The sequence below is a fragment of the Melitaea cinxia genome, chromosome 16, assembly GCF_905220565.1.
Source record: "Melitaea cinxia chromosome 16, ilMelCinx1.1, whole genome shotgun sequence".
Taxonomy (NCBI): Eukaryota; Metazoa; Arthropoda; class Insecta; order Lepidoptera; family Nymphalidae; genus Melitaea; species Melitaea cinxia.
This window is the reverse complement of record NC_059409.1, coordinates 12262654-12367019: the sequence shown is the minus strand read 5'-3', so window position 1 is coordinate 12367019 and position 104366 is coordinate 12262654. Positions and strand designations below refer to the sequence as shown.

The 104366-nt window shown below is 33.5% G+C and overlaps 2 protein-coding genes across 4 annotated transcripts; one reads left to right on the top strand and one right to left on the bottom strand.

Moving 5' to 3' along the window:
• The first annotated feature begins 13027 nt into the window (after positions 1-13027).
• LOC123660760 lies at positions 13028-27866 on the top strand. Of its 3 annotated transcripts, none has more exons than XM_045595791.1 (6): positions 13028-13117; positions 14547-14656; positions 20302-20392; positions 24991-25173; positions 25542-25707; positions 26013-26241. In XM_045595791.1, coding segments are annotated over exons 2-6 (615 nt in total). In that variant the 5' UTR covers positions 13028-13117; positions 14547-14654; the 3' UTR covers positions 26186-26241. The 3 variants fall into 3 exon arrangements, with proteins under 3 accessions (XP_045451747.1, XP_045451749.1, XP_045451748.1); XM_045595793.1 differs by having other exon boundaries at positions 25542-25710; positions 26012-26241; XM_045595792.1 differs by lacking the exon at positions 26013-26241 and adding an exon at positions 27686-27866 and having other exon boundaries at positions 13030-13117; positions 25542-25677.
• A 17651-nt stretch (positions 27867-45517) lies between these two features.
• LOC123661038 (parapinopsin-like) lies at positions 45518-91809 on the bottom strand. Its single transcript, XM_045596050.1, has 7 exons — positions 91633-91809; positions 55389-55548; positions 52690-52885; positions 48545-48677; positions 47141-47281; positions 46396-46485; positions 45518-46321 (listed from the first exon to the last, which is right to left on the bottom strand). Exons 1-7 carry the CDS (start codon positions 91807-91809, stop codon positions 45518-45520), a joined length of 1701 nt encoding a protein of 566 aa, XP_045452006.1.
• Positions 91810-104366: the final 12557 nt, after the last annotated feature.

Genomic DNA, 104366 nt, shown 5'->3' with positions numbered 1-104366 from the left:
GAAGGAACGCAGTAAAGAGTCGAACACCTACATATTAAAACCTATATATTAAAGTCGATCATTTAATTATGTTCCTTATGTATAAAGAAGATGGTAACAATATAATATCGAATAAGTATAGTTTATGATGGTGTGAAATATAAATAGACGCACCAAACGATTTCATCTGTATGATTTCAGGATAAAAAGTAGATTATGTGTTTATTCATATATTAGGTACGTCTATGAAGCGTAAACTATCAAATTTAATCTTTATGCGTTCTACGGTTTTTGAGATTTCGTGATTAGTGAATAATTCGATGATTTTATATATGTATATAGGCAGCTGCTGAGTTGATTCTGAAATTTTATTTCTTGGATCGTTTCATTATAATAGTTATCAACTAATATGACATATATCAGTAAAAATAATACTAATAATTAATAAACTAATAATTTTTGTTACAGACATCCTTGAAATGTCCTGACGGATTTTTATATTTTTTATACGTATATTGACAGGTCTGAGAATAGGCTATTTTTAGCATAAAATTCAACCAGGATTCATAACTACTGAGTTCTAAAGCTCAATGAATGAAATTAATTAAGAGAGCTAAAGATAAATTTTTCATTTACTAGAAACTGGACAGTTGCGGGTGGATTTAAACCTGCGATCTTCTAAAAATTTTATTATTTTTCAGATAGTCTTTATTGAAACGCGTTGATCTGACTTTGAATAGAGTTTTCAATTGCGCTAACACGGACTTACTTAGGAATTTCCTCCGTTTCCTATTTGGCACACTTATAATAGTCTGCTTTTATGTACACTAATGTTTTTAGAATTAACGCTGCGTTTTGTAAATTGTAACAATTATGTGTAAAATAAAGCATTAAATAAATAAGTGAATCTTATTCCTTAAAAATTTATAATGCATATACAAATTGTCTAATAATAAATTGAGTGGTTATTTTGATTTTGATAACTTTGTGAAAGCAATTAAAACAAAATATATACATAAGTTATGTGGTGAATTGTTAAACTAAAATATGATGTCATAAAACTCGTACATTTACCACGGATTCAGTTAAACATGTTAAAACTACCTATTTTGCTTTAATTCTCTGGGTGGAGCGGGATATTACACCCTTTCCTTCTTCCTGCTAATCCTTTCAATCTAGTTTTAAGTTACATTTGTCATTAAAATACAACAATAATTCAAATTTACACGTTGTAACAGAAGAACATATTATTATAGTACATCTTGATCCTGTTAAGAATATTATATTAAAATGTGTTTAATTAAAATAAGTTTTAAATTTTAGGCTGTGTAAAATATTTCATATGCGAACGATATTTTCAATTTAAAAAGAAAAAAGGAAAAAGTAAAACTTCGAGAAGTGGATTTGGATAATGGCGTGGAGGAGAAAGATTTTCATCTTCAATTTCAAGTTAAAAATTATTAAATATAGTAATTGAGTTACTAGTATTAAAAGTCCGGCGAGTCGTTATTTTATTGTATTGAGTGTGATATTTAATGCTGTTTTTAATGAATTCACGCTGAAATTAATAATTAGATTTTAATATTTCCAACGAGTGCTCATATTGTTATTCGGTGAATTTATACTTCCGTATACGGTACGATAGTGCGAGAAACGCACTAAATATAAATTATTTATGATATGGTTCATATATATATATGAAATGATATTCTCTTGTTCTATGGTCTTTAAATTTAATTACATTTACCGCGGCAATATATTTATATATATATATATATATATATATATATATATATATATATATATCCCATCTAGTAGCTTGTTTAGGAAACTAATGATCGACCGTACAGCAATTATTATAAGTTCGATTAGTTAATTTGGTTCTTGCAGCAATCACAGATGGCTCTGATTCATAATATTATTTTGTTGTTGTAGAAACTAAAATTATTTATTATTTAAATTAAAAAAATCAGCCTTCATATTAAATAGGCCACTTAGTTAATAGTTTCCTGAAATAATTAAAAAAAAAAACAAGAATGTTGACGTCCAATTTAATATTTATTTTATCGATTATTTTTAATATTTTAATAGTATACAAAAAATACTTTAAATAATATGTAATTTATAGTTTGATGTGTATTTTGTATATAAGTGTGTTTGCTGGCAAACGAAAAAAAAAACCGACTTCAATTACATCAACAAGCAATACAACGTAGGTAGACGAAATAAAAATTATGTGGTGTCATGGGACACCAGTTAGGAACGAAGTTTCTTCGGATAGTATAGAAGCAACACAATTTGAAAAAAAAATGTTGAATTTTATATTTATTTTGTAGTTCTTGATTTTTTTTTAATTTTGTTGATTGGTTTTTAATTAAGTACATAAAAGTATTTAAGAAATTTAGTATTTTAGAAAATAACAAATACCGTAAAATAAAATAAATCAAACAAAATAATAATAATAATAATTCAAACTATTAAGTGAAATAAAATAACATGTCTTTATTTATTTAACACGTGGTTCAATAAGTCCCGAGACTAAGTACTAAAAAAAGGTCTTTTTTATAAAATTAATTTTTATTCATCAACATAGTCTCCTCCAAGAGCGATACAGTCCCTCCAACGCTTTTCTAACTTTTCTATCCCATGTGTGTAGAACGATTTGTCTTTAGCTTCAAAATAAGCCTCCGTTGCTGCGATAACTTCACTATTTGAGTCAAATTTCTTACCCTGAAGCATTTTTTGAGGTCTGCAAACAGCCAGTAATCGCTGGGGGCCAAGTCTGGCGAATAAGGGGGATGAGGAAGCAATTCGAAGCCCAATTCGTTAATTTTGGCCATCGTTCTCACGGACTTGTGACAAGGCGCGTTGTCCTGGTGAAACACCACTTTCTTTTTGTTCATGTGAGGCCGTTTATCCGCAATTTCGTACTTCAATCGCTCCAATAAGCACATGTAATAGTCACTATTTATATTTTGCCCCTTTTCAAGGTAGTCGATGAAAAGTATTCCATGCGCATCCCAAAATATAGACGCCATAACCTTACCGGCCGATTTCTGAGTCTTTGGACGCTTCGGGCGGCTTTCACCAGCCGCTCTCCACTCCGCTGCCTGCCGATTGGATTCCGGAGTGAAATGGTATATCCAGGTTTCATCCATTGTTACATACCGACGTAAAAAATCCTTTTTATTATGATTCATCAGCGCCAAACATCGCTCTGAATCATTGATACGTTGTTCCTTTTGATTAGTTGTAAGCAAACGCGGCACCCACTTAGAAAAAAGCTTTTTCATGGCCAAATTTTTATGTAAAATAGTGAAAACACTACCAGCTGAAATCTTCACTATCTCGGCTATCTCTCGCACTTTTACCTTCCGATCTTCCAATACGATTTTGAGGACTTGGTTAATATTTTGTTGAGTCACTGCTTCATTTGGACGACCTGAGCGTTCCCCATCATTGGTGTCCATGCGACCGCGTTTGAAGTCGGCATACCATCGACAAATGGTTGCTTTAGAGGGAGCTGATCCTGCATAACATTTTATAAGCCATTGCTGTGCTTCGATGGTATTTTTTCCCATTAAAAAACAATGTTTTATCAACAGGCGAAACTCGTTTTTTTCCATTGTATCGAAATTACAACCGTAGCGTCACTTAAATGTTTCAAAATCAATAATTTTATTGTTCCATTTTTAAAAATTTGACACATATTTTTGTATTGATAGCCAGTACTTTTTAAAAATCAAAAGAGTTTTTAATATATGCGCCATTTCCAGGTTAGTCTCGGGACTTATTGAACGATCTAGTATGTCGACAGTATAAAATTACATAAATAATTTAAAAAAAAAGTGTACTAGTAATATTTTAGTTTTATAAACGTCATATTCATACGTATATTGTTACGTCACTTCCGTTATATATTTTTCTTACGCTTTTAGTGTCACATTTTTTTCAGTTTTAATGTCACATTTTTTTCAGTTTGGTCGCCCAGCCAAATGTCTAGTCTTTTTTTTTTACCCTGAGGAGATTTCCTAACGGATGCCTACAGCCCGGGGGAGCTGGAGGGTATGTCCGAGTCGCACGGACTAAAACCTCTGGGGTGTTCCTTCGACACGCCTGGGCGGAATCACAGGGACACAGTTGCACTTCCGCGATAGCCAAATGTCTAGCCTGCCGTAAGGAACTTCGTTCCAAAAATAGCCAAGTAAATATGTATTATCAAAGATTACTCCAAAAGTTGTAATCAGATCTCACGACCATATATATATATGGTCGTCTATATACGGTCGAATTGAGTAACCTCCTCCTTTTTTGAAGTCAGTTAAAAAGAGTGTATTTTATAGTATATTATTGCATTATAATCAAAATTAAGAGGCTTAACAGTAAGCGCTTTCTGTATGTTTCATTTTATGACAGTAAAGCACAGCTTCCTCGGAAGCGTGCAATAGAACAAGTCACCAAACTGTTGCGACAAAGAAATAATTCAATTTCTATAGTAACGCATAGATAAGTCCACTTATGTGGCACCTATAATGAAATTTAGCATTGTTATGTCACAATATAAGCTGTGTGGCTAAGGCAGTAAAGAATATAGCCACACCCTCTCTTCCCATGGGTGTCGTAATAGGCGACTAAGGGATAACACAGTTCCACTACCACCTTGGAACTTATAAAGCCGACAGATGGCGGGATAACCATCCAACTGCTGGCTTTGAAATACACAGGTCAAAGACGGACAGTAGCATCATCGATGCGACAAAGCCAGCCCTGTGGTCGCCAACCCGCCTGCCCACCATGGTGACTATGGGCAACAAATATGAGTTCACGCCATTTTTGCGCGGACTTGGGGAGGCGTATGAACAGAAGTGGACTGCGATAAGCTGAAGTGATAATGAAGATGATGACGTTACAATACTATATAAATTACTAAGAATAAATTATTCTACTTCAATAGATTTTAGATTTGAATTTGTGTTATATAATTATTCTGGCTGTTGAGAAAATAACTATGCAGCGTCATGTTGTGGTGTGTTAAGTAATGACTGATAATTATGATTATTATAAACTGCATAGCATACGTACTGATATTATACAGATATTTTTACTTTTATTTTAAGTGTCGATACCGATACTAAGGAAAGATTTAACGTTATTTTAAATTGAGATAAGTAATAAAAACACTACGATTCACATTTGTAACACTAGCCACTATAGTATTCGCGGGTAAAGCAGGTGGTGGATTTCTACTTAAATTTTCCTTAAAACAAAAATTTTTATAATTTAAAAATCTATTGCGTCTTTGTTTGATCTTCCACCTTTTAAACCAGTTTAATGTAATAACATAACTAATAGCGATCGTCTATACAAATAAATAAAATTGGTATACCTGTTTGTAATATTAAAAAAACCGCTTTAATGCATATGGATGTAAACACGGTACATACACCAAAATAACATATTTTACAATTTTTCAATTCCGGCTAATCCCTGAAACGGCTAGGCCGATTTGACGGGACTTTTACTGACAGAAAACTGATGTAATAAGGATTAACTTAGGCTACTTTTATTTTAAAAATTTATTTATTTTATAACTTTGCAAACCGAATAATAACTGTTTTGTTAAATTCCACGCAAACGAAGTCGCGGGCACAGCTAGTTATAAAATAAAGTTAGTCTGACATTTAGTGGTTATGTCGTCTAATTTACATTTACAACACTAAACGCCTTATAATTAAAATAAATGAAGGTATAACGTATCCCGCATACGTAGGGATACTTGCAACACCAAGCGGGTAACCAATTCTGCCATCCGCTGTTGGTTCAGTATACCTATACCCAGAAACTCTGATTACCTTACTCCCTACAGAAAGACAATACAATTTGACAGAAGTACTATAGGGCTTATACTATATCTTCTGTAAGATGGAAGTGCTTCTCCAGTGGAGCTGCTCCAGATTTTAAGAAAGATATTTCGTTCACTACTTCAATGGAAATTGTTATACACAGGTACAGTAAAATAGTATATGTTAAGATAGTTTTCACTAAAAAGTTTTGAATTTTTTTTTTGACGTCACAGGTTTTTATTCATTACAGATCTCAGATAAACTACAGCTTGATTCTTTTACGTTAATTTTAATAATTTTACAGAATAAACGAAAGTACCTTAACTTACATTTTCAATTTAAGTTCTAAGTATAATTTATTTATTTTATTTTATTTATTCTCAATGTAAAACGATATACACACACGGATAAAGAAAAATAGATAACAAGATGTAACGCAAGGCGATCTTATCGCTAAACAACGATTTCTTCAAGATAACCTTTGGGCACTATACATATATAATTATTTCTTAGTAATGAACAAGCGAATGAATGAATGTGTTGGTACTATCCGAATAGTTTTATTTGATTGGAAGTGATTATAAATGCCAAATTTTATAAAATTTTAATTGCGTAATCTACTGCGCAGTGTATGTTTTCTAACATATTTTATAATCTGCAGGTATCCTTCTGATGAAATTAAATGAAATGTAATGAAAATATTTATTTTGCCATAAGGTGATTGATTACACTTAATGAATGAACATCAAAAATCTTACGTTTCGAAAATCTATACATATAAATAAAATTGGGTTGTCTGTTTATAATATTAAAATAACCGCTTTTTACTAAATGATTATGGATGTATACACGGTACATATACCAAAATAACATTTTTTTACAATTTTTGACGTCTGTTGGTTTGTTTTGGCTAATCTCTGAAACAGCTGGACCGATTTCGATGGGACTTTCACTGGCAGATAGCTGATGTAATAAGGAACTTAGGTTACTTTTATTTTAGAAATTTATTTATTTAAAAGCTCAGCGAACTGAACAATATTTTTTTTGTTAAATTCCACGCGGAATAAGTCGCGAGAACAGCTAGTAAATAAATAAAAGAGATAATTATGGTAGCAAATCAACTAACATTACTAACAATAATGATATCATGTCACGACATGATATAATTGCAAAACGTGTCTATTTTATTTGTACTGTGATTTATTGCAATTATCTCGTCAGTAATTCACTTCTGATTTAAAAAAATGTTTTTCCCTTAAAAAACCTGTTATTTTCACATAGGGTTGAGTTATGAATATGACGTATGAGGTGAGGCGTTTCTCTAAAAGGCATAAATATCAACACTTACCAATGTGACGATTGACGAATATTAAATAAAAAAAACTTGACGCACCACAATTTTTAGCAGTATTATTTGGCGCTGATCTGCTTTAAGGTTAAGTGTTTCCTACTTGGGCTGTTGTGAGCAAGATATTACCTGCTATCTCTTACCTCAGTTTAATGGTAAACCTTCAATATGTCGCTTTCATTTATTTATTTATTTATTTATTTATTTATTTATTTATACTTTATTGTACTCCACAACTACATTTTAAACAATAAACACATTTAATAAATTAATTAATTACTTAATTAATTATTAATTAAATATGTATAATATTTTGTGACTAAATAATGAATAAAATGATGTATTGGATCTTTAATAAACATTTACAGACAGTGAAGTACAATGGGCGGACTTATGGCTATTTAGCCATTTCTTCAAGACAACCCAAATTCATTCGTTTATTTCGTCCATTGTTCATATAAGTCTTGAAGAACGCTTTAGAGGTCTTATTAAAACAGTAAAGACAGGAGAAAGATAGTGCTTTAGCTGTTTTAATGACTAAAAACAATGTTGAAAATAGTTTGTTTAGTTAATATCTTCTATTAACACCTAAAGAGGAATTTAAAATTACCATTTTTTATTAAAACCAACTTTAGTTTTTTGAATGGTCAAAAACTTCTTTATTATGAGATATATATATATCTCATAATAAAGAAGTTTTTGACCATTCAAAAAACTAAAGTTGGTTTTAATAAAAAATGGTTTTTTTACTTAAGAATTTTCGTACCTTTATATACATATGAATATACTTATGTGTGTTTTCTCAAAATTGATTAAAATGCCATTAAAAAAAAAACAACACCGTTCGTACGAATCGAACAGACGATGAGGGGCCCGGTAGGGAAGAACACTCCACATTCGAAGAGAATGCAAATTCGGTTCCTCGACCGCTGTGGGTACACTACTACGGTATAAGCTGTTTCTTCAAATATGAATTGTTATTTTCCTCAAGAATGCTTAATATTATATAATAATAATAATAATAAAAACTGATAGAGTCATGAAACAGGATCGTACAGGAACGATTTATAAGCCAACTAAAGAAAGTTTTCAACAGCCTTCTAACGAATATCTTTAACAATTAAGTTGTGACCTTAGTCGTCAGCTATACTTTAGGTATTCTGAGATTGACCACATCTGAATTAGTTTTCCTTGAGTGCAAAGTTCGTATTCTGCCTGCAACACACCGAACACATGTCTCTGTCAACATTGAGCCCTAATTATAAATATTTATATATATTTAAAAAATATAGTTTTCATTTTATTTATTCACCATATATACGCTTACATAAGCTGGCTGAAGCTATAACAATGTATATATTAAAAATCACGATAAGCTTATAAATATATATTTTATTGTTCTATTATATATTTTTGTATGTAGACTAGCTGATCCCGCAAACTTTATTTTGCCATATATGTTATAAACCCCTTTAACCCCCCCCCCCCTCCCAGACGATATCGGGTACGATATGCACACAAAATTTTATAAAAATCGATCCAGCTGTTTCTGAGAAGTATGATAACTAACATTGTGACACAAGAATTTTACATATAAGAAGTATATTTGCTATTAGGAGTCTAAAATATGTATTTTTTTAATCACATATGTCAATGTTAATATAAATAAATAAACATTGAGATGTACGATAGCAATTATTTTAAACTTTGATATATTTTTAAAGAAATGTAGATGTATAACGTTATAATTATATTGTTATTTCATCCTATAAAATCAGAGTAAAAAAATAATCATTAAAATCTTTCGAAATTTGATAAATTCCAATAATTCGTTAAAATAAAACGATCTTGTGTTTCTTATTAGTCACTTTATTAAGAAATGGTTTAAGGCTACGAAACTTAAAACTACTGAGTATCGAAAATAGCAACCAATTTGACGAAGATATTTAATATTAGCCAAGTCTAGTGTACTTTACATAAAGTTCCAACAATCAAAATTAATCAACGTCGATTCACAATTATTTTGTCCGATTTTCGACTATGAGCTCAATACTAAAGTTATTTTTTATATAACAGTAAAAATAAGCTGTACTTATATTTTTTAACTAATCATAATAAAATTAAGCCCTTTTCTAGTTTTTCAAAAAATAAATACGAAATTTATTATTTAATCTACAATCAGCAAACATTTAATTCAAACCGAAATAGGATATTTTGTAATTGTTAAAACGAAATTTTGTTCATTCAATTAACGAGTAACAAATCTTACTTCATCTCACATGTCCTCATTAGCAATAATTGCGAAAATAATTATCATTATTTTCTACTTTAATTAAATCCATCTTTATTTGACTAACGTCTGAAATTTTAAAATAAATAGCCATAAATGATAAATTTGATTCAATATGACCACTAATTAAAAGATTTAGTTCAAATAGCCATTAATTATGGATTTGATTATTGATATTTTATTGCGGTAGGGATTGCGGGGGGATATCTTGCTCGAAATTTAGAGCAGTTTGACTGGGAAAATACTTAGACTTAACTGCGACGTTAAATAATAGTGGTTTCGAGTACTATTGTGTTCCTATGATGAGGAAAGTAGATAGAGCTCCTGGTGAGGGTCGGGGCTAGTCCCGCCAGCCAGCAACGCGTTTGTAATATTTTTATTATTGGGGGCGTCTAAAGTTTGCCACCTTAGAAGTATAAAAAACATATTATTCGAAAAGAAATTTTTGATTTTTTGAAATACGAGCATTTTATTTTCATTGTATTACTAGCTAATCTGTGTGTTTTACCCGATTTGATATAAATGGTTACAGCTTTGCTTATAACTCTGCTTATCTGTACTAATATTATAAAGCCGAAGAGTTTTTGTCTGTTTGTTTATTTGAGCGCGCTAATCTCAGGAACTACTGGTCCGATTTAAAAAATTCTTTCAGTGTTAGATATTTCATTTATTGAAGAAGGCTATAGGCTATATATCATTACGCTAAAACTAAAAGGAGCGGAGCACCGATGAAGAATGTTTCAAAATCGGGATTCTTTCTTTTTGAGAGCTTCCCACAACTGTGGAAATGGCATCCAATTTCATACATTTTACATCACATCCATACAAAAAATCTATTTTTTTTTTGCAATCTGTTGTCGTGATCAAGAATCCTATAGTTCATTTTACCTGTATATCTTTCATGTAGCTACTGGCAGACAGATGTTATGAAAAATCGCTCACTATTTTCTACAAACAATAAACAACAAAGCTCGATCGAAAAGCATTCGTGTACTTATTCATCATTAACGATTCATCAGTCAAAGAAACGAAAAGTTGTAAGTGTTTAAGATATAAACTAGACTGGGAGATTAATTTAGGAAATAAAAAGTTCCAGGGAGAAAAAAGTACAAAAAAAAAGGTTCGATATTCACTATATTATAAATGTGAAAGTGAGCTTGTTTTTTTCCATTTTCGTGGCTTAATGGCTTGAACGATCACGACGAAACAGGTCCAACGGTCACTCTTACGACTTTTGTAATGGAAACTTTGCGAGGCAGCAGCGTCTTCAGTCAGCATCGTCTTTCTTCAGCGTTACAATTTAAATTGAAGAGAGCGTCACACACTATATTACAGAGGCGTTTGTTATTAAGGACTGATATGTCCAGTCTGTAACGAATGGATTGATTTTACGCTAACCGATAAATCGACACCAACAATTTATACTACGCCAACTCGAATTTTTGATAAAATGGTTTTCTTCATGCAACTTGAATAAATGTGTTTTTTTTTGTAATAATAAAAATTGTGAAATTGCAATGAATAAATTAACTATTAAAGATACCAAATTTCAAATAAGTTTCTTAATAAAAGGTATCACGTTTTTCCTTTTTATAAGCCTCTATTGTAAAGTTCTCTTTTATGAGTTAGCTTAGTATAAATTGCTGGTGTCGAAATGTTCGATATTTATTCCTGCTACTCCTTCACTGGTTTCCTTGCATTCGTTTCGTTCAAAGAACGATTACGAGTTATGAGGTGATGACAAAAAGGGATTATTGGATTATTGTTTACGGTCCACAAATTTAAGCATGTTGACTAGTTCAAGAATTAATACGAGTTATGGATTAATAACGTTAAAATTAACAGGGATTGTTATTTAGTGAAGTCATGATGTTCAATGTGTTGACTGATTCAAGAGCTTGGGTTTTAAAGAGCAAGTTAAGATCGAATAACGTACCTACTAAAAAAGTCTGTACCGATTACGCACACATATTTAGTACAAAATAACAAAACTAATAAGTTAAATATAATTAACATATGCGTTATGTACATAACAAAACAACACAGGGCAAAATGACAATTATTTTTTTTTTCTAAATGAAAATGCATATTTGTAGAAAATCAAAATCCCATAAATTGTTTTCTAATGTTTACGCAAATTTCAATAATTATAATAATATGATGAATAAACTTTTTAAAAGTTTTTTAAATGTCCGACGAAATAATTATTAATAAATAAATATCTTATAACATACACACGATCGGCTGTTCCTATGGCAAGCAACTTAATGCTTGTGTTACAGGTAACAGACGACTGTTAGAACTATATATTTTTTTTATAAAGAAGAAAGCAGGGCCACTACAAACTGCGCCAACGGACTAGTCTAATATAATAATATAATAGAAAGATCTCATAAATTAAATATCTTATAAAGTTGTCGTAATATACGTTTTATATTTATGTTAAAAGTATTTGTTAATTCATGTCATACCTATAATTTCTTTGTCTATGTCTAACCTTGACTAAATTTTGTATGAACATTTTATTAGGAACTAGTACAATATGGATAGTGAGTTACTATAAAATAATACCAACGAGTTTTTTGCTTTAACAATTATTATCACGTAACTATGTGTTTGGGTATACTTTGTATAATTTATATTGTATTCAAATCATTACATATGGTTTTCTACACATATGGCGCCTCGATACTTACTGTAAAGTAACAAACACATGTCAGCTTTTCAATGCCGAAAACACATACACCTAATTATATATATAATACATACACATACTTATCAATCAAAGATTTAGTTAATTTTTGGAGAACATCTGGTGTAGTGTGGTGCATGTAGTAATTTAAACGGGACTACATGACACGTACCATCTTTCAAAAGAATCATCGAAATCGGTCCGCCCAGTAAAAAGTTCTTAGGTAACATACATTTAAAAAAAAACTTTTTTTTGGAAGTCAGACAAAAAACGGGTGTGCTTTAAACCACACAACTGAAGTAAAACTTCAACAATTCATAGTGGCCACATTAAACAAAAGAGGGGACCTTTTGAATACCCTGTCTGAGTTTTCGTTACTAAATTCGGTTATCCATCCATAGAAGATTTAACTAAGGTAACTAATAACTGAGGTAGGGCAAAGCAGGAAACTTCCTGCTCAGAATATGAAGCAGCCCGACTGGGGGTACCTCGACCTCGGAGTAAAACTTCTTTACGTACGCTTATTTTTTTTTTTCAAACGGAGCAAGAGAGAGAGTTGCTAGCACATATTTCCTTTCTCTCTTTCACGTTACGTATATCTAAGACACAGTGCAGGTCTATTATGCAGAAATTTTATTTTTGTCCTATGGTCTAAAGCACACTAATTATTTTTAATTATTTCACATGAAAATACGAAATAAAATCATCATTCAACTTTGATAATCCGTTTTATATAATCGCTAAACGCATCGGCGCTTCAGTTTCGTGTTTGGAGGCTCTGGTTACGTCATCGCTAAATAAAATTCTTTGAAGTAGCCTAAGACGAGTTTTGCATGTATATACAACGATAGTATATGTAGTTCATTTAAGCGAATGCTTTATAATGAAGGAGTGACCTTCATTTAGATTCAGTTTGGACCAAACGGAGCGTGTGATCTGATTACCAATATTTGTTGAAATACAGTGTAAGGATAGTTTTATGATGCGTTTAATGTGTCGCGTATTAAGTGAATTTTAAAAACGGTTGAATAAAATATATTCGAATGTTTAATTAAAATAGATGTTTAAGATTTATGGATATATTTGAATGTAAAAATGGAATAATAATAAAAAATACGATTAATATATGAGGTAATACGACGTAATAATAATTAAAAAAAAGGCGAGTACTTCGGACACACAGAAAGTGTTACAGACTGCGGTATAATAATAAAAAAAAAAAACAATTTGTAAAATCCAGCGCTGAGAGATTTTTCTATGAAATCCATAGATTTTACTACTGAATTAAATCTTATTCTGTCGTTACAGTGGCCATAATAATATTGTTTATTTTGCTAAAATATCAAGCATTTTCTTGTTACGGCTAAAGACAAATCTGTGAAATAGAGACTGACGGATGTTATACAGAGTCGATGCATTTTTACACTGCTTAATAATAATAAAGAGAAATTAAGTTTGTTTAGTATATCTTTGGTTTAAAAAAATATTATTTGTTTTAGAACGATTACTTATTACTAAGGAAAGCTATAAAAACTACAGACTAAAAAAAACTAGGACTCATAATGTGATAAATTTCACAACATGGGCAAAACGACGTCGAGCGTTAACAATCAATATTAGGTATACTTACTATACCTAGCAGCAGTATCGGCTTATTAGAATTTCGATAAAAAAAATTACATTTATAATGTTAAAAGAACACGATGTACCAAAATTCGGTTTTCTGGGAATAATACGTCTTTTATGACCTTTTTATAATAACATCATATTTTCATATTTAGCGTTATAAATACTTTGCAATTATTTAGTACTCTACAATTGTACTATATGTTGATATTCTTAAATGTTTCATTAAAATAAGAGCGATGTGGTGATTTAGCTTCCAAATCTCTTCTCACGTATGATGCTTATGGTATTTATTGATTGTTAGAGTAGCTGCTGCTGCTAGTGCTGTTTGATGTTAAGGCTTTAGCATACTACAAATCATTACATAGTATAAAAGAAAGTCATTTCCCGCTGTCTGAATGCTTAGATCTTTAAAACTACGCAACAGATTTTGATGCAGTTTTCTTTAGTACATAAAGTTATTCCAGGGTAAGGTTTATATCTATAATACGTGCATAATATAGTAGAGAAACACTGATAGTTTTGACACCCGTGCGAAGCCAGGGTGGGTCGCCAGTACTATAATAAAAGTAAAAATCACTACAATAAATCAATGAGCAATTTTTAAACGATATCGCCCTTGCAGCCAACGAAATAAACAAATCATTATAATTTAATTATACAGCTTGATAATCTATGTAATTACGTCACACTTTTTATGTTAAAGATAGACGGAAATGCTTAAAAATATGTTTTAGCGTTTATAATTCTAAATGATTTTGTTGACAGGCTCTTGTGAACCCAGTACGCGTATAATCGTACGAGGCAACGCACCTATTGGTATATTGTTAGACTAACTGTATTGGTTCGGAACACACCTCACGGACTCAATTAAAGATGTAAGTAAAATAATTTATTTTAAGTTTTATTAAGTGGCATAAAATTAAATAAGTTTAAGACAAGAGTAAACACTTCATTGTTGTTCGTTAAGCTAATAAAATTTGACCGAAATTAAAATGTTTTGGTGCAGATACAAAGTAACTAAAATTTTATTTAATCGACAGTAATTGGAAACGTTAATAATTAAGTTTACGTCATATTTTAGTCGGTTGATGCGGGACGCGTTTTTGTTATCAGTGTTAATTAAAACTATTTCTTAATTTAAGAAAAAAAAGACGTTTAAACCAGAGGAAGCGGCGAAATTCGTGCCGCCAAATTTGTTTTTTTTTTTGATCGATTTTTTTTTCACACAAACGTTTTCCTATAAATAACGACAAAAAAGAAAAAGAAAAACAGTATCCAATTTGGTGCAATCGTTCGGAAGTTACGTGCCCAAATATATTTCAGCGATTCGTTTTTCATATTTAGATTCCCAATCCTAACTTGTAATATTCTTTTAATTTTTTTAAAATTAAAATAATATCTACGGGCTCTGAATGCTTATGCCTTTTTTTTTGAAGGTACATTATAATACCAAAGGCGATTGGCTTTGGCTTTTGGCGTTTGGCTTATTGTTAGATGTCTAGTAAAGCTACAACGTGGTCCGACGCTGACGGATTTTTCTTTTTTTTAATATACATACTAGCTGCTGCTCGCGAAGTCGTCTGCGTAAACGCTATACAGCACCAAAAATACCTTCGATTATACCTTTTAAAATAACATTCATTTAGGCGTTTCTTCTTTACATTTCATATTTACAGAAAAATCTCATATAAATGGCGCTGCTTTAAAATTGTCTTGTCTACTTATATTCATTTAATTATATTTATCGGCTTAGTTACTTATATTGCGTGATTTTTATAGTGTGAAGCTAGCTTATATAGCAAGGTTATTAACATAATAACAACAACATTCAAATATGCGTCGTTAGATTACACGTTGTAACAGAATGGGTTGAGGAAATAAAGGTTCACTGCTCGTTTCCGGTAGGTGATAGCATGATAATAAGTAGCCTATATGTTGACCCGACTTCTTAATAATATTCGTGGCAAATTTGAAGTAAATCCATGCGGTACTTTTTGAGTTTATCCCGGACATACATACAGACAAACAGACAAAAATTCTAAAAACTATATTTATGGCTTCGGTATCGATTGAAGATCACACCCCAAGTATTCTTTTAAAAAAAATATTCAATGTACAGTTTTGACTTTCCTACCATTTTATTATATGTATAGATACACTCACACTCACTCATACATACACGCATAATTAACATTACATACAAGCTGTATAATACACAATCTTGCAATATTATACAGCTTTTGGTTTCTCTCGAGTTAAGTTTTGATGTTAAAAATATTATGTTAGATTTTTTGTTTCCTCAAGGAACAGGCTTAGCCGCGAAAAGAAGTCAGACCGGTAAATTTCAAGGTTATCCTGTTAGAACGAATTCTTAAGCTTTTGTAAATAGGTATTCTACTTTAGGTATACGTTCTTATGTTCTAAACAGATTGAAAACTAGATTAAAAGCTTTGTGTATGCTTTTTGTGGCTGACTGTCTTAGATTTTTTTGTTTAACAACTTGGTCGACAAACGTATAACATAAGCGATTAGCGTAAGGTATACCTAGACGCCTGTAATACCAGAAGCGTCGCAGGCGCGTTGCCAACTCTACCCCCAATCTTTACTCTCTTACTGACTATAGGAATACAACACTGCTTGAAAGCAGTGTTATTTAGCTGTGATCTTCTGAAAAGTCGAAGTACTTCTCAAGCCGGGCTGCTCTAGATTTTAAGCAAGATGTTTCCTGCCGTCCCTCAACTCAGTTAGACTTAGTGTTACATATACTTAAAATTAAATATAATTAAAAAAGCAAATATATTTTGAAATGATAAAAAAGCTAAGCTTGCTTATAAAACTTGCTTAAATGAAGTTGATTTTTGACTTCGAGTGTGTAAAATTTGTAACATATTTATTAAAATAAAAATACATTAATACATTCGATACATAACTTTTATGAAAAATTAACGGTATTTTTGTATATAGCTGCGATTTACGTATTTAACGATCTACTTATACATTTATCAAACGTAGAATTACTTTATTTTTAACACTTTGTATTGAAAGATTAATAATAGTATGGAAACTAGATATTCGTAGTACAAAGATAACATGAGCCACACTGATCGAATTTCTTTTATACAAATCAGTCAAGTGTGAATTGGACGCGCTAAAAATATATTGTATACAATTGCACTATTTGACGTGGCGTAGTTTTAAATCAGTTTACAAACTCACAAAACACGTTCCTTGAATAAATATTCTTTATTAACTGTTTTTTTTTTTTTATTTAAATACTATGGTAATACTAATAGTATGTAAAAAACTCAAGTATTTGTCTATTAGTAATTTAAATAAATTACCAGGCTGATAAATAGATTGTAAGTAAATATACTTTAGTACGTGTATTATTTTATAGGTACTTTTTTTTGTTTTGTTTACCTACCATGGTAACACTAATAGTATGTAAAAAACTCAAGTATTTGTCTATTAGTAATTTAAATAAATTACCAGGCTGGTAAATAGATTGTAAGTAAATATACTTTAGTAGGTGTATTATTTAATAGGTACTTTTTTTTGTTTTGTTTACCTATCATGGTAACACTAATAGTATGTAAAAAACTCAAGTATTTGTCTATTAGTAATTTAAATAAATTACCAGGCTGATAAATAGATTGTAAGTAAATATACTTTAGCACATGTATTATTTTATATGTAGCTTATGTATGTACTATATATAGGGTAAGGTTGCTCAAGTCGTAAGGAAATAATGTTGTAGTATTTAATGCATTTCAAATAAAACAAAATCTTTTGCATGAACATAATCTTCATTTAGTTACCTTTTAATCAATATTCATAGAAATTTAAAAGCCACTTAGCAACATAGATATTTTAACGATTTTCACAAATGTAAGGTACATTTGGCGGTACGATTAAGGCACCTAGTCGCCTAATTCGTACCACCTATAGCCTAAATCGTACTTAGAATAAGTCTTTAGTTAAGACATTATAAACGATATAGAAAAATACTTAGTAATAACAAGAGATCACATTAAAATAAACAAAACTTACAAACAAATTAGTCTGAATTTCTAACATCAACTTAAAATATCTTTCTTTGGTTGCACAAAATCAGTCATAGTGACCTACAAACTAAACTAAAAATAGAAAACAAAATTCAGCTCAGCCTATTTCAGTCCACTGCTGGACATAGGCCTCCCCAAGTTCGTGCCAGACAAAACAAAAGCAAAAAGCCAAGAAGCAAAATTATAACTTGTTAATCATACAAAGTTAAGCTTAGATAATTATTGTGGTTGAACATAGATATCACAAACGTATTTTTTTATTTTACTTTCGATGCCAGCACATCGGTTATGTACCCAACCTTTACATTTTAGACACTGAATCATATTTTCTTGATAATCTTCCTTACATAGTTGACATAGCCACGATTCTTTTCCTTTTATTTATTAGTTCTTCTTAGATGTTCCGTCCGTCTTTCTTCTCTTTGTGGGTTTATTTTCTGTTTTGATTTTTTTTTAATATCAAATACAGGCTTCTTTCTTTTATTTATGTTTTTCTTGATTTCTAATTCATTTTTGTGGGGACTGGAAGTTAATTCCATTGCTGGTTTAGTAACTTTATTAATTTATTTAATAAATATTGTTATGCAAGAAACAGGAGATAATATGTTTAAGTGAGTTAGCCTGCTATTCTCTTGTCTCTGTTAAAATGATGGGGTAATTTAAATTTTTCGGCAAGCTCGAACGCAAGTTTTCTAAATTCAGTCGTAGTTAACCCGAAAAAACAAGACTCTAAATTTATCAAATGCTGTGCCAACATCTCCTCCATATCTGATGACATATCATTAGGTCTTCCAAATTTTATTGTCTTATTCAATCCTCCGTAATGTAGGTTTTGGTATATTATGTCTTCTACAAGCTTCATTAAATCCGATTTCACTATTCCGATGCTTCTCTAAAGTGTCGTTCATATCTTCCCGCTTTCAACTATTATAAAGGTTAAAAAAATTAAGTAAATTAAACACAATTTTCTAAGTCGTAGCGGTACGAGTAAAGAATTCTGCACAGGTACGACTTATGCAGTGAGGTATTCTAAATTTCAAAACAAAATTATTGTTATAACCTAAAAAAAATCTATTGTTTAGGTGTACCTAAACGACTGCCAAATTATCATTAAAAATAGACGTAAACAAAAAAATAAGTTGAAAATTACATTCCTTTTATAAAAAACTTACGATGAACTGAAAATTTAATTGAAAACTGTTGAAAAAACTTACTTTTTGATTATTTTTGCTCCGCAACACGACCGGCCGTCCGACTGTTTTCACGTGCTTGCTTGGCTATTTAGTTCAGATCTACCTCATTACATGACAATTTTTATACGCGACAGTTGGGATATCACCGAGGTACGACTTAAGCGGTAGTACGACTTGAGCAACCTTACCCTACATCAGATTATCACATGATATCAAACTATTAAATAAAGTTTTTTTACACTTCCAAATCTGCTTCTATTATGACGTGTTCCATACCTAAAAGTTGTCTGGAAGGAATCGCTTTTCTAGCGATTCAATAAATAGAGAGTATCGTTACTAGTATCCTTTGAATACATAACCCTAACAACTCCATTATTATCAATTCTATTGTTCTTAAAAGATAAACCCATATATCGCATCATCACAAATATTAATAAAGAAATATATGTAAGTTTATTTTGTACTCTGTTATTTTCTTAAGAAGCTGCGCGTTTTATTTGTAGAAAAACAAGATATTTTGAATACAACGATGTCAATATAAATCATTTATTGGTTACAGTTTATTTATTTAAATACTAGCTATGCCCGCGACTTCGTCCGCGTGGAAATAAAAAAAAATATTGTTCAGTTCGCAGAATTAATAAATAAATAAATTTCTAAAATATAAGTAGCCTAATTTACTCCTTATTATATTACGAGTAGCTGTCTGCCAGTGAAACTTCCGTCAAATCGGTCCAGCCGGTTCAGAGGTTAGCCGGAAGAAACAAACAGACAGACAGACAGCCAGACAGACAAAAATTGTAAACAATGTTATTGTAGTATATGCACCGTGTATACATCCATATGCATTTAGTAAAAAGAGGTTATTTTAATATTACAAACAGACGATCCAATTTTATTTATTTGTATAGATTTAAGTATATAATTTTTAGTTATTAATGTTATGAATCAATTTTTTTTTTGTATTTCAAAACATAATTAGTATTTTAAAATCTGTGTTTGTGTTTTGCGATCGTATTACGAATCCTTATTTAATTTTTTCTTTTATATAGTTTGAAAAGTATAGCCTAAGATAAATATACCTGTATATACATATATGTATAACCTGTATAAATTATTTAATTATAGTATTGAGAATCACAATAATATTCACAGGATGCAATCATTAACTACGAGTATAACTGTAAATTTGTCTAACAAAAGAAAACTCATTACTAAAACCATCAGGAAAATCTAGGTTTATACATGTTTTATTTGTTTCAGGCCGTCATCTGGACACTCGTGCTACTTCAGTAAATGTTGCTTCTGCATCGACTTAAAGACAGGATGCTTTATTTTGGCCTACTTGAACCTGGTAAATTATTTCAACTTATTAATCTTATTGATGATGATGATTGATGGAATGTTAAAGATTAGCTTAGTGATGCTGTATTTCATGACAGATGTGACTAAAGTAACGAAAGACAGTTTTTTTTAAAGAGTTACCGCGGAGGTCCTTGCCAATTTTTTTGTCTGCAGAATTATCATTCCGAATTGATGGTAGCTTTACTTTATATAAATTATATTGTTAATTTATTGAAAGCAAATTGGAAAATAGCGTTTTAAAAGTGATTTAGAGCCTTTTTGAATCAAGTATTTTATAAATGCAATAACACATGCATATACGCCTACGATAAAATCAAATAAAGAGACCGAAACATTTAAATGTTTCATTAATATTGACATTATATATGGAGATACGATTGTTTCGTGATTCCTTATACATCTTTCATCGTTTCGTGATTCCTTATACATCTTTCAAGTGCAATAAAATATTCTATAAATAATTTGAGAGGTGCATCTATCAAACGATTTGAAAAAACTTAATTAAATTTACACGATTACACTTTATTTACTAGCTGACCCGGAGAACTTCATATTGTAATTTTATTCTTTCGTAAATATGTCAATTTTTTTGTTAATGTTTTTCCACAGTCCTCGTCCTGACAATAACGATCACAACAAAATAATTATCCAACTTGGTGCACTAGTTCAAAAGTAATGCGTATATACCTATATACATTTCAGCGACATATTTTCATTTAAATAGATTTTTAGAAAAACAAACTGTCAGTAATATTATTAAGGAAAAGAAGCAAAGAAACAACCTCAAAACAGATACACACTTGAAACAAACTTCATTGCATACCGAACGTGCGTATTATAGATATATCATTTATTTTTATTACAATTCAGTAGACAATAACAAGCCAGAATGCGAGACGTTCAAGGTTAAAAAAAAAACGTGGCCAATTTTTTTGTATCGTAAAACGCCATGTGTATATTAAATTATCATTTGAATAAACATGACCCCGATAATATACACGCGTATATTTAAACTTTTAAGTTTAAAGTGGGTAGTGTGTGGCGTGGTGTAGTAGACCAAAATAAATAATTATTATTTTATTTTACTTTTATTTATTAGTTTTCATACCAATGAAAAGCTAACAAGGCGTGGAATCAGTTATTTAAAAATTCTAAAATTAGAATGAAAAAATTATTTGTTTTTAATATTTAATGTATTTACGACATAAATTATATTATTATACTAGCTGTGACCGCGATTTCGTCCGCGTGGAATTTCATAAAAAAGTAATGGTTCAGTTCGCAGAGTTATAAAATGGGGATTATGTATACTTTATTTTGGTTCCAAATTCTAGCTTCTTCATCCTTTAGTTCAGAATATTTGTTGATTTTTTTCAGAAATTGTTTTTTGTAGGTTATGAGTGTTGGGTACAGCAATATCTATTAGACAGGTTATTTTATTTAATTTATCTTGGAGCTTTATATCTGGTCTATTGTAGTGGATGGTTCTGTCTGTAAGTATTGCGCGATCAAAATAGAGCTTATGTGTATCGTTCCTTTTTGTATCTTTTAAGTTGTTGTTAGTTGTTATCTTTTAAGTCTGTGAACTTTTAGGGCTAATTTTTATTTTAAAGTGTCTAAAAACTCTTTCGGTTTTGTATTCCTATTTTTGTGTTTAGTATGTGTGTTTCTTGTTTCAAATATTGTTTTAACATGCTTAATGATTCAACGGGATCTATTGTTATTTATGTACTGTGTGAGTCGTCCACAGTCTGCTCTGAGTTTTCTATGTCTTTTTCTAATCTTATTTACCATGGTGGTTTATTACAGTCTTTGAACCTTGTGCTTCTAATATTTTTACCCGACTGCCAAGGAAGGGTTATGTTTTTCGCGCGTATCTTGTATGTATGTATATTTGTATGTAATATTCTTTACTACCTCATATTTCCAGAACCACTGAACGGATTTACATAATTGAGGTATCGTTAGGTTCGTCTTAGCTGCCCAAGTGTTCTTAGATAGGTGACATTAAAAAAAATCAAACATGGCGGCTGCGCGAAGCCATTGTAGTTAATGAAAAAAAATTGTTTTCTCGAATACTACAATATGGGTATCAAATTGAAGGGCACAATACAAGGATTTTAAAAAGGTATATCATGTTTATTATCTATAATCTTATAGTTAAGTTCTTCGGAGATAACTAAGGCTATGCAATACATTATTGTATGTATGTCGGTTAGTTTTGTGTCGTCAGAAAAAAAACGGAACAGGATATCATGATTAAACACATGGACTAGCTGAAATAGGCGAGAACTGTATCTAAGTTTAGGTAATTTTGGTCGGACTAGTGGGTCCATTCCTGAATATTGTGTTTGTGCTGTTCTGAATTTATCGCAAATTTCTTCTATTTGAGTGTTCGTAACTAGTTTATGGTCTAATACCGTATCAATGTCGTTATCCATCATTATAGTAACACATTCAGTCTGTGTTGACATATGTGATGTCTGAGTGTTATTAGAAAATGTGAATGTTGACTGAGTATTATATGTGAATGTGTTTGATGGCGAAGTGTGCATTGTGTTAGGTTTTGGTTGAGTAGAAGAACATTGAATATCATCGTTTGTTGATACATTACTATTAATATGGATTTGATTTTCATTTTATCTTTCTTATTGTGACTTTATTTCTTCTTTAATTATATTTAAAGTTTCCTGATTTAATAGTTTGCTTTTTACTATCATTTTTAATTAATATATTGAGTTATGTAAAAAGTCGTAGAACAAATGTTGTTACTTATGATGTTAGCTATCTTGTCCTGCAAGGATGCTGGTGTTTTACAAGTAACCCTGTATATATATCTTATAACGTACACACAGGATCATCTGTTCCTACGGTAAGCAACTTAATGCTTGTGTTATAGGTAACAGCCGACTGTTATAACTAACTTTTTTTTTTTTGATAAAAATACATAGAAATAATACATAAATAAATATATAAATACGAATACTACAGCCAGACTCAGGTGGAAATTGAACCCGCAACCCGCGGAACAGAAAATAAAAAAGAAAAAAGCATTAAAGTAGCCTTATACAATTAAAAAACAACAGTATCATCTCACCGGTAACGCCGTAAAAGCCAGTAAGTAAGAAAAAATTTGAAAAAAAAAATTATTAAAAAGAAAATAATTATTTACTCGTTTATTAAATAAAAACAGGATAGAATCCCGCGTCCGGATGATATGATAAGTATGCGATGCTTGAATACGTTATCAAGGAAGTCTGTTTTGTGTATTATCATATTTTAGTTGTATAGAATCATATTTTAGATCCGCTGACACCAGATCATCAAAAAAAAAATACAGTGTAATTGAGAACCTCTCCCTCTCTATCTCTTTGTAAGACTGTTATAAAAAACAAAAAAATGTAATAATTGTTATTAATCGTAGCCTTTTTGTTTATTAAGCTATTTAGAAATTTGCAATAATTAATAAAATGTATTGTTTTAATCCTTGATAACTAAACTAAATATGTTCAGAGTTACGTTATAACTAAACATTCGTCGAGCTGACTGTATACGCAATAAAAACCACCGATTTTAGCTTTATTTATTTTAATTTCAGTGTTTTTCTCTTCAGTGTTTTTTAGCACTTGTTGTAAAATTATACATTTTTTTATCCGCCAATCATATATGTTGGCCATCTTAATTTAAAAAGTTCCTGATTCAAAAATAATTAGAAGCTGCCGTTCCTTCATTGTCCCAAAGATTCCGAAACTCGAATCCAACTCTGCAAACGACTATAATTATTGTCTTAGAGCCGTAACCCGAGCATGACTGATGTCCGAAGTATCACGGATAGTCGCTAAATAAATCAAAAATAACTAACTTCTAATAATTGTTAAAAATACTTTCAAATTATTATTTGAATTCAAGCTACTATCACTAAAAACATATTCTTTAGTGTACAAAAATACAAACATGAATAGTAATTAAATAAGAAAAGATGTACAAAGGCGATCTGATCTCTGAAGAGCAATTTCTTCCAGATAACCTTTAGGCATTAGACGCGATAATAGCTCGCTAGATAATAGCAGCGCAGTTGTTAGAATAATAATTAGAAAGTGTACAATATGAGGAGACAGCGGAAGAATAATAATAGTGTTTAACAAATTAAATGTGTATGGACCACACAAAAAAATTATTATTTTTACGTAATAGAAAACAGTTCTTTACAGTAATAATACAATTTCAGGCTGATTAACTGTTTAGGAATTGAGAAAAAAAAACTTGGATATTATATATTGGATAAATGTGTGCCTGTAGTAAGGATATGATTTTAAATACCCAATAAATAAAAATATCGTAAAGAATCTGCAGGCTTTGAATTTAGCATAGCATTGTGAAAAAACATTTAAATATTGTATACAGTACATACAATAAACGTAGTTAAGATAATTTGTACAGAATAATCGTATTTTATTTACTAAATGGTAAAGAAAAAGAAAAGAAAATGTCTACATAGAAAAATACTATAAACTAAATGGCATAAAATCAATTAATATTAATTTAAAAGCATCTTTTCTAATATGTTTTTTTTTTTTCTTCTTTAAGGTTGGAGTTATTATTTCTATAATACTGACAGGTGTTGGTCTGGGTGCAATAATCACACTAGCTCAGTCGAACCCTGAGCTCAAACATGCAATCCCAGCGGCCATCGGGCTTACTTCTGTTTTGCTTATATTCATGATATTAGCACTGGCGTTCAGTATTGTACTTCTTGTCGGTCTACATAAGGTAACGTATTTTTAATTTACAATCCATCAGCGCAGTGTTTGCTTTAATTGGTTGCATGCCAAAGATTTTGTTTCAAGACCTTGCACATAGAATTTTAGACTACCAGAAATTTTTAATTGCTAATGAATATTCTATTTTGAATTCGATAATCATACTACGACTGTGTCAATGCATACTATAACAACAGAAAAGTGACAAAACAGAAGGGAATATATTTAGTTTATTTTTACTTGAATTTAAATTGCCAGTCCAGATAAATTCACCTAAAAATGAACGATTCATCTTTCCCCATTTACTGTAAGATATTCACAAAGCTATTTAGAGTCGATATAAAAATTTACCTTACCACGTGTTTATTTTTATTTTAGGACAAGCCTGAACACGTCAAGTCTTATTTAATTTTCAACGGCATATTTGTTGGGATCTACGCTGTACTTTTAATCATAACAATTATATTAGGACAAGTCACAGTACAAATGATATGTACAAGAATCCTACAGATACGTAAGTATAAAACATTTCGTTTATTATTCGTTAATTATAAATAAATAAATAATAAATAAATACATATTTACACAATACACACACGGTCGTCTGTTCCTAAAGTAAGCAACTTAATGCTTGTGTTATAGGTAACAGCCGACTGGTATATAGCTACATATATTTTTTTTTGATAAACATACTTTTAAATAATATATATATAAATATGTAAATAAATATTTATATTACACCCAGACTCGGGGTGGGAATCGAACCCATAACCCTCGGAGCAGAAAGCAGGGTCACTACAAACTGCGCCAACGGGCTAGTCAAAATATAACACAATTATACACAACAAATTATACACAATTTATTTACTGGTCCGGTAAAGTTAATTAGTAGAACAATTTGTGTGTCTGATGAGATAGTAGTTTTATACATACCGTTATCAGTATGTAACCTCTTAAATAAATTTTACTTAGATTACATTATCAATGCACTTGTATGTAGAAATTGTTTTTTCCTCACTTAATACAAATAGTACCTGGGTGACCGAGCTTAGCTCGGTATTTTTAGTAAACGTGTGAATACCATATTGAAAAATATGAATAATATTTTTCGATTTTACCGACATAATAATAAAAAATATGAACTAGCTATTTAAATAAAAAATAATGAGTGTAATTAGAAAAAAAGGAAAAAAATAATCGATCTGGAAATGTGAGGATTTGAACCTTAGTCTTTTCGGTAGATCGCGACCGACGATTTCAGGTGGGAACCTGAGCTTAAATTACTACTTTATTGACAAGCGCGAAAATTACCTTCGTCTTCGTTTTTTCATTGTCTATAAACAGGGATAAAACGGTATTTTCTAAAAATGAATCCTAGCTAGATTTATTTATCTCCCCCGAAATTCCCTGCATACTAAATTTCATGAAAATCGTTGGAGCTGTTTCCGAGATTCAGATTCTATATTTTTATTGAGAATTGCTCGTTTCATAATATGAGATAATTGATTACAATATTTCCGATTTATTTAGGAATTAATGTAGTAGAATTCTAAAAGTAAAAACGAATATACCTAAATAGTAAACAAATTTTTGATTCGCAAGTTTAATCACAGTGATCTGCTTCCATGTTGGCTATTAGTCTTATTTTAAAGCCGTCGCCGTCGTCGAACAGTATGTACATGTACGCAGCGAAAAGTTTTAAAAGCAAAACGATATTTAAATGTATGGGATCTATTTCGTACCCACATACTTTTTAAATAGAATAACAACTTGACACTCAATATCAGGTCAGGACATCAGGACGCCACACTATAATTAACGCGCGTTATGCACTTCATATGCGTAACCCGTTTGATCAAAACACAACTTTCTGAAACAGATTTTTTTTATATCCACATATTGGAATAAAAAGCTAACATCAATGGTCTTGAACTTCAATTAAAGTTAAGTTATATATAAGGTGTTATGAGCTAGACTCATATTAAAATAAATAAATAATAAGAATATATTCTTATTATATGCACGTTATGCACGTTATGCACGTTAAAAAGGTCAAATAAATATATTTAAATGATCACAATAATAGTATATTAGGAAGAGTATAGTGAATATTTAAATTTATTTATATTTAAAGAATACCGTTAAATTGTTTTTTTTTTTATTTATTTATAAAATAACACAAACAAACAAAATGGAATACAGAATAAAGTTTTTATTTAATGTTATAAATACCTTCTATTATAAAAAAGGCACTCAATACGGACATTTTTATGCGTTATAAATTATTATTTACAAAGTGTTCTTTTCTATACCGTAATGATCATAATATCGTTATAAAGTTTGTTTGTAAATTTTTATGTATTATTTTAAGTAACAGCAGGATGGCTTAAATATATTTGTTTAAAGATAACTTCCTGACCTCAAGGCTTAAATGATCACATTCATAACTCAACGTCTACTTAATATACAAGTACAAGACAAGTTATGATGCCGTAAAATTTAATTTTTTGCTTCTCTTTCAGTGATTACTATCTACTTTTTGCTCGTAATAAGAAGCTATTACATTGACATGAAGAGCAACCGAAACCGAAGAACCGAAAAGGTCTAATTATCTTTACATATCTACTTCTTATAATTTTTATAATTACTTTTAATTATTATACCTTTTGCAAATTACAATAAATCGCTTTTATTAATTTTTAAGGACTGTTTTATTATCCCCGTCTATTATCTTATTTTTTGCTAATACGGGACCTACCACGATTATCAAATTAAAATGTAGAATAATAAAAAATATGATTATTCTAACTTTTCGACAAGTGCAACTATTTCATATAGTGGTCCGGGAGCCAGGTACAAATTCGGTCAATTATTTCTTCTTGAGCGAAACTTCGTAAAATGCATTAAGTATTTATACTATGAATATTCGCGACCATCTGCTGCGACTCCGTGGGTGGGGCGGGCAGTGTCAGCTTCCCACGCATGGAGAAAAAAAGGTTTTTTTACTCATTTCCTCCCACTTTAAAATTCATCGGATTATAGGACCTAATATTTTGAAGGATAACTAAGTCAGCTAACCATATGATTGTGGATTATAAGTCCGAATAATCGATTTTATCGATTATCAGTCTATCGCATTTCAATGCTGGCCATAGTTCTCGCAGTTTTCACTAAATAGGTGTCCCGGTTGTTCGCCACCCCTTGTCCTGCCTTCGCCAACAAGATATTACGAACATGGCTACAAGCAAAGGATGACACAACAACATCTTATGTTATGTTTTATTGTTGAAAATTTTAAATTTTATAAATTAGACTAGCTGACTCGGCAAACCTTGTCTTGCCGCTAAACGTTATTTAAAAATAGGGGTTGGTGGTAGAAGGGTGAAAAATTAGGGTTGTATGTATTTTTCAACGCCAAATCATAATAAAATAAAAAATAAATATTTTATCTAAAAATTAAAAAAAATACAGGTGGACTACCCTTAACATTTAGGGGGATGAAAAATAGATGATGTTCGATTCTCAGTCCTACCCAATAAGCACACAAAATTTTATGAGAATCGATCAAGCCGTTTCGGAGGAGTTTAACTACAAACACCACGACACGAGAATTTTAGGTATATATTAGATTTTTTTTTTTGACAGTTAGCAGTGACTGCTTTTTAAGCATTTCTCTTTCCGTAACTGCGTGTGAATACATACATGTCTAAATATGTACGCTACACTTCAGCCTGTAATATCCCAAAGCTGGGCATAGGCTTCTTTCCCTATGTAGGAGAAGGATTCGAGCTTAATTCACCACGCTGTTCCAATGCGGGTTGGCGGATATATTCCCTACTATCAGTAAAGATCGCTACCAGGTGTACATGATAACAACCGGAACCAACGGCTTAACGTGCTCTCTGAGGCACAGTGGGGAGATCCACAAGGACCACACCAACACCCAGACCACGGAAAACATCTGTATGGCCAATAAAAATGTTATGTCAGCCACAAAACAATGTTGTGACCGTTGTGCCAACGCGTCGTACCTACATATTAAGGTTGTACAAAATATATTTACATCAGGCGGCTGCTATCTAAAACACAGATATTAAATTGCCAAATTGGGCGCAGACGACCGTCTATATTCATTTAACGAAGACTACAATAAAATTTATGGGTACAAAAAATATTTTTATGACGTTACAGCGGAATATGCCAAATAAAAGTATATTATCATAATCGTAAAATATATAAAAACCTGACAAAACAAAACTAAGCTTCGATAGACATCTAACATATTTAATTACCTCAAACAGGAAACTATTTTGGTATAATTTATCTAAGTCTGACTTTTATGTAGGTAGGTTGTTAGTCTGCGAATATTATTTTTAATATATTTGATATTTATTTTAGAGTATATTCATCATTACAGTCTATACAGTCCACTGCTGGACATAGGCCTCCACAAGTTTACGCAAAAAATAACGTGAACTCATGTGTTTTGCCCATAGTCACCACGCTGGGCAGGCGGGTTGGTGACCGCAGTACTGACTTTGTCGCACCGAAGACGCTGCTGCCCGTCTTCGGCCAGTGTATTTCAATAGAGTATATTATGAGTATATATTTAAAAACTTGTATGATACTAAAAAATATTTTCGGCAACTGCATGATGTGCTGACAGGTAGATACATAGCTCTAGGCACATCACATTTTCATCGTGTAAGTTCAACGTCCACGCTAGATCTAAATAATATTATCTGATAACTACTATACAAAACACCAACCCGCCTGCCCAGCGTGGTGACAATGGGCAACACACATGAGTTCACGCCAGTTTTTGGCGCGAACTTGTGGAGGCCTATGTCCAGCAGTGGACTGCGATAGGGTGAAGTATGAAGTGACTATACTAAATACCTAAATAATACTATAAGGAAATAATTACAAATAACATTATATATCAATATTTAAACAATCAACGACAATAGATAGTCAAACTTTCACAAAACAAAAGGGTTTTTAAAAACTATTTTATATTTAAAATTAAGAAATGAAACGAGAAACATGTTGCCGATTTGGAGGCTTTTTTAATTCCGACTCAAATAAAATATATTAATACATCCATGTCCCTTCAAAACAAATACAAGAATTCATTAATATCTATGTTTTTTCTCCGTACTTAATTCTATGAACTGCCCGGTGGCAATGCTAATTCAGCTTAGTAATTAGACGTAGTAATTTAAGACGGAGGGCTTGGGTGCATGCATAACTACTAACTAAGCATTATAATTTTTTTTACATCGACCTTACACATTTTAAAACATTATTTGGAGTATTTTTAACATATTATTTTATCTTTTTTTATGAAATCACCTAAAAATATGTTGTTCTAGCAGTGCCCGTGACTTCTCCCGCGTGAAATTTAACAAAAAGTCGTTGTTCGGTTCACAGAGTTATAAAATTAATAAATATCTAAAATAAAAGTAGCCTAAGTTACTCCTTATTACGTCAGTTATCTGCCAGTGAAAGACCTGTCAAAATCGGTCCAGCCGTTTCAGAGATTATCTGGAACACACAGACGGACAGACCGACAAAAATTGTAAAAAATGTTATTTTGGTATATGTGCCGTATATACATCCATATGCATTTAGTAAAAAGCGGTTAATTTAATATTACAAACAGACACTCGAATTTTATTTATTAGTATAGAGTATATAGATTTGACAAAAAACTAGGTACAGGTACATATAAATAATATATAAACATATATAAATTACACCCAGACTCGGGGTGGGAATCGAACCCACAACCTCCGGATCAGAAAGCAAGGTCACTACAAACTGCGTCAACGAGCTAATATTACAAGTATATCTGTAATGTTCATGGTCTACGCAGCTATTATTCAATTATTGTCAATAATGTTATATATTAAGTTTATAAAAAATATTAAGATATAAATTTACTAGCTTGTAATTCCACTATAAAAAATACAACTACAATAAAAAAAATATATATGAAAGCGATATTGTAAATTAACAGAGTTATCAGTATGTGACCTCCTTCCTATATTTTAAATATTTTTATATTATCAAACATTGCTAATCTGAACAAGTGGAAAACATTAGGGGAGGCTTATGCTCTCAGCAGTGGGCGTCCGTGAGCTGATATGATAAATCTGAACAAAATCAATATTTACTTTAGGCGATAAACATGTATACAACGATTTTTCGTTTTTAAGGATACGTGAATCATATTTTATGAATCTATCCCTGAGAATTCGTTTGAGTTAATTGCTTTAACTAGAGCTTAAATGACCAACGTTACGTATAATGGACGAAGACTGGGTGTTAATTAATTGAAGCGTAACAAAAATGAATTTTTAAGACCACAAAAACAGGGGCGATAAACCTTTTAACCTCTTGAATAAAAACATTAAATTTTGATAAAAAGTAGCCTATCTATTGTATATTTATAAACTACTAGATAACCTGGTGAACTTCGTATCACCTAGGTACATATATTTGTGAAAAATATGATCAAAACTTAATGCATTTTTGTATCTACATTAAATGTAACACAATCATACACTTGATCAATTAAAAGTTGGTGAAAAAGCGACGAAAAAAAAGGAAACAAATAAATTTCAAGACGATTATTAAAACCTACCATCATAATGTTTGACAACCAACTGACAGTTTTCTTTTTTATTTCTAACAAGACAAAATACTTTCTGAACGCAACTATAAATATTTGACGTGACAATTTCTTAAAACATTTTTTTAACACAAAAGACATCAAATATTTCACAGCTAGGTAAATTTTTTTTTGGAAAATTAAATTTTCGTTTTAACTATTTTCCGTTACTTATTATTTATGTTTTTTATCATTTAAACCTTCCTTCAACTTCCACAAATATTTCAAGATTGAAATCACCCAAATCTGTCCGAATTCTCGAGTTTTAGCGAGAAAAATGAATAGTAATTAGTCATAGTGAGTAGTTAGTGATATATACATAGTTTGGTCATAAATACAACTGTTACAATTAAAAATAAAAAAAAATATTACATTTGAATTTGGAATTATATATATACTAGACTAGATGACCCGGATGATGATCAATTATTTTTTACCGTTTAAATCTTCCCTGAACTTCCACAAATATTTCAAGATTAAAAGTAGCCTAACTTTTTTTTTACGTGGGGAAAATGCATCATTGATACCCTCCAGCGCGGGGGCGCCAGAGGGTTATGTCAGACTCCTACTGACTAAAAACCACCACGTGTTAGCAGTTCGCCATCTCGCCTCAGCGGTAGGCCCGGACAAAGCCTCCGGGCCCCGGCATAATGGTGGGGTGGCCTCGCTCACAACAAGGCCACACTATTCTAAGACCTCACAAGATAAATCCTCATATTTATAGCTTCATCGTAGTAGAGTTATAAAACGGGCTTAAATGGAATTTAATTAATTTTGTGCTAAGACTTATTTGTATTAATGAGTTTAAATCTTTTGCTAGTGAAACAGCATAAGCAAAAAGAAATGGCTTTGTGTTGTGTATAGATCGTCAAATACAAAAAGACAATCTTTTACGTGAACTCTGTAGCGGCTAACGTAACAGCTTTTACTTGGGTACACTTTGATAGGAAATAAAAATTTAATTAAACAGAAACGCAGTCACGATGAATTATTAACTGCGTGAGTAATAAGTGTCATAAACAGGTCACAACATTAGACTTAGGTTTTTCAATAAGCGCTACTGTGGTATTTGCACATATCGACAGCTGGCAATGTGAGGGTAAGGCTATCTCTAGCAAGGGGAATGTGATTGACCTACAAGGTCAAGCGATTTGACCCTGCAGGATTTGTCTTATAGAGTTGCTTGAAGTCTTAAAAAGAGGTGTAAATAACACAGAACATCGCTCTAGGTTGACAGTTGGACTACTCGGAGCGGTGCCTCCGTGAGGAGGCGGATAATTTGAAGATATATTCCACATTAAATGATATACATAGGCCTTTCAAATAAAAAAAGAATTTTGTTGATACCTCACTCACACCTTGTTTTATTAATTTTTACAAATACCCGCCCTAATTGAAAAATAATATGTAAAAATTGATGAAATAGATGATATACTTTGTTTTAGTTCTTAAAGGGTGGTTACTGTAGCCTATGGACGCCTGCAACATCAGAAGCATCTCAGGTAAATTGCCGATCCTACTCTCAGTTGATTTTTTATGATACTCCGCAGTTACTCCTTATAGTAGTTTATGCAACTGTCATATAATGAAGGGTATTAAAACACGAGTGTGAGTTTATGAAACGAGCGCAGCGAGTTTCATAATAGTAACGAGTTGTGTGAGCTGTAGCGGTCGCGGGGCAAGCACTAGAGCTCGTAGACGGAGTCGGAATAAGTTATTATATTCTTTTTCATATAATTTTCTAGATTTTTCTGGCAAAAGATTGTGAGTTAATTTTGTTGCCAATTCTAAAATATCCGGAGGCGTACAAATATCATCGTCGCTATCCATTTTTAACTTTTAATTTATTAAATTAAATTCACGCGTACGTGTATTGTCACAGTGATTTTGCCGCCATTAAAATCTAACCAATGAGAGCGCAGCTGCGCGCATGCGCGCGATGTTATAATGAGATTTTACGATATCGATGTGGATATTATACCATCATGTGAAATTGCTTAGATTGAGTGTTTTGTTGTCTGCGCTATAACAGTAGTAATTATAAGTCAAGTATTGGAAACATAAGTAGAATGTTACAACATTAGTGTAGATAAAAAACTTTTCTTTATTATAAATTAATTTAATCTTGAACCGAATTATTTTGTAGCTTATTTTTATTATAATTTTAGTTGTGCCCGTCCGTGTGAAATTTAACAAAATAGTTATTGTTCAGTTCGCAGAATTATAAAATAAATACATTTATAAAATAAAAGTAGCCTAAGTTTCTCCTTATTACATCAGCTGTAGAACTAGTGAAAGTCCTATCAAAATCGGCCCAGCCGTTTCAGAGATTAGTCGGACCCTACAGACAGACAGACAGACAAACAAAAATTGTAAAAAGTGTTATTTTGGTATATCTACCGTGTATACATTAATATGCATTTAGTAAAAAGCGGTTATTTTAATATTACAAACAGACACTTCAATTTTATTTATTTGTATAGATGTATTATAGATAAACTTTAAACCCAGCGGTCAGTCGGTTTTATTGGCTTGTGATCTTTTGTAATGTTGCAGTACTTCCAAGCCAGGCTGCTCCAAATTCAAAAGAACAGTATAAATATTTTAATATATATAAATTACGCGTCACGTTGTCTGTCCGCGAGGGACTCCTAAACTTTTTTTTGGTATCGCAGGGGAACCCATTTACGGGTGATATCCAGGACGCCCGTTTAGACAGTCCTAGACCGTATGTCGGCTTCAGCACTTGGGGGTGCAATACAGACCAAACCCCTGCGGGAAGCCTTCAGCCGCTTTAATTAGAGGGTCCCGGATCTGCAGGCAACAAGACCCCTCCAGCGACCGGCTGGCTTCGGCGGAAAGGCCAGACTTCTCCTCCATGGGTACTGTCTGGCTCAACTCTGAACAATCCCGACGACGCCATGTCTAGCAGGACCGAGTTCCCATCCCGGCCCGACACGAGCACAGGGGCGTTACTGGAGCCGCATTAAGTAGCGTCCTACACACCACCGTTCGTCGCCTGCGGACGGAGGCCTCGTCGGCGGCCTCCTCTCTCATCCGCTCGTCGTTCTCCTTCTGAGACATTACTGTCTCGCAGAAGGTGACCATCGCCGTCCAGGACTCGTCGTCGCCGAGCATCACGGTGATGACGCTAGGCAATGACAAGTCCCCTTCGAGGACTGTCGTCAGATCGCGACGCAATGCCGCCCATCTCGGGCACAGCTCGAGGGTGTGCTGGGCAGAGTCCACCGTCGCGCCACAATCGTGAAATCCAGTCGTCTGGACTCCTAAACTACTTAACGAATAATTTTAATAAATAATTTTAATCAAATCTGCACACCATATGCAGTTTAATTCAACTTAAAAAATAGGCTATATTTTATTTCGATATAAATAAATTATTTTTCACAAAAAAGTAAGACGGTACGAATTTCGCTACGCCAGCTAGTTATTATAAAATCTCTATTATTAAATCTTCCATAAATTATATATACTATGCACCCGTTAAATTCTCGTAAATATAGTAATTATTCATTAGTTGGAATTATACCAGCTAATCACTATATTAACGAATGTTCTTTTACATTAGTGCTTTGTACTGATATACATTTTTTCAATTACATGAATCGTAATTGTACTGCTTCTTAAAATTAAATCTGTGCGATAGATACATATATACATACATTCATGGGTAGGTACATACACAAATACACATATAAAATAGCACACTACGCAAAAGATGTCGCTAAAAACAAAATTAAATCCCAAAAAATGAAATAATGAGCCATCTTGTTCCCAAATTACATATGTCACTACATACTTAATTACGTTCACATGATACCTAAGGTATTTATAAAAATTCTGGTACAGTTTATATTTTTATTCCGTGGAGAGACGCATTATTATTATTATTACTATAGAAATATATATATGTAATACATTAAAAAAATTTTTGCTGATATTTTAAGTTATATATTTTGTTTCAGAACGAAAACTTATCCCAGCAAAAAACTTGTACTACATATTTTTTTATCTTTACCGTCCATTGTATGTGTGCCTACAACTTACTCCATAAACCAAAAATGTATATGGTGAGATAGATATAAGTACTTTGTACAACTATTAAAGATTAACACTACTACAACAATATGTTTATGTATCACTTACGACAAAGTACCTAGTCATAGTAGTTGAAGTGGTGCTTTTACTTCTGACCTGCCGACATATACGTACGTAAGTTACGTTACGTATTCCAAGTTTTGTCATCGACTGAAGTTCATACACACATTATATTTGCCATTGTATACATATAATACAATATAATACATACTAAAGGTTATATTTGCCATCGCAGTTTTTGTTGATATAAGAAAGAACACAAAATAATTGGGGGACACGTTTTGCCAAACCTTAATTTCCACACTTCTCTGAGTATGCATAATGCATAAATTACAGTCCCCTGTATTTTTTAAGTTTATATCGATGCTTCGACAAGTAGTGAGCATAATCAATATTGAGATGTTTACCTATTCTAAAAATAAATTTGCTATCAAAAGACACGGATATATTAAGTACTGGCTTTTTCCCATGGCTTGGCTCGCATAGAATTTTTTTTTTGATTTTTTTTTAATAAAAAATATCCTATGTCACCTCTAATATATGTGCACAAAGTTTCATGATGCTCGGTTGAGTATTTTTCGCGTGAAAGCGTAACAAACAAACTTAAATTCACATTTAAAATATTACTAGCGCACGCCCCGGTTGCCGCCCGGTCGCAAGGGTATATAACCAAAATTTCAAAGTAATTTCTTCACCGTGATTTTTTTGAAAATATAATACAGCCTATGTCACCCGCAGGTAGTGTAGATTCCCAACAGTGAAAGAATTTTTCAAATTCGTTCAGTACTTTCGGATCCTATTCAATGCAAATAAACAAAACAATCAAATCTTTCCTCTTTATAATAGTAAAATAGATTAAGAATAATGTTGAGATAGATTTTGAATTCATTTAATCATAGATTTTGATTCGTATTAAAATGGAGACGAATTCGCTGATGTCATTTAGGAATTTACGGGGGGGATAACTTAGCAGTTTGTGTAACAGATGGTCTATACACAAGGTCACACCGCGAGCACTTCGATAATGTTTAAATTTTTTGTATCTTTTTTCGTCGGTTTTAGAACACGAGGCCATAATACTTGACTGTCGTTTTATGTATGACATATAATGTTATATCTTATTATTATCTTGTTTTCATTAAATTTTACAATATTTTGCTATTTTAGCACCTTCAAATTTTTACCCAGCACATTGCGATTTGTAACTTTTTATTACTAACTAAATCGGCGATCTGTACGTAGACATATACCTACAGAGGATTTGCTTTTTGACAAATAATTAGGAATACTAAAAAAAATTATATCTGTTTGATTCTCGTTCGGAATTTATACGCGTAAATAAGTTTCGGTTATTCCTTTTAATTAATATGTATTAGCTATACCCGTGCGAATAATTCGCACTAAATAAGTATTATAATTATCACTTTACAAAATTACAAAAAAATATTTACACGTGAGTTGATTTGAAATTGAACAAAAAAAAAATACCGATCGTCACTAATGTTGACGTTGTTTCAAAAGTAAAGGTGATAGACGTACGGACTTAAAGAACGCGGTTTTTAAGATCGCGAACTTACTCGGCTCGACGTCGGTGACACACGTGAAGCTTACTCATTCTGCATTGCGATGTCGTCGACAGAAGAAGCTTTGTGTGATTTAGGAATTGTATCGTATTACATTTTAAAAACCAAAAAAAGACGAAATTTGGAAATAATTCATTTGAGTAATTTCTCAATCAAAAGTAACAAAAATTATAAATACCTACACTACAAGCGTTGCGCGTCCACGGACTGGCGATACATAATTGCGTTTGCTTGCAAACTAAAAAAACCGATTTCAATTACATCCACCAGTAACACATCGTAGATAGACGAAAAAACAGTCAAGTAAATACGCATTATTAGATATAACTCAAAAGTTACTTGTTAGATCGCAACCAAATTGACCCCACGACACACACCACCTTTCAATTAAAATAAAAATCATGGGACACCAGTCGACCCTGTCAAAGCTTCTGAGATACCATACATAAAAATAGTACAATCGAATTGAGAACCTCCGTTTTTTGGAAGTCGGTTAGAAATGGCGGCTTGCGGCTCGCAGTGCTGCCACACGTACGAGCGCAAGCGGGTTACGAGCAAAATTTCAAACTTGTCGGATCGCCAACGAACTTACGCGGCGGTTTTAAAGTACACGTACTTAGGGTGACACACGAGCGAAAAATGTCGTCGAGCCACAAGTTCGCGAATTTACTCGCACGTCTATCACCCTCTTAAAGCCGTCATATTATATATAACTTTAATAATTAATTAATTTACAAAGACAAAAGCGATAATATTTTTTTTGTTGTTGATGATGTCGGTAGAACAAGCAATTATCTATAAAATGATATATATAGTTTATGTAGAGTAATTGTGGGGTTTTTTTCTAAAAAGGGAGGCAAACGTCTTAACCTCAGCGTATATATATGATGTGTAAGGTATTTTTACGATTATTCAAATTCTATTAAGACTGAAATTGTCAATGTCTAGGCATTCAACATATACTACCTTTACCTTTAAGTATTTCGTTTGCCGATGATGTTACATATTATACAGTTATACGGATCGTTATATATAATTGATAGTATATAAGAATTAATGTTTAATTCTAATTACCCGACGCTTGTTGTAACATCGGAGACATGTGCACTGGAACAATATATTATATTTATGTATTTTAACTAAAGTATGGCAGCAGGTAATATTATCTTGCGCAAAATGTAGCGTCCATTTTACCCCCGACTCTCCCCGGGAGTCCTGACCACCTAAATCACTACAGACTGTGTGTGTGTTGTTAACATAAGCTAACCTTACACATACATGTAGCTATAACATCATCAAATAAAATTTGATTTAGTTTAATCTTATCACTTTAAATAAATTCAAATTCAGTTATGAAAATTGAATTTTTTAATTAAATTGTTGTATCTGAAATGAAATCTCTTTTAAAAGAGCGATAACGTACCGTACATCGAGATTGTATAAAAGAAACTCTCTAAATACTAAGTTATTTATCAGTTTAATATATCTTTAGAGTTTTCAATTACTGCTCGTTATTATAAAAATAAGAGACAAAAATACCTTATATTTTATGTTTATATGTTACAAAAAGGATTTTTTTTACAATTATTTATAGGTAATTCTTTTTCGACGATCGACGGCACGTATGCGCAGCGGTTGGCTGTTGCGCTGCCGCTTGCGGGTTCGATCGCTTCTCACGACTGTCATTTGTGTTGGCCATACAGCAGTTTTTATTACTGCTACTTCAAGATCCAAGAGTTTCAACTGTGCCCGCGATGGGCGGCGCTGCGTCGCGATCTGACGACAGTTCTCGGAGGGGACTTGTCACTGCCGAGCGTTATCACCGCGATGCTCGGCGACGACGAGTCCTGAAAGGCGATGGTCTCTTTCTGCGAGGCCTCCGTCCGCAGGCGACGAACGGGGGTGCGTAGAAGACGCTACTTAATACGCTTCCAGTAACGCCCCTGTGCCCGTGTCGGGCCAGGATGGGAACCCGGTCCTGCTAGACACGACGTCGTCGGGATTGTTCAGAGGTGAGCCGGACAGTCCCTATAGAGGAGAAGTCTGGCCTTTTCGCCGTGGCCTGCCTGTCGCTGGAGGAATCCTGTTGCCTGCAGATCCGGGACCCTCCAATTAAAGCGGCTGAAAGCTCCCGCAGGGATTTTGGTCGGTAGTGCACCCCCAAGTGCTGAAGCCGACATGCGGTCTAGGAATGACTACCCGGGCATCCTGGATATTAGCCATAAATGGGGTCCCAAATAAAAAAAAAAGTTTCAACTGCAAAGGACATAAAAATGTAATTTGTGTCTGTGGGTGTCGTAAGAGGCGACTAAGGGATAACACAGTTCCCCTACCACCTTGGAACTTAAAAAGGCCGCCCGATAGCGGGATTACCAACGAACTGCTGGTTTTGAAATACACAGGCCGAAGACGGACAGCAGCGTCTTCGGTGCGACAAAGCCTGCCCTGCGGTCACCAACCCCCCTGCCCAGCGTGATAACTGAGCAAAACACATGAGTTCACGCCGTTTTTGACGTGAACTTGTTGATGCCTATGTCCAGCAGTGGACTGTGATAGGCTGCAATGAAAGTGAAGTTATGTAAACTTTTGAAAGTATACGAGTACAACGAAATCGGTACACAATCTTATTAATCAATCTAAGTTATGGGAGATATTTTTTTCTGACAATATGTATTAAAATAATGCACAAACGTCTGGTTTCTGAGTTTAGATTGTAGTTTTTTAAGTAATAATACGTTTTATTTCTATTTCCGCCTTTTTTATCACTATTCTTTTTGGCATTATATCTTCTACTTAATACGAAATACGAATTAATGATGCTATTTATAGCGGCGAGATAGAATTTTATAACACGCACTCTGTGTTTGCTTATGCTAGTATCATTTCGGAAATGTTGCATTTTTCCTAAAGGAGTAATGAAAGAAACCTCCTTTGCTGAATTCGGTTCAGTACTAGAGAGTAGTCATCTGAGAGTAGTCGTAGTAGAGAGTAACTAAATTTATTACTTTACTTTCCTGCGCCAAAGTCAAATAATAATATATAACGAAAATTATAAAGCATAGAAAGTAAACCAGGAGATTTATTTGTCTTATACTTTTCCGAAACTCTCATAAAAAGATGAATGATCCTTAGTAAATATTTACTGAGGACTAAAAGTCTAAAGGTAACGAACTTTTTAAAAACTCTCACAAGAGTTTTACCTTTACAAATTACAAATAATGCATTACGGCATCAACCGTTTAAATATTTTTTATTATCTAATATATTATTCATGCGGCAGCATACGCTTCACGCTTCAGCCTGTAATATCCCACTACTGGGCATAGGCCTCTTTCCCCATGTAGGAGAAGGATTAGAGCTTAATCCACCACGCTGCTCCATTGTGGGTTGCCGGATATATTCCCTACTATGAGTAACGATCGCTATCAGGTGTACATGATAACAACCGGGACCAACGGCTTAACGTGCTCTCCAAGGCAGCGTGGGGAGACCCCACAAGGACTGCACAAACACCCAGACCACGGCAAACACCTGTATGGCCAATACAAATGTTTGTCATGTGCGGGGATCGAACCCGCAACCGCCAGCGCAACAGGTACAATCCATGGCTGTAACCGTTGCGCCAACTCGGTGTCCATGGATGCGGCAGCATGCAGTCGCGAAAACAAAATAAATGTATCAAAAACATATGCAATATTGGAACAGGACTGAAAAGTACGATAAAAATTAGTAAACAAAGAACAAGAAAAAACTAAGAACTGTTTTGTAGATCACATAATTCCTTACTAATTAAAAATAGTTCTTGAACTAGGCAATTTTATGAAAATAAAGTTTGTCTTATTTGGACCCATAATTTAGTAGATAAGAAAATCAAATGAAACGTATAAACGATAGGTATAAATATTTCAGTACGTTTTTCCTCTAATTGACGCGGGTGGAACCGCGGGTCGTACTAAGTAATTATATAAAATGGTTTTGTGAACAAGATTTTCAACAATTTATTTCAGCAATGATCGTTTTGATAAACCTCACTTTATCGTTGTTGCCTTTTAGCCTCCTTCTTCCTTTCAAATGGTCTAAATATATTAGTTCAGTAACAATCTACTCCTCATGGCTCCACCCGGGTTATTTCCGATCTCGAGAGAAGTGGAATATTGTGTATTGTCAGCTATCTTTTTTTTTAGTTTTTGCGTGAAAGTTCTCTAGAAGTCTTTTTAGTTCTTATTTGTGTGGAAATTATGCAATTGGACTGTTAAATAATAATATAAAATTCAACATTTGAAACTCTACAAGGTAATTATTTTAAAGCGATATTTTAAGAGATATTTAGGGACAAGATGAGTTCAGCTGTGTTCCACCATCGAGAATCTTAAATCATTTCAAGCCGTTTCTTAAAATAATACACACAGATAACATACAGATAACATGTATAATGATTGATAAAATTGCTTAACTTTGATTACTTCGAAATCAGAAAAGTACACAAAATTTATACAAAGTAAAAATTAAAAATGAAATGTTCTTATACAAATAAGAAAAGATAAGAAAATCATTTTTTTTTAATTTTATTAAGGAAGATAAAAAAAAAAACTATTTATTATTGCTTTCATTAGGGTCACAATATTAATAAAGTATACATTTGCTAAGACGAATGTTTTGCTGTATAAAATGTTAAATCTGGAGATCAACAGGGTTTGTATTTTAGAACCACTGTTTTTAAATACATTCATTAATGACAGGACTAGCGTAACTGCTGTAACAATAATGGATGATTAAGAAGGATTTACTCAGATAAAGATTAATAAATATAGCTCATTTAATGCTTGAATAAAATTCGTTTTACTGTTATAATTATTGCTGCTATTTGTATAGAAGTAGCGAGGAACCTTAGACTTATATTTAATTTTTGCAAAAAAAAAGTTGTATTCTGAGTGGTAACATTTGACGATTGTTAGATGTAATGGTGTTTACAACAACTCGTAAGTTTAAATGATTTATTTTTAAGACTGTTGTTGTTTATCAACATAAAAATATATCTCAAAGTAGAGCTTATCTTTATATTAATGATATGTAAGATGTGAATTTAAACAAATAAAAATATAATCTTTACTTCAGATTGAACTTTAAATTTAACAATAGGTACTTTAAAAAATTTAAGTAAGTAATAATTCGATTAAAAATAAATAGTGCGTATAATAAAAAACTTTTTTTTTATAAAATATTTTTTTTTATTATTATAAAATAGTACAATAAGAACATTTATTTTATATTAAGAATAAAGATAAATAGACGATAGATATGTTAACATTTGTTTTAAATAATTTTTGGATAAAAGTACATAAAAATTTGTTTATCTCCAGGTGGCATGGTTTACATCAAAAACTATGAAACTCGCAATTACGTAAATATGTAGTAAATAGATTTTTCCGCTTTAAATTTAAATTAGGCCTATATCTACGAGTATGCTAACTTTAATATTTAATTGAATAAATTTAATAAATATTAAATAAGTGTTAAATAAATACTTTAAATACTTATTTATGATTTTTTTACATTACAATTAAATTTTATCGGTATAATTAACTTTTTTTTCAAAATTAAATGAAACATTTTTAAATAACTTACAACTACAGAAAGATATATTTTTTTTACCAAATTGTACCCATTCAGTTAATATTTAGCGTAAATAATTTATATCTAGTAAATACTCATTATGTATATAAAAAAAATGTGTGCGTGTACTAGTGTACACACGTAAGAAGTGAAACTTCGTTATGACCTTATTTTTCGAAATATGATCTACTATATGCAACTTTACAGAAATTGGTTCTTAAAGTTAAATTAGATAAAGTTTAACAAAAGGCTTTTATTATCATAGACATGAATACAAATAATAAAATTATTTCATTTTACTAAGATTATTACAGCATTTCATTAATTGTAATAGAATTATTACTATCATTGTTATCGTTATTATATATTTTTGTTATTAATGGCTTATAGTAATTGAAATATGAAATATATTGTTTACATTCCACAAGATTTAGTAAACGAGTAAAAACTCCATTCGAACCGACCATGGTAAGGACGAGAAAAAGATGCCACGTAACGGAAAAAATGTGACGCGTAACCGAAAAATGTGACGCTTTTTTTCCAATGTGTATCAACTTTACATTGACATTTTAAAAATACAAATAAAATATCTAATACAAGAAAGTAAATTTTTTATCTTTAAAATCTCTTTTGCTTCTTTGGTAAATTATTGGTTTAATTGCATTAGGCTGTGCTTTATGGTACAGAGTATTTTATAATATTATCATCATCATCATCACATATGGTATAATAAAGACACGAAGGAGATTCATCAATATGAATTTGCATACGTCAAAAATTGATGCCTTTTCGGCATGCTAATGGTAATTAACCTAATAATTTGACAGATAATAAAATATTCAAACTTCACTTGCGGACGTCACCGTTTCAACAAATATATAATATACTTTATTACAAACATTACTATGTAAATTTTAAAAATCTTTACGACACCATAATAATAATAATTTTGGTGTTTTTAAAATGTAATTAATATGTAAAAATATTTGGTATATTACAATAACTATATTACAATTTATATTTAAATATTATATTACAATAATTTAACATATAGATTGTATTTTAATAATCAAACTAAAAAGTAGCTTTTTGGATTATTAAAAAGTAATCTGATAACATGTTGCTGATTTAACTCAATTTATATATAGACTTGCTCGTAACAGAGGGTAAAATCTAATCAAGGAATGAATCCTTGATTAGATTTCATCTAGAGCAGTTTAACAGTGAACTACGAAGTTAACAAGCTGGTTGCTGTAAAAATAAGTCTTTACAAGGACTTTTAACGATTTACTAGTTACTCACTTTGAATGTGACAAAATTCTAATATAAGTTAAAATTAAAACTCACATAGACTAGAATTATAAATAAAATCACATTGGTGTAAAATATGTCCTTGTGGGCTATCTAAAGCTGCCACATTCGCATCATATACTAATGAAATTTTTGTTTAAAAATGCATTTAAAAAATCAAACCGAAACTAATTTTAGTTAATCTATCGGAATAAAAACTAAGTTACTATTCCAAGTTTTCGCGTTCTCCGAACGCTTAAACTATTAAGACTTGTACGATTTTTTTCTTTAAATTACAACATACATAATTAAAAATCATATTATTTTTCGTAATACAAGACAAAATAATATCAATTTCTATAACAATCGTAATATCGTAGTATCGCTAATACGAGTATATTAGTCAAGCGATAAAGGATAAACTCGGAAATCGATTAAAAAACGATAATATGGTAGATGGTAGCTTCTAAGGTAAATTGCATTCAAGGGTATGAATATCTTTAGTAAGTAGTAGCTTAAGTTAATTCAAGAAATTTTTCCACAGTAATTATAAATAAATTGTACTTCAAATAGCTCTATGCTATATTATATTACAATCTTCGACTTACTCATTACTATAAAAAGAAACAATTTTTAAGTAAATTTCAAGAATTGACAAATTATATTTTATTTGAAATATGATAACACAGGAATTACATTAAATATTATACTTACTATTATAAAACTTGGACATGTATTCGTATAAACGATACGACTATTTGGATATAATCTTTTATATTACTTATCTATTGAGTCATAGAGAGTTATTAGTATTTATTGTAATGTCTTTTGTTATAATAAATACAATTATCCTTAAACTTATTCAATCGTATTCTAATAATTCGTTTCTATCGTTCCAATAAATATTTTAGATATATTCTCTTGGCACTGATGACTTTATCACAGATCCTTGACGATTCAATTCTTTTTTAATATACCCTACGTCTCAGCCTAGAGACAGCACCGCCCACATAAATTATAAAAACTTTAACATGTAGCTTACGACGTTTAGACGTCTTAAATCGTTTATACATTTACAAATCATCTTCATTATCACTTGACTCATTATCACATAAATAGCTTTTAACGCTGTCACGTCTCTGACGTGAGTCAGAATCGAAAACTTTGCTAACAACTCCTTCCTTGAAAAATTGTTTCGATGGATTGAATGTGTCGAGTTTCATTTCTATTGAAAACTTACGTCTCTTACCTTCACCAAGTACGTGGCCTAAATCTAATGAACAGCTATGTTGGATCGTTTTTTTAGAGGTCTTATCATTGCTGGTCCCTGCTATAGCATCCTTTGTGGTATCAGTTTCCCGTTCACCATACGATGTATTGCCATACACGCTATCTAAAGTTTCCTGAGCCGTATTTTTTGGTACTCTGTTGAAAATGATATGTTCGTTGTCTACTATAGTCAGAACAGGGGGCGGTTGTTTGAGAATTTTCCACGATTGACCGCAAACAGTCTCTATATTTTTGTTACTGTTGCAGCTTTCTTCATCACAAACTGTTTCGCTGGATTTTTCGGCATCAGACGCCGTTTTGTGCTCTTGTATCGTGCACAACTCGCTAGCTCTTCCGCTTTGACGATTTCCTACATTCATTGCTGTTGACACTGAATGATTATCAGAATCATCGGTAGTTACGTTTCTCTCCATCAATCTTCTCGGTGTGTTAGTAATAATAGTTTCAGATGAATTATACCGTACTGTGATTTCATTGTACGCTAATTGCTTGGTTGGTGACAACATAGTGTTGTTATAACATCTATCGGTTTGTGAATTGCTCCTTTTTGTGTGAATTCCAAATATTCTCTTGATTGATTGTCTGAACTGAAAATAAATTTGATATTAATGAACAAAATTGTAAATATATTTATAAATATGTGTCGTGCCTATTCAAATACCTGCGTATTCATGCCTACGTAAATTAAGGGATCGTAGCAAATAGAACTTTTCGCAACTAGAGCTGGAATTACTCCTGCACCTGGTGATACCTGTAATAAAATTAATACCACGATTGTTAAATAAAATAAATGACAGTAATTAGTTTACAAGTACGAAATTCATTACATTCCGAAAAAAATATTTAAGTATTATTATCTCTGTTTAGAATGTTTACCAATATTGTTTATATTTAAATATCGTTGTATGTTTAATTAGTCCAGCGCTCGACAGATGGCGTGCGGATCAAAATAGATCGCGCTAAAACTTTATTTACGTGGTTATAGTATGTAAGATTAGTAATTGAAATAAACGAACGATCGAGCTATCGGAAGTCGGTGTCGGTGGTCGATACGTAGATCAGAATACTGTCGTGGTTTTATTTATTCAACCCTTCAAGTAGTTCACAAATAGTTCAAAGTCGACCCCCAGCCGCCGTAGCACGCCAAGTGTTATACAATCTCAATATGATTAACCTACCTAACTATATAACACTTAAACAAAGGTATTACAGATTTAGAAAATAATTATTTATTATTACTACTCTTACGCTTATTAAAAACTTTTCTAATTTAAGTATGAATTTCGGAAAAGGATGTCTTTTGATTACTTATAACCAATTGAATTAGAAAAAAAACTTCACTCTTTCACACGTGCATCAAATATTAAGCATTAATATCGTCTTTTCTTACAGACAAATTTACTTACAATCCCTTCAGTAGCGAATTGTTCCATCAACGCGAATAATGAATAAGGTGTCCAGGCGACTGTAAAGGCAATAATCATTATAAAAACCATGGCAGTCGCTCTTGCTTCTGCTCGGCTCACGCGACCAAGACGTTGAGAATTCTGTGAAGAGTGACTTTGTATTAAAATTTTTGGTTTTTTGCTGAAATATAAAAGAAATATTAAACGTATCTATTCACTTAATTAATTTAGAACATCATTAGCAGTTAATAAATAACGCCATATAGCCTATTCATGTCAAAAAAATTGAGATCCACCGCATTAACTTGACCACGTCCTTAGACCAATTAAATCGTAGTAAATTAGAACGCTTGATTAAAAAGCTTAACTTCAACTGAATAAATTTGAATGACATAATTTGATATTTTCAAGTTTCGGAACTTCTGTATGTTTTCAATACATACGTTTGCTCTTTAGTGTCGGGAAATGTCGTTTTAATTTGAAATTTATAAATTCACCACATACATTTAGATTAGCTAACATCATAAAAGGTATTCTTGAAAAGACTTGCATAAACTTTGTTTGAGACAGTTTTTATAACATCTTTGCTAATTCACTATGTATTTGTGATGTATGTGCTAAATAAATAAGTATCGTTTTTCTAACTTCAGCATATAGTTTCTTATTAGCTACTTCGTAATTAGCAGAAATATTAGCTCTTTTACTCAATAAAACTAAAAGCATTTTAAACATGAAATACTTCATAGTTACCATAAAACTATATATATTCAACTTCAATTTGTTTTAAAATAAAACAATAATTTTGGACTAATTGGTAAATAAAACATTTGTGTAATTTATAATCCACATTACATTGTGCTAGTTCTCTAGCTATTATAACGATACAATTAGGTTTCTAGCTCTAAGTTCTGCCTTTTGTGTGATATGTAACCTTTCTGGTACTATTTTTTTTTTTATGTCACTAGGTCGGCAAACAAGCGTACGGCTCACCTGATGGTAAGCGATTACCGTAGCTTATAGACACCTGCAACACCAGAAGCATCGCAAGCGCATTACCGACCCTAGCCCCAATCCTCCCAGGAGCTCTGGTCACCTTACTCACCAACAGGAATACAATACTGCTTGAAAACAGTATTATTTTGCTGTGATCTTCTGTAAGGTCGAGGTACTACCCCAGTCGGGCTGCTCCATATTTTGAGCAGGAAATTCCTGCTGTGCCCTACCTCAGTTATTCAATTACTATATAGATTATACTCTTATAGCTATTTGTAATTTATTATAGTCCCAAGTTGGACAATCATGATCCAGACTACCAGTTTAAGACAAATAATGAACTCACTTGTCATTACATGTTGAAAGATCTATTTATTTATACTATGTTGCACACATGATCTATATATTTACCCGTTTCATAGTCCTGATGATGTTAACGTAGCTAAAAGTGATGATGGCCAAGGGTACGATCTGGCCCATGGCGAACAGGAACAAAATGTAGGTCAACGTATTCATGGACTGCTCATGCCAGTTCACGGAACAGCTGGAACAAAATAACCATTAATGAAACAAATATTTGTATAATTACAATAGGCTATGCAATCTTAAATTTAACTTACAATTTTAATGAAACTTTCATAGAAACTCATACACTGCCATATTATATAGAGTCGTTGGCATGTTAATGTTTTAAACGACTAAGGGCTTGTTTCACCAGTTGATAACGCTAAATAAATTCTATTCGCGAATATGTTTCCAAAACGTGTACTTTATTAATTGTGTCAAAACAGGTCCTAATGGCCTATTCTACCACCTGCTGTTAAAGTTTAATCGTAACTTATTTGGAGGATAACTTTTATTCACTACAGGTGGAAAAAACCCTATATCGGAAAACAAGTGTAGGGTCCACCTGATAGTAAACGGTTCCGCAGCCTATATACACTTGCAACACAAGATTTTTCTTTCTCGTTTGAGAGCTTGATGACCGATCTAGAAAACTAAAATGGAAATTTGCCATTTTGTGCCCTTAAAACCGGAACAAATCCATTGATTAGACTGTATATGCGCGAGTATTGTACCCGCACCGTGTCATCAACGTCTGTTAGTCCCGAAAATTCTCTAATCCAATCTATGTCTCGTAGTTTCATATTGTTTAATGTGTTACCTAGCCTGAATTTTCCTATGAAAAAAGTCTCAAAAACCTCATAAAAACATGGACTAATGCAGACCAAATTCTCATAGATCTCGTAGTCCATATATTATCTATAGAGTAAAGCTGCGATTCTTTTTTACTAGTTAACGCTGTGTGGCTACGGTAGTAAAGAATATAGCCACCCCGTCTCTTCCCGTGGGTGTCGTAAGAGGCGACTAAGGGATTACACAGTTTCACTACCTCCTTGGAACTTAAAAAGCCGACCGATGGCAGGATAACCATCTAACTGCTGGCTTTGAAATACACAGGCCGAAGACGGACAGTAGCGTCTTCGGTGCGACAAAGCCAGCGCTGCGGTCACCAGCCCACCTGCCCAGCGTGGTGATTATGGGTAAAACATATGAGTTCACTCCATTTTTGGTGCGAACTTGTGGAGGCCTATGTCCAGCAGTGGACTGTGATAGGCTGAAATAATGATGATGATGATTATGAAGAAATATGGCGTGTTGTTACTAATGGTAAATTCTAGGTCTCTAATAGGTCTTTGGATTACTACGCTCGTTATCACATCTACCGTAGAAGTTTTTTAGAAGAGGTTAAGGTTTTATTGTATATTTATTGTTAAGAATTGTTCTTAACAGTATTAAGTTGCAACATAATATTCTCAGACTTGGTGTGTGACCGAGATGTTCATCCACGTTCCAAACGATGTAACTGACGCTCGTCGCTTGCTAATCTCGTATCCTTTCGCCCGGAATTGATCAAAGCCGATACACCGTCCAACAATTTCTCTAGTGTAATTTGTTGAACTGGTGGTAACAGGTAAATGGCACAGATATTTAAATTTTTCTGACCCTTTCCTTTGTTTATCTTAAATCTGTCCCTAAAATTTTGTGACTCTTTCCTTTGTTTACCTTAAGTCTGACCCAAAAATCTTCGATATCTGATTTCCATTTTGTGATTCGTTCGGAAATAATACCCATAGATACTGAGATAATAATTTCTCCACCTTTGTTATTTACCAGAACAGTTAACGCCCTATCAAATCTGTAGAGTCGGTACCCAGAGTCGAAGAGTTTATGAGCATCCAACCATGTTTTCGTGCCAACAATAACATCATAGTTACTTAATTGAGCAACCTGCCTAAAATATTTAAGTTTGCTTTTATGCCTCTAAAATTTTGATTTTAAATTGTGAATTTGTACTTGCCGCACGGGATTATAACGTCTGTTTCAGTGAGCGAAAAGTATCACAACTTCTGAACTTTTCATATGTTTCGCTTGTCAACCATCGGCTTTCCTGACGAGAACTTTACCGTCACGCACCCAATACCAAAAGTACAAATAATCCTTTTGTCATGGTGCTTTTCTTGCTGCTACGTGAATTTTCTTATTCAAAGGTGACAAATGCTATGATATTCAGTAATGTTGTGTATTCCGTACGTGTTTGTGTGTCTGTGTGTGTGTGTACGTGCGTGCGCGTGTGTGTGTGTGTTTCGACCTTGAAATCCTGACATTGAGAAAACAAAAAAAATATTGTCCGAATTGTATTTTAGGAAAAAGAAAATATACCACGACAAATTTAAATCATGAAGATAATAACCAATTATAAAAAGTAATTCAAATACCATTATTTGAATTATTTCCATCAATAATGTGCCTTTGTAAGCAAAAGTTCCTAAATTAAATAAACGAATAAAGAAATACAGATTCCTTTTCATAGATAAAATTTGTTATAAGTAATATTGTCAAATGGCATACTAAACAAAAGAAACTTTTTTTTTTCATGATTAATTTACTGTTTCTGATCGTATTAAAAATATATCTTACAAATAAATGCACAATACAAATCTTCCACTTTTATAATAAACCTATACAAAGAAGTAAAATTGGAGTGTCTGTTTGTAATATAAAAATAACCACTTTAACTTAGGCTACTTTTATTTTAGAAATGTATTTATTTTTTCTATTAGTAAAGTATTTGTCTATTAGTAATTTAAATAAATTACCAGACTGATAAATAGTATAATATAAATGATAATAGTAAATATACTTTAGTACATGTATTATTTTATATGTCGCCTATGTAGGTACTATATATACATACATCAGATTATTTCATGATATCAAATTATTAAATAAATAATAAATAAATAAATATTTTACACAATACACACACGGTCGTCTGTTCCTAAAGTAAGCAACTTAATGCTTGTGTTATAGGTTACAGCCGACTGGTATATAGCTACATAATTTTTTTTTTCGATAAACTTACTTATAAATAATACATATATAAATATATAAATAAATATTTATATTACACCCAGACTCGGGGTGGGAATCGAACCCACAACCCTCGGAGCAGAAAGCAGGGTCACTACAAACTGCGCCAACGGGCTAGTCAAAATATTAAATGAAGTTTTTGTACACTTCCAAATCTGCTTCCATTATGACGTTTCCATACCCAAAATGTTGCCTGGAAGGAATCGCTTTTCTAGCGATTCAATAAATAGAGAGTATCGTTACTAGTATTCTTTGAATACATAACCCTAACAACTGTATTCTTATCAATTCTATTGTTCTTAAAACATAAACCCATAAATCGCATCATCACAAATATAAAGAAATATAAGTTTATTTTGTAATCTGTTATTTTCTTAAGAAGCTGCATGTTTTATTTGTAGAAAAACAAGATATTTTGAATACAACGATGTCAGTATAAATCATTTATTGGTTACAGTTTGTTTATTTAAATACTAGCTGTACCCGCGACTTGGTCCGCGTGGAAGTTAAAAATATTATTGTTCAGTTCGCAGAATTACAAAATAAATAAATTTATATATTTATTACATTAGCTGTCTGCCCGTGAAACTCCCGTCCAATCGGTCCAGCCGTTTTAGAGGTTAGCCGGAACAAACAAACAGACAGACAGACAGACAGACAAAAACAGTAGTGGAATATTACAGGCTGAAGCGATATATATATATATGCCTCTTCCTGCCCTTCCTTGCTATTTCCTTTGGTTGCCTGGAAGAGATCGCTCATTAGCGATAAGGCCGCCTTTTGTAATTTATCCTGTTTTTATTTTTGTGATTACAATACGCCTTACACTTAACGGCCCCCGGTAGGAATAACTTTTTGAGGGTTCGTAAACATACACATAACACAATCATAAAAACTTAGAAAATTGCAGTCATCTTATATTACTTATATATAATGTCTTGAACTTGTATAGAACTTGCAATTGCCAGCACAATAGCTGGTACTGATAATGCAGCCAACAAGTTATCAAACATGGTGCCAAAAAAAATAATCTCTATAATTAGTGCTTCGATAAATTTTGCGTAAAGGAATCAATACGTTATAATAGCTTGTCTATATAAATTATATCGCACAATTTATACCTTATATTCGCCGCTTCATTCACGTAGTTGCCCCAACCCATTAGTGGAGGCGTGGTGAGCGCTAAAGAGTACATCCAGATGAAGATCACGGATAAAGTCGCACCTTTGCAAGTCAGGTGCCTCGAACTGAGCGGTCTCGTCACCATTAAATATCTCTCGAATGATATGACCGTGAGGGTTGTTATTGATGTTATACCTGTAAAAATAATAAGCTATAAGAAGAAAGTAATAAGATAATTCTAAAAATTTCATTGAAATTCTTATTTTTTTTTTTTTTTAATAATTATAATTGTTCTAAATAAAAATATCTGCTCTGTTCAAGTGGAGCGTGTGAGTGCCTAAACATCGGTCGCGTGTTCGAAGTCCAATCGGGATGGATTTTCTTATTTGTACAAATATTAGTTTTCGTTCTGGGTTCTGGTGACTGTCTACTGTGCTTCGTAAAGCACGTTAAGCTGCCTATACTATTTATTATCATAGACACCTTGACCATAATCTTTAGGTACTCATAGAAGGTAATATATTTGAAAACCTACAGTGGTTCATAGTGCTGGATTTACCTCTGTCCGGACCTCCGCCTACATGGTAAACAAAAGACCGTCAAGATCAGAGATCAGATCAGATCCCAAAAATCTGATTCAATCTGTGATGGATTCCTCCAACAAAAATTAATAATTACATTTATACATATTGACAAAAACCACACATGGAAGAACGAGTGTTGACGTATTAGAAAACTACGACGAAAAAAGAAGAAACTTACGACGCAGCCTTGTTAGATGATTAATAATAACTAATAAATATTATTTTTGCGTACACTTATCTCAGGTTATCTGTTTTTAAAGTTGAGTAAATTATTGCTTGTATTGTAGGCACCAGCCAACTGATAGCTACATGTATATTTTTTTTCGATAAATCCAGACTCAGAAAGCAGGGTCACTGCAAACTGCGCCTAATATCATGATTTTTTATTAAATACTTTGTCTTAGTTAGAATTATTATTGTTAAATTGTCTGTTAAGTGCGTTATGTAAATAAGAACAGCAATAACTCTTTTAGTTAATTCTCTTTTAAAAAGATTTGTTATGCTCAAAGATATTTTACAAATTTAAGAATTTGATTGTTACGTCAATTTTGTTGTGATTTGTAATATGTCAAATAATAACGAACAACGCATAAAAGACATATTCAACAATGTAATCATAAACCGTTGAAGCTCTTACCTTACGTCTGTCAAAGTTACTACGAATACAAAAGAAACCTTTTTTAATTGTTTTGCATTTTAATTACCTTTTAAATTATATTTTACAGATTTATATATACTATTAATCAAAAGTTAAATGTATCGATTGTGTCAATATTAATCTTCTTACCTATATTTAAAAAATGTAAAATGAAAAAAATATTAAAATTTAATAAAATTTGAGGAATCGTATCAAAAATCAGTATCATATGTGTACCAGTAACATTCTGATCCTAAATATCAACGATGGTCAAACTTTTAGGGACATTGAGTTTATAATAACTATAAAGTATTTAATGTACTTAGATGGTAAACGCTTAGGGCACTTAAATCAACTTACATAATAAACTGATCATAAGAAATTATCAAAATTTATTTTAGTTAATTTATTAAACGTATCAATCTACTGAAACTATATATATACGATAATGTAATAGATTAGAACATAAAAAACAAATACGCTTTACATTAATCCGGTAATATGCTTTGTACATGCCATTCGAGGTTATATTCCTTTTACTTTATTTAGTGGACGAATAAATTAATCTTTAACTTTGATCCTATTGTTTCTTTTTAAGTTATATATGAATCTTCTTTAACCCTGCAGATATGTAGACCATTCAAAGTTTTCTGTACATTCCAAATTTTTAATTATTTGGGTTTACGATTTACGCTTACAGTGACGGAATAAACTAATCGTTTCGAACAAAAAGGATAAATTATATCTGAGACTCATTATTGAATCACAACAAAATATTAATTTTGAATTCAATTTTTGGATCAAAATTGTTTTTTTTTTTTTTTAAGAACAACTTTAACAGAAGTTGATAAAAGACAATCCATCTTAACGCTGGCAAGTAGGTGCTTGTAAAGATGGATTAGTTATTTCTCTCTTCAATGAGTTTTCCAGGCATAAAATATAAAGTGACATAAATGATATGACATACTTCAGTACAACAGCTGGCTACATGATACATTTATTGATAAGACTAAGTCCTCTGGCAAAAATAGAAAAAGTAACCTAAGTTCTTTTAGTAAGTTTTCAAAAGGATTTCTGCGTAGTTCAGAGCAGCCTATAGCATTAAATTATTGCAGTAAACAGAATAAATGAAAATCCGATAGCGCAATGTCGGACGAGTATGTTGGATGAGGCAGGCACGGAAGAACAAGAAATATTACTATATATATATCTCCCGTGACCATGGTTGCGGCAAAGTATCCGAAACATCGGGCTTCTAAAAACTTAATGAACCGCGATAAAATCAAAAAAAGTTGTCCCATTAGAACATTTCTTGAATACACACAAACAATTAATAAATATATTTTTAATTAAATTTTAGATCTTTCATTTTTTAGTAGCAACATACATACACGTTTTTAAATGTTTTTCCATCAGATCTGTTATTTTGATCGTTACTTTTTTGTGTATACAATGGACTAGCGTATTTTAAACTCACCCAGTAAAGCCATGAAAAAGCCGTAAAGCACGCACATAGTGGGACCGAAGATCCACCGATGGAACAGTGCAGAGATTAGCGTAAGTGGATTCCCAAGCACAGACACTGAGAAATCCGAACACACTAAGTTGAAAAGTATTATGTTCAGCGGTGTCCATAACTGAAAAGAAAAAAAATATTTGAAAAACCTTTTACCAATCCAACATTCTATTCTATACTTAAAGTAATAAATTCGAGGACATTTTCTTTCGTCTCAAATTTCTAGTGCGTAAAAAAATTATTTGCTTTTATTTGGATGAAATATGGATACATCGTTTTCAGCGCAATACAATGTAATCTCAAGATGCCTTAAATAAGTTCTTGCAATCGAAATCTCTTTGATGACTATTTTAAATACTTTCTAGTTACATTTAAATTGACTTTATCTTTTCTGATTTGTGATTGTAATTTGTTAGAATTGAAATCTATGAAATTTGAGACAGCGAAAGCTATTATAATGAATTATGTCATATATTTTCCGTTGTATTAATTTAATTACATGATTATTAGTTTGTCAGTGACAATGTCGGATATCGTCTACATTTATACTGATATTTTAGAAATCGGAAAAAGTTGCCCAGTAGCATCATTTAGTAATTTTTTTAATCATAGTTACAGTCATCTGTTAGAATATTGTGATGCGACCAGAAATAATATAATATCTATGCATGAAATAGGATTGACGTAACTTCTATTTCACATTTTGTTTATACAACTAGTTCAGCAAACGTACGGCTCACCTGATTCTAAACAATTATAGTAGCTTTTAAACGTGCAACCGGAAGCATTGCCAGCTGATTTCCGACCCTACTTCCAATCCAAAGAAAGAGCGGGAATTGAAACCGCAAACCGTCGATATTTTAGGTGACTATTAACTAGGACCACTACACCAGAGCTGTTTGTCCGATCGAGATTCTTTTATTATATCAACACAAGACACGCAAGTCCTACTCGTCGCCACTGATAAATATTATGTACTTATAAACCTCAAAAAAAAGGAGCCAAAGAAAACACTCACTTCACTCACTTCAGCCTATCGCAGTCCACTGCTGGACATAGGCCTCCCCAAGTTCGCGCCACAGAAAACACTTGTTGCTAATTAACTTTTAATGCGGAACTGAGCTACCCTCATTAAACATAATAATTTAATACAATCATATTTCGTAATACCTGTACTAGTTGGTACTTACATGTATATAACACTTGAACTTGAGGACTTCTATCGAATATTTCCATAACTCATTATCAGATCATAAACATATATCGACACATTAAATACACTTAATACTACTTATACTTCTTAAATTTCAAATTGTAAATATGTGTAATGTTTTAAAATTTCTAAATAAATTTGAAGTAATACTTTAAATAAAAAATAAAAAAATACTCAATCAAATTTCGTTAGTGTGCGTGAACTTTAAACGTCAATAAGCGCTTTGTGCGCTTACTGTTCTGTTAGTAAAACGAAGCGTTTTAACTTACAAATCGAACAGTTTAGTTAAATTACACAGCCGGGAAAAATCTTTATAAAGGGTAAAAAGGAGAATTTAAACTTTTTTATTTTTCTAATACGTAGACCAAGCTAAAATGTAGATCTGCTGCAAAATGTAGACTCTACATCGAATAAAATCGAAAACCCTAATTAGGTTTTATAAATATTATTGCTACCCGTCGTTATAATTTCATATACAATAAAATATAATAAAATTTAATAATACAAAAGATCCGCTGAGATCCGGATCCACTAAAACTTCACTGAATACCAGATTTAAGGCTTAAGCTACGAGTATTATAAGCTTCTTTTGTTACGGAAGTAAATATTGCGGCTTACTTGGGGAAAAAAGCACGAATCACAGCTAAGACAAAAAATGATTTTGATATTAATAACGTGTAAGGGTAATCATATAGGTCACATAGTTAGGTAAAGCTCATTTCCTATATCGGCGTAGAGGATAAATTATAATACGGGAGACCTACACGATCGTTGATGCTATTAACAGACCAAGATAATGTAGCAATAAATAAAAAAGAGTAAAAACTCAAAGAAAATATTCGAATAAATTTATGAAGCGCTACTTTTATTGAGTTCAAGCTCGTAAAAAAATATTAGTAATATTAATGTAAAATGATATAAGATATATTGTCAACACGCGAAGACGGGGATATATTTGAAGTAGCGTACGGCAATAAGCAGCTGTTCTTTACGAGTGTGACAACTTTAGTAAAAAACTGTTCTATAAATATTTACACTATATTGTATTTGTCCTTGGTAAATTATAAAATATATATTTTTTTTCCTTACTCCTTACTAAACTTACTTAGTTTTTTAACCGCTTTCCAAAAAAGAAAGGAATTCGATTGTATTTTTTATGTACGTTACACCGGGTGGATCGATTTTATTGTCATGTGTTGCCATAAATTTAATTGAGATCTGATAAGTACTTTTCGAGTTATATGTAATAACGTGTATTTACTTGACTAATTTTTCGTCGACGTTATATGACTTGTTCATATAATCGAAGTCGTTTTCTTTCGTTTGCGAGCAAATACAGTTATTTATATCATTAAGGGCATCTGTCATTTTTCACATAATTTTGCATTCAACGGAAAAACTTTACACAGAAAAATATAATAATTTTTATCGAATTTCCCTCTGGTGTGTAATTTGAACAATTTCTTCTTAGTAAGACGTGGATAAAATAAACGTATTAAATAAAATAAATATATTATATGATTTTCAGAAAGCTTCCTCCAGATTGAACTGAATTAGCATAAATCATTAATAACAAGTTTTAATCCCACTTTAGTTCATGTAGTCCAAAACATCAGAATTCATTTTGGTTGGGATTAATAAAAATATCAAACATCTGTTAAACAGCTTTAATTGATAGGTCAAATTACTTGACATTTATACTTGCTGTACTATTCTTAAGAATACCATTTATAGAACCATAACAGAAAATTAGGGAATCGAACTAGTAAATATTTTTTAACAAGCAAGCTAAAAATTTGTTTAGTTTAAGTTAAAGGATTTAATGTGAGGTATATTCAGGAATCAAATTTAAAAGTTGTACATAACATGGATGTGAGGAGTGTTACCTATACCTTAATGGTGCGTATAAAAAGAAGTAACAAAATATTTAAGTATCCTTAAAAATATACAACCCCTGAGTCCTGAGTCAAAATCAATAGTCCTTGGAAATATATTCTCAAATTAGTTTTTTAACTCCTGAAGGCTAACCTAACCTTCAAACAGATGGATCAATTTCCATTCATAACCATTTTAATTGAAAACTGTTCATAATTTACATATTATAATAAAGTACTGAACGATTTGTTACGTGTAGTCGTCCATCTGGGGAAGTACCTCGACCTTATAGAAGATCACAGCTAAATAATGTGTGTGAGCAAGGTGACCAGAGCTTCTGGGGGTGTTGAGGGTAGCTATCGATATCGATATCACTTACCATCGGGCGAGCCGTTACCTTTTTGACTTTACTTCACATAGTTTTATAAAAAAAAAAATCAAAGCAATGCCCATTTATTACTTATAAAAAAAGCTGGATACTTCAATCCGCATATCGTTTACTTTTTTTTTTTTTTAATTCAAATTGGTTTTTACGAGATTAAGAATTGTGTCAAAAACATTGTATAAATAAAATAATGTTATGGTTATTTATGTATTTTTTTATAAAATTTTAAAGCTTTGAATTAAATCACATTTTTAATAAAAAAAGTAACACTAATTATGAATAAGCTAAGCTAAAGTACTCGCAATGAAGTAGATAATTAAATTGTTCATGAACAGCTCTGGAAAGTTCTAAGTTACAAAGTTAGTTAAGCTTTGTTATTAAGTACGAGGCATTACATACGCTGTTGCAAAGATTTAACTTTTAATACTATATTTTATTGCTACTTACTTTACTTTCTTACATATATGTAATTATTATTGCGCTATGAGAAACGTTACATTTGCTTAGCATTATCTTAAAATGCCTTAATAAACAAATTTTCTACTTCTTCTTTCTTTCTAAACTAAAAAAAAATTAAGCAATTTTTTTTTAGTTACGCACTTTTAGTCTTTCCTTCATAGTGTTACGTGTTAGGGTTCGAAGGATTTGGAGAGAAAGACCTGCTGACTCTTTTCAAGACTTTATTCACTAACACTAGGTCCAACACAAAGCACTAGGTTCAAACACTAAGCACTAACAATGTCCTAAGTCGTAGCCAATGTCGTAGGTTTCGCTGGTACCACTCTTGATCACTAGTTTTCACTCTTGAAGTCGCCTCGAAGATCGCTCAAACTGAACTGTACTCGCTCGCCTCCCTGCGGCTATTTATATCGGCCGAGACGAGGACCAGATTATTCTGGAAAGTTCGCGCATGTACCCGGTTTTCGAGACCATACTTCTATATAGTTCCACGGTAGTTCCTCTAATGCCATCTAGTATTGAGTAGAGAGTTTCATGCTATCGCTGTCTTTGTGTGGTTTCAATGGTTGCCGCTAGATGGCGCTAGTTTCTTTGTGTGTTCGTAACACTACTCCCTTCTTAAAGATGCTCGTCCCGAGCATCGTTGTTACTGCCATGGTAACGCGCCAGACGGTCTATGTGTACCACTTTGAATGTCCCTCTTGGTTGCTTTTGAATCCTGTAAGTCACATCATTCAGTCGGGTGACCACTTTGTATGGACCGTCCCACTTGGTCTGCAACTTTGGAGATTTCCCTTTCCGGCGGGTTGGGTTATGCAGCCATACCAGTGACCCTTCCTTGAAGCCGCTCATGTTCGATTTCCGGTCGTATCTGGTTTTCATGTTCTCACTTGACTGTAACCCATTTTCCCGAACCACAGCGTGTATATAGCGCATTTTTTCCCTTAAATCGCTGACATAGTCTTGTACGGTATTTGGTCCCTCCGGTGACCCTCCAGTCAATAGGTCTACCGGTATTCGTAGTTCTCTACCGTAATTGACATACGCCGGGGTAGCTTTTATGCTCTCGTGCTCGGCGGTTCGCTACGACAGAAGGAAGAGTGGTATATACTTGTCCCAATCCTTTTGTTTTTCGTCTACCAATTTCGCCAAATGCCTCTCAAGGGTCTGGTTAAATCTCTCAACCATTCCATCAGACTGTGGATGGTACGCGGTGGTCCTCGTCTTATGCATGCCCAAAATTCTGCACACTTCCTGGAATACTTGCGATTCGAAGTTCCTGCCCTGATCAGAATGGATTTCTAGAGGCACGCCAAAGCGACATATCACTTCTTCGACTAACTTAGAAGCGACTGTTGTAGCTTCTTGGTTTGGTATGGCGAACACTTCGGGCCATTTGGTGAAGTAGTCCATGACGACCATAAAATACTTGTTTCCCGATTCCGTTACAGGAAATGGCCCCGCTACGTCAACTGCAATTCGTTCCCACGGTGCATCGACGTTATACAACCGCAGATTCCCACGGCTCCTGGTCTGTGGTCCTTTTACAGCAGCGCAAGTAGTACATTTGCGGCACCAATCCTGTACATCATTTCAACAATGCAACCAGTAAAATCGTTCTCGCACTTTTGTTAACGTCCTCTTGACACCTAGATGACCTCCTGATACCCCATCATGTATTTCACGGAGAAAATCTGGTACTCTCGTTCTTGGGACAATTATCTGAAGGTGGAACTCTCTGCCGTTAGTCTTCTCCCATTTCCGGTAGAGTATTCCATTTTGAAGTATCAGACTGTCCCATTGAGCCCAGTACGCCTTAGTGACAGCGCCAGTGGGTGCAACCTCACTCCAGATTGGTTTTACGTCACCCCGTTTCTTCCATGTGATGATGTGCCGAAGGTCGTCATCTCTTTCTTGAGCTTCCCTCATAGCATCACTCTCCCAGATACCCAAAGGACTTGTTCTTGTTAGCTTTAATGTTACTTCATTAGATTCTTGCTTAACACAATGTTTGCAGTCTTCCGAACACGGCCTTCGTGAGATTGCATCGGCATTCCCATGCATCTTTCCGCTGCGGTGTTCCACCTTGAAGTCGTACTCCTGAAGCTGCTCAATCCATCGAGCTACTTGACCTTCTGGGTTCTTGAATTGCAGTAGCCACTTCAAGGCTGCGTGATCAGTTCGCAGTAAAAACTGTCTGCCGATGAGATATTTGTTGAAATGTTGTAGCGTCTTTACAACAGCCAAAAGTTCTCTTCTTGTCACACAGTAGTTTCTTTCTGGCTTGGATAAAGATTTGCTGAAATATGCAATAACAACTTCTCTTTCACCCTGTTTTTGAGATAACACCCCTCCAATGGCCGTGTTGCTTGCATCCGTGTCGACTATAAACCGACCTTCGGTTTGTGGATATCCCAGGATTGGTATTTCACACAGATGTTTTTTCAGTTTCTGAAAAGAATCTTCACAAGTCCCATCCCAACTAAATTGTCGTTTATCTTCTGTCAGCCGATGTAATGGCCTGGCTATCTCTGAGAATCCCTTAACAAAACGCCTGGAGTATGAGCATAGTCCGAGGAATGCCCGCACTTCGGTTTTGTCCTTAGGGGTAGGCCATTTTTGGACTGCTTCCAGTTTCTCCGGGTCTGTCTGGACCAAAATAACTGACCTTATTCCTGAATAAACGACACTTTTTCGGGTTCAACTTTAATTTGGCCCCCTCTATTTTAGCGAAAACTTGCTCCAAGTTTTGCAAATGGTCCTCGAAGTCACGGCCGACAATGATGACGTCGTCTAAGTAGACTAAGCAAGCCTCCCCAACTAAGCCTGCCAGTACACACTCCATGAGTCGCTCGAATGTAGCAGGTGCGTTGCACAATCAAAAGGACATGACTTTAAATTGCCATAAACCTTTACCGGTCGAGAAAGCTGTCTTCTCCTTGTCTTTTGGATGAATTTCCACCTGCCAGTATCCAGATTTCAGATCTAGGGTTGAGAACCATTTCATGCCACTCAAGGTATCCAAAGTGTCATCGATTCGAGGTAACGGATAACTGTCCTTCTTAGAGACATCATTGAGACGCCTATAGTCCACACAAAATCTCGTGCTACCATCTTTCTTTTTCACTAATACAACAGGTGATCACCACGGACTTGCAGACGGTTCAATAATTTTCTCATGTTCTCCAAAAGGCCTTCAACTTCTTTTTCCTTTGCAATTGGTATCCGTCTTGCTCGTTGACGAATTGGTCTCTCACTTCCTGTATCTATCCTGTGCTGGACCACTGATGTTCTCCCAAGGTCCCCTTCGTGACTGGAGAAGATATGCGCGTAGCGCTGTAAAAACTTCTTGGCTTTCATGCTCTGCGAATAAGAGAGATTACTCTTGCAGTCATCGAGTAGCTCAGTCACTCATCCGTAGTTGTTGCTCTTTGCCAAGTCTGCGCCTGTCATCGAACTACACTTTTTCATCCAGACAACTTCTTTTCACTTTCCAATGACATCACCTTTGTTCAAGCAGATCTCGCGATCATCAAGATTCATAACCTTGACCACAGCGTTACTGCTTCCACTAACAAGGGTTCTCACCGTCATCAGTTTTTGCGCCGATGTCTTGGTAGGTCTGTCTTCGATCAACACGCATCTGTTTAACTTTTTCTTTCCAGTTGTCGGTAGTTTCACCAACACCCGAGCTTCCGCTCTTCCAGGTATAATGACTTTCTTTACACATGCAACTTTCCCGCAAGCACCACCAAGAATGAAGATTCCTTCTTCACCACACTTGAAATCTCCGTCAGTGACATTAATTCTGCAGTTGTGTTTCTTCATAAAATCCAAACCCAAGATGCAATCATCCATAATCTCAGCCACGATAACGTTATGAGAGTATGAGGACCCCCCTACATACATCGTAACTGACATTTCTCCCAGGACGGGTATTGGCTGACCGAAGGCCGTAAGAAGCCGACAGTTAATTCTCCTCTTGTGTCCCTTTGCGGCTTTTACCAGCTATGGGTTCACTATTGTTCTAGAGGCTCCTGTGTCAAGAGTCATTTTGCAATCCGTCCCGTTAATATTCCCCTGAATCGCAAGACTATTCCCGCTGCATGCCTGGGAGATAACAGTTATTGGAGCTTCCTCCGCGTCAGCCAGTACTCGCCCCTTAGTCCTGGCTTTTATTCATTTCCCTGCTCCCGGGCAGGGGACGAAGTCCCTTGTTTCTTCAGCTCCTCTATTTGTTCCTCGATCCTTTTCATCCTTGCTATCTGGGTCTCCTTCTGCGGGCAGTTGAGCTGAAGATGGCCCCTTTCGCCGCACTTGTAGCACATGACTCCATAGCTTTTCTTCGTAGGAGCCTTGACCTCCTTAACTTCCTCAGAGACCTCGCGGATCTTATAGGTCTGCCGTATGACATGGCGAACAGCCTCTACCTCCAAAGCATGCGCCAGTGCTTCCTTTAACGATGTATGGTGGCGAAGCCTCACTGCAGCTCTGACCTCCAGGTCTTTGATTCCGTCGACAAATGCTTGAACAATATTCGTGTCTACCATCTTGGTGTCTGCTCCTGGGTGTGCCTTCCTGACGAGTTTCTCAATTTCCAACGCCCATTGTTGTAGTCCTTCTCCTGAGCGTTGGACTCTGTCACGCAGTTGGGCACGGAATACGTGCTCCAGGTGTCGCTCCCCGTATCGGGATTCAAGTACCTCCATCAAGTCTTGGAACCCGTTTCCTGTATGTGGCAGTGCTTCCAGAACCGATAAAGCTTGCCCTCTGAGCGCAACAGTGAGAGTGGTCAGGCATTGCTCTTCCATCCATCCTTTGGCAGTAGTGACCGTCTGGAATTGTTGACGATAAGCGTTCCACGGAGTAGTACCGTCGTATGGAGGCACTTTCACTCTTGGTCCTTGCGCCACTCCGGTACTTCCACTAGACATCGCCGCTCCCGTGGTTTCAAGGCGCACTACTTTCTTCTGTAATTCAGTGAGGCCGGTTTTCACATTTTCAACATCCAATCCTAACCCGGTAACTCGTTCTTCCACTACGTCGACATCTTTTCGAAGCTTAGTCACCGCGTCACTAACATCTTTTACAGCCCAAAGCGTTTTTTCTTGGAGCTCTTTTTGTTGCTCTTGTAATTCTTGCAATTTTAAACTTGTTTGCTCTTGTAATTCTTGCAAAGCACCACGAATTTCAGCCTTTTGTTGCTCTTGTGATTTTTGCAAAGCACCACAAATTTCAGCCTTTTGTTGCTCTTGTGATTCTTGTAATTTGAAACTTGTTTGCTCTTGTAGTTCCTGCAAAGCACCACGAATTTCAGCCTTTTGTTGCTCTTGTGATTCTTGCAATTTGAAACTTGTTCGCTCTTGTGATTCTTGCAAAGCACGAATTTCAGCCCTTTGCAGCTCCATTAATTTAATTAAACTTCCTAATTGAAGAGCCACTTGAGAGTCTGTAGAAGCTACTGTGTCGCTGGTGGGCGTGGTAAGGTGGGCGGGTCCGGTGGGCGGGGCTTGAGACAAAATGGGCGAGGCCTGAGCCTGAGTAGGCGGGGCCTGACCCCGAGTGGGCGGAGCCTGACTCTGAGTGGGCGGGCCTGAACCCGAGTGGGCGGGGTCTGAGCCCGAGTGGGCGGGGTCTGAGCCCGAGTGGGCGGGGCTTGGAGGGCGTGGTCAGTGGGCGGGGCATGATAGGCGGGTCAGTGGGCGGAGCTTGGTCCAAGGGGGGTGGAGCTTGGTCCCCAGTAGGTGTGGCCTCTGCAGCTCGTTGTGCCCTTGTCCTGACGCCCTTGAAGTCCTTGAAGTCTTCTCTCGGAGTCAATGGCATCTCCAAATCTCACTTCCGACACCAGTTGTTACGTGTTAGGGTTCGAAGGATTCGGAGAGAAAGACCTGCTGACTCTTTTAAGACTTTATTCACTAGCACTAGGTCCAACACAAAGCACTAGGTTCAAACACTAAGCACTAACAATGTCCTAAGTCGTAGCCAATGTCGTAGGTTTCGCTGGTACCACTCTTGATCACTAGTTTTCACTCTTGAAGTCGCCTCGAAGATCGCTCAAACTGAACTGTACTCGCTCGCCTCCCTGCGGCTATTTATATCGGCCGAGACGAGGCCCAGATTATTCTGGAAAGTTCGCGCATGTACCCGGTTTTCGAGACCATACTTCTATATAGTTCCTCAGTAGTTCCTCTAACGCCATCTAGTATTGAGTAGAGAGTTTCATGCTATCGCTGTCTTTGTGTGGTTTCAATGGTTGCCGCTAGATGGCGCTCGTTTCTTTGTGTGTTCGTAACGATAGGATAAAAAAAAAGTTAAAAAAGTTAAGTTTTATTTTGTAATTAAACTTTATAACATTAAACATTATACCAAGCGTTTAACATTTATTAGCTGCATTATATTTAGGATTGTCCGGTCCAGCATAGGTTGATTGATGTGCGTAGTAATAGGGAAAAAGTGACTTCTTGTTCTTTTATTTATTTGACATTGCATTGTATATTTGAATTAATTTTTGAGTATATCAATAATGTTATTTTTTGTTTTGTTTAATTAATTACTTAATTTAATAGGTTGACTTTGCTTACTATTGGCATTACTAAATTATTGACAGGAGTTTTATTTAATCGGTTATGAATATTGTATATATATATATATATATATATATATATATATATATATATATGTGTGTGTTTGTGTGTGTGTGTGTGTGTGTGTGTGTATGTGTGTGCGTGTGTGTGTGTATTTTGATATAAATAGCCTGTTTTATTATTTTACTATGTTTATTTTTTCTCTGTTTTTTCATTAATTATTTTTGTATACTGCTGTTTGGTTTATGGACTTTGTTTGAAATAAAATTATTATTATCGTTATCATATTTAATTTTTAATCCAATTCCATGTTCTCTTTTGTATGAGTGGTCGAAACTCACTCCACTAATCATTAGCGCCACTGAGTGTCAGCGTATGTTGCTACACACTTTTTAACCAACTCCCAAAAAAGGAGGAGGTCCTCAATTCGATTGTATTTTTTTATGTATGTATGTTACCTCCGAACTTTTGACTGCGAAAAGATGATGCGTATCGTGTGGTTCCATTTAAATTTAATTGATATCTAAAAAGTGCTTTTCGAGTTACTATTAGTAGTTACTGTTAGTATTTACCGCATAACTTTTCACTCAGGACTGATACTGATTTTGTTGATTCTTGTTTTAATCGAAAGCTAATGCTTGTTAAGTGGTCCCATTCAAATTTGATACACATCTAATGACTACTTTTTGAATAATCTTGACAACGCGGATTTACTTGACTATTTTGCGTCACATTGTATTATTTGTCGATGCAATCGAAGTTTTTTTTTCGTTTGCGAGAAAACACAATTATTTTTTCATTCGTCGTGCTTTATAACGCTTTTTAAGGCGTAAGCTCCCAAAAATATGGAGTTACGATGTTTGTCTGGTCAGTTAATACGTATTCATATTTGAATTAATCATGATAATATCACGTCAAACGATTTTCCACTCGCAGCCAATCAATCACACAAAAGACTACACCGAAGTAATTTTACGTGAAATAAATAATTCTGTAATAAGTATCATAAGTCTAATTTAAGTAAAAAAAGTACTAAAATACCACATTTCTTTGTTAATTGAATATCCAACAAAAAAAATTAATTCAAACCAGTACTTCCTGAGATTAGCGCGATCAAACAAATAAACAAACAAACTTTTCAGCATTATAATGTAGTACAGATATTGAGTAACTTAATAGGTTTGGCCCTGAGTTTTCTTAGAACGCCTTATAGTAAATGAAATTTATTTCGCTATTATGCTTTGTTAGCTCTAGTGTAGTTGTAGCCATAGTAACTCATCAAGAGACTCACGACCGAAAAAGTTCTCGAATTAGAAAATTCTGAAATTATAATAACTAAACAAAAATCGAAGGAAACTCTAAAACGGTTTTGTTAAACAAACAAAGATTTTGATTACAGATTTAAATCACTTTAAAAAGAAATATTCAGATTTCGACTGAATATTTTTATGTCTATTTTAACGAGTATAACTTCTTTACGCAAGCTTGACTTGGGTAGTAAGCTGGTGAATGCTTGACGAAAGCGTTACCAAAAGTGCGATCGGACGAGGCGAATGGAGCAAGAGAGATAGGTGCGAGCACACACTTTATGTCTCTCTTTATCTCATTGTCAGTTAGGTTTCATATATCTAAGACACAATGCAGGCCTCAAGTAAAGCACACTCGTTTTTTTTGTTCATAGAGCCTTTGTACAGAAAACACGTTTTTTTTTTTTTTTTTTTTTTTTTTTTTTTTTTTTTTATACTAGACCCCCACACATAGGTGTGAGACTGTCCTACTCTACTCATTCATTCCAGTTCTCGCTAGTATTCCTCTCGCACTTTCATTCAGCATACTAGTTCTTTCTGTCATTCTTTCCTCATTCACACACTGGGTGGGTTCCCATCTAATCTTATCTATCCTACTATTTCTATATTACTTAAAATTATAAACTCTTGGGGAAATGAGTGGGGTTTGGGTACAACACTTTTATTTACATTTTATTTACTTTTCTTACTACTATTTTATCTTGTTACAATGGTTATATTTACAAATTCTCTTACATGTTATTATTACTTCTAATGAAAATTTAAAACTAATTTTACATTGGAAGCTATTCTAATTCTTATACTATTCCTACTTACATCCTATTTGCTTATGTTATACTACAATATACAATTATATTAAGAAAACATAATTTTACTGAATCTTGTTTCTAGTATTTACAACTTTTACTACTTTTTTACAATATTGTAGGAACAGTTCTCTGTTTTGGTTATTTTTAATGATTTCGCACAAGTTCCTTTTTATCATCTGTACACCAATTTCATTCTCTAATCTTAGCCTCTCGTAGGCAAATGCAGGACACTCCAGGAGGACGTGGAGGACGGACTCGGAGCACCCAGGGTCGCAGACGCACGACGGACTCTCCTTACACTTGAAGCGGTACAAGTATTCGGAGAATCCGCCATGCCCCGTCAACGCCTGGGTGACAAACCAGTCCACCCCTATTTTGCTCGTGATTCTGTATGCGGCTATCGCGTCAGGGAAGAACACCCTGGTGACACCAGCCGTTTCGCCGGCACGGTACCGCTGGTTCCATTCATCAAGCGATTGCATGCGAATGCTCCGCCTGATGAATGAAACCGGGCAGCTGTCATAGTCAAAGGCGCGTTTAGACTTCAGCGCAGCCTCCTTGGCCAGATGGTCGGCACGCTCATTGCCCTCCAGCCCTGCGTGGGCTTTGATCCAGAACAAACTAACACGTTTGTCCTGGAGCAGAGCCCTTCGCAGGTGTCCCCGCGCTTCAACGGCTAGGGGATGGGGGGCTACCGGGTTCTCCAGCGTGAGCAGTGCCGACAAGGAGTCGGAGTAAATCCCGACTGATCCAGCCAAGGTGTCTGCGGCCATCCGTGCCGCCCGACATATCGCCAAGAGTTCCGCCTGGTAGACCGTACAATAGGACGGCAAAGCAAGCTTGAGGGTTTTGGTTTCGGCGGCGCCAGCCCATACGGACAGCGCCGCGCCCACTTTGCCCTCAATCTTGCTGCCGTCCGTGAAGATATTAAACGCGTGCTTGCTGTTAGCGGTAAACTGTTCTTGGTCCGCCAGGCGCTTGAACTCGAGGTCGATATGAGAGGCGGGGTGCGGAGACCGCAGAGCCGAGGACATCCGCTCCACCTCTCGATCCCCTATCACCCGCTGGGGGACCCCCCGTCTCGCCTCGTACAAATTCGCGGCTTCGTGGACACGGAGGTCGAGGGGAAGTATCCCAGCGAGCAACAATGCAGAGTTCAGAGAGGTGGTTCGGTATGCCCTGCAAAGCTTCTGCGCGAAGCCCCGCTGGACCACGTTCAGCTGCTTGCGTATACCGAGCTTGTCCACGGCCGGCGCCCAGACGGCAGCCGCATACAAAATCACGGGCTCCACCACCGCCCTGTAAATAGTGCGGATTACTTCAGGATGGAGACCCCAGCTGGCCTTAGCCGCACGGGCCAGCTGGTGGTAAAAGGCGAGCGCGCGCCTGCAGACGTTCGCGACGTGGGCGTTGAAGGTGAGTTTGTTGTCTATGACGACCCTCAGCAGCTTGATCTCGCTCGCCAGGACAATGTCGACCCCGCCCATGTGAAGACGCGGGGTGTCATACTTCAGTTTGCGCGTCACAACCATAGCGTTTGTCTTGTGAGGCGCAAACCGAAGTTTATTAGATGCTCCCCACGCCCTCACACGTTCGAGGACGGCATTGGCCCGACGTTCGATCTCGAGGGCCGTTTCACCCTCGAACACCAACACCACATCGTCGGCGAACGCCTGCGCGTACTCGCCTTCGGCCTCCAACTCCTGAAGTAGTGGATCCAGGAGCAGGTTCCACAAAATCGGCCCAAAAAGGAAAAAGTTCCAAGGTGGTTGTGGAACCTTGTTATCACCAACATATTATACATTAAAACCTTCTCCGAAACACGGCGCGTCTTATGGTATAAGTATTATTCCGATCTATTCAGTAGGTCAGTATAACCGACAAAAAACCGGCTTTCCATTTATTTGTATAGATAGTACGTGTTCTTTGATAACTCGTAATATTTTAACCACGATTAATATATACATAATTTAAACATGAAAAAAAGGTTTGGAAGAATATAAAAGAAAATGTCTAGACAACAAAAGAGACAAGAAATCCCTCACTTAATAGTCTGCCTCAGGGCACCCTGAATGTTTAATATTGTAAACCAAATAAGTTTTTTATTTGACTAATTCGCCATTTAAGGTTAACGCAGGTTAATTTTAACAAGTTTTCTTTTGTAAGGGTTTGAGAGTATAAAAAAATAGATAGGACTTTCCATTTTTATTTAACTGAGGTTACACAACAGGAAATATCCTGCTCAAATCTGGAGCAGCCCGACTAGGGAAGTACTTCGAACTCACAGAAGACAATGGCTTCGCAAATATATAAAAAGAACTGATAGTTTCGGAATTTAAAAGCTAAAAATCGTGTTAAAACCCATGTTTTAATATTTTATAAATGAAGCCACAAGTAGTTGAAACAAATTAGAAAATTGCAGTCACAAACACAAAAATACACATATAAATCAAAATTGTATAAAAAGGTTAAAAAATCATTAAATTATAAAAATAATGTGCCACTGTTACAAACAAATAAAAGTACATAAATGGCAAGCGTAGTAGAATGGTGTTTTTTAAATCCCAGAAACAATTGGTTTAGTCTAAGAATTGTTTAGTTTTCAGATTTAAATTATGGAAATTTCAGAAAGTTTAAGACGACGACATTGATAAATTACAGAGGAATTATTGATTACATTCTATGTAGTACTACTAGTGTAAAAATAAAAACAACAAACATCGTTATCAATATTATCGTTATCAATATAATATGTCAACAAATATCGTTAAAATTTAAGAAAAATCCTAAATTCGTTACACATTCTTTTAACAACTGTTCTATTACATGAAACTACAATTGAATCGGTCGAGAGGGTTTAAAGGAAATTGAGCATGACATGAGAATAGACAAACACATTACTGTGATCACAAAAGGGTTTCCCTTTTCAGTAAATATATTCGAAAGCATTCGAAACGCCCTAAAATGGTGTACTGAATTCATTTAAAATAATTTATTTTATATTGGTTATATCTTACGATCCCTTGGCTTTACCCGTAAAACAGATCTCTTAATATAATTAATAAAAAAACGTAATCAAAGTTTTCCACTATCTTCTTTTGGCATTGTGCAGGCCGTTGGCGCAGTTTGTCGTGACCCTGCTTTCTGCTCCGGGGGTCGTGGGTTCGATTCCCACACAGAGTCTAAGGTGTAATATATATATTACAGTAAGTTGCTTACTTTAGAAACAGATGACGTGTGTGTATGTTGTATACATTTTTTATTTTTGTTCAAAAATACAAAAAACACATACTTAACACTTATACATAAGTCTGCCTCAAAAACTCACAAGAGCTTATCCGGATAAGCCACTGCGTCGCATACCATATTATCATATAATATCTATACCGTACCGTACTATATTATAGCAACTAAATCTAAACTAAGGTAATTACCAATATTTAGTGACTATTAAACGCTTAAAGATTTCAATAAATGTTCTTTTAGTGATCTTCTCCATTTGCGTTTGTCCAGGTGTAACTTTTGTAGGTTTTCGAAAGTTCATTAACAAATGCAGGTATAATGGTTTTTAAAATTCTAGCTCCGTATTAATTTCTAGCATTCGATATAAAAAAATTTTTAAGTTTTGAATATTTCTTAGGGTATTGGGTCTACATTTTTCGATTAATAAAGAAGAATCGTTAATTTCATGTAGGATATTGAATTTCACCAACGTAAAACGTTTCACCAACGTTTTTTGGGTCCTACTCTCTTCTTAATTTACATTAATGAGCTCTGCTCACTGGAATTGCCACAGGCTAGGATTTTTACTTTCGCAGATGATACTGCTATAATTTTTCACGCTAAGACATGGGCGGAGATCCGTGATGTGGCTGAGGGGGGATTGAGTACTGTAGCCAGCTGGTTGAGGAATAACTTATTGAGTCTCAATGCAAGCAAAACAAAACTCATATCTTTAAGTATATCTAAGAGAACTGCCCCTAATAAAGTTTTGAACCTTAGGCTCCACTCATCTGAATGTGTAAAACACCCAAATTCATTGCAGTGTCAATGCCCCTCTATCCAACAAGTTTCGTCTATAAAATACTTGGGTATACTGATAGACGAACATCTGTCGTGGAAATTACATATTGATGCAGTAACGAAACGCATAAGGAAGCTAGTACATATATTTAGAAGGATTAAGTTCATAGCAGATCCAAGCTTAATTCGAGCCGTGTATTTCAGTCTATGTAAATCTATCTTAAATTATTGTGTCATTGCCTGGGGAGCATCCAAAAAGACATATCTTCTCCCTCTAGAACGCGCTAAGCGAGCCATTTTAAAAACAGCCTTTAACAAACCATGGCGCTATTCCACAAACGCTTTGTTCTTGGAATGTAACATTCTCCGCGTGAGACAGATTTACATATCATCGGTGCTTGTCCGCTTTCATAAAGTTGCGAAGACTATAGCCCGAGCCTCAGGCAGAACTCTTAAATGGGACCTACCGAGAGCTCGTTCGTCTTTTGCTCGTCAATCTTTTACTTTTATGGGACCCTTTCTATACAATAAGTTCTTTAAGCATAATAACACTATATTAAACCTGACATCGTCCAATCTCAAAACCACCATTCAAAAATGGCTACTACCAAAAAGCTATGACCATACCGAGACCTTATTGAACAGAGATATTTAATATCATGTGCACGCAAACCTATTATATATATATATATATATATGTATATATAATCTATGTTAATGAATCTTGTCTTGTCCCCTCTGTTCAGTGAGTTAACTCGATCCCAAGACGTTAATCGTAGGGCTTGCAGAGGCGACATACTGATGTAGTACTCACGCGCACGCACGCAAGCACACGCACGCGCACTCACTCACGCTCACTTGCAGACAGGCATACATCACCAATCATCAACACTACTACTTTAGACGTTGGGGTATAAAAAACAGTGTATAAATATATTATTTATTATTATATACAATGACATTGATGTACACACGTACTTACACACACACACACACACACACACACACACACACACACACACACGCACACGCACACACACACACACGCCCACACACACACACGCCCACACACAGACACACACACACGCCCACACGCACACGCACACACACACACACACACACACACACACTCACCATTTGTTGCCTTAGTTCTTGTATGTTCTAATCAAATAAACTTTAATTTTTTTATTTTATTTTTTAAATTATAAACTTTAAATGCATTGTTTTTGTTTAAACTAACGGAATCGTATTAAGCTAATGGAAGGGACTGGACCCCACGACACAGGGAATCCTAGTGTGGGGACCAGAGACATACTGTTCTTCTTGTGACTAAATATAACTGATGTAATATGTGTTAATATTATGTACTAACGTTTGAAGAAATAAAGATTATTATTATTATTATAAATACATCCATGACATTACAATATTTAAAAATATCACTTTCATTCAAGATACTTTTAAATTTAAATTTTGTGATAATGGTTTTTAATAAGCGTAACTGTAAAGCATAAATATTATTTAAATATGTTTTATAGGTCCTACCGTAGCTACTTAGTCCATAACTAATAATAGATTGAGCCAGGGCTAGACACAGTAATATTATATGGAAGCTTATGTTTCAATATACACGATCTACTAAGTAGAGATCTTAATTTAGAGCAGACGAGGTCTATGTGAGGCTTCCAGCTAAATCTGTTATCAATAACGATGCCGAGATAAGTATGTTGATTTACTTTTTCTAACAGTGGACATTAACAATTTAATACGACTACTATGGAAACATTCATGAGTGTGGGCCATGATAGCCGGTGCGATGATAGCTACGTTATGGGAAGAATGTAAATGTATGAATTTATTTTTGTGACATTTATTTATTTATCATTTATCTTCTTTATACTACTATATACTTTTTCATACTTACTACTAGGAATATATACTTACGCATGTTGCAAACTGCTCATTAAAAAAAATATTGAGAAGAAAATTATGTGGTGTCATGAGACACCAGGTAGGAACGAAGTTCTTTCGGATAGTATAGAAGCAACACAATTAGGAAAAAAAAATGTTGAATTTTATATATATTTTCTAGTTCTTGATTTATTTTTTAATTTTGTTGATTGGTTTTTAATTAAGTACATAAAAGTATTTAGGAAATTTAGTATTTTAGAAAATAACAAATACCGTAAAATAAAATAAATCAAACAAAATAATAATAATAATAATTCAAACTATTAAGTGAAATAAAAAACATGTGTCTTAATTTTTTTTTTTTCGACAGTATAAAATTACTTATATAATTAAAAAAAAGTTTCCTAGTAATATTTTAGTTTTACAAACGTCATATTATACAATCGTGTGACGATATACGATACGTGATATTACGTCACTGCCGCTATATATCCAATATAATTAGAAGAATACCATCAGTGTGAGATCGCGCCCTAGCTTTACTAGGCAGGAATAGGATCGTCGATCTGTAGTTTTAAGTAATAAGTCACCTGTCGGATAAGCATAATTTTTATGCATAATGTATAAAAAAGCATGGGACATTTTAGAACCTATGGATGTTAAATTTAAATATAAAAAAAAAAAAACTTTTCATTACTTTTAGTGTGCTACAGAAATCCCTCTTTTCATATATCCTGACAAATTTCTACGTTTATACTATTTACACTGACTAAAAATATACCAGACGGATGTAAATATAGAATCACGTGGGTTTAACAATGAGCCTGACTCAAACAGGTCCACGTGATGGAAGGCTTTCGTAAGCTTGAAATTTTGCTAAGACTAACTTGAATTTAAATCTTATTTATTTGATACTTAATATTATTAGAGAACAGAGCTGGCCTAGTAAGTGAAGTTACAGCTGAAAGCAATAGTTCGTCACCCACTTAACATTACGTTGTATTTTTGTTGTTTGATGTCGATATATATTTTAATATGGAATAGGGATGGAAAAGGAAAGATTTAATTCACATTATATACGTTATAGCTTTACCAATGTCACATTTTGATAATAGAATAAGAAATGTAACAACGGAAAAATTTTGCAAAGATTTTTGCCATCCGTACTCGTCGGTGTAAAATAATCATATACATAATTAATAACAAACAGTTCCTATGTACTTTTTTCTGTTTATAAAAATATAACAACTTTTAAACTTTCGCGTTGCATTATTATAGTTTAATGTTCATACGGGGATTAACGCGAACAAAATTTTTTAAGGTAAAATATATTACCTTGAGGCCTGACGTTTCGGCCAGGTTACACCAGCCGTGGTCGCAGGCAGACTGATCCAGCGATGTCACGACTCCGCTGTCAGGGTAGATGTTTCTTCATCCACCCTCAACTCGTGATTATTGTTAGTTGTACCGCGACACACAACACTTATTATGTCCCTATTCTGTAAGTCAACCGGAAGGTGCCTATTCTGATATCTAACCGACTGCGAACTAAAACGAGGTTGTGTAATTTTAATCACTGGGTTCCATGTCGGGGATAGTTTGAAACCGTCTTCGCGATTGAATGTTTTGTGTTTCTTAATTTCAATTGCTTCTCGCACTAGTCTTGAGTAAAAGTGGCGATCTGTGGAGAGGATTTCCGTGCGATGGAATTCGATCCAGTGATTAATGCCCGGTTGTAATATATGTTCGGCTATCGCTGATTTATTCGTTTGTCGGTTTTTTACAGCGGCGATATGTTCTTTGACCCTTTCAGCTATCGTCCGCTTAGTCTGGCCTATGTAAGAACTGCCGCAGCTGCAGTTTATCCTATAGACACCTGGTGTTTGTAACGGCAAAACATCCTTCGGTGTGCCCACTATGTTGCTAACCTTCCGGTTGACTTACAGAATAGGGACATAATAAGTGTTGTGTGTCGCGGTACAACTAACAATAATCACGAGTTGAGGGTGGATGAAGAAACATCTACCCTGACAGCGGAGTCGTGACATCGCTGGATCAGTCTGCCTGCGACCACGGCTGGTGTAACCTGGCCGAAACGTCAGGCCTCAAGGTAATATATTTTACCTTAAAAAATTTTGTTCGCGTTAATCCCCGTATGAACATTAAACTATTATAAAAATATAAGCATTTCGGTAATAATGGTAATGGCGCTCGTTTTAAATTATCATAATCAATGCTTTTTACATTTTTTTCGATGTCATCTGACTCACATCAGAAGATCTACGTGACAAAAATCAAATAATCATCAACATCATACATATAATAAAAATGTAACTGGTGTACATTTAAGATATATAAGCAAAAATACTATTGGGACCTTTATCAACGCAAATAGCACCCAAAATAATGATTGTCAGAATTTTTGTCTGTTTGTCTGTGCGTTTGTACACGCTAATCACAGAAACAACTCATTTGATTTAGATGTGGTTTTTACTAATATTGCGTCAAGTCTAGCTTAACATTTAATGTTTGTTTCGTGTCAATCGGTTCATAAATAAAAAAGTTATGCCAATTTAGAGAATCACGTTGAACATGTAATGTCACTGTGCCAAGCGGACGAAGTTGCGAGCACGGCTAGTCCTACTATAACATTTACTACAACTACTTAACATAAGTTTTACGTCGTAAAGTGTTTTATAAACAGTATTTTAATAAAAAAGTTTTTTTTTAGTTTCCCTGCCGATTGACTCAAGTTTAGTTTACTTATCAAGTTCCAATCCCATCATCAAAATCGCATTATTTGTATCTGTCAGAAACGATTATTTCATATCGATCTTTTGAATTTCAAACAAAGAAACTTTTCACGCTATACACAATGTACATGTCATAATTAGTTCTTGTGTTACTAGAAAAAATGAAAATTAATTATTGTAGATAAAATTTGTATTTGTCAGAAACGATTATTTCATATCGATCTCTTGAACTTCAAACAAAGAAACTTTTCACGCTATACATAATATACATGTCATAATTAGTTCTTGTATTACTAGAAAAAATGACAATTTATTATTGTAGATAAAGAGTTCCATCGGAATCATTTGCAACAATAGCAGATAGTCGTTTTAGATTAAAACACGTGGCCCACGTATGTGTACTGCAATCAACGCTACAGACAGTTGTTGATGATGTTAAAATTGCAGAAATACCTTTTCTTAATTTAGGGTATTCTGTTCAGTTGAATATACTCATTTAAAGAACATATTCATATAATAATTGAATAGAAATATTTTTATTCAAACTTTCTTGATAAAATTTCGGGTAATTTAAAAGTAAAATGAATAGATCAAATGTACTTTAATTAAGTTCTTAGCTTTAGTGTATTTACTAGCTGACCTGGCGAACTTCGTATCACCTTATTCTTTTCTGAATAATAACATAATATATCAAAATAAAATATAGCCTATCTTTTAAGTTGGATCAAACTGCACACGGTGTTCAAATTTGATTAAAATCGGTTAAGTAGTTTAGGAGTCCATTGAGGACAAACATTGTGACACGAGATTTATATATATTAAGATATATAGTCTACATATAACGTCATATATAATAATTATTTAATTATCTATACTAATATATAAAATTAAAGTTGTAATATTAAAATAACCGCTTTATACTAAATTCATATGGATGTATACACTGTACATATACCAAAATAACATTTCTTACAATTTTTGTCTGTCTGTCTGTTTGTTCCAGCTAATCTCGGAAATGACTGGGCCGATTTTGACGGCACCTTTACTGGCAGATAGCTGATGTAATAAAGAGTAAATTAGGCTACTATTATATTAGTTTTTTTTTTTAGAACTGCGAACTGAACATTTTTTTAATTCCACGCGGACGAAGTCGCGGACCCAGCTAGTCATGAAATAAAACACGAAATAAAAAGTTATATTCTATTATTAAATTTCTTCATTTTTTTTGTATAAGTTTAAGGTGTGTATTAATATAATCCTATACATAACGAAATTTTGATAAATATTTATCGACCTAATAGATACATAACACTTAAATCCAAAAAATTGTTATAATGAAATAAGGAGGTATGTTATGTCCTCAGATACGTAATAATGTAAATTAAAAGCGTTATTTGGTACATTACTTGGGAATAGCAAAAGCAATTTGGTTGCTTTTTTATTGTTCCATCGTAAGGCAAATATAGTTCTTTCGAAGAGAGAAAATTAAAAAAGTTCATTGACTGTCAAGTTTTCTTCTTGTAATTGCATAACAAAAGAGGGTGGAATGTTCTGGAAATTCCATATCTTGTGAAAACAGAAATGGTCTTATGATAATTAAATTATTCATAAAAAAAGATAAATAAGCTGCAACCCATTAAAATAAGACGGGATACATTTTTTTTACTTTTTAAGATAATAATAACGTATTATATTCAGTATTAAATATTTCCATAAAATTTATCAAAATCTATACTAATATTATAAAGCTGAAGAGTTTGTTTGTTTGTTTATTTGTTTGTTTGAACGCGCTAATCTCATAAACTGCTGGTCCGATTTGAAAAATTCTTTTAGTTTTAGATAGCCCATTTATCGAGGAAGGTTATAGGCTATATATCATCACGCTTACTTAGACCAATAGGAGCGGAGCACAAATGAAGAATGTTTCAAAATCGGGGGTTCTTTTTCTTTTTGAGAGCTTCCGCTGCGTGCGCTGCGGAAACAGTTAAAATTTCGCAAAAATCATGTATGACAGAATTGTTCCCCTTTAAAAGTTCTAAAAAAAAGTCTGCAACAGCATATGTCTATCTTTAAAGGTTGGCTCGCTATAACCTTTTTTTTACTTGCCAAATTTGTTATAAAACATTGCATTATTTGCGAAGGTATTTTTTATAAACATGATATTAATCCTTATCTAAATAAATACATTATTCATCACAAGTAATCTCAACTAATATTATAAAGCTGAAGAGTTTGTTTGTTTGTTTGAACGCGCTAATGTCAGGAACTTACTGGTTGAAATTGAAAAATTATTTTTGTGTTGAATCGTGATGTTATTATATAGCCTTTAGACTCGACCAATAGGACCGAAGAGTTCGTGGAAAATGTTGCAAAAATGCGGAAAATTATTCATATTTGAAGGTTTTCGTTGCGTGCGCTGCGTGATTGGTTCAAGTTACCCAAAATAAGTATAAAATATGTATGAAAGAATTATTCCTCTTTAAATGATCTAAAAAAATGTCCGCGTAGGTATATCTATATTTTAAGTCGTACTCACTATAACCTTTTTATGGTAATCAAATTTGGTCGAAAATTAATCCATTAATGCCAATTATTTGCCAATTTTTTTTATCTAATATCGAAATTTATATAGATCGGGTTGCGGAGAAAATCAGTATGTTCTTCTGCTACAAGAAAATAAAACTAAAAATATCATATACGCAGAAGTATTTTAAAATATATTATTTTAAAAACTTCTTAATTGATATTAGATAATAACAGAAATTGACGCGGACGAAGTCGCGGGCAACAGCTAGTATATAATAATAAATAATAATAAATAAATATTTACACAATACACACACGGTGGTCTGTTCCTAAAGTAAGTAAAGTAACTTAATGCTTGTGTTATAGGTAACAGCCGACTGGTCATCATCATCATTACAGCCTATACAGTCCACTGCTGGACATAGGCCTCCACAAGTTTACGCCAAAAATAACGTGAACTCATGTGTTTTGCCCATAGTCACCACGCTGGGCAGGCGGGTTGGCCGACTGGTATATAGCTACATATTTTTTTTTCGATAAACATACTTATAAATAATACATATATAAATAAATATTTATATTACACCCAGACTCGGGGTGGGAATCGAACCCACAACCCTCGGAGCAGAAAGCAGGGTCACTACAAACTGCGCCAACGGGCTAGTCAATAAAAATGTTACGGGTTGCAGTCTGTACATTTAAGATATATGAGAAAAAATATTATCGTCACCTTTATCAACGCAAATAGCAGCCAAAACAATGATTGTCAGAAGTTTTTGTCTGTTTGTCTGTGCGTTTGTGCACGCTAATTTTAGAAACGGCTTATCCGATTTAGATAAAGTTTGTAAAAGGGATGTGGTGAATAAAAAAAAAGTTATGCCAATTTAAAGAATCACGTTGAACCTGTTAAGTCATTATTCCACGCGGACGAAGTCGCGAGCACAGCTAGTTATTTAAATAAATGTGTTAGAACTTCACTTCTCGAATCAAAAACAAAAAGAAAATAAGACATTTATAATAAAAACCAAACGATCTTCAATACAAATTAATTCTTTGAGAAACGCCCTATGAATTCAAATTAAGTTAATGTCACTGAGTTCATATTACGCTGCCGTTAATCTTCCATTTTGTATTTAGAATAATTAAAACTTATCATTTTGTGGCAAGGGACATGGACTTTTAACAATGTTCGGAGTGGTCCGTTCGTTATTGTTTACGTAGCGGTTTGTGTTAATGTTTAATTCGAAATTAAGCACTAACGGGTAACTTACTGAATTATTATTTACAATCAGTAAAATATGGCTATTTCTCAATTATACTGAATAAATAACAAATAGCGTAGTTTTCGGATGTTGAAATAAACACATTTTGAAATGAAATGAAACGGTCATATAGAAACACTTTAATATATTGGTGTGTCGCCGTTTAATGTGATATTGATACGACTCAATACAACATTATTATTGATAAAAAAAAAAACTTACTTTTGCTGCTTCAGAACTAAACAATCTACGTTCAATAACCAAAAATTAGCAGAATACCAAAAAAATATCAAAAAATATTTAAATATATAATACTTATAATTTATCTACAAAAATACATGTTTTTATTATATTCGGTAACAACAATTGAATAAAGTTGAATAAATTAAATAGATACAAATAAGTCAATCGATAAACAATAGTTTTCAGCAGTAGAGAAAACTTTATCAATTTCTCTTTTAACTACTACGGATATTTGAAAAATAGTAAGCAATATGCTCGTACATAAAGCAGTGTTTTTAGTGTTTTATATTTTTTCTCTATGTTAATAAATGTTTTTATTCAGAAATTTATATGCTATAATACATGATCCTTTGATTTACGATTCGAGCAGCGACGTTAAATATCAAACAGAATGAAACTGTACGCCAAGTCTAAAAGATTAACAAAACTCAGAAAATCGAGAACTACCATATAATTAATACTGGCATTCGTCGACTAGCACAAAATAAATTTAAGGAAATATAGTCCTTTCTTTTTTTTGTATTCAGCTTGTAACATCCCACTTCTGACCATAGGACTCTTTCTCCGTGTAGGAGAAGGATCAGAACTTAATCTACCACGCTGTTCCACTGCGGGTTGACAGATATATTATCTACTAGCCGACCCGTGCCCAGTTCGTTGGGCGTTAATTATTATTTTTGTGATGCAAATATACAGTAAAGATTTCATTTCGCTCGCATTTATCCGACTTGATTTATATATACTATTAAAATAAAATATAGCCTATATCACTCCCGAATAGTGTAGCTTTCTGTTAGTGAAAGAATGTTCATGATCGGGTCAGTGTTTGCGAGGATAGAAACTTTACCTCTTGATAATATTAGTATAGATAATGAGTAACGATTGCTATCAGGTGTTTAAAATAACAACCAGGGCCGACTGAGCTTAATATGCTCTCCGAGGACAGACACCCAAAATAAAACCAATATTTCTATTATATTAGTACAAAGATTCATTCCGAGTGGGAATCGAAACCGCAATCGCCGGCGTGCAATCACACGTACACCAGACAGCAGAGTGGAGTCAACATTTATTTAATTTTCATTGTTTTGGATACTTACTCGTAGACAAAGAAACGAACTTCTGTTTCAGTAGGACACAGTAACTTTAGTAGTACAAAATTTTTGTCTTACACGTTACAGAAATCATTCTAGTTTGTTATTTTCACAATTTTGCTGATTCATTTAAGAATAATAATAGCATTCATTGTTCGAGTTTAAATATATCCTCGACGAGTTTGAAGGAACAATAAAATTTGAGTTTCATTTGTTTACAGATAATCAGCATTAATTTCAAATAAACAAAGGCGTCTACAAAAGCATTGGAGGTTAAATAAAGTGGGCTATTTATTTATACGAGTATACAAGTACTTTTGTTATATAATAATTATTTAGGTGACATAGGAAGTATTGATGTGACTCGTTGATCACCATATTCGTCACAGAAAATTCTAATGACTCACAATTAAATAAATATGATTTTTTGTAGCATAAGAGGTTGAATCTTACGCGCAAAAACCCGATCGAAATATAATTACTTTGAAATTTACTTTCAGACAAAGTTTATATATATAAGTAAAAAATAGTTTTATTATAAAACGAATTATCACGACGTATAGCACGAACATTATTATATCGAAGGTAGTGACGTCATATTGATGACGTCACTTTATTATGAAGCCTACTCTAGAGAAACTTCTCTATATATATTTGCTAATTTATGAATTGTTTACTGTTGGATACTTTGTTAGTTTGTGTATTGGCTGTAGGAATTATATATATATATATATAATATATATATATATATATTAATTGGTATACCGTAGCTTATAGAGCAACACTAGAAGCATTGCCAGCACGTTGCTGAACCTGTACTCGATCCTCCATTTATCTCCATTATTTACCATAATGACACAGAACCACTTGAGAGCAATAATATTTAACTTGTATCTTCTGTAAGGTTGAGGTACTAAACCAGTCGGGCTGCTCCAAATTTTGAGCACGATATTTCTTAATGTACCTTAATAAAATATTTTTTTTTGAACGCTTAAAGAAGAAAAAAAGACTATACACGACCGGAGCCATTAAGGACCGGCGTTCCACCCGGGAAATGTACAGGCGTTATCTAAGGACATACTGACGTTTTATCTTTTTTGTTATCAAGAAGCATTGAAGTTGTAAACATGTAAAATTACTTGAAGAATTTCATATTTATTGCAATGTAAAGTGAAAGCACGGTAAAATGAAGTAATGAATATATAAATAAAATATATAATTATAAGAATATCACTCATCATCATCATCATCATCATCACTTCAGCCTATCGCAGTCCACTGCTGGACATGGCCTCCACAAGTTCGCGCCAAAAATGGCGTGAACTCATGTGTGTTGCCCATAGTCACTCACAGGGGGGGTTGGTGAATATAAGGATATATAAAAATAATTTAAGAAATGTTAACAGTAGAAAGATATTTTGACAACGTAGCAACTAATTGTTGGTATATTAACGTTTTAAATCTTATTATAATGTTATAAGTCTAATTTTCCTTATTAACAACGCAAAATACATTCCGTTCTTTAGAAACATCTCGTAGAGTAATTGACTTTTTCTTCTTTCACAATTTACTTCATTATGTCACCACGCATTTTATTTAAAATATTTTTTTAAACTGACTTCAATATCATTGATAAGCAATACAATGTAAGTGGTCGGTAAAACAGTCAGTTAAATTAGAAATAACTCAAAAAGCACTGGTCAGATCTCAATCAGATTTAATAGCTCATATATCAAATAACAGCTTTCAATAAAAAAACATATCAAAATCGGTACATCCAGTAAACAAATATGAGGTTACATAAAAAATAAGAATAAATTAAAATTTAGAACTTCCTCTTTTTTAAAGTCGGTTAAAAATGTAACTAAACGACACAATGTCTGTGATTTTAAGCCACATTTTTTTTAAGCGACTTCAAAAAAAATGTGGCTTATATATATTCACACACACACACACACACACGCGCGCACACACGCAGACGCATACATATATATATATATATATATATATATATATATATATATATATATATATATATATATATATAAATATATATATAATGTATGACGGGGATAACATCGTCGTTTATGAAAGGATTTTGATAATTCTTTTTTATTGGAAAGGAGATATCCCAAATGTGGTACCATGAAAAGGAAACCAGGATTTGATGATGGAATCCCAGAAAAATCAAAGGAAACCCTCAAAAATCGTAGTGACGACCAGTGCGTTTGTTATTTTTTTTTTTTCGTCTACTTACATTGTATTACTATCGATGTAATTTTGAAGTTTTTTTCGTTTCGGTGTTTCGTAGCAAACACAATGATTATAACTGCTTTCCTTCTTTAAGCCCTTATATTTTAATAAATGTTACTAGAAAAGCTTTTTAAGTCACTTTGATAAAAGAAGGAGGTTCTCAACTCGACTGTATTTTTTATGTATGTTACCTCATAACCTTTTACTGAGTGTTCCGATTTGATGATTCATTTATTATTCAGAAGCTAAAGCTTTTCGTGTGCTCCAATTTAAGTTTAAACAGTATTTGAGAAGCAGTTTTTAAAGTATCCCTAATAATTTATATTGTCCTATACTTGTCGACGTAAATTAAAGTGGGTTTTTAAGAGCAATTTTTTTTTTTTTTTGATTAAAAGTAACTTAAATAACAAACCTCTGTAGTACATATCTTTAAGTGATTGCTGTTCCTAGGACTAGAGCAGTCACAATGTTTTATCTCCTCATTTTTTATCTACACCCACGTGTTCGCTTTACGCTCACGCTCTAGGAATCTTACTTACTTACGAGGCTTAGTGTTCAACAAACTGACACTACATCCGGATGATTTGTAGTATAATATTGTATTAGACGTTTGGCTGTCTTGTGTTTGCTTTGATCATTTCATGGTCCTACTGTTGCGTTTTTATTTTTTTGATACGACAGTAAACTTTAAAAGAATACTAAGAGTTTTCCCTCAGCTTTTTTTCTCTCGGCCTACACTAGAGACATTTTTTTATTCAATTTTTAATTACATTATAAAATTATATTTATTTATGTTTATATTTAAAAAAGTCGAGGATATAATAGGAGGTATAATTTAAATATTGCGACTAAGTTAAGGTTGCTGATATCACTAGGTACACTTCCTAAGTTTGTAATTAAGGTAATGTTAAGATGTAATTTTTTATTTTATTGATTGATATTTTTGCCAGTTTAACTCTCTTTTATTAATGTTTATTTTTTTATAAATGATATTATTTTTGACTTAAGTGTGTATAATCATCGTATTAACGAAATAAATATTTTCATTTCATTTTATTTTAATTATTTGGTACTTATGAAAATGTTTTGAATAAAGCTGTTTTTGATTTTGATTTTGTTACATTCGGCTAATAGACGTATAAAACTTTTCATGTTTTATCAGCTTTGCCACAGATTTTTCGGCTCTTCTCTGATGCTTATTTTAACATGAAGATATGCATGCCACGGGAAGTTTAGCGTATTTTGATAGGTTTCTGCTATGTTCATTTTATATTCTCTTGTTTTTAGCTAACCTTTCTGCGTTCTAGTTTAGGATAGTTTAATCCACCTAACCTGTTACCTAATTACAAATATAATACATTAAGGGTCAACAAGTCGACGGCGCGAACTCGTTGGTAGGCGAGGCCTAAATGAATGCTATTTCACCTGACATAGTGTGCGAACAGGAAAGACTCCGAGAAGAGCAGTGAGAAAATATCGCGCGCGTGCATGTGACAAGCTAGCAAATGCGTTTACGATCTCATTGACGACCTCCGTAGCGCGGTGGCTAAACCGCCACCACTATGAGTCTCGTGAGTTCCGAGTCTGGGAATCCCATCTGGGATCCATCTGGGAGTTAATATGTGGATTTTTTATTATTATTAGTATATAACTGAAAAAAAAATTGCGTGTACATACATTTTGGCATTTCATTTTTATTTATATAAAGATATCATAATATAAATAAATAAAATCAAATATATTAGTACGTATTATCATAGAGAAATAAATAATCAATACCTAATAATAACATTACTGAAATAATCTCAATTCAATCTCAAAAAACATCAAACAACCAGTCACATTATTAGCATTAAATCGCTACATGGTAACCCATAACAAGACTGCTTACTTTAGATGTTTTTTTTTTTATTTTTTGAACACCAATGACAATAAAATAAAAACATAAAATAAATAATTTGGGGCGCAACGGTAGGTAGATACCTATATGTAGGTATAAAGCGCGCTTCGGCATCGGCGCGGCTCATTTTTTAGATTACTTACTTACCTATTTCTTTTCAAGATATTTTTGAGATATGAGCTATCACTTTCACAGTATACAACAAAGTCGCTTCGCGTCCTCTGTTTGTCCTTATGTATACTTAGATCTTTAAAACTACGCAACGGATTTTGATGCGATTTTTTTTACTACATAGGGTGATTCAAGAGGATGGTTTATATGTATAATACATGCATAATATAGTAGAGAAACACTGATAATTTTAGAGGTTTCTAATGTGATGTCGTTAATAAACACATTTTTTTGCGCTTACATTGCAAACGCTCGCGCTGGCTGAAGAACCCTACGAGATGGATCAAAATATTGTACTACAGTATTGTAGATCTTAAAAAGATCTACAAAAAAGTCCTTGATGGTATATGTGTATCTCTTAGGGATAACCCACAATAAACCATTTTTTATCCTTTACTTTTTACGAGAAATAATGTCTTATTTACGAAGCAATTTTAAGCAATACAGCATTAATTCTTGTCCCATTAAGTATCTTCAATACACTTTGCATTTAATATAGATCAATATAGCTCTTTACAGCATGTAATTTAAATGAATATTTTCGAAGATATTACAAATTTAATTTGCAAGGACATAACGGTTGCGGCGGTACTACGGCCGGACAGCCGGCGGCGCGTGCCTAAATAAGTAATAATAAAAACAATAGCAAAGACATTCTGTAGTACATTTAGTATCAGCATTGCACCCGTGCGAAGCCGCGGATCCTACAAGGATTACAAATTAGGTACAACTAAAGGGAAAGGGAATTTACCGCAATGGTAAACTATTTTCTATAAATCACGATAAAAACAAAATTTCGATTAAATTGTTTTTTTTTTTCGTAGTATTAGGGAAAGCGATGATTTATATAAAACCCTAAATGTCTTTTTCCCAAGTGCCCCAAAGATATCATTTAGGTAAATAGTATAACCAATAAATATAGTTTTTAGAATAATTAACTTCAGATTACTTTCTAGTTATATTTTTTCAGACAGCCTCCCAAAATTTAAAAATAAACTTATTGCAAGCTTTACTTCTCTATCTTAACATTAAATGCATCACTATGTCTTTCAATATCGATCATGTTCTGTATGTTTTTCATTAGATGTAAGTGTCTATATTTCTTCTCTTAAACGTTGTTATTATTTATAGATAAATTGTATTTTTTTTTTCTTTCTATCTTTTTGTAAATTTTAATTTATATAAGAATTAGTTATTTGAAGTTTTTAGGTTTTTTGTTTTTTATATAAATATAAATTTAAAATAAATAAAATAATTACCACTTAGATGGAACTGTCCTTAACCACGCCGTGGCAACTTGTAAATAAAACAACACTCAGTAAATTATTGTAAACATTTATTTTTAAAATCTGTATTAGTGTATTTTTTGTAAGTTGTCCTAAAAAAAATAAATAAATAAATAAATAAATAAATAAATAGTTTATTTCCTTGTAGAACGCAATAATAAAAAAAACACAAAATATTTTTCACACTACTTATAAATTTCACGCTAACACGAACAATCAACCGCTGCAATGAATAAGAGCATTCATGTTTACGTAAATACGTCTGTCTACCTTTGATGTACCTACTGCCGCGACACGCGACAACGACGCGACTGTTGCCTATTTCTTGTCAAAAAAATATTGTGAACGGTTTAGCAAGGACCACCAATTGTCAGCGTATACCTATATCAGATTCGCATTCGAGGCTATGTTCACAGAATTCATAAAAATTTGCGAGTCTTTTAAACCTATTTAGTTATTGTGTAAAATGTTGCTGGCAGGTTACTAAGAACTTAGTAAACGACTAGAAAAGGCACTTTACTTATTGACAACATTGATATGTAAATAATTGTGTTTGCTCGCAAACGAAAAAAAAACCGACTTCAATTACATCGACAAGTAATACAACGTAGATCGACGAAAAAATAGTCAATAACTACGTGTTATCAAAGATTACTCAAAAAGTAGTTATCAGATCTCGATAAAATTTATATGTGACCACATGATAAACATCAGCTTTCGATTAAATTAAAAATTATCAAAATCGGTACACCCAGTAAAAAGTTATGCGAATTTTTGAGAGTTTCCCTCGGTTTCTCTGGGATCCCATCATCAGATCCTGATTTCCTTACCATGGTACCAAACTAAGGATATCCCCTTTCCAACAAAAAAAGAATTATCAAAATCGGTACATTCAGTAGAAAGTTATGCGGTATAATACAACGTAGGTCGACGACAAAAGCATCAAGTAAAAACGCATTATTAGATATAACTCGAAAAGTAGTTGTTAGATCTCAAATAAATTTAAATGGGACCAATTGACACACACCACCTTTCAATTGAAAAAAAATTGTCGAAATCGGTCCACCCGGTCAAAAGTTCTGATGTAAAATACATTAAAAAAAAATACAGTCGAATTGAGAACCTCCTCCTTTTTTGGAAGTCGGTTAAAAACTATAGATCAATGATTGACAAGCATTAATTCCGCCGATAATCTGTCACGCAGTTTGGTGGATTATAAAATTGTACAGTATTTGGTCAAATAAAGAATTTATATGCACTGATTGTTTTATAGAGAAACAATATACAAGTCACTTCCCTTCACTGTACTAATAATAGCGATTAGCGAGACAAAGTCAAAATTCAAACGCAACGTATGTTTCACTCAAAATGGGAATTCAAAGTAATACTAAGACAGGCAGCAGAACAAGACATCTATAATATAAAAATGAGTCGCTGAATGTGTTGCTAAGCGCAAAACTCGAGAACGGTTAGACCGATTTCGCTAATTCTTTTTTTAAAATATTCCTTGAAGTACGAGGATGGTTCTTACGGAGAGAAAAATTCTAAAAAAAAAATAATAAAATTAAAGAATCGACTGTTAGGCGATACGAAGTTCGCCGGGTCAGCTAGTTGTTTAATAATAATGTAAAGCCGCGCGCGCGGATGGCGCGGCGCTTGCCTTCCCTCCCACTCCCCGCGCGTAGGTTGAAAGGCACATAGATTCATAACTAAAACGACCGCGTAAAAAAATGTGAATAGACTTTTAGCATAACAGTTATTATAGAAAAACTACTAAATGTATCTTTTCGAAATAAATTTATTTCCACTTTTGAATAACTAAACTATATCGGTATGGGCTTTATTTTAGAGTTTTCTTTCTCCGTATACTATTTATTTTCGCCCAAAGTTGGGCTAAAATCAGTGTTGAAATACGAAAGTTTAGAAGCTTGTATTTTTTAAATGTACACTTTTTTTACGATTTTGAGTACATACATACATAGATAATGACGAGATCAATTGATATTATCCTTAATTTTGAATGGTCAACGTCGAACATTGTAGTAGTTACTGTTATACGTTTGTATGGAAAGACGAGCGACTTGTTTAACCTTAAGAGTACAAATTTCATTAGTGTTTTGGATCTCAGCTACCTGAAATTAAACTGAAATTTTTGTTAATATGATAAAAAATACTTTATCACACAATGCTACTAGGTCGTCCATACTACTAGTAGTAGTATATTAGACGATTAACTTACAATTTCGTGGCTTAAAAATGTAAGGACTCATGTTTTTCCAAAACTCCTGGCATTGTGATTGTGATGTTTTAAGAGGTTTATCCATACATGCATTCATGACTACTTTTTCCGCTTAAATTTTATAATATTCCTCTTAGCGTAGACGTCAACTATTATATTTCATTCTTTAATATTATATAAATTTACTATGCATGACTATTGGGCAGATTAAACATCCAACTAATCTCTCTCCTCGATCCTCGAAAAGTCCATTTGTGTCTAACAATATAATCAATCACACACATGTTCTTATCTGCTAAGCGATGTCTATCTGATTTGTCTGATTTTAGGCAGCATAACATAGACAAGTTAGAGCATTAATGTTTGTATATGATCTGGCTAGCAAAGTTTCTTCACCAGAAATTTTATTCGACTAATTACGGCCCATTAAGAGGAGCCTGTAGTATAAGCAAGTTGAAGTGGCAGTAGGCTGGCCGCATCTGTTGCAGGCCTGAAACCCGTTAGAGCAGATATGTCCTGGAGTGGAGGTCGTGTATTGGTAAACATAAGATCACCAGTGGGGTTTGGATGAGCACTGCGGAGAGCCGGGAAGTTTGGCGCGAGCGCGGGGAGGCCTACGTCCAGCAGTGGACTGCGATAATCTGAAGCGAAGAGGAGTCCGATCTGTATAACTTCGTATGGACGAATTTCTCTTTCCTCAGTTTGCAATGAACGATAAGGTAAGTAAAATCGTGTTAGATATGATCATGTAGTACTTATTATCTATCTTGTTGTATATTTATTGGGTTTCGGAAAAAAGTACTCGTTCAATTGCCGCCGAACAGATATCAGCTGTAAAATCTTTGTCTCGCTTTACTACGAAGCACATATACACATATATAACAATCAAGTCTAGAAACAAATAGTACTTCGGTTTTGTTGTTGTTCGTTACTCATTATTTGTGTTCAAAGTTTCCAGTAATTTAATTAAAATGTGACAACAACACTATCTAGGGATTTACAAATTAAATCACTAACTCAAGTTATTTTAATGAGAATGAAGACACAATACTGCTTCATTAGTAAAATGATACACACAATGAGATTCAGGATAAATAGTTTGTCGATTCTGAGTTATTAATAAAATACAGAACCATACATGTTATATTTAAAAAATCGTAACTGGAGCATAGAATTTTCAGTTTATAATATATCAAATATTATCAGATATTTCTTCCTTCAAAACACGAAGCTCTCTCTATATTAAATACTAGCTGTGCCCGCGACTTCGTCCGCGTGAAATTTAATAAAAAAGTTATTGTTTAGTTCCCCGAGTCTAAGTTACTTCTTATTACATCAGCTATCTGCCAGTAAAGCCCCGTCAAACGGGTCCAGCCGTTTCAGAGATTAGCCGCAACAAGCAGACAGACAGACAGACAGACAGACAAAAATTGTAAAAAATCTTATTTTGGTATATGTAACGTGTATACATACATCCATATTCATTTAGGGAAAAGCGGTTATTTCAATATTACAAACATACACTCCAATTTTATTTACTCCTATAGATTATCGCTCTATAATAAATATAATCTCTATAATAAATTTAAAATATTATCTCTGGCTTTTATTATTATTTGAAGTCCCTGACAGTATATCCAAACAGTAAAGTTTTAAAACATTTCAAAACATACAGTTTATTAATCACTCTAGACATTGTTTTCATTTATTATTGAGACCGAATACTACTCGCCCGAGTATAACCATACGTAAAAATTGTAATATCAAAGTTCGAAAATAGCTTCAAGAGAAGTTGATTAGACCAAATTTAAATAGCAAAATACTCCCACTGCGATGTTAAAATGAAACAAAAATATGTAATAAGTACTTATAACTTGATTTATAAATGACATAAGTATTATATAGGACGTACCTGTCGATCTTTGAACATGAGAAGAATGACCATCAGATTAAGGAAGAATCCAAAAAATCCGATTAGAAACAGCACAAATGCGGACACAACATATCCCCATCTTGGCATTAAAAGTGGGAAGCCTTCCCCATATTCCCGCACAACAGTGTCATTAAAACTGTCTTCATAAGATGTCATCATATCGAGTGTAACACGTCACTACACTTTTGAATTATACACTTCACTTTAATACAACACTTGACCGTCAGCAGCTTCACTTCACTGCTTCACTTCAGTACTTCGTTTAAAACAAAGTTCGCAGTAATACATGGTTCACGATATCTGAAAAAAAAAGAAAATTTGAAATTAAAGTGAATTTGTGTGTGAAGAAAAATGCGCGCGTACAAAGTACACATGTCAGAAGTGAAACTTCTTTGGCAAACTAATTTTTAAGTCTCGTTTATATTTATACAAATCTAAAGCTTTAGATTTACGTTCCAGCGCCATCGACAAAAATGTTGCCGTTTCATCAAAACGTTGCCGTAAATACTTTACCCTCATGCGCCTAAAAAAGTTTCACTTAAAAAAATCCGTTTGTTCGAATCGGAAAGTATTTGAAAAAGTTTTAATTAGAAACAAACAACGATAAGGATAACGAATTTAAGTACTAGTACTTTTAATTTGAAAGTTTGAATTACATCTATCTAATTGTTATTTTCCTAAATTTTACTATAAAGGATTGTTGTTTTTAATTACAAAGTTTATTGAGCGCTGAAAATTGTTTAAACTATTAAGAGTAATGTCATGATTTGAAGCACAATCCAGTGTTGTTATTCGGGCAGATAATTAAAAGAGTCTGGGAGAATTCTACCAACGACTGCTTAATATCAGTAAATGAAAATAAATCAAATAAAAATATTTTTTTTCTATAAAACTCAAGATTATAATAAAATACGAATCACGACATTTCAAGACGGACAGGGATTTCAAGGACTCATAAAAATGTTCGAGTCACTTATAAAGCTTTATTACAGAGTAAAGTAAGAGTAAAATGGATTTAAAAATTATTAATTATCACCTTTACGATACGTATAGTGTTTATTAATACACTTAGTTACTCCAAGTATTTATCCGAAATGCCTTATTTATACATCTTTACAAATAAATAAAATTAGGGTGTCTGTTTTTAATATTAAAACGGCCAGACCGACTTCGACATGCCTTTCACTGGCAGATAGCTGATGTAATAAGGACTAGGTAATGTAATGTAAGGTAACTTAGGCTACTTTTTTTTAGAAATAAAACTTAAGCTACTTTTATTTTTGACTTAAATTCCAGGTGGTCGAAGTCGCAAGCACAGCTAGTAATATTATAAATGTGAATGTAATTTTGTTGTTACGCTTTTACGCGAAAACTACTAAACCCATTATCGTGAAACTTTTGACACATATTCTTGGAGGTGTTAAGTAAAATTGGATACTTTTTATTAAAAAAAAAAACAATGCGAGCGAAATCACGGGTAAAAGCTAGTTATTTATAAAAAAACCAGAAAACTCGTAAATGCGAAATATATTCTGACGAGGGTTAAGCCTCTAGTGACATCTGGTAAACAATAAATAATTTAAAAAGTCTTCAGGGAATTGTCATTTTGAGCAGCATTTGTATTGTTTTGAATACTTACATCTTACCAAAAGCTTTAGAAAGTTATCTAAAACAGATACCATCATCTTGAATGAGTTGAAAGAAATTTTACAATTTTTTTCAAGTATTTTTTTAAAATGTCTTTGACCAGACACCACTCGACATTTGATTGAATTTTTTTTTTCTCAATATCATAATCATAATAATCTTTTGTGGTATTCGGTTTTCAATTTCCTTATCTCTTTGGAAATTCAATTTACAATGAAGTTTTCCTTACCCATAATGAGATCCAATTTGATTTGTGACGTATTTCTTGCTTCGGCCTTAATATTATAAAACACTCTAACCGCTAACTATATCGCAATACATACCTGTACACTGTTATCTACGTTTAGATCTTAGCTTTATAATTTAAGATGACAGGTATCTCTAACGTGTATTCCGTATAAACTGTAGTGTAAGACGTAATTCATTGACGTACATATGTACAAAGACAATGATTAATATAACATAACAACATAACAATACACTTTATTGTACACCAATACAGAAATAATACATATCAGATTGATTTTAACAGATAAGGTAGAAAGGGCGGCCTTATTGCTGAAAAGACATCTCTTGAGGAAAGGAAATGGTACTGTGTCGGTATATTAAATATTTAATTTCATATATATAATATAATAGATAATATTTAATGCATATTGTATTTTAATTAAAAGATATATAACAGAATCGGATTGTTGCATTTGATAGTTTCTATTGTATTTACCTAATGCTGACATCATCAATAAATAAATATCAAATTTAACTGTGACATATCTACTGACCATTTTAACCCAAATATGACAACTATATCGCGCAAACTAACGGAAAGTCGGTAAAAAAAAAATGACGTTTGATTGAAATATATATATAAAGGTTTTTTTTATTTATTTATTGAAAGCTGGATTCGAGTCCTTAGCTCTAAACTGTACAAATTTTTACATATTAAACTAAGACAATAATCTATACTGCTTGTAAATCTACTATAAAATTCTTATTTTTCTTTCCATACATGTTGAGTTGAGAATCGAATTTCGCTACATAATTTCATACCAGTTTCATATTCAGTATCTACTGAGGTAGGATACAGCAGCGAATGTCCTGCTCAAAATCAGGAGCAGCCTAACTGGGGAAATACCTCGACCTCGAAGCGGCGACTTTATACGAGGCACGGAGGGGGGTGCCCCAGCGGGTGATAGGGGATCGGGAGGTGGAGCGGATGTCCTCGGCTCTGCGGTCTCCGCATCCCGCCTGTCATGTCGAACTCGAGTTCAAGTGCCTGGTTGACCGAGAACAGTTCATTGCAAATAGCGAACACGAAGTTAACATCTTTACGGACGGCAGCAAGATTGAGGGCAAGGTGGGGGCAGCCCTGTCCGTATGGACTGGCGCCGCCGAAGCTAGAACCCTCAAGCTTGCTTTGCCGTCCTATTGCACGGTATACCAGGCGGAACTCTTGGCGATATGCCGGGCGGCGCGGATGGCTGCAGACAACTTGGCCGGATCAGTCGGGATATACTCTGACTCCCTGTCGGCACTGCTCACACTCAAGAATCCAAAAGCCCTCCATCCCTTGGCCGTAGAGGCGAGGGAACACCTGCGAAGGGCCCTGCTCCAGGACAAACATATAGAATTGTTCTGGATCAAAGCCCACGCAGGGCTAGAGGGGAATGAGCGTGCCGACCATCTGGCCAAGGAGGCTGCGCTGAAGTCCAAACGCGCGTTTGACTACGACAGCTGCCCGGTTTCGTTCATCAAGCGGAGCATTCGCACGCAGTCGCTTGATGAATGGAACCAGCGGTATCGGGCCGGCGAAACGGCTGGCTTTACCAGGGTCTTCTTCCCTGACGCGACGGCCGCACACAGGATCATAGGTAAAATAAAGGTGGACAGGTTTGTCACTCAGGTGTTGACGGGGCACGGCGGATTCTCCGAGTACTTGTACCGCTTCAAGTGCAAGGAGAGTCCATCGTGCGTCTGCGACCCTGAGTGTTCGGAATCTGTCCTCCACGTCCTCCTGGACTGCCCAGCCCTGGCTTACGAGAGACTGCGTGTCGAGTGTCAATTGGGAATAAAACTGAGCAAAAATATATTACCAAAACTATTAGAAGAAGAAAATAACAGAAAACTCTTCCTGCAGTTTTGCAAAGAAATTGCTGTACTTGTAAATAATAGAAATAGGACTTAAAAAATTATGTTTTTTAAATATTGTACATACATTTACATAAACATATAGTTATAGTTAGTATAAGTAATATAAGGAATAGTTATAAGTTTTGTAATTATTAAAAAATTGATTTGTAAAAATCGATGCCTAATTGAAAATTTGTAAATAGACATAAACGGTCTCCATAGTGTTAAGCATGTTAAGCAGTATAAGTTTAATTGTAAAAAATATAATATTGTAGCAATAAGGGAAAAAAAAAAAAAAAAAAAAGAATACATAAATAAATATATACATGCTCCCTCCCTATGTCACTCCCCCCTGGTGTGTTGCACACAGTGCGAATAGTTTAGATTTAGATTTGCCTTATTTGTATTGAGGGGAAATACCCCATAATGAATGAATGTGGACGGATGAAAGAAGAAATTGGTATGCAGAATGTCTGTGGAATAAAAGCGAGAAGTATGACAAAGAGGACTAGCTTAAGTAATATAGTAAATTTGTAAAAAAGGACTCGGAAAGATAAAAAACGGAGGAGTAGGACAAAAAAAAAAAAAAAAAAAATACCTCGACCTTACAGAAGATCACAGCTAAATAGCACCGCTTTCAAGCAGTATTGTGTTCCTGTTTAAAGTGTGGTGACCAGAACTCCTGAGAGGGATTGGGGGTAGGGTTGTCGACGCGCTTGTAATGATGCTGGTGTTACAGATGTCTATAGGTTACGATAATCGCTTAGAGTTACCAGTGAGCCGTACGCAATGCCGCACATCTCAGGACTCTCTATTCAATGCCTACCTCGATGTAGACAAAAGCTACGCTAACCTATTTTAATATTATAATAAATATTAATATTATAAAAAAGAACCCACTGTTTTTTTTTTAATCTTTGTAAAATATAAAGACGCCCGGGTAGGCAGTCCTAGACCGTTTATCGGCTTCAGCACTTGGGCGTGCAATACCAGCCAAACCTCTGCGAGAGCCTTCAGCCGCTTTAATTGGAGGGTCCCCGATTTGCAGGCAACGGGATCCGTCCAGCAACAGGCTGGCCTTGGTAATGCGGCCAGACATCTCCTCCATATAGTTGTCTATCTACGTTAGAAACCGTTAACCTTTAACATACACATAAGTATATGTTAAAAAAATATTTATTACTAATTAAATGATTTCCTTCCCATATTCACCAAACAAACTTTTACGCTACTAGCTGTTTGGTTGTGGAATGCTTTACCCGTAAATAAAAGCCGGGGACAATAACTAGACACTTTAAAAAGTTTTTTTAAAGAAACACTATTTAAACTCATGAGTCACTTTATAAGTTTTTAAATATACTATAAGTTTATAAATTAATTTACTGCAAATGTATATTATTGACAATGACTTAGGCCGGTCCTTCCTCTCTTCTGTCATATGTATATTTGTATATTATATATATATATATATATATATATATATATATATATATATATATATATATATATATTTGTAATATGTATATGTATGTATATTTACGTGTATGATTATATGTATATAATATGTATGTACACCTCCATGCTGTCTAATTCTTTTGTCATGTCCTTTTCATGGTAGAGGTTGTCTGAAAGAGATCGCTCTTTTAGCGAAAAGACCGCCTTTTGTACATGTCTATATTTTATTTTTCGGTGTAATTTTTTTTTCTCTGATAGTGTACAATAAAGAGCATTTGTATTGTATTGTATTCATAGTAATAATAAGTATCCATATAAAAGATTTGCTCCTTTAATAGCGCGATATTCTTCGCCTCTCATGTCACCAATGATGATATATACTGACAAGGAACACGAAATCGACTATCTTTTGAAAGATATAAGTCTGAGTGAGCTCATTGATTCGATATCAAAATGACAGGGGTCATGTCGACTCAGTGCCTATCATTTAGGACACAACACTTAAGCTTGTTTCCTTTTTAAAGGAAAAATATCTATAAGATCGTTTTGATATAGAGAATAACCTAAACAAAATAATGTTGTATTTTTTTTTATTAAAGTATGTTTTTATATTGATTCTATGAAATAGAAAAATATCTTAACAGTTAAGCTTTCCTAGCAAGGTTTTAAATAAGAAAGCAAAAGTATTTTTAAAATTTGTCTGGAAGACCTTAATATTTATGAGCAAGGAAACGAAAACAAAACAAAATGATGAAACAACCTCTTCAGCTTGGTGTTTATAATATAAATATTGCTCGTATTATAGACAGAATCTCAGGCTATAAAAAATTCATTTACACTTAAGCTACCAGTTAATAAATTGTATGTTATACTTTGAAGTTAAGCTTTTCCAATCGCTAATTACATTTGCAATCATTTGATCATGAATTTGTCGTTCAATCTAAATGTAAATACTATCGAGTTTATGTTTTTCATTCGACTATTTGAGATCCAAAGAAGACTAGAAACGTAAATAGAAGGTATGAATTCTTAAAAGAGAGATAACGAAAACATATAACAAATATATATATATTTGTTATATATCATACATATATATATCAATACATTTGTTTATAATTGCATAAATGTTGCGGACCCTATCTGTCCATTTCGAACGTTTCACATATTTTGACAGCTTGACCTTTACAGATTACGTTGACATAAGTTTTAAAAGCTTTTAACGTTAAGAGTAATGTTGTAAAAAACATCGAAAAGAAGAAAGGTGTACCAGGAAATTCTTCAATGAATTTCACCTGTCTTTTATTTAAACTTATTTTTTATTTTAATCAATAAAGATATTAATATTAAATTTAGATGTCTCTCACTAAGAATTCCTAACATAAAAATCCAAAATCGTTTGTCTTCGTGTTGAAAAATTGAAAGACTCGACTTCAAATAACGGTATCAAAGCATTATTAATAGTAATTCAACTCAGATTTCCAGGTCAAAATTAAATTTGGTTAAAACCACACTTTCTCGTGTCTATTGATTTCGCACAACTTATAGCTCAGTTTATATTATTTGAACATGTAAAGCACAATTGGTCTTTTCCTTTGTCACGTTCAAACCGAATGCTAAGGAAGGTCTGGGTTCTGAAATCTTGGAATATAACGCACTACGAACTCGAAATTAGCCGATTGTCCTTTTCTATTAGGTCGATGTGCATTATTAATAGTCGGATACTGGTAAATCATGGTTTAATCGCTTTCAGATGGACAAAAACTTTGTTTATTTTCTATGTGAAACTAATGTGAAAAACACTGTCCTTAAACGTTCTTGTGTAGATATTTTTGCTAAACTCTTATTTTAACGAAATTATTGAGAAAGTTAAAGCTGAGAACCAAATTCTTAAAAATCGAATTTCAATATAGTCGAAGTGGCACGTTTTAGGCTACATTATTTATTTATAAGTGTAAAAACCCTTATAAGAAATAATTATCTCCTCTGCTTAACTTGAATCGGATCATTAGTTTCTTTTGAAATGTGACCTCCTCGCTACGATTGCTGGTACATACCATCTCAGGTGATTTTCTTTCGACTCTAAAGAAATTCTGCTCTCGAACTTCGAATATACTATTGAAAGGTCTTGATCAATTTTACATAAAGTACGATATCATTAGATTTGATTTTTATTTTCATATCACTAGAGCTCTCTCACGAGCTATTCACGGTTCATGATTTCGGGTATTATGTTAACGATTATGAATAAAACTTTTCTTTCTTAAGTCTGCACAGCTTTAAATAGACGGGGTACTAATAAATAGAATAGTTTACATATACTCTGGATCAAGGTGGTGAAACCCAAAAACACAACTCCACAGACACGAAATAAGATAACGATGAAGAATAAAAGTCACAACTGTGAGTTCATCATCAGTTCATCATCATAATATTAGGCCCGAAGGTTAAAAAATATTGGTGTATACACAAATACATACAAAAAATATACCGTTCAAAAATGTAATATTCTTCTTTCATCGAAGTCAGTTAAAAATAATTTTATTACAAATCTCCATACTTTAAGGGTTAACCTTTCCTTTACCGAGATATTTTCATATATATTTTCCTGCTAGAATACAATTTCCCTTATATTTTTTTACAATTCTCCATCGTAAGTGATACTTACTTATTTCTTTTTATGAGTACCTTATTTCTTATGATTTTTCATTGAACTTTTTTATTATGGAAATACAAGCTAGGGAAAAACTATTAGACCCAAAGCATTTGGGTCAAACTAAGTTGTTGGGGATGAGAAATTGTACTCCGATGCGAGTAGCATAAATCGTTTCGGCCTAAGCTCAACTTATTGGTTTTAAAATTCGGTTTTACTACAGCAAATATTATAATATTTTTGTTCACGCATTTATTAAAGTTTTTAAAACGTAAATTTTTAATATCACATTTTCCTTCCTTAACTAGCATTGTCTGGAAAAACCGGTTGATTAGTCACACACCGTCAGTTTTATAACTAAAAAATTGGTTATGGTGTACAATATTGATAAAGTTGACATTCAATGCTAGGAATATAAACTGACTTCGTATCTTTACAGAATCGAATCAAAATTAATGAAAATATCCGAAGTAACTGACGTAGCTCAACGCGTAGCGAGGCGGGCGAATCTATAGTCTTTAGATTTTAAAAGGTGGTAAAATAGCGATCCTGACTTAGAAAAAGCTCAGTGCAGGTGGACTACTACAGGTGGACTATGGTAGCCAGAGCTCAAGAACGGGATCGGGACAGGGTCAGCGACGCATTTAAGATGCTTCTGGTGTTGAAAGTGACTATAAGCTACAGTATACGTTTACCATCAGGTGAGCCGTACGCCTGTTTGCCAACCAGGTTATATATAAAAAAAACGGTCTTAGGGAGACCTGACTTTCTGGCAGCGAGTCCAATGTCGAATGAACATCGAATACGATTAAGCTATTTACGTCGTAGATTTTATATCTATGTATGAAATATGTTTGAAATAATTTTAAAAGATTTGAACAATAGTTAAACTGCGGGTTTATATAAAATTATTTATCGATCGTGGAATGCTTTTGCCAATTGGTGTTTGACGTATTTTCAAAACAAATATGTTTGTATTGTACGAAAATAGCAATTTTTATTTTTATTATACACTAATCACTAAATTGCTTATAACTTTTTAGTGTTAGAGTGGCTTTTTAGCAAAGTAACAAAATGTAACAAGTTTCCAAAGGCAACAAGTAAATTACTATAAGAAAATACTTCAACATTGTTCTTATAAAGTATTTAGACTTAATGCTTGTGAGGATAAATGTAGCGAGAAAGCGAGCAAGATTAGTTTGTGAAATTTTAATAGCCACGTGCTTCATTGGTTGCTTGTTTTTTTTTGTTGAAGTAAAACTTCCTTACGCACGCTTAACTCGGGGAGTAAGCTGGTGAACGCGTGACGAGAGCGTTACGAAAAGTGTGATCTTTGTGCCGTTTGCAGTCGAAACACTTGGACCTTGGAGTAGCAGTGCTAAAAAAAATTAAATGAGATAGCTCCTCGTCTTATTGCCTCCACTGGTGACAAGAGGGCTGGTGCATTTTTTGCCCACAGAATCGGCATAGCGATTCAAATGCTGCCAGCATTCTTGGCACAATTCCACGCGGACATGATTTATACCAAAACTATCTGTAAATATTTAGTTCTTAAGTTGTGAATTGTAAATATGTATAATCTAAACAAACTTCTCTCATATGTTTTGTGTAAGCGGTGCATGAAAACAGTATTATTTAGTTCTAATCTTTTATCAAAAAGAAATTACCCCAACATACTTCGCCAGTCGGGCTGAAACCAGTTGAAAATATTTTCTATAAGCTACTCTCACTGATAAACTGTGTTTTATTATTATACTATTAACTTAACTACTTATTAATATTAACAACAAATCAAAATACAGATTCACTACATAAAATTTTCCTACTGCAAGTAATTTATCTTTGCTTAAGATTATGCACTTAGAATGTGTACGTACTCTTGTACGTCCTAAGGTTAGCTGGTAGAGAATGCTTTTAGTATTAGGCCCGCTTTTAATGTATTGTACAATAAAGTATTAATAAATAAATAAATAAATAAATGTGTTCATTATCTAGCTATTTTTAGTGAAAATTAATTTTTAAAGGCATAACTTTAATAGAATTTAGGTTAAGAATTTTTCGTTAAGCTTCAAGTTCGTCTGATCAAAACTAATTTTGAAGCCGCAACCGAAATCAAAAGTTCTGCCGCTCTTGTTGAATACTTCTTAGATGTATTAAAATTTCTGCTATAAGTGTTACATGATTAGTCAATTAGTATTAAATTGGCGTATGGATTGTACCCGTTGTGCTGGCTGTTGCGGGTTCGATCCCCGCACATGACAAACATTTGTATTGGCTGTATAGGTGTTTGCCGTGGTCTGGGTGTTTGTGCAGTCCTTGTGGGTCTCATCATCGTGCCTCGGAGAGCACGTTAAGCCGTCGGTCCCGGTTGTTATCATATACATCTGATAGCGATCGTTACTCACAGTAGGGAATATATCCGCCAACCCGCATTGGAGCAGCGTGGTGGATTAAGCTCTGATCCTTCTTCTACATGGGGAAAGAGGTCTATGCCCAACAGTGGGATATTACATGCTGAAGCGATTAAATTGGCGCAAAAAGTAACATATAATGATATATTTTAATTGTATATATTACGTAATTTGACATAAAAACGTGAAAATTTAAGTTTAAGGTTCGCATCAACTTTTAGCTACTCATCGACTAGTACTAAGAATATTTCAGTATATACGAGTATACTTCAAATCCAAAACAAATATTTCTCTCTCTCTCTCTCTCTCTCTCTCTCTCTCTCTCTCTCTCTTACTCACTCTCTCTAAGCCATTACTATTGAATTTTTCTTCTCTTTAATAATAATTATCGGTTTTATATGGGTGACCATGGCTGCGTTAACCATATACAAAAATTTTAATAGTAGAGAAAGAACTTAACCGTTAAAAACTGACAAATTGAGGCACATTAGGAAAAATTTTGCTCAAAATCTAGAGCAGCACGACGGGGGAAGCATATCGACACTACATAAGATAGCAGGTAAGTAATACTGTTTGTGTAAGTAGTTTCGTATTCATACGGTATGCTATGACTCTAGTATACATATATAATGGCTCCTACAGGACATGCGTCTTCTTGTGTAGTCTTTAGAGTACGTAATATGATGACCACTTACTATCAGGAACACTATTAGCCTGTTTTTTTATTTATTTATTTATTTAGATACATAATTACAACTTATTTATATTTGGTTGAGCCTTACGCTAAAATTTAGTGCTTGTATAGAAACAAGAATAATTATTATTTAAAATCATTATATTGTTCCTACTTAATTGTTGAGTTAATGGATAATTGGTAATTATGCTAAGTACAAGATAAATAGCTAGAAAGTTGCTATAATTAATCTGATTTTCATGCTTTGATATAATTTCCTTAACATGGAAATCTGCACGTCTCGAAAGAAATTTGGACGCACATATCCACTGTCAAATCGTCTTCTTCATAGAAGGAGAAACCTTTATCCAGCAGTAGGCCACGTAGGATTGAGTTCAGTTTATATTATAAACCTATTAAAACATTTCTTGAAGATCTTTAAAAGTTATAATGCATTATAATAAACGAGGTTTAAATAATAAAAACGCAGACGAAAGTTCCACCAGGCAAAATTATGCATCATTGTCGCCTGAACTCGTAAGATAAGCTAATCCACTGCGACATAAACATTTATATCAAAATTTTATGGAAATGATAAAACTATTGCATAATCATGATAATCTTAATTTTAATAGTTCCAGGGAATGCAAATTTCAATAGCAAGTCACGTGAAATTTTGTTTGAGTTTCGTTTTTATAGAAAAAAATAGAAAAATAACAATATTTAAGGTTTTTTTTTTAACTTCACGTGTTTATCCTCGTTTAACCACGTTCGAAAAGCCCATTAAGCTGTCGGTCACGTTAATAATCATAGACACCTCATAGCGATCCTCATTCAAAGTAGGGAATATACACGCCATCCCGCAGTGGAGTGACGAGCTACGACCATTCTCCTACCGCTACGACCGATGGCAGGAAAACCAACTGCTGACTTTGAAATACACAGGCCAAAGACGGGTAGCAGCGTCTTCGGTGCGACAAAACCAGCCCTGCGGTCACTACCCGCCTGCCCAGCGTGGTAACTATGGGAAACACACGTGAGTCCACGCCATTTTTGGCGCGAAATTGTGGAGGCCTATGTCCAGCAGTGGACTGCGATAGGCTAAACGGATGGTGATAATGATGATAAATATGATATGTGTATAAAATATATCTAAAAATACAAATGTATTGTACTCGTCAGATCTCGATTAAATTAAATTGGGGCCACATAGCATGATAAAAAAAATCATCAAAATTTATACATCCCGTAAAAACCCATTAGGTAACATACATAAAAAATACAGTCCGATTGAAAACCTCCTGCTATTTTGAAGTCGGTTAAAAATACGAGACCGGGAAAGTAACGTATATTTCCTGGATTTTGACATCATAACACTATTTCAATCTTAAGAATCACGAATTTTTATTAATATAGATGTACATAATCACTTAAAGGAGTAACTACAGAGTTTCTCGCCGATTCTTCTCTGTAGAATCCATATCCCAAATCGGTGGTTGCTTTACTTCTAAAAACTAATAACCCCTTTAAATTTTTCATTTGTAAAATGACGATCGAAAGTGCTTTTGAAGCCTATTGGAATAAAGTGGATTTTGATTTTGAGATAATTAGTTTTGCTCTTTAAAGTATAAATATTATAACTGGGTATATAGGGCTTAAAAACTTTCTGCTGGCGATAAAAGGTCACTCGATCAATCATAATAATTATAGTTCTACTAATTGACCCAAGCATTTCATCACTTGTCGA

Bases quoted from the DNA above. Each gene is read 5' to 3' on its own strand.
- LOC123660760 (XM_045595791.1), top strand. The intron at 25,174-25,541 runs GTAACGTATTTT...TTTTTATTTTAG, and splicing joins TTCTTGTCGGTCTACATAAG to GACAAGCCTGAACACGTCAA. The intron at 25,708-26,012 runs TTAATTATAAAT...ATACACAACAAA, and splicing joins AACATTTCGTTTATTATTCG to TTATACACAATTTATTTACT.
- LOC123661038 (XM_045596050.1), bottom strand. From the start codon at position 91,809: ATGACATCTTATGAAGACAGTTTTAATGACACTGTTGTGCGGGAATAT. The intron at 55,549-91,632 runs GTACGTCCTATA...TTTTCTTTTCAG, and splicing joins TCATGTTCAAAGATCGACAG to TTATGGACACCGCTGAACAT. The intron at 48,678-52,689 runs GTATAAATTGTG...ATTTTGTTCCAG, and splicing joins AATGAAGCGGCGAATATAAG to CTGTTCCGTGAACTGGCATG.